Consider the following 144,179-nt stretch of genomic DNA (forward strand, 5'->3'; position numbering starts at 1 on the left):
AATTTACATACCAACAATTTCTGAAATCAAAATTAGATTTTTCACCCGATGTACTATATTTCGGATATTTTAAAATTCGGACATAGGGATATTTATGTGTTGATTTGTTGTTGATAGTTTGTAGCAATATGTTTTGTGTTATTTCAGACAACAAGAATGAAAGGTGGTAATTATCATGGGCCTTTCTATCAAGAAATAGGTGTGAAATACATTCATTTAATTGAACCTGGAAATCAACCACCTCAGCTAAGAGAAAATATTTTAACAATAGGTGTTGTTTTAGATCTTGTGAATTGGCTAATAAACAGAAATTTAAGTCATCCAAAGTATAGTGAATGGGTGTGTGCATTTAAGTCAAACTTGATTGATTGGATGTCACCCTAACTTTTCAAGAACACGGATTTGTAGAGCTGTGGAGGCTAAAAAACAGTTTGACAAAAAGAAGTCTAAAAAGTATGCCTTTGGTTTATATGTGGTTTATTATCAATATAATAATTGTTTAATTATATCGACATTGGACATGTTTTAATTGTATGTTAATGTGATCAAAACCAATAAACATCTAAAAGGTACTTCTTTTGTTGTGATTTGCTGTTATAGTTTAGTTGGACAGTGGGACTGACAGAAACTGTTTCGGACTGACAAAAATTTCAAGTCTGTCAGTCCGAATGACTGACAGATTTTTCAAGTTTTGGCGAACCCTGACGTTGGGTTATGTGCTCCAGCCTATAAAGTCGATAACGATGTGGTATTCGATACAGAATACACTGTTTCAAATTTTAACATAAACATGTCAGCGAGAAAAGTGTGTTGAAACATCGTCGTGTTTTTATAGGGTGCATGCAAAAGATACAGGCCTTTTCCGCCCTATGCCACGGGTCCGAAATTCGGCCCCATTCCCAATGCAAATCTGGTTGTTTTTTTCCCAATTGAATTTTTTTTTTCCCAATTCCCAAAAAAAAAAAAAAAAAAAAAATTTTTTTTTTTTTTTTTACCTTAAAATATATAAGTTAACCTGATCCAGTGTAGAAAATAGAAAGTGTTGCATAATTAAATTATCTGTTGCCTTGAATTTGTTTAAAAAACTGTAAAATATGTTAATGATTATTTAAGACTTTCCTTATTTTCGTCAAAATCCGGCGCTTCGCACGATTTTTTTCACCTCAAAAAGGCCAGGCCTTTTCCCCGAATTCAGATTAAAAAACCTGCACTTATCTCACATGTTCATAATACTTTGTAAAATTTTTATAATAAGTTATCAAATTGTCGTTATTTACCAGTTAACGGCTTCTTGAAAATATAAGAAACACTATTTACATGCAATAATTTTTCCCAAATGAGCCAATTTTGCGAATAATTTTTTTCCCAAAATGGGGCAGTGTCCGACAAATCCATTGCCCGGAGCCCGGGGGCTACTGAAATTTTTCATCGGGCTACTGAAATTTTCCAGCTGACGCCCGCCGGGCTACTGTAAATCTATAAGAGCGGTAGCCCGTTTGATTGACAGACATACGTAGAATAAACACGCTGACCATGTGTTTCAACACCGTGTATTGCTTATAATCCGATAACAAAGTGCATTTAATTATCTAATCAGTCACCGATCACTTGCGGTAATGTCGTAAACAGTAACAGTGTATTTTAATCATTCAATCAGAATCAACATTTGTCGTCTGCTAATAATATAATGAGAGCCGGTTGGATAGTTGGCGCACATGATGCAACATCATTTCGCAGTTTGGAATTCTTTGTTAACCGCAACAATGACGTTTTTGATGTCGTTAAATATCCAAGGACGCCGGACATTAAATAAATCAAAACAATAGCGGATTCTTCAAAACGGTAACGAAACTGAAAATTAATATTAATAACAACGGTGTGAACGCGGTTAACACCTGCTTATTAGTTTGCATTGTAAATTTAATAATTGGATTAATCGACTGTTAATCAATAATCCCATATATGCCCAATTAATATTTTTTAAACCAAATTATGGGAGGGTAGTATAGATGATGATAGTCATAAACACAAACGTTTGCAATTTTAAAGTGTCAAATGAATTTCGGCATATGGTTCTATTTAAAGATATGATGAAACAAGCTCCCAATCAGGACCGTTCAATTGCAACATGCGTTAATCACCTGCCACGGTTTGCGCGCGTTGTGTATGTGTACAGCTATTTTAGGTTACAAAATTCTACATTTAATAAATGAATTTCTTTGTCCAGATAAAAAGCGCGCAAAAATTGGCATGGGTGTTCTTATTTGTAAATAAAAATTTCGTAGCGGGTACAACATTGAGATTATTTAATTTCCATTAAAAGTTTCGTTGTGAATTTCAACTAAAGTACCAGGGTATCTCGCGAATTATTTGGCATTGACGTTTCCTCTTAATAAAATATAATGTAAACACGCTGTATCGTTACCGTTACACTGTATCAGTTCCTTCATTTTTGAAACAATTATTGTATTGTATACTGACTGCACACAAGTGTCGTAACATACGGAAGCAATACGTAAATTCGGACAGTACTTAAAGTCGGACACAAGTAAATAAATGATTTAATACTCTTAATTTCTTGAAACTCGGTATTTGTTGTTTAAAAATGCAATTGCATTGATTAACACCGTACGAATCAATCGTATTGATCATCTAAACGCTTTATTTACGTTTCCACCTTAACGTGCTGTCCGAATTTAAGTACACATGCATGTGCACATATATGTAATATCTACATGTAGTATATGATTTTCTTTGGTACATTTACATTTAAGTACAAGGTGCCTGTACTGTAACATTAATTAACGATATTGACTGTGTGCATCAGACTACTTGCTGTATTATGTATATGTATGCATACATATTATGTATATGTAAATGTAGAAATAAAATAAAGATGAAAACCTGCCTCTTATCATTTTGTAGGAAAATTTTATGGGCTACCAAATATTTTTATTGGTAGCCCAGTGGGCTACCTGAAAAATAAGAAATTTGTCGGACACTGTGGGGGTTTTCACGACGCGAAATTCCCAAAATTCCAGTGTGGCGTATTCCCAAAATGGAGCGGAAAAAGCCTGAGATAACATCCGTAGGTTGACATTCAGGTAAATTTAACATGTTTATGAAGTTTATTCATTATTTTCCTCAATTTGTCTCGAACGACGTCTGTTTAGTGAAGCGCACGGATTCGCTGCGCTGAACTGCACCCATGTTTATGAATGGGTGCATATGGACTGCCAGAGCAGCCATAGCAAAAATTTTCAAAGGCTCTGGGAGTCCGTATATATGGACTAGCCACTGCCTATAAACTTTTGTGAAGTTTACATTTTGACAAGTTTTTCTCTCTTTTTAAGTGCAGTTTTTGAAACCATTTCTGATAGCTTTTGAAATATCTTACATCTGAAATTCTTAATCGCCTTGGCGCAATAACTGAAACAGTATCAATAAATCAATGAAAATATTCAGCTGCGGTACTAAAAGCCCAATATCCGAAATAATATTGTATCCGAAATACATAATATTACTTCGGAACAAATATAACATTACTGATGCAAACAAATAAATATCCGAACACCTAATAATGTGCAGATATGTCGTGTGTTATTTAATTGTGATACACTCCAATATTATACTCACGTCGAGGAAAATTGTCATTCCCTTTTCTACCACTGTTGTTTCAGCCATTTTTGTAGACGGGTTTATAATATTGTTACGAATAAACCGAGCGGAAGAAATATAGGCGAGGTATAAAACCCGGAACTATCCGGAAATCTTTATGGTAAAACCCGGATCCGATATAAATGGTTATAACTTCATTATTATTCGTCCGATATTAATTATAATGGTACCGTTGTAAAGAAGATCCTCTACAGATTCTAACCATATCAAAATATTTTATGGCAGGGTCGTAGTCGGCCTGTAAATCGCGGACAAAGTCGGCCTGTTTTCACGTTTTTTTTTACACACGCAAATGCCGAGAAGAAAACCCGGATCCGATATAAATGGTTATAACTTCATTATTATTCGTCCGATATTAATTATAATGGTACCGTTGTAAAGAAGATCCTCTACAGATTCTAACCATATCAAAATATTTTATGGCAGGGTCGTAGTCGGCCTGTAAATCGCGGACAAAGTCGGCCTGTTTTAACGTTTTTTTTTACACACGCAAATGCCGAGAAGAAAACCCGGATCCGATATAAATGGTTATAACTTCATTATTATTCGTCCGATATTAATTATAATGGTACCGTTGTAAAGAAGATCCTCTACAGATTCTAACCATATCAAAATATTTTATGGCAGGGTCGTAGTCGGCCTGTAAATCGCGGACAAAGTCGGCCTGTTTTAACGTTTTTTTTTACACACGCAAATGCCGAGAAGAAAACCCGGATCCGATATAAATGGTTATAACTTCATTATTATTCGTCCGATATTAATTATAATGGTACCGTTGTAAAGAAGATCCTCTACAGATTCTAACCATATCAAAATATTTTATGGCAGGGTCGTAGTCGGCCTGTAAATCGCGGACAAAGTCGGCCTGTTTTAACGTTTTTTTTTACACACGCAAATGCCGAAAAGAAAACCCGGATCCGATATAAATGGTTATAACTTCATTATTATTCGTCCGATATTAGTTATAATGGTACCGTTGTAAAGAAGATCCTCTACAGATTCTAACCATATCAAAATATTTTATGGCAGGGTCGTAGTCGGCCTGTAAATCGCGGACAAAGTCGGCCTGTTTAACGTTTTTTTTTACACACGCAAATGCCGAGAAGAAAACCCGGAACCGATATAAATGGTTATGACTTCATTATTATTCGTCCGATATTAATTATAATGGTACCGTTGTAAAGAAGATCCTCTACAGATTCTAACCATATCAAAATATTGTATGGCAGGGTCGTAGTCGGCCTGTAAATCGCGGACAAAGTCGGCCTGTTTTAACGGTTTTTTTTACACACGCAAATGCCGAGAAGAAAACCCGGAACCGATATAAATGGTTATAACTTCATTATTATTCGTCCGATATTAATTATAATGGTACCGTTGTAAAGAAGATCCTCTACAGATTCTAACCATATCAAAATATTTTATGGCAGGGTCGTAGTCGGCCTGTAAATCGCGGACAAGGTCGGCCTGTTTTAACGGTTTTTTTACACACGCAAATGCCGTAAAGAAAACCCGGAACCGATATAAATGGTTATAAATGCATTATTATTCGTCCGATATTAATTATAATGGTACCGTTGTAAAGAAGATCCTCTACATTTTCTAACCATATGAAAATATTTTATGGCAGGATCGTAGTCGGCCTGTAAATCGCGGACAAAGTCGGCCTGTTTTAAACGGTTTTTTTTTACACACGCTAATGCCGTAAAGAAAACCAGGAACCGATATAAATGGTTATAAATGCATTATTATTCGTCCGATATTAATTGTAATGGTACCGTTGTAAAGAAGATCCTCTACAGTTTCTAATAATGTTAAAATATTTTATGGCAGGGACAGTGTTAACCTGTAAATCGCTGTGCGGTAAAAGTTGACCGAAAAATACCGTGTTTTTTTTAACACAGAACAATGTCTTGAGGAAAACACGGAAAAGCTAAAAGGGGTTATAAAAGCATCCTTTTCCCAACCGACCATACATTTTTGGTACCGTTGTTACGGTATTGTTCCACTGTTTCTAAATATGTAAAAAATATTGTGAGAAAGCATAATATGAAATAAGGCGAAGCATCAAAGCGAAAATGGTTATAAATGCATTATTATTCGTCCGATATTAATTATAATGGTACCGTTGTAAAGAAGATACTCCACAGTTATTAACCATGTCAAAATAATTTATGGCAGGGTCAGAGTCCGCCTGTAAATCCCGGTCAAAGTCAGCCTGTTTTAACGGTTTTTTTTACACACGGAAATGCCTTAAGGAAAACCCGGAGAAGGTAAACGGGGTTATAAAACAGTATTATTGACTCGATATTAATTATAATGGTATTGTAGTACAGGAGAACCTCCACAGTTTCTAACCATCTAAAAATATTTTAAGGCAGGTTCAGATTCAGCCTGTAAATCGCGGTCAAAAACGGCCTATTTTAACGTTTTGTACACGCGCAAATGCCTATAGGACTACCCGGAAAAGGTGATAAAATCATCACTTTCCCAACCGACCATACATTATTTGATACCATTGTAATGTAAACAATGGACCTATTCCTACGGCCGTGTTAATACCAATATGAAAAGATGCCATATCAATCCACAACCCCTGGGTAGGTAGATGGGCACCTTAGACCACTAAGTCACGGTAACTATGTCTGTTACTGCTACTTTTGACATTGATATTACCAGTTAAATGTCAATTTCGTGACATGGTTCATGCAATACCCTGAAATTTTCCGGGGACACAGTAACAACAACTGCCAATTAAGGATACAATGGTCGCGATCACAGGTTAGTGCCACCCTTGTATATCTGCTCTTGGCATGTTGTTCTTACTTACTGTCAATCGAAGATTTGGGTCTTGGGTAGATATACAGCTTGTTGTCAAACCGTTCCGATCCGAATACTTAAATAAGAAGTTTTTTGTTAAGAAAAAAATCATAACTGCAATACAAGTCTAGCTTTGATCACGATATAAATCATATAAACATTTTATGAATCGGTGTTGATATAAAGTGTGTTAATTGACCTTGTGCTCGAATTGTTGTGTTTGATTTTATTTACTAACAATGCCTTTAGTAGTGGGACATAGCCAGACAAAGTACTTGTCTGATTATTTGTGTAAGGGATCGTACACAGTGTTCTCGTATTCTGGATATAAAACGCTCCAGTTTATGTACGAGAGGGACGTTTTTGAAGTTGCGCCTTTCTTTTCGGTAAGTACCGTGCACAGTACATATATATATATATATATATATATATATATATATATATATTATGATATGATTATATATTGTATATATGGGTAGATTGCTCACTATGTATTGTTCACGATGTCTATACATAGTTATTTACGGGTGCATACAATCACCGCAAAGTACCGAAAAGCATCGAATAGCACCGAAAAGCACCGAAAATACACTCAATTTCTCGCTATATATATGCAATATATCGTTTCTAGTGTGTGTTAACGGGTTTAATTAGTTAATTAATGGTTATATGATTGTATGTCTATACTACAAAATTGGATAAATATCGGCAATATACCGACCGAAATGCTTTTCCTGTGAAGACCGAAAAGCACTCAATTTCTCGCTATATATATATATATAGAGTTCCTATAAACGGATTTAAATTAAATAAAAGTTAAGAAAAACATGTGTGGCAAAAATACCAAATAAGCCAGATACTTCATTCTGATTTCGTCAATACTGTACAGATCTTAAATTTACGGATCATTGTAATTTCCTGCAACGATATCTATTCATACGACACACGAACACTAACACGGATCTTAATTAAGCAGACAAATGCTTCTGCTATTCACAAATTCACACGAGCCGCACTTTTATAAAGGATAATAACTGAATATACACTTATTGACAGAGATCAACGCAAATGTATATTATGTAACCTAAATGACATCGAGGATGAATTTCACTTTGTTCTTAAATGTCCTTATTATAATGATGTTAGGAATGCATTAATTCCGAAATATTATAGAATCCGACCGAATATGTTCATGTTTATTAAACTACTTAATAGCACAAACAAAACTGTATTAAGAAAGCTAGCCATGTATTGTTTAACATGCTTTAAAATAAGAGAAAATGTCATATATATGTAGTGTTAAATAGAAGTACATTTTTCACAAAAAAAAATAAGGTCAGAAATATGTAACTGTATCTATATTTTTGTAAACCTATATGCATAACATTGTGTGACCACTGTGTATTAAACCCATCCATGTACCATTCTCACGAAATATGTTCACGAAATATATTTCGTGTTTATTTAGATTATTTATTCTTTAAAATTATGTGTGTTTTTGGGTGTACTTCAACGCATGCTGTTATTTATATGTATGTTAATAACGATGAGCTTCACATGCTTAAGTCAAAAATAAACTATTCTGTTATATTTGCAAAGGCAGCAGCATCATACTAAAACAATCCCAGAAAAATAATGAATATCAACCGACATGACCGACAGAAATGATTCGATGCACGATGTGAATCAAAATTTAGTTTAATTTATACGACACAAAGAAACTTTTTTAGTTTACGGATCATTTCGGCTTAGAGGACTAAGACAGTCATGTAAAATATCAAATAAAATATATAGTTATAATCAACTGGTAGCAAGTTATAAATATATCGGCAATGTACCAACCGAAAAGCACTTCATGCTGTTTATCATCTTATACGTAAATTGATGTAAATGTTTTAAGTTTTTCTAATTGACGTGAAACTCTTAAATAGAAATTGCAGCATGAATTTTAGTTCATGTGCTTTGTATTAATAATAGCGATTTTAATGGTTCCATTAAAACCATTTATTGCGCGAGCATCGAGACACTTTTGAGTTATTGATGTTAGCACAATGCAAGGTGACACAATAGTATCAGTTTTTAATTATGTGTAATTTCATTCGCACCTCTCGCTTAACTCAACGTTCAAAGGCACGCGCACTTTCACACTTTATTAGCGCCGTCTTTAATCTGTTCTATCTCTTTTTACAGAACAGATTGATGTGAACTTAATGAACACAATTATTTTAACTAATGCAAGTTTAGCTAGAATTAATATATGACTTCTTGCTATACAATCATTATCATTCGAAAATGGATCTTATTTAATTGTGGTTCCTTCTTTGAACTTATGCTGTCCGCCAACATATAGAATAGGTAGTGTCAGTAATAAATGTATTGCTTTAGATTCACATGTTTGTTTTTTTTAAGACATGTAAGATGCAAATGTGTCTAACTTATATTGTTTTCTGGTCTTTAAGCTATCTGATATATGTGACTACGTGCTATTTTGTTGGAGAAATGAAAGATTCAAATGTGTCTTATTTATATTTTATCCATGTATCGTGTGTATTCAGTGTCATGCGAAAATATATCTTATTTCTTAATTTCCACCTTCACACTTTATTAGCGCCGCCTTTAATTAGTTCATTAAATTAATTAATTTAATATAATGTGCAACGGTGAGGTGGATCAATGCTCGTTGTTAATTTAAATACACACCACTTCAGCAATAAATGAAATCAGTTATTTTGGCTGTAAATCCATTTTTTTCCGTACAGTAGCCATGTTCCTGTGTATTGAGCTGATAAGATCACCACAGCAAGTTGCTAATACACAGTGTAGACATAAACGAAATTGGTTATTTTGACTGTAAATCCAATTTTCCAGTACAGTAGCCATTATGACCATGTTCCTGTGTATTGAGCTGATACGATACCCACAGCAGGTTGCTTATACACAGTGTAGACTTCCCCTGTTTTATTATAGTATTTGTTATTTACCTGCTTGGAATAAATGACGTGTATTCATTCGGGTCTGATGGCGTTTTGTTAAAGGTCATTTAATGCAGCAAAGCTGGTTTTCTGACTTAATTTTTTAATCATTTCAATGTAAAAAAGAAATAATGAAACAATGAATGTGTAATTTAATTCTCAACTCTCGCTTAACTCAACGTTCAATGGGACGCGCATAGTTCTTTTTATAAATTATGTACAAATATAATATGCTGTACATTGTTGTTTATTTACTCAAGAAGTACCAGAAAGAAGCATTGTTATGTATAAAGCGCTTTACTTTTTCAAAATTCTACATTAAATAAAGAAATATCGTATTTTTTGGTTAAGTGTACGTGCTTGATATATATTCATAAAATAGCAGTTTTTTTTTTAAACATTCGGTCTTTAACCTTTAATTTGCTGCAAATGAACAGAAGAACTGCCTTTTTTATTTTTATACTTAAATCAACATTTAACGAAGTCATTATTGACTAAATAAATATGTACATTTTTTCACTCCATTAAAATCGGCCCTTATAGTTTACTTTCATGTATATATAGAATAATTGAGTGCTTTTCGGTGATTCTATGCTGGCGCGATAGTGCTTTTCGGTTGCAAATAAAAATACTTTTGTGCGTGATCTTTACACTTAAATCAATATTTAACGAAGTGATTAATTACTTAATTAATACGTACATGTTTTCAATCCATTATAAACGGCACTTATGGCTTACTTTCATGAAAATATGAAGAAATTGAGTGCTTTTCGGTGATTCTGTGCTGTCGCGGGAGTGCTTTTCGGTCGTCACATGAAGTGCTTTTCGGTCGGTATATTGCCGATATTTATCCAATATGGGGCATTAATACATCATAATAAACACAAGGTAGTATAAATATGCATGAAATATAACCATTTTTATCTAATTTAGTCCATTAACACACAATAGAAACGCATTTTTGCATATATATTGCGAGAAATCGAGTGCTTTTCGGTCTTCACATGAAGTGCTTTTCGGTCGGTATATTGCCGATATTTATCCAATTTTGGGCATTAATACATCATAATAAACACAAGGTAGTATAAATATGCATGAAATATAACCATTTATAACTAATTTAGTCCGTTTACACACAATAGAAACGCAAGTTTTCATATATATAGCGAGAAATTGAGTGCTTTTCGGTCGTCACATGAAGTGCTTTTCGGGCGGTATATTGCCGATATTTATCCAATTTTGGGCATTAATACATCATAATAAACAAAAGGTAGTATAAGTATGCATAAAATATAACCATTTATAACTCATTTAATCCGTTACTCACACAATAGAAACGCAATTTTTCATTTATATACAAGAAATTGATTGCTTTTCGGTCTTGACATGAATTGCTATTCGGTCGGTATATTGCCGATATTAATCCAATTTTGGGCAAAATGTAGTATAGACATACATTCATATAACCATTAATAACTAATTAAACCCGTTAACACACGCTAGAAACGATATATTGCATATATAGAGAGAGAAATTGAGTGCCTTTCGGTGCTTTTCGGTGATTGTATGGACCGACTTAAATACCAATAGAGCGTGACACAAACACAGCACAATTGTTTATTTCGGCAAACATTTTGATATTATTTGCTTTTAAACATAGCTTTTAATGACTATTGATAGATGAATAATGTTATACTATTATTTGTAATTTCAAAACATGTTACTTGGTGATTTTATTCACGTTCTATAAATACATCAGTTATTCTTATTAACCTGATGCCTGTTGTCTGCTACTGTTACAATACGACGCTTAAAAATGTGGATTGCATAAAGTTAAAGGTCACATTCCGTGTGCACTATATTACTTGTAATAATGCATTATAAATATGTCAAGCATGTTCACTTTAACAAATACGATACTTCTTTATGTAATGTAGAATTTTGCAAAGGTAAAGCGCTATATATATGACAATGTTTTATTTTTTCTTGTTGATTAAAAACAAAAACAAAATATAACAATACATATCATATGTGTACATACTTTTTTAAACCAATATAATGAATCACGTGATGTTTTTATAATTTTGTTAAGCGTGCGTGATATTGAACGTTGATTTAAGCGAGTTATGCGATTTAAAAACTGATACCACTCAGCTTGATTTACAATTCATGTTCCAACGCGCCAATGTATTTAATTAAATGGTTTCATGAAATTGTGTTTAAAAGCATAACGATTGAAAGTCAGTAAGAAACACAGTTTTGCACATAAAATGATCGCCAACAGACCCGAATTAATACACTTCATAAATGCCAATCAGATAAAAAACAATTCCAATAATACAACAGGGGAAGTCTACACTGTGTATTAGCCACCTGCTGTGGTTATCCCTATTTATCAGCTCTATCTCAGGCACCTGGCTACTGTTATGAACAAATTGGATTTACTGAAAATAACTGATGTCATTTATTGCCAAATTGTTATGTACATATAAAATAAACAACGAGAGTGGACCCACATCATTGTTGCACATTAGTATAAACTTCACTGTAATATAGGCGCCCCGTAATCTGTTCTTAAAATAGACATAGCCTTAATAAAGACGGCGCTAATTAAGTTGGATATTAAAGAAGCTACATTAAGCGCACTGAAAAAGATGAATTGGACACATTTGCATCTTTCATTTATTACAAAGCATGTGAATATGTACAATACTTTTATTACTGACACATTATTCTTAAAGTCGACGGACAACATAAGAGGGAACCACAATTAAATAAGATCCATTTTCGCAGGATAGTGGTTTTTTTAGAAAATATTCACATATTATTTTTAGCTTGCATTAGTTACAATAATAAGTTCGCGTGCCATTGAACGTTGAGTTAAGCGAACGGTGCGAATTAAAATCTGAAACTATTATGTCATCTGTACTAACAGCATTAACTCAATGGTGTCAAATCCTCTATAGTCAATTAAAGGGGCATTTTCATTTTTTGAAGTAGTTAAAAACCAACTTGTAGTGAGTGATATTTTGATGCAACCAATTGAAACTTTTGACTTTAAATGACGAAAAATCGGATATGGGTGCATTGTGTGTGCTATGTATAAAACATGACAGTCACTACAAAATCGTATATATAATATACTCTGTAAGAGACGTTACATATTATGACATTTCAAATTTAAACCACAAAATTGACAATTATCCAAAGATATATCATTCATTTTAGTGAAGGAATGATATATTATAATAACCATGAAAAGTTTTTCCGTTTGACTATGCCTTTAACGAAATAATTTTTCATAATAATATATATAAAATAAACGAGAGTAATGATACCTTCCTTTCATGTATAGTGTACATGTAAGACAAACAGATTCTTTAAATTCATCGCTGTCATTACATCAGTCTATTAGCATCTCATTCGCAATGAAATAATTTGCATTTCACGTGTGCAGAAAATGATTCATATTTTGGTAAAAGGAATTGTACTTCTCTTTAGCGTATCTTACAAAAGTATAAGCACGCATTGCAGAAAGCACTTTTTAGAACAAAAAAATCAACGAAAGACTGACTTGCCTTTCGCTAGTAGTAAAATCGTTTTAAACGTCTTATGTAAACAAGACCACAAGCTGAAATAACTGCACAAAAATATGAGATTGTAAACGTATATTGCATTTAACACCAGAGAGAGAGAGAGAGAGACTTGAACGCTCCAAGGCTGCGGGTAAAAACTTGTACGAATTGGTCCAAAATCAACGAATTAGTATGCATTCATTGTGCAATGTTCTCGTTTAAAGTAAAATTCACTAACAAACTCAAATTCGTATATTCGAGCTCTCATCATGATTTTGATTTCAGTCTTCATGAAACGAGTCTTAATTTATACAGATTTTTTGTTATTGTACGAATGAGTAAGTGCTAATTATTAGATCTAGTTGATTAAGTGCACACTGATTTTGAAACATGAAATAATAATGTAAATAGCATTCATTTCTGTGAACTCAGGTTTATTCGCGAATATTAGTATGTTCAGTAGTCAGGCTAGAGACCGACCGGAATGAAAATAATGAGCTATGTAACAGAACTTGTTTTCATTGTACAGATAAGATCGAGGATGAAATACATGTACTCGTTCACTGTCCGTTGTATGTTGATGTTCAGGAGGGTTGACATAATTTATAACTGATATAGTCTTTAATTGTAAGCTATGTAAATATTGTCGTTGTTTTTAGGGTCTGTTAGTTATAAATCAAGCGTGGGTAACCATTGCTAATGAGTTAATTTCCGACCTGGTCATAATATACTTGATTTCTTAAACCATTTTATATTATGCGCGTTAGTGCATCTTATCGCAGTGTCATTGTTTTACGTAAATATATTTATATATCTATAAACGGTTACTAGATTTACCGAAAGCGCGGGTACAAATTAATGCTCGTGTAAACACGTTCATAAAAACATAAATTGCATCAAGATTATGACTTTGTTGAAATTATGATCTGTTTACGTCGTATTTGCTCAATCAGCATTTAGTAGTATAAGTCTTATAATCTAAGTAATTTACGTCATCAACAATGCCACCAAAACCGTTTATGCGATTCTAATTAAGAGCGCAGTATTGGTGTGGTGATGGTGGTGGTGTTGGTAATAGGGCTGGTGGTAGCAGGGGTGGTATTGGTGGTGGTGTTGGTGGTGGTAGGGGTGGTGGTGGCGGTGGTGGTAGTGTTGGTGGTGGTGGTAGTACGGGTGGTGGTAGTGGTAGTTGTGGCGGTGGTGGTAGGGGTGGTAGGGGTGGCGGTGGTGTTGTTGTTGGTGGTGGTGGTGGTAGTACGGGTGGTGGTAGAAGGGGTGGTGGTAGAAGGGGGTGGTTGTGGTAGTGTTGGGGGTGATGGTAGGGGTGGTGGTGGTGGTGGTGGTAGTAGGGGTGGTTGTGGTAGTGTTGGGGGTGGTGGTAGTAAGGGTGGTTGGGGTGGTGGTGGTGGTGGCGGTGATGGTGGTAGGGCTGGTGGTGGTGGTGGTAGGGGTGGTATCTTTGCTAAGAAGAGACTTCATTTAAACGAAAAATGTCATAACAGCGAAGAGTGTCGACCCTGTTTAGCCTGTGTGGACTGTATGTTAAATATTTTGAGGTTAAACTAGTTTTTTTCGTCACTGAAATGACCACACACGATATACGTCACAAATCTCCTAATTTAAATGTAAAGCTACAAGGCAATGCAAAATTAATAAAACATTATCTTATGAAAATGAATGAAGATGTTTCGATTAAAGATTTATAAATTTACGGAAAAAGATTTTATGTTAGTCAATTGTGTTTTGCTATGAGCAGGGATGTGCGAATAACTGTAAACTTTTGCTGAGCAAGTCATTCATGCAATTATACAGAATTGCAGTTTACCTACATATTTTTCAAAAGGTCAGATAGCTTAATTGGTAGAGCAACCCAGGCCGGGTTTTCTTCTCGGCATTTGCGTGTGTAAAAAAAAACGTTAAAACAGGCCGACTTTGTCCGCGATTTACAGGCCGACTACGACCCTGCCATAAAATATTTTGATATGGTTAGAATCTGTAGAGGATCTTCTTTACAACGGTACCATTATAATTAATATCGGACGAATAATAATGAAGTTATAACCATTTATATCGGATCCGGGTTTTCTTTTCGGCATTTGCGTGTGTAAAAAAAAACGTTAAAACAGGCCGACTTTGTCCGCGATTTACAGGCCGACTACGACCCTGCCATAAAATATTTTGATATGGTTAGAATCTGTAGAGGATCTTCTTTACAACGGTACCATTATAATTAATATCGGACGAATAATAATGAAGTTATAACCATTTATATCGGATCCGGGTTTTCTTTTCGGCATTTGCGTGTGTAAAAAAAACCGTTAAAACAGGCCGACTTTGTCCGCGATTTACAGGCCGACTACGACCCTGCCATAAAATATTTTGATATGGTTAGAATCTGTAGAGGATCTTCTTTACAACGGTACCATTATAATTAATATCGGACGAATAATAATGAAGTTATAACCATTTATATCGGTTCCGGGTTTTCTTCTCGGCATTTGCGTGTGTAAAAAAAAACGTTAAAACAGGCCGACTTTGTCCGCGATTTACAGGCCGACTACGACCCTGCCATACAATATTTTGATATGGTTAGAATCTGTAGAGGATCTTCTTTACAACGGTACCATTATAATTAATATCGGACGAATAATAATGCATTTATAACCATTTATATCGGTTCCGGGTTTTCTTCTCGGCATTTGCGTGTGTAAAAAAAACCGTTAAAACAGGCCGACTTTGTCCGCGATTTACAGGCCGACTACGACCCTGCCATACAATATTTTGATATGGTTAGAATCTGTAGAGGATCTTCTTTACAACGGTACCATTATAATTAATATCGGACGAATAATAATGAAGTTATAACCATTTATATCGGATCCGGGTTTTCTTTTCGGCATTTGCGTGTGTAAAAAAAAACGTTAAAACAGGCCGACTTTGTCCGCGATTTACAGGCCGACTACGACCCTGCCATAAAATATTTTGATATGGTTAGAATCTGTAGAGGATCTTCTTTACAACGGTACCATTATAATTAATATCGGACGAATAATAATGAAGTTATAACCATTTATATCGGATCCGGGTTTTCTTTTCGGCATTTGCGTGTGTAAAAAAAAAACGTTAAAACAGGCCGACTTTGTCCGCGATTTACAGGCCGACTACGACCCTGCCATAAAATATTTTGATATGGTTAGAATCTGTAGAGGATCTTCTTTACAACGGTACCATTATAATTAATATCGGACGAATAATAATGAAGTTATAACCATTTATATCGGTTCCGGGTTTTCTTCTCGGCATTTGCGTGTGTAAAAAAAAACGTTAAAACAGGCCGACTTTGTCCGCGATTTACAGGCCGACTACGACCCTGCCATACAATATTTTGATATAGTTAGAATCTGTAGAGGATCTTCTTTACAACGGTACCATTATAATTAATATCGGACGAATAATAATGCATTTATAACCATTTATATCGGTTCCGGGTTTTCTTCTCGGCATTTGCGTGTGTAAAAAAAACCGTTAAAACAGGCCGACTTTGTCCGCGATTTACAGGCCGACTACGACCCTGCCATACAATATTTTGATATGGTTAGAATCTGTAGAGGATCTTCTTTACAACGGTACCATTATAATTAATATCGGACGAATAATAATGAAGTCATAACCATTTATATCGGTTCCGGGTTTTCTTCTCGGCATTTGCGTGTGTAAAAAAAAACGTTAAAACAGGCCGACTTTGTCCGCGATTTACAGGCCGACTACGACCCTGCCATAAAATATTTTGATATGGTTAGAATCTGTAGAGGATCTTCTTTACAACGGTACCATTATAATTAATATCGGACGAATAATAATGAAGTTATAACCATTTATATCGGATCCGGGTTTTCTTTTCGGCATTTGCGTGTGTAAAAAAAAACGTTAAAACAGGCCGACTTTGTCCGCGATTTACAGGCCGACTACGACCCTGCCATAAAATATTTTGATATGGTTAGAATCTGTAGAGGATCTTCTTTACAACGGTACCATTATAATTAATATCGGACGAATAATAATGAAGTTATAACCATTTATATCGGATCCGGGTTTTCTTTTCGGCATTTGCGTGTGTAAAAAAAAACGTTAAAACAGGCCGACTTTGTCCGCGATTTACAGGCCGACTACGACCCTGCCATAAAATATTTTGATATGGTTAGAATCTGTAGAGGATCTTCTTTACAACGGTACCATTATAATTAATATCGGACGAATAATAATGAAGTTATAACCATTTATATCGGATCCGGGTTTTACCATAAAGATTTCCGGATAGTTCCGGGTTTTATACCTCCCCGAAATATATGCTACATACATTCAGCGGTTGTTAGCATAAACAACATGGCTACTAAAGTAGAAAGAAGAGACAAGTATTCTGGAGACAAACATAAATGTATAAGAGAAGGTATTACACACACAAAAGCAATCGTTTTAAAAATTATTAAATGAATTGTATTCATTTGAAGGTTTATACGGTGTGTTCATATTCGTGAACAACTGAAGCCTTCTATTAATCTGCCTTACAGCAAAACCAAACAAAGTTAAAAAGGTTTTAAATACAAAATCAATAGTTTGAAAGTTCAACAAGAAAATAAAACATACATTAAATCATTATAGTCCTTTAGATTAATTTAATCGCCAATCTCTGCCAACACATTAGGTCTGATAATGAGTTATTAAAGGTGAATTTATGTTGAACTGAACTGTGAATATTGCCCATGAAAGGCACGTAATTTTCTAACACATCTACTTGCAATATATTGACTAAAAAGACTTATTAACTATTTATCATGTGACATTTTTAAAGAGCATTTGGGATATGTGTTTCAATAGATTTGGGCTTTGGCCATTGTAATCTGCTTAAAAAAATATTTTGAAAAAAACAACAAACAAACTAAAAGTACAGGGCTTATTGATGTTACATCACACATATTTTATCAAGTGGTAACAATTTATACCTTTATATTTGAGCATATACCAACAGCATTGTTGAAAACCAACATTTATGCTAATTAGCTTCTCTCTATGATGTGCAGATTGTGTACTTGCTTGTAATTGAATTCTGATATTAGACATGTCCACACTTATTGTGGATTCTCATGTTTTCTAAAATGCAATCTTTTTGGTGCAATATTTCCTTATAGTTATGACAACTTTTAATTCATATTTTCCATACATGCCAGACGTCCCGATCTCGGCGGGACAGTCCTGCTCTTGGGCCCTTTGTCCCAGCGTCCCGATATGAGACGATTTGTCCTGACATTCGTAAAAAACGATGTAAGGTCTATAGGTTCCCAATTAAATTCGCTATTCAAGCTCTGTTTCGCTAACACTTACCACCGCTAATCCCTTTATTGCCCCCAATTAACAATCCGATTCTACTTCTCGTGTGTACCAGTGTTGTTTATGACACCTTATCAGCGATTTATCTGCTAATTATTGATTTAATCAGGCATTCACACCATGGTGGTCTTCATGGTGGTCTTCAAGATAGAATGAAATTAATGTTGAAAATGTGTTTGTTTTTGTCTTTGTTTGAAACGGTTTACAAAACGGTTTTGTAAAATTAACTCTACATCATTTATGAGTCTTTCACATGTAATGTTTAGTTCCAAAATAGCGGGATAATCCGAATGTGCAATATACCAAAATCGCAACAAACAGTCCAATAAGTGATACCCATCCTGTCTAGTGTAATTGTAATAAAAACAACGATGTGCTATGCATGACAGTTTGACCCTACTCCAATTAAGCTAAAAACAACGAGGTGCTATGCATGACAGTTTGACCCTACTCCAATTAAGCCGCGACAATTGACAAGTAACAAACTGCGCATGGATACATGCTTAAAAGAACATCGCAACAAACAGTAGAAGTGGTACCCATCTTGTCTTAGATAGTTTACTGTAACCCGTACTTTCAGTGTACTGGAAAGCCTCCCCTGCGTTAATGTTTGCCATTGAAAGTAATATAATGAGTATTGTTGTCGTAATGTTCCAGATTTTGTACTCTAAAAAGATGAATATTATCTTCGTTGTTTGCTATTGTCTTATTTAATAAAACTCTTATTGTTATGTTTTAGATTTCATACTACTTATCAGATGTTTTATGTCTTGAATAAAAGTATCAAGAGTTTTTGTTATTACTATACTGACTACAGTAAAGGTGGAATGATTGTTTTAGGTGTCCTGCTTTTTGGTCAAATGTCCCTACAATTTTTTTATAGAATGTCCTGCTTTGGACCTAAAAAATTCTGGCATGTATGTATTTTCTATTGTGAATTATTTTTTTATTTTTATCCTTTAATCCACTTATCTTGTACAAATGCCTATTAGTGCAGTCAAAAGTTCACTGTACTACATTTGTATTGGGATCAGGCTGTTTTTGACACATATTAAAAAAATGATATTTATTTGCTGACTCAGGGCCCTTGTTTGACCGTTTTTGTGGCCGAAATTTGGCCTCATTGCCCCCTTTAAATTGTATACTTTTTTCCCCTGTTTGAGCGTAAATTCCTCCCCCCTTTATTTACGTTTATACCTATGTTGCCAGCTGGTATCTTGCTATTAACCTTCTAAAATTCCCCTTTTCGCCCAAAATGACATGAAATTCCCATCTCTATGGGCCCCGGCCCCAATCCCCCAATGTGTAGCAAGGGCCCTGGCTGTTAACGTTTATTATGATGGGGTCAACAACTTGCAATAACCCAGTATTAGTGTAAACATGTCAAGAAAGGAAGACCTGAGTATATTTTTGTTTGATGTTGCATCTGTTCATTCACACAATTAAGGCACATACATAGGATAAGGTACCCAGTATTCATGTAACAATGTCAAGAACCTAAGTCCTGAGTATTTAACATATTTGGTATTGCATCAGATCATTCACACTTTAGTCTCTTATAGGATAATAATTTATTGACTTTACTCTGAATATATTTTAGTAAATTATAAAATATCAGGATAAATTGTAAAACATCATTATGGATGGATGAATTAAAAATAGAGGTAATTACTTAAGGTGGTATAACTCACACACTTGGACATATATCATTCAAAAAAGAAGAAACTAAAATGACCTTAAGTATGCAGATAAAAAGATTCACAGTTTCAAACTTTTTGACCCACAATAAGGAAAAGGAATGGTGTATTTAAATAATGAAAAATACTATTGAAATGTACTATTAGTATCACTTTTCTATGCTGACCTCCATCCCTTATGCTATTGCTCTTTCATAGAGTCTGTTGTTGAGATCTTGAAGTTAACTGCTGGTGCCACCCATGACGTCAATTTCATCAGTGAAACTTAAGTTGTAAATGGGTCTTACACTGACGGAGAGAGAGGTGTGGTGGTCATGGAGAGTCTCCTGCATTATCTTCTCAAGGAAAAGGTTGAACATGACAGGAGAGAGCAGACATCCCTGGTGTTTTTGTAGAGTAATGAATTAATTGCACAAGCCCTTCGTCAATGTTGAATCCTCTCATAACATGTCATAGGCCATCATACCACAGGCGGTTGAAAGCTTTCTCAAAGTCAATGACGTTGTGGAAAAGCTCATGTCGATATTGCAGGTGTTTCTCAATGATGATTCTGCAGTCTGTTTCACTGTGCTCCACCCAGCTCTTAATTTGTTATTAGCTTGTTTATTTTAACATTTATGTAATCTAATACTTTATTTGTGGACTGCTTGGTAAATCAGTCAGTCGCCTCATTTCTACAATTTTTATTTACTTCTTTCAGCATGGCCTTTAAAATGTCCATTCCTGGTAAATGTATGTCCAAAATTATGACAAAATCTATAAAAAGTCACAAGTTAGCATTGATCAATCCAGCATCTCCTTGTTTGCATCAACAATTCAAACAAATTGTGATGACTTCATTAATTTATTGCTGTTTTTGGCATTATGGGCATTAAAGGGAGTCACAGAATTCTGCTCCGATGCAGCTGGTTTGTAACATACTAAAATATGGTAAAGATTGCTCAGAAATAATCTGAGAGAACGGAAAAGGAAAAAACAATATTGATCTCTATTATAACTCTTTCAGTGCTGGAACCGAATTTTGAAGGCCTTTGCAAACAGTTTGGATCCAGATGAGATGCCACAGAACGTGGCGTCTCATCAGGATCCAAACTGTTTGCTATTTTGATAGTATTCTTTGAAAAAAAATGAAAGAAAATGCTAATTTTAGAAATTCAGCAGACGACATTTAGCAGATGACAAATTTCCCAGCAAGCAAAGGGTTAAACTTGAAAACAAAAGGGAGGAAACTCAAAATCTGCAAATAATTGATGAAACACAAACTTGAAGCCAAAGATCGAGCTTGTAGAGCTCAGACAAGCAACAAGGAAAGGTGAACTGACTTGTAGTCTTTATTGACTTTTGGAAAGAAACAAAAGTTGAGTTAAAAGCCAGACCTCTCTCAGTCAACAAACACATATCCCAGTATGAATTACTGATGGTGGTAATTCTGAATGCATGGGTTTCATGCAAGTTAATCCCAAGAAAATGGCATGTCGTGCACTAAAGGTGCAAATACATAGCAAATCACATTGCACCAAAGCCATTCATGTGTGGAGCATGCATCAAACACCATGTGGTACATTTTGCTAGATATCAATGTGAGGTTAAGTAGGATTTACAATAACTGATTCAAAAAGTGAAAAATAACATCCTTTTAATTTCTTATTTAGCAGTGTTGTTTTGTTTGCCAAGGTAATCTTGAGTCAATCACTAGATCTACTTATTCCACAAGCATACTATTACATTAACATACTTAAAATCATTTTATATATTTCTTTACAGTCTTATCCCCTATTAGGACACAAGAATAAGCGCAGATAGTATAATTAAAACATATTAGCCTTGCTTGGTGAAAAAGGGGTTTAATGCATATGCATAAAGTGTCGTCCCAGATTAGCCTGCGCAATCAGCACAGGCTAATCAGTAGCGACACTTTCCGCTTTTATGGTATTTTTTGTTCACAGACAGTCTATTCTTTGGGAAAATCTAGTTTTGGCCAAAAGTGTCTTCCTTGATAAGCCTTTTGCAGACTGCACTGGCTTATCTTGGACGGCACTTTACGCAGATGCATTTAACCCCCTTTTCACAGAGCATGGCTCATTTATACACTTAACATAATAGAAAGTAGTGGTTTTTTTTAAATAAAAATGATTATAAGAATACTGAATCCATTATGTGTCATATCATGAAGTGTTTAAATTAGCCGACCACTGTCAAAATACCTGCTGATATACAGTACAGTCCACGCGTTTTCCCCAATTTCTCTCGCTTCTCTTCTCTTAAGAAAATCCCGCGATACGCAGTGTTTGCATGATTTGGGACTCCGCGGTTAACGATCAGCAAAATTGATAACTGTATGATCAGTTCAACAGTTCCCACTCAGAAGCGAAGTGAAATGGCGATGTACAAACAGCATAAACCAAAACAGCCTGCGAGCTACTTGCAGTCTGTTTAGGTTTTAAGCTGTTTGCTTCTCATCAGTATCTTAGGGTTTAAAATGAAGCTTGTAAAACTTTAATTTAGTAAGAAAGTTCTTTAATTAAATTTAACTTTCTAAGGGATAACAAATCTGTAATTCTTTTTTTAAGAATTATTATGATCATTTTGAGCCTTGTTCTGAGAAAACTGGGATTAATGCATGTGCATAAAGTGTCATCCCAGATTAGCCTGTGCAGACTGTAATTCTTTTTTTAGAATTATGATGATCATTTGAGCCTTGTTTTGAGAAAACTGGGATTAATGCATGTGCGTAAAGTGTCATCCTAGATTAGCCTGTGCAGTCCAGACAGGCTAATCAGGGACGACACTTTCAGCTTAAACTAGATTTTCGGTTGAAAGGGTCTTCCTTGAAATACCATGAAAACGAAAAGTGTAGTCCCTGATTAGCCTGTACGGACTGCACAGGCAAATAAGGGATGATACTTTACGCACAGGCCTTATGCCCAGTTTTCTCAGAACACAACACATTTGTACAAGTAAAAGAGTTTATGCACATTAAGTCTAGCCACTTGGCGGGTTATTTCAACAATGTATGACTACCATACATCAGTTTTTCATGTTAAAGTGTCGAAATTACCCACCTTTGCTCTATCTGAAGATTATAATGTGTTATTATTGTATAAAAATAGAAATCCGCATAACCACATGATCATGGTAATATATTTTTGACCGTTAGATTTGTGGTTCAAAATGTTTTTTGCTTTTGTTGATATTCTCCACCTGTTATTATTCAATCAATCAGGTGCAAAGCTAAAAAATATCAAGTATTAATGCCCTACTTTAACAAAATCTGTTCATACATGTATAAGCACATTTACAAGGTCATGGTGGTGCTTTAATCTGTAACAAGATTTTTTTTTTTACCACTTTACCTAGACACAGTGACTTCTCTCAATTTTTTATGCATTCTTATTCAAACATAATTAAAAAAAAACTAAATACTACAACAAGGCTCTTTATGTGCAGAAACGGTGCTTAGTTGTGCCTGGTTATTGCATGCATGTATTTTTTTATGTTAAAAGAACTTCTTGATTATTACATTTAAAGCAAGGTCTGTTAATCTAAACTATTGGTTATAAATCCTCTTGAAGAAAAGGATTAATTGGTTACGAAATTGAATTTTTTTGTTAAGCAATAAGTACATTGTATTTCATTACTTAAGCTGTTGTAGGTCATGCTCTGTGGATAACTGCTAAAGCTGTGTGTAAGGAACTATTAAAACAACGATTAATTATTGGACTTAACTTTTTTGGTACTTTGCAAGATATCAACAAAAAAATGATGGAGAAAAAATTGAAGAGGTCTCAATCCTCAGGGCAGTTCCTTCATTTAAATCTGGACAAACCAGTGATCAAGTCAGACTATTACCCACCTAAGCGAAATTCGTTAGTTCAAATGCCAGAGTTAATGACGAGTGCTAAGTCTGCAGGGGAAGCTAATTTTCCATCCAAGAAAGCAATGTTGTTACGCAGCACCACACAAGCAGCTTCTGAAGGAATCGGAACTTTTGCAAAAAACTTTGTGATATCAGAAGATGTAGAAGTCAGTTCTATTTCTTCAAGTCTTAAGACGGGGGAAATTACCGGTACTGCAAGATCTAATAACAAAACAGATGGAAAATTGCATTTACCACCCATATTTCCAGCATCAAAAAACACTGAGTTTGACAGTCAGTATTATATTTTATTGTTGTTATACCATTTTGTGTTAATTCATTGCATACGGTTGTAGGTCATTCTGCATTGTGTGTTTTATAAACTACTTGATAATTTTATATGTGAGCAACGTTCTGAGAAAAAGGGCTTTATGCATGTGCTAAATGTGTTCTGAGAAAAAGGGCTTTATGCATGTGCTAAATGTGTTCTGAGAAAAAGGGCTTTATGCATGTGCTAGATATGTTCTGAGAAAAAGGGCTTTATGCATGTGCTAAATATGTTCTGAGAAAAAGGGCTTTATGCATGTGCTAAATGTGTTCTGAGAAAAAGGGCTTTATGCATGTGCTAAATATGTTCTGAGAAAAAGGGCTTTATGCATGTGCTAAATATGTTCTGAGAAAAAGGGCTTTATGCATGTGCTAAATATGTTCTGAGAAAAAGGGCTTTATGCATGTGCTAAATATGTTCTGAGAAAAAGGGCTTTATGCATGTGCTAAATATGTTCTGAGAAAAAGGGCTTTATGCATGTGCTAAATGTGTCTTCCAAGATAAGCCTGTGCAGGGATTATGCTTTTTGCTTTACTGGAATTTACAGAATAATTGTTTTGAAAAAAGTCTGTTCAAAATGTTAACCCATTACCAAACAAGAAATATCTTTAAAAAAGATATACGGCGTTGATTGTGGTTGGAGTTTATGGAAGGTAAAGATTTAAATGAATGAGATCAAGGATAGCTAATATCTTTTTCTGTGCAGTTTTTAGCTGCATCAAACGCAGTACGGGATGTTACGCGGAGTTTTCGCGGCTTATTTTACATTATTACATATTGCTGGTCATAAACCTATAGATACAAAAAAGAAAACCAAAGTCAACCGGCCACACGCGAAGTCTCCGTACATATTTTAAATATGTATACGCGCGTTCTTCGAACAAACCTGTTTGAGTGGTTTATCGGGAATTGCTACGTGTATTTGATTCGATTATTAACAGTATCGAGAATCATCGCGCTCATACTTAATACATTAGTCAATATGCTGCAATAATACATTAGTAAATATGATGGAATAATTCTTGTTAATTAATTAAAAATAATATTTATCATGGTATTGTTGAAAACACATTAAGAATCTATTATTGACATGCCATAAAATAATATCGCTGGATATCTTCATTTCACATCTTTCTGGTGGTAAAGAAAATTCCGGTTCACCTAGTTCACGCTATAGCGTCTTTATTATATAACTATTATATAACTGACCGCGAACTCCGAACAGCACAGAAGGTCTGACCTGTATATAAACTCTGACATTCAAACACACTAACCGCGAACTGACCCCTTATACCTCGCGGGTTGAAATGCAACACATTAAAGTGAGGCATCACTTCCACTGCTCTTTATACTTTTACATATAACATGTTGACAGGAATATGGAAGTCAGTACTAAATATGAGAACATGGCCTTTAAGTACACAACGTTCTCGCGCTGAAAATCCTCTGAAAATAAAAGATGTACACACAAACTGTATTGATGTCGAGATTGAGTGTAAAACTGTTCTATCTATAAAGCCTTTTTATTAGAGATAAAACTGTTTCATGCTGAACACGCAGTAAAACAGTGTTACAAAGACGCGGACATGTTTCCCATTTCTAGTGGTATTATCAAATCAGCCAATGCAGTCAATGAAGTGTATTCATCTGTACTTGGCCGCGGGAAGTTTTATTTGAATTCTATTTGACGCTAACAAAGGTCAGGCTAAGGTGAAAAGCTGGCGTATACAGCTGACGCCGAAAAAGATCAGTGTTCCTTATAGCAAAAGCCAAAATTTCAACGCTAGATGTGGTATGGTAACATAGATTTAACGAGATACAAAATGCTAGTTTTTATCTAAACATTTGGAAGCGAACTCAAGACTGGCTTTGAGCAGGGTCGGAAGAACGAGGTTTTCATGAGAACTACGTTGTGCTTCTGAAGCTGCCTGAAGGCAATCTCGCGATCACTCATAAATGTTCGGATATTGTAGCCGGAAATTCACGTAGAACACACAAATATTACGAGCATTTTGTTTCACGTTAAATCTATGTTACCAAACCTAATCTTACATTGAAATTCGAGCTTTTGCTATAAAGAAATTGATTTTTTAATGTGTAGTCTTTATTTTTATGCCCCAGGTAGGGTGGCATATAGCATTTGAACTCTCTGTCCGTCTGTCCGTCCGTCAGTCCTTCTGAAAACTTTAACAATGGCCATTACTTTTCCAATATTGAAGACAGCATCTTAATATTTGGCATAAATGTGTATCTCATGGAGCTGCATATTTTGAGTGGTGAAAGGTCAAGGTCATCCTTTAAGGTCAAAAGTAAAAAAATACAATCCAAGGGAAGTAATAAGCTTTAAAAGAGAGATAATTTGTAAACCTGCAAAATGATATATTGAAATTTTATTTCAAAGCAGCGCAATAGGGGGCATTGTGACATCTCTTGTTTTAAATATTGTACGAAATATTTGTTGATTTTGAGTATTAATGGGCTTTGACACAGAAAACTTTCCATGTTAATTCCAAATTAAGACCAAATTCTTCTTATCGCTCTTGAAATGTAATATATGTTATATGACATTGTTTCGGATATGGTGCAAAGTTTGTTAAAATCATGCCACTGGGGTTAATCCAAGCTAAGTCTGATACTTAATAAAGACTTAACATAATTACTTTATACATGTCTTGTTATGCGCTGAGGTGTAATATTTGGTAAGTGCCATTATAAAGTAGTCCAACACAAAAATTGTCATTTCACACCCCGCTTAAATATTGTTCTATAGACATCTAATAATAGCAAAATAACATGCATTTTACTAAAAATAAAAGGCACAGAGATGTAATTTTTGGTATGTTGCCATTGTATAGTATGTTAAAACAATGTCTCTTGGGTATAATCTGGCCACACCCAGGCATCATATGGTGTATATTTTCTGTATATAAACAAAAAAACAATTCTCTTAAATATCATTGCTAAGGTGAGCAATCTAAGGCCATCTCTTGGCCATCTAATTTTCAGCTTCACTTTTCAAAGTCAAGGCAAGCTCTTCTACTCCCCATGGCATCAGAGACAGTGATAGGGCTAGGTTGAAGTCAAATGACGGGACCAGTAACTTACATTTGAACATTATAAAAATGCAGAAACAACAGATGACAAATTGAAAGACTTGTCCCATGTCATAACCTAACACAAATACAAATATATTTACTGCATATTTTAATTTTGAAATATAAAATGTTAAATTCTATGTAAAAATAAATTATAGCACTGTTTATATGTGAAAATTACTATACATGTATTTAGATTACAACTTGTGTTTTAAAACGTTCATTTTTTTAATGTGTGTTGGAGTCATTTTTCTTCCCAATATATATAGAAATGGGCAATACCCATAAACAGTTTGCAAGAAAAGGATCCTTTGATGTTTTGAACATTGTTTTACTTTTTTGAAATAGTATTATGATCTTTAATAGTTGCCCCAAAAGAACTCTTTGATGCCTTTTCTTTAAATAGATTAAAAGTGATTACATGTGCTTACACATACAGCCATTAATAAAGATGTGAATGCATAATGATGTCAAATTCATAATCATTTTTCAACAAACACCAATAATTAATTAATTAAATGGTAAACTGTAATACCAATTAACCTATCAGAATCTACTTTAATTAGTTGAAGCCAAACATATAGAACAGAAGATGCAATACTCTTGTTGTTTATCCATTTGTTAAAAACATTAATAACTTTTTCTTAAGTTATAATCACTCTTAAAATAAACACAATATTAAAGTAAAACATAGTTATATACATATACTATGTGCTCTGTTTGTTACTAAAAATCTTATAAAAAATACATTTTGTGTACCTCAATCTATTTTTTAATATTGAAGGATTCATCATCCCGTGCATTTCAGTGAAAAAAAATAATTTATGCCTGAAGGAGGGCATATAGTGATCTGACTGTCCGTCTGTTCATCCGCTGTCTGTTTGTCACACTTTGCATTTAGGTCTCGAAAAATGCTCATAACTTCTATGTCGCTTCAGATAGCAACTTGATATTTGGCACGCATGTGTATCTCATAGAGCTGCACATTTTGATTGGTGAAAGGTCAAGGTTATCCTTCAAGGTCAAAGGTCAAAAAAATAAATCCAAGGGAAGTAATAAGCTTTACAGGGAGATAATTATCTGTACCTGCCAAATGATAAAAAAAATCAAAGTGGCCCAGTAGGAGGAATTGTGTTTCTGACAAACACATCTATCTTTACCAATAGAATAATTTTCTTAAAAGATATGTCATCTTAAAATAGGTATGGGCTAACGTCCTAAGGGTTAAAGGTCCTAGGGGCTAATGTCCAAGAGTGCTAATGTCCTACTATCATTATAAGGAACTATTCAATTATTGGTACCGGACAATATTGAAAGGAACTGTCATATTTTCCCAAACAAAGAATATAATATACATGTATTCAAACAAACAAGATAAATTAAATACTCGTGACGCTAACAAAAGTAAATAAATAAGAAGAATGTATTATTTATTGATAATGATTATCTTGAAATTATGAAGCATTTGTAACGCTTTTTGGAAATCTTTTTCAGATAAATAAATGTAATTAATTAGAGCTAAAACCCTTATAAAGTGAATGAACTATATTATATCAACTAGGGCTTTAATTGAAACATAACCATATGAGGTCACTTTAAAGTTTAAAAGGTATCAGGTTTTGACAATTATTTTTGATCAAGCAATTTTAAGTGGACATCACCGTATTTGGAGTACGGTATGACAAAACAATAAACTTTTTCTTATGGCTTTCTTGAGTGTTCATTTAAAATGTACTTTTCAGGAGTCGGATCCTATGAATATGACAACAAATTCTTCAAATATGAAGGACAGTGGAAAAATGGCAAAAAACATGGTAACTATTTTGTCTTCAAAGTGCATCATTTCAGAAGACATCTTGACACAGAAATTTTCCTTAGAAAGTAAGATTGAGTGGCCTGCTTAAGAACAAAAACCTGTATTTCATAATTGTTTGGATTTTGCTCCTGAAAAAAATGTTTTGCAACAATTTTAATCTGTGATCAATACTGATCATAGACTGATGACACAAACCTTTGTAACTGACATTTTGTGTGAACTGTAGACATTATTATTAAACTTGACAAAAACTATACTTTAATATCTCATTATAAAAACTGTATGATGTAATGTGTTTTGATCTGCCAGATAAGACTGAAAACCAACACTTATTTATATCCCCTTTCGTAGTTTAACATGTTTTTAAAGGAAATCTTGATAAAGTGCATCAAATATCTATCCACTATGGTTACTAAGTTTAAAAAAAAAATCATTATGAGGAATTTATATTGATACTATTTACATATTGTATTGCTCTTTCCAGGAACTGGTAAGCTGACGTTCCAAGATGGCAGCTATTACGAGGGGACATTTGTTGGGGGTGAAATTACGGGTTTCGGAACTCGGTACTTTGCTGTGTCAGGCTGCAAGTATCAGGGCCAGTTTGTGAAGGGAGAGTTTCATGGGAAGGGCAGAATGCTGTGGCCCGATGGGTCCATTTACGAAGGCCAGTGGGAGAACAATAGACGACAAGGTACGGGAAATGAGGCTTTAAATTGCAGTTATCAGGATATGAAAATTAAATACAAGAATTTTGCAGTAAAAAAATGGGGTAAGAAATGAAATGTTTAGTTGTTTTCAAGGGATTGTTAAGAGGAAAACAGCATGTGAAAAATTTATCATTGACTAAATCAGCAACATAGAATTTCTCAAACTAGTCCATTTAAGTACAATAAAAATGCTGACAGCAAATACGGAAAGACTTGTTGCCTGGCAATCAGGCAAAAATGTTGTACAAATAAAAATGCCTGTTAATCAAAATGGATCATAAAGTTGCATGTTCCTTGTCATTTAACAATAGAATGTGCCACTAAACAGACGACCTAACTGCGCCAGGTTTGATTTGCATTAATACAGCAGTTTACTGACTAAGTGTGCAAAGTGAAGAAATAGTTAACACAAGACAGATTTTTAAAACACCCACTTAATGTTGTTAATCTTGTTCTGTTGTTCCAACAGTCTAACGATTGTCATAATAAATTAGGTTAATTTAATTTCTTATGCTTGCATTTTAGTTTAACATAGATCCTATCAATTCAAACAGACATATCCCACACATTATGATGATCTATTTGCAGGTTTTGGTGTGATGAAGTCTGTTAAAGAGAACTGTATGTACAAAGGGTCCTATGTGATGAATAAGCGCCAAGGACAGGGTACCATGATCTACCCGTAAGTGTATAATTGTCTGTTTTGGAGCTACATTAAAACAATATATATTCAGGCTGCAGGCTGCAAACATAATTGTTAATTCCCAAGTATGCTAGGGACCAATGTCTCTTATGTTATTATGTAACATGTTCATCCTTCACAAATGAGTTTGTACAAATATTGTGTAAGATTTCTATCATAGCCCTTCATAGAACTGATAAAAGAATAATCTTCATTGTCATGCCTTTAGTTTGGTTGAATAAAGTCATCAAAATGTGAAGTTAGACTAAGCAGGCTTGACTGCTCATTATTTCTTTGGACCTAGAACATATTTCAAGCCACCCTATATGAAACTGAAAATCTGAGCAAGCATGCTTCAAAATGTCACAGTTAACCCTTTGCATGCTGGGAAATTTGTCGTCTGCAAAAATGTCATCTGCTGAATTTCTAAAATTAGCATTTTCTTCGATTTTTTTCAAAGAATACTATCAGAATAGCAAACAGTTTTGATCCTGATGAGACGCCACGTTCGGTGGCGTCTCATCAGGATCCAAACTGTTTGCAAAGGCCTTTAAAATTTGGTTCCCGCACTGAAAGGGTTAAGGGCTGTCTGGCTTTTGCATATTTCATTGCTGTTAATGTGGGCTCTGCTCTAGATAACACAAAATGGTTTCTCAGGGGCAATTACTCTGAGGGCCAGCAACCCATGTCAGCAGGGTTATCACTTCTGGATGATCATTTATATCCATTTAAAGCTAGGCTGTAGTTTTAATTTGCTTATTGACCACTAAAGCAATTTAATAAAGGTATAAGGTAACCATGTTTAAGTGTTTATTGTCCCCTACTGGTTTCACTGGAGGGGACTTGTGGTTTGCGCTCTGTGTGCCCATGTGTCTGTCAGTCTATCAGTCTGTGAGTCTGTCACACTTATCTGGATCCTGCGATAACTTTAAAAGTTCTTAATATTGTTTCATGAAACTTGAAACATGGATGGATGGCAATAAGGACATTATGCACGTCATTTCATTTTGTTCCTACATCAAAAATTCTGGTTGCTATGGCAACAAATATAAATATATATATATGTATATTTATGACAATGGTGGAGCCGGTAGGGGACATATATTGCTTGGCAAAAGTCTTATTATCATTTGTTTGGGTCAGTAACTACAAAAAAACAGAATCTGAAATAAGTGTTAGTAAGTTAATAAAATGAATAATTAAATTTTTTAAATTGTCATTTCAATTTAGGCCATATTTGTTCTTCTTTTTTCATTTAAAATATATTATTAATGAAAAATCTATGTTTTTGTTCTTGAAAGATAATTCTTTTTTTTGTGCAAAATCTTAATTCCAAGACGCTTTCATCTACTGATCAGTAAAGGCCCTGTCAAACAAAAATTATTCAGCCCGTTTAAAAACATGTACAGAACTGAAATAATAACGAATTACTAAGTAGCTATTATTCCAATTCTGTTTTTGGAAATTGGTTGATAAAATGTACTTTAAGAGACAATTTTTGCAAAGTATATTTTGTTGAAAATGTTCACTGAATGTGGCTTAAAGAAGACTTTAAAAAGTTACCTGCCTTTATTTGTGAATGTAGATGAAGTGTGCTAAATTTAGAGTTAAACAGTGGCTGTTAGCTCAATGCTTTTTAGCTGAACTGTAATGTAGCAATTAATCCGCATCATGCAAAATGCCATATGCAGCCAGTGTAGCTCTAGACAAACATTCCTGTCAGGAGCTACACTCTTAGATATAATTTAATAAAGTAACTGAAGTTTTGTGTGGGTTTTTTAGGGGACAGGGCAGCTTCTGGCTAGACTGCAGGCCATTTGTGAGCTACGTTGGCGGCATATGGCATATGACCCATTTTTGCATGCATCAGCTTAATTGTTGTTTGCCATAGTATTTTTATGAAATTAAATCATATAGCAGTCATTATAAATAATGTAAGTAGGGTTCTATTAAGTTTGTCAATATTCTTTAGCAATAACTTTGTATAAAGAAGTTACATTGATATATTTGTAACAATTATATCACTGCACAATTTTAGAACTGCATGTGTATTTTGTGTTGTTTTTTTGTAATTTTAGTTTGAGCTGTCTAAAATCACTGCAAAGGTATAGAAACCATTACCACTCTTGGTTGTATGCTGTAATGTGCTTAAAATTTATTTTTGTAGTTTTGTAGTAGACAAATGAGAAAACTTTCCTCCTTATATGCAGCAAATGTATCTGCTTGAGCATTATATATTATCCATACATTATGATTATGTGTTAACTACAGTTTTTTTGCGATTTTTGGGTTATTTATTTTTAGCTTATTTCTGAGGAAGTGGTAGATGATGTGATATTGGGTTGAGTTAGAGTTATACTGTGTAGAAGGGGTCAAAATACTTTAATACTATTTCTTTTTTATACAAATAAACTATTTAACAAATAATATAAACAAAATCTATTTACCTGTAATACATTGTTTTACTGGTTTAATTTATGTAAACTTTCATATATATCAAATGAACAGCAATATAGTTTACGGAATACTGTTAGTGCCATCGTGGTTACTCATTAAAATCCAGAGGGCGAGAATGCATGAACGCTATAGTATGATGGCTACAATGCAACAATACGGTGACGACAGTGAATGCGCTAGTACGATGGCAAGAATGCGAGAAGGCGATAGTAAGATGACGACAATGCGACAATACGATGGCAACAGTGCGACAATACGATGGCGACAATGCGATAGTACTATGGCGAGAATGTCAGAACACGAAAGTACGATGACGACAATGCCACAGTGTGACAATACGATGGCGACAGTTTAATAGTACGATGGCGACAATGTGATAGTCATATCGTACTGTGGCCATCGTACCATCGCATTGTCCACATCGTACTATAGCATTCTCGCCATCATATTGTTGCAGTGTTGTCATCATGTTGTCCCATTCTCGCCATCGTACTATCACATTCTCGCATTCTCGCCATCGTACTATCACGCTGTCGCCATTGTATTGTCACACTGTCGTCATCAAATTGTCGCACTGTCGTCATCATATTATTGCACTATCGGATTGTCGCCATCGTTCTATTGCACTGTCCCCATTGTATTGTCACACTGTCGTCATCGCACTGTTACATAGTCATCATTGTACTATCGCGTTCTGGCATTCTCGCCACCGTACTATCGCATTGTCACCATCGTATTGTAGCAATGTCATCATTGTATTGTTGCATTGTCACAATTGTACTATCGCGTTCTCGCATTCTCGCCCTCTGGATTTTAATGAGTAACCACGATGGCCCTATCAGTATTCCGTAATAGTTCAATACTTAACCTCTTTTTCTTTCTGTTAATCTTGAAATGAAATTTGGAGAGTCATATTAGAAAACTATATTTGACATGTATTTAAAAAAATGCTGATTTGTATAAACTGGAAGAGGATTTTCTCAGGTATGCACATATGTGTGTGTAAGCAGAATTCAGAATTTAAATAGCTGTCCCTCCTAAAGGAACCCTGTTGTTTGGTGCTTTTAGCTGGGTAGCTTTTTATGCAGTATATGGTGATGGTAAATATATTTATAATAATTTGTAAATAAGGAATACCAGGATAAACAAGATTGAAATTGGACTTTCCACTGAAGGTGTTACTATTTTTAACAGGACTATTCACCCAACAGCCTCAGCTATACTACTCACGAACATGTGGGTGTCTAGGTCTATTTAATGCTCTGTTAAGATAATCTTGCAACTTAATATCATTGTTTCTACTATGGGTTGTCAATTGAAACTCCGCACATCTGTTCTGGGTGATTGTGTGAGGTTATTGACCAAGTTCCATAACTCTGACCATTAATTTAGAACGATTATGCTCCCTTTTTGTACTTACACATTTGGTTATGGTAAATGTGCAACTTTTCCATATCACAATTTCTGCTACAGGTGTTAATTTGTAACTTTAGACATTTGTTTGGGGTCATTATGTGAGGTCACTTACCAAGTTTCACTACTCTGACCTGCTTTTACTACATGTTTTCCATCGCACATGTGTTTGCGGCCATTTGTTTAGGACACTTGCCATGTTCCTTAACTCTGACCATTTTAGCAGAATTATGTCCCTTTTTGTACTTTGAAATGGGGTACAGGTAAATGTGCAACACCTCTACATCACTGTTTCTACAGCAGGTATTTAATTTTAACTAAATGCATGTTTTGGGGGTCATTGTATGTGGTTATTTACAAAACCGAATACTCTGACCTTCAATTGAGGTCAAGGTCACAGTTGTTCAAATATAGATAAATAGTTTGTGCTTGATAACTTTAGTTAGGATTGAGAATTTTGCTGAAATTGATAGTGTGGAAAGGTTACAAGATGTTTTAGGGATTGCATTTGGGGCGAGGAGTCAAGGTCACTTTTACTGAAAATATAAAATACTTTAATTTAGTTTGCAGGTTGGTTTCATGCAAACCTTTGATCATAACTGGCAGATGACCCCTATTGATTTTCAGGTCACTAGGTCAAAGGTCAAAGTCACAGTGACTCGAAATAGTAAAATGGTTTCCGGATGATAACTCAAGAATGCTTACGCCTAGGATCATGAAACTTCATAGCAACATTGATCATGACTGGCAGATGCCCCCTATTGATTGTCAGGTCACTAGGTCAAAGGTCAAGGTCACAGTGACTCGAAAAAGTAAAATGGTTTCCGGATGATAGCTCAAGAATGCTTACGCCTAGGATCATGAAACTTCATAGGTACATTGATCATGACTGGCAGATGACCCCTATTAATTTTTAGGTCACTAGGTCAAAGGTCAAGTTTACAGTGACTCAAAACAGTAAAATGGTTTCCTGATGATAACTCAAGAATAATTAGGCCTAGGATCATAAAACTTCATAGGTACATTGATCATGACTGGCAGATGACCCCTATTGATTTTCAGGTCACTAGGTCAAAGGTCAAGGTCACAGTGACACAAAATGTTTTCGCACAATGGCTGCCACTACAACTGACAGCCCATATGGGGGGCATGCATGTTTTACAAACAGCCCTTGTTTTGTTTTTATTTATAAATGTTAAGCTTTAAGTTTCCATATAGAATATAACTGCTATAGATATTCAACATCAAATCTGATTTTGTGGTAATTATATTAGGTGATTGACAGATAATTTACATTACACTATCAAAGTGAGAATAGTGGAGACTTTGGTCATTGGACATCTGTTGTTATGGTCCTGGGCAGTTTAGTTCTATTCTTTTTTGGGAGCACATCTTTAATCTTCAAAATTCAGTGAAATTTAACATGTAGATTGTTAATGCAAAATAAGTTTATGTTTCATTTTTAATTTATAGAGGTGGCATATAGAACTTTCCGTCTTTTACTAAATGAATTCATTTATCCTTTTCACAGCCTGTTGTTCCATTCAGTTATCCATATTTCAGAGAATCCATGTATTTATCTATCCATCCAGCAGTCCATCAATCTATTCACTCAAATCCATCGAATCATACAACTTTTATACAGTCCATATATCAATCATTCAGTCCATTCAATCAAAAATCATCGATACAGTTTACCCATCCACCACTCAGTTCATCCAATCATACATCTTTTATGCAGTCAGTCCATTTATAATTCAGTCCATTTGATCATAAATCTGATATCCAGGCAATCCAGCCATTTATAAAGTCAATCAAATCATAAATTTGCTATGCTATCCATCCATACATCTTCTAGTCCAACCAAGCAAACATCTTTTACACAGTCCATCCGTCTGTCAATCATTCTAAAAGCATAAATCTTTTATAAAGTCCATGCATCTGTCCATCAATCGTCAGTTTAACAAGTTACACTACAATATATATTTAAGGACATTTATTTTTCTAATACATCAGATATCTTATTCTTGTATTTTCAAAATGTTGCATTTGGCAGGCAAAAATGTCAGTCATCAAGGAATGCATGTTGAATTTATTGTTTGGTTATCATTGGCATATGAAATTAATACTTTGAACTAATGTGCATGGTATTTGAAAATGAAATTAAACCAAAATCAAAGGAATTCTGCAACCATTTCATCTTAGTAAATTCTTAATTACAACAGAAACACATAAACTTTAAAGGGCAAGGTAGAAACAAAATTATCAAGGTAGAAATAAAATTATCAAGGTAGAAACAAAATTATCAAGGTAGAAACAAAATTATCAAGGTAGAAACAAAATTTTATTGTTCATAAAAACGAGTCATTAGGTCCGATTGAAACTAGTATGGCATGAAGTAAACAACCAACACAGTATTAAGATTGAAAAAGGGCATGTATTACAAATGCCATAAAAATGAGGGCATTTAAAACTGGATGCCCTAGAACAATCAATGTAATACAAACAAATCAGTGTATAAAATATGTACATTATTATAAAAACAAAACATATTAGTAAGAAAGCTTAGCGGCGTAACTGCACACGCCGAAATATTACTGAAAAGGGTTTGGAAGCATTCTGATTGGATTATCATATCACATGACTTTGAAGTATACAATGATTGGCTGATGCCTAAGCGTGCAAGGTTACACTGCACTGATATAGCATGTTAACAAAGGTATTGAAGATAACTTCTACTAAACAGGAAAAATTATCACAATGATATAAAAAACTTTATGTGTGCATAAACTTAGTTTTATGTATTGTCCCATTCTAAGTTGTAAGGCATATTTCAGGTTTTGAAATTTTATGTTGTATTGCTTCACAGAGGAACATACTACACTGCAACTCAGTTATATCGGGATGTCAAATATATCGCATAATGGACATGTACACCTTTTTTTCTCACGCACTTCAATATAATGTAAAATAATATGACATTTATAGCTAACAATAAATCCAGATTTTTAGAGTCATTATTTAAAGGCATGCTTGTGTAGTGCGACAAACAATAGCCCCACTTGCCCTACATCAAATTTAAGATTAAAAGTTTTACCTCTTTTCGCGAGTCACCTTTGACAACGTTCTCTAATTTAATTGACATGATTCTTTTAATTGACATGATTCTTGGAAATCAGCCAATCAGTGCTCAGGCAGCTGTATACACGCTGTTCCCACGTGAACGTGTATACAATAACTGTAAATGTAACAGATCAATACTGACTTTATACTGCACGGCTGTAGCCATAACATGTACAGCATAATTAATAAGTTTTTAATTGAGAGAAAAAGTTCCCACATGTTTTGGAAAAAACGCACCATGATTTGTTTAACCAAAAGTCTTAGATTAAGTCGTCTCCTCTGCACTACAAAGTTTTTATTCAGCAGTCAAATATTAAAGCCCACAAACTAGAGTTTGTTAACTTTACGTGAACAATAAAACTAGCATTGCGATTGCTTTTTGGATTACAAATTGAATAATATGCATTTAAAATACTTACATTGTATAATTCTTTTTGTTATACCAATGTATAACATATGGATATTACACATTAAGGTAGGTAAATAACCAAACTATGCTATTGCATACAAATTTATGTATGAATGACCTGTGAAGTTATATCGTGATCTGGATATATTGCAATCCGTGGATCCTGCGAACCACGATATTACAGAGTCACAGTGTATGTATATTTCCTGGATTTTTTAAAAATAACTCTGAATACCAGTTAATCAAATCTATATACAGTAGACTCTGCCAATACTGGACTCTCCGAATACCGTAAATCTCCCGATTCCGAACGGTTGAGCCAGTCCCGTATTTTCCCCTTCTATTTGTTTGTTAAAAAATGTTGAATGAATCCAACTCTCTCAAAACCGGAAACCGAACGGAAATCTCCTTCAATTTCGTCATTTTCAATGTAAAATACATTGAGAACACCGGACAGTCTAAATTCTCAAGATGCCTGAGGCGTGTAAATTACAATACCTAGTCAGCACGGGGCGTGCGGTGTCACACATTCTGCTCGCACGATTATCGATAATCGGATTAAACATACCATTAAGGTGTCAAGTCGTTTCCGCGCTTTTGAAGTCAGATTAAATAATGTAAAACAAACTGTGAAGGTCTATTATAGACGTGCGGTAACACCAAAAAGTGATTGACGCGATCGTCTTATGATAAATAATTTAATAACAAAATTAAAGCATGCCGTTGCGAAGAGCACTTACTTGTGATCTTCTCGGGTAGTTTAAAAGATCTTATACATGTAGCCATGTTTTAACGCTTAAATGGTTGTTTGTTGGTTTGTCAGATAAAACTGTGAGAAATATGACCGTTAAATATCCATCCATCTGTCTGCAAATTCATTCATTGCCTTTTCGTAATTTCAAATGCATCTTCAGTATTGATAATCTTAAATCTAAAATCGGTATGGAATGTTGTTTTTTTGCTTTAAGTCGAATAAAAACACATTTTTTGAAGAATACTTTAAACATAAACATTACATGACTACAGTTATCACATGGTTCATGCAAATGTATATGATTTGTTTTATTCTTATATGATTTTGTACACAATGCATACAATGTATATTTCGGCAATATGCCTACTCTTGATAAACCTGAACTCTCTGAAAACCGGACAATCAGGCCGGTCCCCAGACCGTCCGGTTTACAGAGAGTCTACTGTACTAAGTTCACATGACATTTAAATTGCATCTTTTTTCATTTAAATATGTAGGAAAAAACTAAATGAATTGACGTCTCATTTGCAGTACCTCATCATGTGAATATTATTACGTTGCTATGTATCAACTGTATTGAATTAAAGGGGCCTTTTCACGTTTTGGTAAATTGACAAAATTAAAAAAAGTTGTGTCAGATCTACCTGAAAATTATAAAGTGTTGCAACGCGAAACAATTTAATAATTTGGAGAGAGCTGTTGTTGTCGTTATATTCTGTAAAACTTCGAGGATTGCTTATAGTAAGTATAAAATACAGCTTTTATTGTATTAGCACGGATGGTCGAGTGGTCTAAGTGGAAAACTTTTACTCCAGGACTCGAGTAGTCAGTGTTTCGAGCCCTATTGAGGGTTACTTTTTTTCTCCTTTTTTACTTTTATTCTTTTTTTTTTACTGGAGCTTTTTATATCCAATGTTTACATTTATCAATATAAAGCCTTCAAAGACAAACTTCAATACATGCCAAAATCTGTGAAAAGGCCCCTTTAAGATCTGTTAGCATTTACAACATATAAATGCAATATTTCAAACACAACTTCTGTATTTTTTCCTGCAAATACATTCAAGTTTGACCAATACTCAGACACTTACTGGGGACAATATAAAAATGTTTTTTATGATAACTGTGTGTAGATTTTATTTATATATTTATTTTTAATTTCATAATTTGAGAAAATATTGAAAGCTGTATTAATCTCTAGAAAATAAACTAGTTTAAGTGTTGTTGGTATTATTTAACAGTTGTCATAACTGATTGTTTAAGATTAACTTTTTTATTAAATTGAAAAATAAATTATTAAAGTGTCTTTCAAAATAATTAAGCAACAAGATTTATATAAATAAATAAATGTGTAGGTTTAAACTGTAACTTTTGCAAGGTTTATTGACGTTAACACACTGTTTTTCAATGGAAGTATATGCTTGATGTATCAAATTGAAGTCTGTATAAAAGGTATTGTAATTCAGTAAAATAGTTCAGTAAAATGTTGCACCCTGTTTCTTATCACAATTTCTTCTTTCACTCTTCAGTAAAGGGGACCGCTATGATGGGGACTGGCTGAATGACATGAGAAATGGAGATGGGGATATGAAATTTGTAGATGGAACTGTATACGAGGTAACAGTTGTTGATATAATTCATGTGAGGTAATATTTGTATACAGAAATATCTATGAGATAACAATTGAAGATGGAACTGTATACAAGGTAACAGTTGTTGATATAATATATCATGTGAGGTAACATTTGTTTAGAGAAATATCTCTGAGGTGAAATTTGTTGATGGAACTTTCCATGAGGTTATATTTGTGGATGGAACTGTCAATCAGGTAATAATTGTATATGAAACTGTCAATGTGGCAACACTTGAAGAGAGACAAGTGAGAAAAATATTGGGCATTATTTAGCCAATTATTTTGAATATTTAGTCTTTACAATTCAATTAATAAAGATATAAATTTACTGATTCTGAAAGCTGTTGTTGTCAGCTAGGAAATGTAGACACCTCATGCACTCTAATAAGGCTTTGTAAAAAAAACACAAAAAGTAATTGCATGCTTGCTTGTCATTCCAGGGTCAGTTCGTAGATGACAGTTTCAACGGTGAAGGTGTGATGCGTCATTGCTCAGGTCTGATGTACAGAGGATTGTGGTTTAATGGCAACCCTACAGTGCTTCCATCACGCATTGTGATCATCACCTCTACTGGAAAAGACTGCATTGAAGTTGTTCAGGGTCAGCCCTTCAATATCAGCATACAGTGTGTGGATTCAAATGGGACAATTATTGAAGGTAATTTTTTAAGTGTTTCCTTATGTTACAAACACCATGATAATGTCATTAACATGTTTTTGATTGCATAAAAATTAAATAACCATGTATGATAGTTCAGTCCTGAAAATATTGAATACAAGTTATTATATTTATGAACCAAAATGTACAGTAATTTGTGCATGACTAATTCTACAATATTGCATCTGGCCAGTGTTCTACAAGAATGTACATACAAAATACTTTTCATTCTAATAGATCAAACTCGGTATAACATTTGTTTTAACCCTTTACCTATTAGAAGCAAAGTGAAAATGGATATTTGCAAACAGCATAAAACCAGAACAGCCTTAGAGAAACTTGCAATCTGTTCAGGATTTATGCTGTTTGCTGCTCATCAGTATCTAAGAGTTGAAAATGAAGCCTTTAAAACTTGAATCTAGTAAGAAAGGTCACTTAAAAATCAGTGGGTTTTTTTTCATTCAAAATCGGGTTCGGTAACCGGACCCATTCCCAATGGGAAAAAGTATATGTTTTCCAAATGGGAGCTAAAAATTCCAAATGGAAGGTTTCCCAAAAGACAAAAGCAAATATATATATTATTTTTTTTAGATCTCAATATTTTTTTCATCTCCCACCCATTTAAGATCAACCTTAGTAAATATAATACTGGACACACTTGTATCCTCAATTTTGAAGCATTTGTAAGCAAAACAACAACAACACTAATTTCCCAATTTTAGTCAAAACACCGCAAATTTTCCCAATCCAAAGGGACCTGGCCCCATTCCCAAAATGGTGAAACAAAACACATAAGTAAGTTTAACTTTCTATGGCATTACAAATGCGTCACAATATGTTTGTAATTGGTAAAGGGTTAAGGAGAAAATGCTTTCTACTTTCAGCTGACTCTGGTCGAGAGATTCGTATCTCAGCAGGGTTCAAACACCTTCAGGCCAAGAAAGGCACTGCCATATTTGATTTGATAGAAGAGTATGAGGAGAAACCCATGAACACTCCCTAGTAAGCTGAATTGTTCATTAACCCATTTATGCCTAGCGGACTCTCACATCCTTCTAAATTGGATCAATTTATTTCCAAAATTAGGGATGTCTAATATATTTTTTCTATATTTGGAATATAAGTTACAGAAATTCCTTGAAGCAAACAGCGCAGACCCTGATGAGACGCCGCATCATACGTAGTCTCATCTGGGTCTACGCTGTTTGCCAAGGCCTTTTTTCTAGACGCTAGGCATAAATGGGTTAACTTACTTTGATATATTAGCTACATTTGGAGTAAAGTCTTTTTTATCTCGGTCTCCAAACAAAGTTACCCCTTTAAATCCTTAAAATATGAGGCATAATTTCAACTAAGAATATTGGAATGAAGCTACAATTGGTACATTATAGGGGTCAGCATAATTGTTTGTACCTACAGATTTGTCTAGTTTTTTTCCCAAACATATGGAGTAGCAAATGACAACTAAAAGAAACAAGGTTGAAAGTGTTTGTAATTAATAAATAAGCTTTGAAATATTTGAGCTTTTACGTCAATTGTGAATCTAAATATCATGGTTATTGTGTCCTAAACAGAAAATTAGAAATAAAAATGGGCAAGGCCTATGAAGATCAAACACTCTCAATAAATAGAAATCTCAACCTAAACAACTATTAGAGATCAGATTCCTTTTGCTCCTCCATGCTTGTTTTGTTCCATATGGCCCCTTTCTAAGGTAACGTTATCAGTTAACAATGAAAACATGGCCTGTCTTCTTCTAGTTATCCAGTCCTTCAGTACCCACTGACAGATTTCCTGGCAGAGGAGGAGAAGGCAGAAGAAGATCTGAAAGAAGAGAATGATGATACATTTGATGACCAAGAACCAGCAAGATCAGGTAATGTTCCCATTTGGTAGAACACTGTTATGTGTATCTCTTAAGCCTTATTAATTTTTTAATTGATGATGCGTTAGGAATGCTGTTCATGGCCTATTTATGTTCTCTTACTTTATATATCCAACTCTAAAGACATTTTTTGGGGTTTGTGAACATGGTTGAAGTGGTTCTTGATCTGAATGTTATTTAAAGCCCTGTCCCTCAACATAATTTGATTGGAGTTTAAAAGAACACAGTTCTTATTGTATTCTGACAGTGATGTTTATCCTATCTGTAAGAAATGCACTTATTTTTATTTGTTTGAAAGCGCTTATTGCAAAAGGAATACATAGTATCAAAACTAAGTATGAATGTTGGTACACAATTAAAGCGATAGGCTCAATTAACAATAATTTGTATAAAAACTATTTAATAAATAGTTTCCAAATTACTATAATTTTATGGCTTTTCTGCCCTCACTTTTGGATGGGAATTTATAGATTTGTTATTGCCTGTCAGTCATTGCAAACAAACAAATAGATACTTAATTGTCCTTATGCATTAAGTGGCTCAGAAAGTCTCTCAGGGGATGGGAAAGTTTTTAGGATTGATAAAGAAATCACTTAAGTATCCATTTCTGTCTGGCATAGCAAAAAATTATTGCTGCCCAAGGGAATAAACTTTACAAAAATTATTAACAGGCATCAATATTAAACTTGTGCTACTCTATTTATTGGTTTAGGTGTTTTTGACTAAACACCAGTCTTTTATATGGTACACTTTAGCCAAATTATGTATTGCCCAATACCGAAAACATTTTGTTGAAAGAGGGATAAAACTTTGCAAACATATCAAACAGCATATAAGATTGTGTTCCTTCATAATTTTGTTAGGATTTTTTCTACATAACCAAAAAAGTTATGGCCTTTTTAAAGTTAACAAACAACAACTTTTTCACATGTCTCTCACATAACTCAGTAAATATGACTGCAATAAGGTTGGAACTTTACATACATATTTACCTGCATATTTTTATGTGCAGTATTTTGAGTCTAATTTGTTCAACTTGAGGAAAGATTCAAAACAAAAGTGGCGTGCATTGGCATCTGTGATCAATATACAAGTATCTTATATTTGTATTTAAATCAGTAAGATGTCCATATGAATTATTGTTTGCAATTTTTGGTAATATTTGGGCAGCGGGGTTTAAATGTTCTTGTGTTTGCGGTAACAAGTTTCAGGTGGTAGAAGGAAGAGTAGTGTTCTCTCCCTTAGACAAACCTCTTCCATGGGAAGTTCCCTTAGTACCATGTGAAGGTGATACCAATTACTATACCCAGCACTTACTGGCATTCCTTATGACTATCCTTATCCCCCCTTAACACCTACATTTGCAGTATATGCCTTTGTCTGTCCTTTTAGCACTACCAATGATAGCAAATTAACATATGTGCCATACTTCCCTCCGCTGAATAGTCATGCTTTTTGGATGCCTGTCCCTGTGACTGTCCTGACATGTCATAATTTGACCATACATTCATAAAAAGTGATGTGAGTTCTAAAACAATTCTCTAAAAGTCGTTCATAAGTCTCAGTTTGGCAAAACCTTAGGATCACTAATCCATGGAGGCCTTTATTTCCGGCTAATAACAACACTCGCAAGGTGTATTTCCAAGGTTAGTAGTTGAACGCTAATAAAATAAAGCTATATGCTGATTTTGTCACACTTTCACACTACAGTATAGTGTTTTTATGATTGTCTATAATTGCTGTTGATAAATTTATTGTTGAAAGGTTAACATTTAGTAGTCTTTATTTTGCATTTGTACTTACAAAGTATCTTTATGGAAGGGATTTTTGTACCAAACAATAAATCATAAAAAGTTCCACTGAATGAAATTCAGATATAAAATGCATGTAATATTAAAATAAAATGCTTCTATGTTATATTATAAACTCACTATTAGCCATTATATTCAGCTGAAGATGACCCCAAGGACACTCCGTCCCTGGAGGAGGGAGGGGAGGGGAAGGGGGAGACAGAGGGGGAGGGTGGGGAGCAGCCCAACACACCTGGGGACCGACTTCCCACAGCAGGAGAGGGGACCCTGGAAAGGCAGAACAGCATAATATCTATAGCAGAGACCACCATTTCAATGGCACCAGGTGGGTGTTGACTGTGATTAGGTTTATATATTGGTGAAATTCATGTCAATTGCAACAGATTTGCCGTGGTTGAATGTGAATACTTGTTTGCAAAGTAAGCTTTTCAATCATATCAGACTTAGTCCATGGCGTCAGATATAGGTGACATTGATGTAAACCATGGCTGTTTTTATCCCCTGCCAATGCTGGATATAGAATTGACTTTGTATGTCCGTCCATCTGACGGTCCGTTATCTCAGAAACTATTTGAGATATGAACATGAAACTTCATGGGTGTATAGATATCAAGAGGAGAAGTGCCATGCCCATAAACCATAAACCTACACTTTCTTTAATAAGAGAAATTGCCCTTTTTTGTATGATGTAACTTTTTAGAGCTTTATATCCTTTAAGGTAAAAGGGAAAATACATTGCTTCAAAGCGGCACAGTAGGGGGTATTGTGTTTCTGACAAACATATCTCTTGTTTTATATTTTTTTAGCCATTGACTCAAGATCCTATTAGAAAAATAAAGTTTATAATGAGATTTAAAAGTTTTGTATGATAACAATTATTTAATATATCCTGTACATGCTTTAAAAATGAGGTTTGTTAAATGAATGAATTGGATGAAAAAAGTGTGGCTGGTGTACAAATTATGGTATCTTTTTCAAACAAATTGTCTTTAAAAAATAAAGATGTACAGTTGTATAATCATGTGTACTGTTAAGTGCTGTTAATGAACACTTTATTTGCAAAATGTTTGTGTTGGTCCTCCACAGAAGCAGTTGACACAAAGGATTCAAGGCCACTACCCCCGCCTGTAGCCAACAAGCGTACGGAGAAGGGCCTATGTGAGTGGACGAACATCATGCTGGCCCCTGCTCCGCCTCGCTTCCCTCCCTTTGTTGCCATGGATGAGGAGGAGAGAAAAATACGGGCCCGCCAAGACAAGCAAGGTTGGAAAATAAGATTGCTTTCTTAACTTTTTTATTGTAGGTATTGTGTTTATACTTATCAAGAACTTTGTGTTGTTTTTTGTTCAAAGTTTTATTTGCTTTGTAACTAGGTCTTTGTGTAGTTATTTTTTCCATTAATGCTTGTTTAGCTGCGAAAGAAACCCTCTAAACTGGATGCTCTCTGAGCCAGAATACTTTCCAAACTGCTTAATTGTTAGGTCCTTGTTTTATTTCAGTACACATTTATATGTTTCAATAATATTGTTTATACTGGAATATCCATTATTCCAAAAACCATTCTTCTTTCAAATAATAATTTGCTTATTAACATAAATTTTTTAAACATCAAAACTTGAATGGTCTTTTTTGCACTTTCATCATAGTGCCAAAAGTAAATGTTCTGCAGATTTGAGTGTCATAAATAAAACAAGTTCACTTGAAAAATAATAAAAGTGTAAAAATGGCAAATTAAAATAGAAGCTTTTGTGACCGGGAATCAATTGCATAATTCACAATTGTTTAAAAAAAAAATTGCTTCACATATGTAACCAAAACAATTGTTTTATTAGCTGTACATTAGGTAATAGTTCTATTTTTATTTAATAAATAATTATTTTTCTAGTTTTTTAACGGTTTGTTTAGGTAGTTACATCAAACCAAAAATAGAACAGAAAACCCCAGCTTTCAAACAAAAAACTGCACTTGTTATTTTGTCTTTCCATGCTTCAAGTATGTTAATTAAGATGTTTGTAAAATAAATTAGTGTTTAATAGTGATAAAATATACAGATAAATTGAACATGGTTCTGAAGATGTTCGGTTCATAGGGTTTCCACTGTATGTTTAGTTTTATGAAATCTGTGTTGTTTGTTCTGTCTGTGTACTCACTCATGTTTAGTGCTGTATAATTTAAATTTATGCTAGTTGGCTAACCATATTACTGACTCTTATTTTGCATCCTATTCAAAGTAAGGGCAGTTCATGAGTTGCAAAGTTGTATCTGTATAAAAAAAACATTCTGGTAATTTGTGTTCTCAATTGAACTGATTCAATTACATTCTCAAAATCATTTTGATTCTAACATATTTTAATAAATTAAAAAAAAAATTAATAGCACCGTGATTTTATGAAAGCAATACACAAAATATAAAAGTGTGAATAATTAAATTATTTAGCTGTTGAAGGTTTTTTGAGTATGTTTTGCATAAAGTTATGTGTTTCTTGTGTTAAAATGTTAATTTTTCAGCAAAAATTCCAATGGTTAACAATTTAATATCAATGGTAGCTTTCTAGTTTTATTGATTGTAATTTACATTTTAATAAATTGGAACTTTTTCAGATGGTTTAAAGAACAGAAAGCAACGAAGTGTGATTGGATTGAGTAGGTTTTTTGGACACCGAAAATTATATATATATATTTTGCTTTTTCCAGTTTTTTCTTGTTCAATTTTTATTAACAGTCGGCCTGTTGCAGTTTGTCTTTATTGCCATATATTGTAGACCTGCACATTTGTTTAAATGGCAAACTGCATACATTAATATACTGGTACAGGGTAGATAACCTATTAGTTGTTTTATTACCTCCCAAATGCTGTATTTCCCTCCCTTTATTTGACTATAACTGTTTGCATGGTAGGTAACAATGCATGTGAAGTTCGAATAATTGTTTTAAACATGTATTTCATTGAATAGGCTTTTAATCCTAAACATTAAAATATTCGGAATCATGAAAGCAATCAAAATAGAATATTCAACATTGTGATTACCCCTGAAGAAGCACTTGCAGCCTTTATTGATCAAAACATAAGTTGTATTTGAATTTAAATCAATTTGTTTGTTTTTTTACATAGGAATTAATCTGCCAATTAAAGTAGGGTTTGTATTTATGGAAATGACAGGACCAATTTACTCCCAGATTTTGTCACTTGACTTGTTCCAAGACTTCCAAAATTGCAGTCATTGAAAATTCATACTGTAAGGCTTAACTAGTTAGAAGACATATCTAAGTTATTTATGTAAATTAATATATCTTTCACTGAATGAATTAAACACCTTATGAGAATAAAATGGCCTTAAACAATCCTTTAATTAAGATGTTCCTAAAATAACATTTTAAAGCTCAATACTCTGTGTCATGTTATACTTCAAACATTCAGAATATAAGGACAAAACTTCCAAAATCAGAAAACAGGAAGTATTTGATAGTTTCAAAAAGTCATGATTTCATTTTTTTTTTGAATCCCAGTTTTGGTTTCAGATTCTGAATGCTTGCATGTGCAGGCCCTCTTACTGTAAACCACGGGACACCTTGCAAGCTGCACCTGGTCTCTTGCAAGGAGTAGCCCTGTATTACTATTAGAATCCAAGAATCACTCTTAGTAGTTGGTGTACCCATCTGCATGCTCCTCCTATTTCAGATCAATTCAGAAGAAAATATTCAGTAGCAGGAATTAGTAGGTCCAACCCTATCCCTTGACACTAAGCTACTCTATAGTCTATACTGAGCACAGTTTCTTGGTACATGTACATTTTAAGAATTAAAGGTTTAACATCTTCTCAAATCTTGTATAATTTGTTCATAAAATAAAGCACCAATATTTCTTTAGATTTTTGGGGGGATTCAATTTAGGCAAATGTTCAACCACAATAAAATAATTATTATATGTCATTTACATTTTTTTTTATTTTTGAAAAAAAGGCATTTTCACCTATTGGCAAAGTGATAATTTCCTTACCATTTGTGGAATGCCAAAATTGCATGTTTATCTTGATGCAATTTAACAAATTACTGGAGAAACTGTAGGAATCCTCACTAAAGGAACTTGTTCACAGATTTTCAAAATGACAAAACATTGTCCTAAATTCAAAAAGAATTTTTGCATTATATTCAAGAAATCAAAATAAAAAATCCTGATGTAGGAAATTTCTATGTCCCCCACCCACTATAGTGGGGGACATATTGTTTTTGCCCTGTCTGTTGGTCTGTATGTTGGTCTGTTTGCTCCAACTTTAACATTTGCGATAACTTTTTCAATATTCAAGATAGCAACTTGATATTTGGCATGCATGTGTATCTCATAGAGCCGCTCATTTTGAGTGGTGAAAGGTCAAGGTCATCCTTCAAGGTCAGTGGTCAAATATATGTGGCCAAAATCGCTCATGTTATGAATACTTTGGCAATATTGAAGATACCAACTTGATATTTGGCATGCATGTGTATCTCATGGAGCCGCACATTTTGAGTGGTGAAAGGTCAAAGTCATCCTTCAAGGTCAGAGGTCAAGTATATGTGGCCAAAATCGCTCATTTTATGAATACTTTGGCAATATTGAAGATACCAACTTGATATTTGGCATGCATATGTATCTCATTGAGCCGCACATTTTGAGTGGCGAAATGTCAAGGTCATCCTTCAAGGTAAAAAAAAAATCAAAGCGGCACAGAAGGGGACATCGTGTTTCTGACAAACACATTTTTCTTGTTTAATCTATAATCATCAATCAAAAATGGTCAAATTATATTGATCTTGTATTTGGCTGAGAAATTGGAAATGCATGTATTGTCAATATAGCACAGTATTAAAATAGAAAGGTTGAGATCTCTAGTGATGGAGAGTTTGCTTTTTCTCCTAGAAGTCCTGTGTAAGAATCCGGTGATTGGAAACTTTTTCACTAAACTTTTTTTTCTTGCCTTATTATTTTAGACCACTCATATAGTTATATTTTTGTTAGTGAAAATATGTGTCTTGTCTAAGAAAACTGGGCTTAATGCATGTGCGTTAAGTGTCGTGCCAGATTAGCCTGTGCAGTCCGCACAGGCTAATCAGGGACAACACTTTCTGCTTTTATGACATTTTTCTTTTAAATGAAGTCTCTTCTAACCGAAAATCTTGTTTAGGCGGAAAGTGTGCGGACTGCACAGGCTAATCTGGGATGACACTTTAGGCACATGCGTTTAGCCCAGTTTTCTCAGAACACGACTCATATAATGACTTTTTTTCAATACGAAAATCCGTGAGCAAGCTTGCTTAAGTAAATATATATTATAACTGATTACAGTGTTCACAAAATTCTGTGATAAAACCCAAACATGTATTTATATTATGTGGAAACTTGATTGTAAGTCAAGAAATAGGCATCATTCTTGAATGTCATACACACTTACTTGAATGTGTGACGTGATTGCATTAATGGAAATCAACAGTCAAGGGCCGTGGGTCATAACAGTTAGCAAGTAAAGATGTAACCATAATGTTCTTTTTACGGTCATTTTTAACTAGTCATTCACTTAATTATGGAGCCAAGAAACTGTGGTCAAGAGTGATATTGGAGTGATATTTGATATATAATGGGGACCATCTCACCACATCAAGCACTTGTTTTCCTGGTTTTCAAGAGCACTTATTATCGCACAATCAACATTAATTTCCCAGTTTCTTTTCTTAACAATCACTTTCTGTGAAAGAAACAATCAATGTTATGTATTGTTTGTTTAAAATAGATGCCCTCCGACGGTCACGATACTCGGTTGCCGGAACGTGTATGTCATGCACTGGATTGTATTTTTTAAGGAGAGGGCTTTGCTGTGCCCTTGACAGGGTGTTGATTGAAATCGCACTTATTTCTCCACTTTCTTATAAGTGCTTTAAGGTCAAGGGTTAAATACAATCGCAGAAAATCTCATAAATCCAAAAAAGAAGGAATATGCAACGTGTGTATGACATGTGTCATGCAAAAATGGGTTTTGTCCAATATGCTCCCAGCGCAGTCTGGTTAAAAGCTACACTGTCCACTAATTAGACAACAAAACCTTACCTGCCGTGACAGTAGAGAGAGTAGCTCCTGACCAGTCTGCGTGGCTACATATGCAGGCTGACCTTGAGCTACCCTGGCTGCATATGGCATAAAACCCATTTAGGCATGAAGCAACTCATATTGTATAGTCAGTGTTTCTACTCTGAAGTATATGGACAGGTTCATAATATGTATGGCAAGTGCAAAATGAGACTATACTTTCCGTAACCCACCAGATATACTAGTAGATTCAAAGGACTTGTCACACAAGCCAAAGGTACTGTCAAATGTATCGAAACATTCACATTTGTCTACATTAACCATTTGCATGCTGGGTAATTTGTCTTCTGCTAAAATGTCGTCTGCTGAATTTCTAAAATAAGCATTTTCTTCATTTTTTTTCAAAGAATACTATCAGAATAGCAAACAGTTTGGATCCAGATGAGACGCCACGTTCTGTGGCGTCTCATCTGGATCCAAACTGTTTGCAAAGGCCTTTAAAATTCGGCTCCAGCGCTTTAAGGGTTAAACTTGTGAAATTTTCTGATTTGGTTTAGTTTACCAGGAGTCTATTAGAGTTTGTTTAAACAAGGAGTTCTAATGTATCATGGTTTTATCATACAGAAGTTATTGGTTCAGGGAAAATAAAACTCTATTTTCGCACTAAAAGCTTTTTGATAGTTCTTCTTGGTATGAAATAAGATACTGACGTGCTGTATTTTTTTACGCTCTTTTAAATCTTGACTTCTATAGTTTTTTGTGTGTGACTTACACTTGTTTGAGTGTGCACAATAAAGATCAAGGTTGGGCACTTAAAAATGTTTTCTTGTGTGTAATTGGTGTATGTTACTTGTAAGGTCTATATTTGTCCATAAACAAGTCCTTGAAAGCTATGTAGAAGTTTTGCTACCTTGCTTTCAATAATAGTGTTGAAACAAGAAATTAACATTACTTGTTTTGCCCATGTTGAGGCATCAATTTGATAGTCCCATAACCAAAACTCTCACTGGCAATCACTGTTTGATGTAGTTTGAGGTTCAATAATCTTGGAAAGACAGGTTTTCATCAGATTAATATGTACAATTGATAATGCGGTCTAGGTTTACTTGACCACAAATTGTACAATCAAAGGTCAAAGTCAAACTGACATCAAACCCAAAATTACTTGCTTAGCCATTAACTGCAAAATAAATGGTCATGTTTTTGTCATGTTTGTAGGTCTGGTGGCCAGGGCTGAAAGATAGCCCATACAGCTATTGAGATCAATCATCCAAAGGTCAAGGTCAAACTGGCCACTAGTTAGGACCATACTTGTATTGAAAGCCTGTTCATTAACAAAGTCAGTATAACTGCTCAAAATGACAAATACATAATATTTGTAATACAGGTATTTTAGATATGTTGACCTTAAAGCACGAAACTTGCATGCCTTTATTGCAAGCACCTGGTCAAGATAAATCTTGCAATATCTAGATGTACTTGCAAATTCCTATTGGTTTTCTTAATCATATCCTAATGCTTTTCTCTAGAAAAAAATGCTCAGGCTCATCCAAAGCTCTATGGTTGGACCCTGTTGGGGCAGTTCATGTGGTACTCTTGGTACTTGGATCTGGACCATACTGAGTTTCTGTTTTAACCCTTTGCATGCTGGGATATTTGTCATCAGCTAAATTTGTGTCTGCTGAATTTCTAAAATAATCATTTTCTTCACTTTTTTCAAAGACCTATATCAGAAAAGCAAACAGTTTGGATCCTGATCAGACGCCACATTTTGTGGCGTCTGATCTGGATCCAAACTGTGTGCAAAGGCCTTTAAAATTCGGTTCCAGCGCTAAAAGGGTTAATATCAGGCTATAGTTTGTTTTGAAATAAACAAAAATGTGTTTTAAAGTGTGCATAATATTCATTGTTGTAATTTGATTTTTCGCTGCATACAACCTTGACTATTTTACTATTTAAAAAGAAAATCAATCAGTTTGAATGTTTGCCAATTCAGCTGAAAGTAATAGGCAAAAACTTTAATTGTCCAATGAAACAAATCCATAATCTGTACTGATTTATGATACTTTTTGACAGTAGTTTTGAAACAGTTATAATGAATGAAATATTATGCTATTGAAACAAAATGCACTTGTAAAGTGCACTTGCATGGTACTTTACTGTCCTGACATTGATTATGTTAAAATAACCAGTTCACTTGAAATCCTTTACCTTACTAATACACTGTTTCTAATAAGTTCATTGTGCTCAGAGGGACTAATAATTCTGTTATTCCATTTTAGGTTTTATGATTTATGGATATGGTTTATTAGCAGACATTAATAACTCCATATGTGGTCTGCATGTTTATTTTAATCTTTTTATACAAGAAGTGATGATTTTGTTTATCAGTGTTTTTATCATTACACAAAACAATGCTTATACAAAGAAACAGAGTTAGATCTGCTACCCCACAGATGGTGAGAATATGACACTCATCAAATTCTGTGAATAAAAAATCGCTTTTTGTTTTTTGTCTTTAAAACTTAAAATGTATTGGAAAATAAATTTCAAATATTGAATATTTTTAAAAAAAATTATAAGCATTCATGGGTATTGAACTTGGGTTTTATGATATAAAACTATATTTTTCACTTTTGTCATTTTCCCAATCTGTGACGAAGCAGTTTTAAACAAAAAAGTCTAGCATCAGTACTGGTATGTCATTGTTGTCTATGATGTAATAACATTTGAAAATATACATAAATTTATAATAACGTACTTTAAACATTATAATGTTTTAGTTTTAATACTGAACATGAAGATTAAAGCATAGTGCTAAATATTCATCACGTACTTACGAGTACATTGTAAGTGAAATTGTTCTTTCCAGTTGAAGCTAAACGGATGAAGAGACTTTTACCTGATGAACGGTTTGCAAGAATCGGTGGGTAAATTATGCTTTTATTTCGTTCAGTTATGACCTTGATATTCCCCTCAAAAAACACACACTATTTGGCTAATAACAATTTAAATTGTGTTTTAATGTATTTTTCATGCTACCAACCATATAATTGATATATAATTCTAGTAAGCTTAATTTAAATACTTCTTTTTGAAATGAAATCATTATAATTCTGTCATTTCTGTCACAATTACTCATATCAACTGACCAACAAGTGTCTGCATTTTGACTCATTTGTAGGTGAATACGTACTGATGATACATGACATCACCTCACCCCCCTTCATGGAACAGACACTTGAGCCAGCATTTATACTTGTAAAGCATTTGAGGCCAAAGAGAGAAAAGAAGCCTAAGGAAGTTAAACCAAAGTATGTAATTTCCTTAAAAGTTAAAAAACAACCTGCACAAAAATCAGGAAATGTATTTCAATGGGGAAAATGTGGTAAAATAAAGGGATTTTAACCAAAAGTAAAATATTAATTCAAAAAAGGGTTATAAAATCTTTATCTAATATAAATAAATGATAAATAATAAAATTATCAAATTAATTTAGACTTCAGAAATTCACTATATTAAAATTGCTAAAAATGAACAATTGTGGTAATATTTACAGTCACCAATGCACACAAACTTAACTGGTTATTGGACAATAAATATTAGTGAAAATCTACTGTTCAGTTAAATGCTTTGAATTCACCAGCATGAATATTTGCATTTTTCTATCGTAAACATTTCTTAACAAGGTTTACAATTGTTTGCAATATTTTATGTTTTAGCTTAATTAAGTGTTGAAAATATTATTGAACAATATCTGTTTGCACAAAAATGTGCACCTTTCCAGGTAACAAATTTTAGTAACACAATAACACTGTGACAAATTATTATCAGTTTAAATTAGCATATTTTGTGTACGTTAATATTTTGACATACACAAGAATTCACGTGAATTGTAAATTTGTAAGTGAAAGAAAATTTCAAAAATTAAATGCAGGCTAATAAGACCAGTTCTATGGTTACTATGGTGACAGAAACCTTGAGAATTTACATTACAAACAAACAAGAATGATCCATTAAATTGACCAATGTTTCATTCGGATTTAATTATGATAAAAATTCACTCTAATTTAATTATGATAAAAAAATTACTTAAGAACAAAATGAGACCTTATATACAAACTTAAAAATGTATTTATGAAATTATTAAAATATTGATATAAACATATTGACCTCTTATGTTATGGATTGCAAAATGGATCATATTATATTAACTTTTTTTATCAAATGGTCAGTAATGTTTGGGATAAAATATGATTTGCAAGTATCATCAAATACTGAAACACATGGTTGTTTACTATATTACAGTTTTTATTTGATAAATCAATATATATGAGCATTAGTGTTTTGTTATACATATTTTTAATAAAACAATATTATGTTCCTCTAGGAAAAAGAAGTATGTATACATGTCTAACAAGTGAATGTTGGAACAGGGGCTTGTGTTGGCTGTGTGATGCTGTGTGCATGAGAGCTCTCTGCAGTGTACATTCTCTTAAAATATTTTTAATTTATCTCTTGGTATAATTTCAATATGAAATATAAAAGACAAGTTTAGTTATTTTGAACATTATTTACAAACTGCAATTGTCCTCTAGAATGCATCATTAGGGACAGTTATAGAAGTCCAGTATTTTGTATACCCCCTCCTCTCCCCCAATGGGGGGGAGCATGAAGTCCTCGCTTTGTCAGTACTTCTGAATTTCAGCTTATTTCCAAACATATTTTCAAATGTTAGTCAAGAATAAGAATAGCTTACGTTTAATATCTATACATATAAATATTATTTTAGGCATCAGAGATTATCAAATAATTACTGGATATTTTTTTCTGGTCTTTGGACAAATGCTTTTGTTTTCAGGGATATTGTATCCATGGCAACCTCATGATTTTGAGTCATATTGATGACAGTGGTGAGACCTTGAATGCTAAGACACCATTTTTCTGAAGTTTTAACTTGCTAGTTTAGTTTTAATCTTTAATGCTATACTAAAAGAAAAATATTTTAAACAATTTGTATACCTCAGTCTCTTGTCGGTACATACTATGGGACCCTTTGTGGATGGACCTTTGGATAGGTGGCTGGAGGCACATTCCTTGTTCCACTCTGTTTATTTGCCCTTTGTTTCTAAAAAATTTTGCAAAAATTATTTGCGGTTTCCGCTTTCTACTCTGTACAGTTTTCATGGAATCTTCCCCAAACTTTCTGCAAATATTTGCTTACATATAATGGGGACCAGCTTACTACCAGCTTACTCACACTAGCCACTTCAGAGTTATTGCCCTTTGATAATTCAAAACATGCACAATTTGCCAAAAAAATAATGCATTCCATGGGATCCATTTTTATGACAGGCGTATATTTTTGTCCATAGACTTTATTGTTTTATTTATTACTGATATTTTTTCCAAAAAAGCTTGCTTTTTACTAATTTTAATACACTAGTTTGGTTACAGGTAGAAATGGTGACAGAATGAAATTTTATGATGTGTGCAACCACGACCTTCCAATAATTTTGGTGCAATTGTGTTGTTGTTGTTGTTGTTGTTCAGACCTTGATATGGATTGGGTTTTTAGCTCATCTGTCACGAAGTGACATGGTGAGCTTATGTGACCGTGTGATGTCCGGCGTCCATTGTGTGTGCGTGCATGTGTGCGTCCGTCAACAATTTGTTTGTGTAGACAGTAGAGGTCACAGTTTTCATCCAATCTTTATGAAATATGGTCAGAATGTTCATCTGGATGAATTCTGGGTTGGGATTGTATTTGGGTCATCTGGGGTCAAAAACTAGGTCACTAGGTCAACAACTAGGTCAAATAATAGAAAAACCTTGTGTAGACAGTAGAGGTCACAGTTTTCATCCAATTTATGAAATTTGGTGAGAATGTTAATCTTGATGAAATCTGGGGTAGAATTGTATTTGGGTCATCTGGGGTCAAAACTAGGTCACTAGGTCAAAAACTAGGTCAATTAATAGAAAAACCTTGTAAAGACAGTAGAGGTCACAGTTTTCATCCTATCTTTTTGAAATTTGGTCAGAATGTTTATCTTGATGAAATCTGGGTTGGGATTGTATTTGGGTCACCTGGGGTCAAAGACTAGGTCACTAGGTCAAATAATAGAAAAAACCTTGTGTAGACAATAGAGGCCACAGTTTTCATCTAATCTTTATGAAATTTGGTCAGAATGTTTATCTTGATGAAATCTGGGTTGGGATTGTATTTGGTTAGTCAGGTGAGCGATTCAGGGCCATCATGGCCCTCTTGTTTTTTATTGTTGTTTATTTGTAATTATCTAACATGGCTTATAGTGTTATTGTTTTTTCAAGAAATTAAATTATTCTGCAGTTACCTAAAGATGACATTTTTTTTTTTTTAATCCCGTGGCTAATTTGAATAGGTCAGTCATCTTTTTTTCTTTTGTGTATTTATTTTCTTGACAAACCAATTTTAGGTGAAACTTTTTTTTAAACTTAAAATTCATCATGAACATGAAAGAGGTAGTTATTTCATGGGATTATTTTTAAAGTATTCTTTTATGTCTAGTTTCACAATTTGTAATTTGTCAATACATGACAATGAACTTAAAACTTTTATAGTTCAGCATTTTATCTTTTTTGCAAGCAATTACACTGGTGTATTTGAGAGGAGTGTGATGATGTGAATGAAGGAGTTTGCATACTTTCGCATCTTTCATTCATGCTTTTTGAGGAAAATGTATCACTGGCTTTGAAGCCGTAGTAAGGATTGTAACCATATGACTTATGTTAATTCCGATGGCGCAGATAAAATTCAGTCATCTTGTTTTACGGTTTTTTGTAACTGAAGTACAAAAAATGTCATTGTAGTTTTATTTTGAGATTTTGCAATATTCAAATTATGTAATAGGCGCGTGTAAGATGAGAGGTCCCTCTGAAGAAAATGAACATCATGATTGTGATGATTAAACTTGAAACTTTTGTATTATACAAACTTAATACAGCTGTTTCAGACTTGCTGGCCTTATTGTAAACATAAGATTTTGTCTTAAATAAACTACCTAAACATTGTTTGGAAAAAAGGCACAGTCCTTTGTGGAAATAGCATGCATTTTTCTCAAGAATTTGAACCAATGTCCTTATCAGAGATAAGAGAATCCTCAGTACATAAAAAATGTGAAACTAAATTATTTTCCGAATTCACTCCATTACTTTTTAGTTAATTACATAATGGGCAAACAAAAAATGCCACAATGAGGCAATAAATAAATGCCAGATTCAACCAATTAAAACCAGATATTATTTTATGTAGATTTAAATTAAATAACTGATTTAAAGCTTTCCAAACAAACAAGATTTCCCTACACATATATGAAAGAAATCTTGTTTTTACCCTGCAAAGCTTAAATAATTGCATTTATAAAAACTAAAATGTATATATTCACTGATTGCTTTAAAACAATTCTAGATACATTTTATACATGAAGATCTCTATATTTGTACTATTGCATTGTTGTAGAAAAAAGCTAGCACATAAATAAGGTAACAGGTTTGAAGATAATAGATTATGTATTAAGCAGGACATTAGTTGCTAGAAGGTGTGGTAGTGTGTATAATAGTATCTCATTGTATCCCTCTATGACATAATTTTGTCGATTGCAATCATTCGGGTTTTTTATGCCCTCGAAGGAGGGCATATAGTGATCACACTGTCCGTCTGTCCGTCACACTTTGCGTTAAGGTTTCGAAAAATGCTTATAACTTCTATGTCGCTTCAGATGTAGCATTTATATTTGGTATGCATGTATATATGGACAAGTCCTTTCCATACGCACACACATTTTGACCCCTTTGACTTTGACCTTAAACTTAGGGTCCGCGTTTAGGTTTCCAAAAAAATGCATTTAGGTTTCGAAAAATTTCTATCAAAGCTTTTATCGGGGGCATATATCATCCTATGGAGACACCTCTTGTTTATTTTAATAATTGAAAAGTTATGTTTATATGGGTTGTATATATGGTAACTTATGACTTTAAGATAATGCAGAAGAATCCATTTTAGTAAATATCAGATAATTTTATATTTGTCTTGATTGTTAGAGACTAAAAACAACCGTTTTAATTTGTTCCGAATTTGTAAAAACTGTGCCTAATCAGATAGTCCAGTTAATTGAATAGCCAATCAGATAGTCCAGTTAATTGAATAGCCAATTAAGACTTGCATGTAGGCGTAATGTCAGCTTGATTAGCACATAACATCTAAGGATATGTATAACAAAGAATGTTTTTACAGTTGGGCCACCTTTATTATAATTTATTAGCATGCACAAACGCAGCATCTGTAGAATTTCACATTACATAAATTATATATGTTATTTGCAGGACAAGTACAACACATGCACAACTTAACAGCAATGTAACCTGTATGTTATTATAATTGAATTTTTTGTCCCCTACTGGTGAAACCGAAATGAGATTTATTGTTTGCACTCCGTCTGTCTGTCTGTCTTACTGTCTGTCTGTCTGTCTGTCCATCACGCTTTTCTGCATCCTGCGAAAACTTTAAAAGTTCTTAATATTTTTTCATGAAACATGGATAGATGGCAATATGGAGATTATGCACGTCATTTCATTTTAATCCTACATCAAAAATTCTGGTTGCTATGGCAACAAATACAAAAAATAATAACAAAATTAATGACAATGGTAGAGTTTCACCGGTAGGGGACCATATTGCTTGGCAATCTCTTGTTTTTAATGAACCATATAATATGATAAAGAACATCTATGAATGTTTGCATTTACTAGCATTCACATTTGAAACATTTTAGTATAAACGAGAATGTACATTTAATCATAAAAGAGGATCAAATAAGATCATAACATAACATTAAAATAATTTTAATGTGACTGATTTTGATAGATGAAATGTGACTGATTTCAATAGATGAAAAATCCGCTTATTTGAATATTTTGACATGGCTTATTCGCTTTTTGGAAACTAATGTTAATTGAATAATTGTTAAAATGTGTTTGTGTAAAATAGAAATAAAGTGATACTTTTATTTTCTGTATCATTATAACTAGTTTCAGATGTTTTTTTCTAGCCCGAGTTAAATGCATGTTAATATTGACTGTATTGCAACGAAAATATTGATCTTCATATTTTTACACAATGCCATGGTCTTAACCCTTTACCTCTTAGATACATATTTTGACGCATTTGTAGTCCCTTTGAAAGTTAAATAATTAAATACCTTGCCAATACTAAATTCATGTTTTAAAGACTACATTTCAAACCCTAACATACTGATAAGCAGCAAACAGCATAAAACATGAACAGACTGCGAGTTACTCGCAGGCTGTTCTGGTTTAATGCTGTTTGCACAAAGCCATTTTCACCTTGCTTCTGGGGAAAGCGCTAAATGGCCCATTATTATACAATGTATAAACTGTGTTGTGTTTCATCCACTGATTCACATTCCAGAAACAGTACAATTTTTTTTTATCAGAGCACACCATTACCAGTTGATTTGTTTACATACAATCCCATGCAGCAGTGAATGGTCACAGTCACAATTTAACATCAAAAGTCATACATCTTCATTTCTGCTCAGTAACTTGTACATGCCTTGGATGATTTTAATAAAACTAATGTAATTAAGAATTCCCATGAATAGATGATGTGTTGTTTACAACTGTAATTAGCCACTGCATAAGTCAAGGTCAAAATTCAAGTTCAAAGGTTATGAACTTATGTTCCGTTATTTTAAAATCCTTGGAAGATTTTAACATAAGTAAGGATAAATATACCCTGTGACCTGGAAATAGGTCATATACATGTACAATACTTCTATGTAAAATATCTTATTTCAAGAAAATGTTCAATCGTTTTTCCTTCTGCTTTTAATTTTTTACGTTTAATTTTAAATACAATTCCATATTCAGATCCATGCACAGCCCTTGAAACAAGCATGCTCTTTAGAGGCTCAACTTCAGACCTATATGCACAGCACTTGAAACAAGCATGCTCTTTAGAGGCTCAACTTCAGACCTATATGCACAGCACTTGAAACAAGCATGCTCTTTAGAGGCTCAACTTCAGACCTATATGCACAGCCCTTGAAACAAGCATGCTCTTTAGAGGCTCAACTTCAGACCTATATGCACAGCACTTGAAACAAGCATGCTCTTTAGAGGCTCAACTTCAGACCTATATGCACAGCACTTGAAACAAGCATGCTCTTTAGAGGCTCAACTTCAGACCTATATGCACAGCCCTTGAAACAAGCATGCTCTTTAGAGGCTCAACTTCAGACCTATATGCACAGCACTTGAAACAAGCATGCTCTTTAGAGGCTCAACTTCAGACCTATATGCACAGCCCTTGAAACAAGCATGCTCTTTAGAGGCTCAACTTCAGACCTATATGCACAGCACTTGAAACAAGCATGCTCTTTAGAGGCTCAACTTCAGACCTATATGCACAGCCCTTGAAACAAGCATGCTCTTTAGAGGCTCAACTTCAGACCTATATGCACAGCACTTGAAACAAGCATGCTCTTTAGAGGCTCAACTTCAGACCTATATGCACAGCACTTGAAACAAGCATGCTCTTTAGAGGCTCAACTTCAGACCTATATGCACAGCACTTGAAACAAGCATGCTCTTTAGAGGCTCAACTTCAGACCTATATGCACAGCACTTGAAACAAGCATGCTCTTTAGAGGCTCAACTTCAGACCTATTTTTAATGAAAAACTTCCAATATACATGCATGATTTGCCCTGGAAATATTTCACTGCTGTAATGGAACTAAAATTTTTTTATCAGAAAGATAACTTTCTAATTTTTAAAGAGGATTATGCCATTTGTTTGTTTACAGGTCACTGATAATTTGTAAATTATTATTTTAATATGCATTTAAATGTATAAATAACCAGTATGTAATGCAACTTAAAATCTATTTTATCTGCTTATGTAGACAGTCGGCCCCTAAAAGTATCATCGAATCATCTCTAAAGGAAGAGGACGAATAGAACGGGTATTGCATATGTCTGAGGTATTGTACAGCACATGAAATGGTGTGCACATGAGTATTGCATGTGTCTGAGGTATTGTACAGCACATGCATGGTGTCACATGGGGTATTGCATATGTCTGAGATATTGTACATCACATACATGGTGTCGCATGGGTAGTGCATATCTCTGAGATATTGTACAGCACGTGCATGGCATCAGATGGGGTATTGTACATCACATGCATTGTGTCACATGGAGTATTGCATATGTCTGAGATATTGTACAGCACATGAAATGGTGTCACATGGGTATTGCATATATCTGAGATATTGTACAGCACCTGAATGGTGTCACATGGGTATTACATGTGTCTGAGATATTGTACATCTTATGAATGGTGTCACATGGGGTTTTGCATGTGTCTGAGATATTGTACAGTACATGAATGGTGTCACAAGGGAAATTACATGTGTATGAGATATTGTGCAGCACATGAATGGTGTCACAAGGGATATTACATGTGTCTGAGATATTGTACAGCGCATGAATGGTGTCACATGGGATATTACATATGTCTTAGATATTGTGCAGCACATGAATGGTGTCACAAGGGATATTACATGTGTCTGAGATATTGTACAGCACATGAATGGTGTCACATGGGTATTGCATATGTCTGAGATATCGTACAGCACATGAATGGTGTCACAAGGGATATTACATGTGTCTGAGATATTGTACAGCACATGAAATGGTGTCACATTGGGTATTGCATGTGTCTTAGATATTGTACAGCACATGAAATGGTGTCACATGGGTATTGCATGTGTCTGAGATATTGTACAGTACATGAAATGGTGTTAAATGGGTATTGCATGTGTCTGAGTATTGTACAGCACATGAAATGATGTCACATGGGTATTGCATGTGTCTGAGTATTGTACAGCACATGAAATGATGTCACATGGGGTATTGCATGCGTCTTAGATATTGTACAGCCCATGAAATAGTGTCATATGGATATTGCATATATCTGAGTATTGTACAACACATGAACTAGTGCCACATGGGTATTGCATGTGTCTGAGATATTTTACAGAACATGAATGGTGTCAAATGGGGTATTGCGTGTGTCTGAGATATTGCACATCACATGAATGGTGCCACATGGGTATTGCATGTGTCTGAGATATTGTACAGCACATGAATGGTGTCAAATGGGGTATTGCATGTGTCTGAGATAGTGTACAGTACATGCATGGTGTCACATGGGGTATTGCATGTGTCTGAGATATTGTACAGCACATGAATGGTGTTCATGGTGTTGGGTGTCACTCTTTTGAGATAAATTGTAGTATCTTTGAACTATTTTGATTGTTAGCTCTACTGGCCAAAGGCCTGAAGAGCTTATGTCATGGCGTGGTTTTCGTCGTCCCTCTGTGTGTGCGTGTGTCAGACTTTTTCTTGTTTACGCGATAAAGTCCACACTTTTCATCCAATTCTTTTCACTTTGTTTAAGCAATAAAGTCCACAGTTTTCATCCAATCATTTCCCAACTTCCACAGTGTCTTTATCTGAATGATGAGTCAAACCCCAATGAAAATGAGCAATATCGGAGTAATAAGTCTAGAATTATCTCCCCTTGAATTTGAGAAAAAAAAATGAAAAATTCTGTTTTTTGTATGTGATAAAGTCCATAATTTTCATCTTGGCAAACTTGCACATTGTCTTTGTATCAATGAGGACTCAAACCCTTTTTTTAAAAGAGCAATATCGAAGCAATAAGTCCAGAATGACTTCCTCTTGAATATGAGAAAATTTTGAAATCCCGCTTGTTTACGCAATTAATTCCACAGTTTTCATCCAATTATTTTCAAATTTTCACAGTATCTTTATTATATGTTTATTTCAATGAGGACTTGAACCCTATTGAATATGAGCAGTATCGGAGAAATAAGTACACAATAATCTCCCCTTGAATTTGAGAAAATTCTCCTTGTTTGCGCGGTTAAGTACACAGTTTCCATCTTATTCTTTCCAAAATTGCACAGTGTTTATAGCAGTAGAGCGATTCAGGCTCTCATTGGCCTCTCGTTGTTAGATATGTTGTGTGTTGGTATTTGTTCACATATGATTACAAGAAGGGGATTTTTTTGGAACTGTTCACCTATATATTTCCTGTGAAATGTCTAACAAACAAAAATAGTTTACAATTGTAGTTTTTGTATGCCCCCTTGCATCTTTTGATGGTGGAAGGCATTGAGTGATTGACCTGTTCGATCTTCGATCAATCCATTTGTCCTTACGAGTTTAACCCTAAATAGTATCTTTCATCCAACATCAATAATGCTTCCTACAGTGCTTTGATACTTGCATAGATTTTACATATGAAAACTCTCAACACACCCACATCACCTGACCTTGGAATGACCTGCTTTTGGAATAAAACTAACATAGAAGGGTCAAATACTTTGTTTTCCATTAATGACACGTTTGGTCAAACATCAATATTCCATGCAGCAAAGCATTTCATTAGGCAAAAATTTTACTTAAAGGATTATCTTTATTAATAAGATTTATTTTACTAATAGTCAACTTCTGCACCTGTTTGAGATGAGCTATTGCAGGAGTATTTTTTATCTTCAATGATTGTTCTAGTTAAATCCAAATGCATCCATCAAAATAGGTAGAATTGAACCAGATACAAGTGGCCAAACAACATTTGAAGATTATAATGTATACATAATGGGCAAACACTTGAACAGATATCAACAGATTATAAATGTTTAAAGCATAAAGAAGGTAATTGGATCGTTACCCTCTTTAACAAGTGTTTTACCGTAATGAATTGTGTATATTTTCAATTAATGGTTCTTAAACAAAACATTTGTGATTTTTCCCTTGAGCTGTCTTATTTTGAAGACATTACTGTTATATATGTCAGAGAACATTAAATTCAAAGGTACTTATTGTGTATGTTTCTATTCTGAAGGAGATATCGTTTAAGTGATCATGTTATTAAACAAAGCACTTATTATAATAAGATACAGTGTCTAGAGCTATTTTACAGTCATTTTAGATAAGTCTTACTAACAGTGCAATATAATAACTACTTAAATGGCCCACTGATTACACTATTGCATTTTAAGGAGTCGTTTCCCTTGTTCTTATGGTTAAGTTTGCATTGGAGTATAGATTATGTTGAAAATTATTCTTTTTACCCAAAGATTATTATATTTATTGTATTTGTTTCATGGCCAAAGATTGTAATGGGTATTTTAGGATGTTAGTAAATGCAGTACAATGTAATGTTATTTCACATTTGTTAAGTTCATTGAAGTTCATTGACCGTTATATCACAAGCATTGTCTGTCAATTAGCTTCTCAAACTTTAACAATGCAAATATAACACAATTTGGGAAACAGCAGTCTGCAGTTGTTATAATCCAATACATTAAGAGAATTTATCAAAGTCTGTTGAATCAATCCAGGTACAACCTTCCTTTGTGAGCATGCAGGGTTATGCTTCATGAAGTTCGCATAAGCATCTTCAAACCTGACTTAATAATACTGTAAATCTGTAAGGCAGTCAAAACATATGACACTAATCATAATTCATGATTTCTTTTTTAAATATTAGCTCTTTGTTACAAATCTAAATTGCTTCTTTGCTGTAGCTGTTAAACCCAGATTTTCACCTTTACTGACCTTTGAAAGCGTCCAATAAAATTTGATTAAAATTTCCCGCCTGTAAGCAATAAACTGTTTGTAATAGAACATGTGCAATTTGCAAATTGTAATTACATTCACATTAATAGGTTATTTCTATTTTCTGAAGTAAAGGGTATGACAAGGGATGCTACAAAGTGTTTTACAAAGATGTTAACTAAATGTTCAGCATGAAACAATTCTATCTCTACTGAAAAAACTTCAGGGATAGAACAGTTTAACATTCAACTCTTGACATCAACACAGTTTGTGTGTGCCCCTTTATTATAAGAAGATTGTCAGCGCCAGAGCATTAATTTTGCACTTTCAGGCTATGATCTCATATTTAGTAATTCCTACCATATTGCATTATGTGCACTAGTATATTTTAGATCTTATCTGTTCAGTATTGTTGTTCGCTTTCCTGATATTCGTTTGGGCCAAAATATTGTTTTGCAATATTTACCGTTAAACATAAAATAGTATTAACTTTTAAACAAGCCGTCATTACAGAAGTGGAATAGTTACCTTCCTTTAAAAGTTTGCATTCCAACCTGCAAGGTATCAAGGTCAGTTCGCGGTCAGAAATAGAATCGTTATATAAACAGTATTGCATTAACTAGGTGAACTTGAATTTAGTTTGACCAGAAATATCTTAAATGAAGATATTCGGTGATATTATTATGGTATGTTAATAGTAGATTGTTAATGTGTTTTCAAGAATTCAGTGATACGTACTATTTTTATCTTTTGTGTTCGCCTTTTGTCCGTCGTGCATTGTGCGGCGTCAACATTTGACTTGTTAACTCTCTAGAGGCCACATTTATTATCCAATCTTCATGAGTTTTGGTCAGAAGATTGGTCTCAATGATATCTTGGATGAGTTCGAAAATGGTTATGTTTGCTTGAAAAAAAAAGAGGGGGGGCAATTTTCCTTATATGGCTATATATGGCTATATTAAAATCTTGTTGACACTCTAGAGGCCACATTTATTGTCTGATCTTCATGAAACTTGGTCAGAAGATTTATCCCAATAATATCTTGGACGAGTTCCAAAATGATGCTGGTTGGTTGAAAAACATGGCCGCCAGGTTGCGTGGCATTTTTCCTTATATGGCTATATCAAAACCTTGTTAACTCTCTAGAGACCACATTTTTTGCCTGATCTTCATGAAACTTGCTTAGAAGATTCATCCCAGTAATATCTTGGACGAGTTCCAAAATGATGCCGGTTGGTTGACAAACATGGCCACCAGGGGGCGGGGCATTTTTCCTTATATGGCTATAGTAAAATCTTGTTAACATTATAGAGGCCACATTTATTTTCCAATCTTAATGAGATTTGCTCAGATGATTTGTCCCAATGATATCTTGGATGAGTTCGAAAATGATGCCCGTTGGTTTAAAAACATGGTCGCCAGGGGTGGGGCATTTTTCCTTATATGGCTATATATTGTAAAACCTTGTTAACACTCTAAAGGCCACATTTATTTTCCAATCTTGATGAAATATGGTCAGAAGATTTGTCTTAATGATATCTTGGATGAGTTTGAAAATGGTTACGTTTGCTTGAAAAACATGGCCGCCATGGGGCGGGGCATTTTTCCTAATATGGCTATATAAGGCTATAGTAAAATCTTTATAACACTCGCAGAGGCCACATTTAAAGTCCGATCTTCATAAAACTCGGTCAGAAGATTCATCCCAATAATATCTTGGACGAGTTCAAAAATGATCCTGGTTTGTTGAAAAACATGGCCACCACAGGGGCGGGGCTATTTTCCTTATATGGCTATAGTCAAACCTTGTTAACACTCTAGAGGTCACATTTATTTTCCGACCATCATGATTGTCCTAATGATATCTTGGATGACTTTGAAAATGGTTTTGGTTGCTTAAAAAACATGGCCACCAGGGGCGGGGCATTTTTCCTTATATGGCTATATATGGCTATAGTAAAACCTTGTTAACACTCTAGAGGCCACATTTTTTGTCCAATCTTCATGAAATTTGGTCAGAAGATTAATTGGTCTCAATAATATCTTGGATGAGTTTGAAAATAATTATGTTTGCCTGAAAAAAATGGCTTCCAAGGGGCGGGGCATTTTTCCTTATATGGCTATAGCAAAATCTTGTTAACACTCTAGAGGCCACATTTACTGTCCGATCTTCATGTAACTTGGTCAGAAGATTCATCCCGATAATATCTTGAACAAGTTTAAAATGATGAAAACAATGGCTGCCAGGGGGCGGGGCATTTTTCCTTATATGGCTATAGTAAAACCTTGTTAACACTCTAGAGGCCACATTTATTTTCCGATCTTCGTGAAACTTGGTCAAAAGATTTGTCCCCATGATATCTTGTTATCTCAGGTGAGCGACTTTTTGCCTTTCAGGCCCTCTTGTTTATTAATTTAATAAGAATTATTCCGTCATATTGACCAATTTATTAAGCATAAGCGCGATGATTCAAGATACTATTCATAATTCAATTAAAAAGCAATGTCAAAACACTAGAACAGGTGTGTTCAAAGAAAACGCTTATAAATATTTAAAAAATGTACAGATGAGTTGCGTGTGGCCGGTTTACTTATATGTTTTTATTTCCATTTTTCTTTTGTACATGTATTTATTTTCTGTACCTATAGATATATTATCAAAACTATCTAATAATGCAAAATAAGTCACGAAATCTGGCGCAATAATTAATTGATTTGGGTGTAAGGCAGCTAAGAACTGCTCAGAAAAAGACATAAGCTATCTTTGCTCTGTCGACTGAAAAAGTTGTAGGGTCTGGATTTGATGAGTTTTATGTTTTCTGTTAAACTATTGTAAAACATATAAACAATTAAAACTACTGGCTTTCAAACAAATGCGCGATTCAGATTATCATATGCTTTGAATATGCAGAGTTATCATGAAGACATGAAGAGGACATGGCCTGCAAGAATACATAAAGTTTAAACTTCTTGCTTACAGATTGCATGTTTCTTGGTGATAAATTGTTAATTTCTACATTAAAGGGGCCTTTTCACAGATTTTGGCATGTTTTGAAGTTAGTCATTAAATGCTTTATATTTAAAAATGTTAACATTGGATCTAAAAAACTCCAGTACAAAATCAAGAATAAAATTAAAAAAAGAAAAAAAGTAAACCTTAGCAGGGCTCGAACCACTGACCCCTGGAGTCCTGGAGTAAAAGTCTATCAATTAGACTGCTCTGCCATGCTGCCCAGTATGTGTATTAGACGTAATTTATACTTTATATCAGCAATCTTCGTAGTTTCACAAAATACAACAACAACAGCAGAACTCGCCAAATTATTCAATCGTTTCGCGTTGCAACGCTTTATAATGTTCATGTTTTTAAATCGTCTAAAAAGGCATATAAGCTTTTAGAGCATGGTAAATGTTCAGTATTACTGTTTCCTCACAAATATCATAACCAAAACAAAAATCTGCGATTCTGAATCAACTTTTTTCAATTTTGTCAATTAACCAAAACGTGAAAAGGCCCCTTTAAGAATACAATATATCTTTTGTTTTTGATTCTGCATTCTAGACTAAAGTAACCCTGTCATTTTTCAAATGTTTTAGTACAATTAAAGTATTTTAGTGTTGAACTGCAAACTGCTATCTCCTATATTGCTTGCTTTAATACTTTTGGCTGAACTAAAATTGTCAGTATTGGCAGAGCTAGTAAGTTAAAACTTTAAACCTAGTTTTAGATAAACAGTGTTTGTTTATTAATATAGAAATGATTTCAGTTTTAGAAGGATATATCAGTCATAAAGAAGAACATAATTGTGAAGTATATTTTGAAATGTTAATTGGTACATTTTAAGAAAACCTACACTGTCAGTAAGGAAGACTTGTAAGTTGACATTCAAAAATTCTTCATAAAGAAATAATTACATGGTGCTTTCCATTTCCCCAAAATTTAAGTTTGTGTTGAAATACTAAGTTATTGCCGAGATCACAATTGTATTTGAAGTATTTAGATATAAACTTTCATTCCTAGTTTGTTGAAGTAGTTATAATAACTGCTTGATTGTTTGGTTCTTATCAAGGATGTCAGACATTGGTGTCATCTTCATTTAGGAAATGATTTTCACTTTTTAAGTTATTTCTACTTATGCTTACTAATAAATGCTGTTCTGGCGAAGTGTTCAAATCTGCCATATTTGGGAGATATTTTTATGTTTCAAAAGTAGTGTACCATTCAACACTTAATTAAGCACTAGCTGGTATCTTGTAGGTACTATTCTGTACTTCTTTTCATAAAAACAAGAGAATCATAATTAAAGGGCTTAATAAATTAAGAAATTAGTGTGCGAGTTCTTAAATACACCAGCCCTCTAGAATAAGCTCAAAGTGCTTGGAAATATTTTCTTATGTTCTTATGTAAAACGTCTGTTGATGTCAAGCAATTGCTATGGAACTAAAAACATGTAATCATTTTCTTTTTAAGAGGCATTATTTAAAATTGTTTAGAGGGGAACATGATAGGTGTGTTTATTTATTTTTATAAGACAATGGTTCAGATTCAAACAATCATAATATTAATCAGCAGTTGTTCACAGTGTTTTACTGTTGTGAAATACTTCTTAATATTTCTGAGATCGTTTTGTAGAGCTCTGAAACTGATGCACTGTTTTAGGAAATGAAGTAAATAACGTTTTGAGCCCTGTAAAAATGTTGTTTTTTTATTTTTACTTTCATGCAATTTTTTTACAAATTGAAGTCTAGAAATAAAAAGCATTAAATAAGAGATATTTTGTTTTTAAAAAAGAGCATATAATAACAGTCATTTGGTAAAAAAAAGTGCATTCAATAAGAGACATTTAGTTTAAATTCACTGTGTTAGAAGGTAAATAATTTAAGGAATTAACTAGAGTTACAGTCATTTTTATGCCCCTCTTTGAAGAAGAAGGGGTAAATGGTTTTGCTGGCTGTCTGTCCTTAGACCAGTCTGAATTTCAGAGACCAGTTTGTTTCCAGTCAATAACTCATCAACAAATGACTGATTGGCTTGATACTTTATATCTGCATTAGACTTGGACAGTAGATGACCCCTATTGAAATTGGGGTCACTAGGTCAAAGGTCAAGGTCACTATCACACTAAGTGTGAAAATAGTTTCTATTAAATAACTTGTCAACAAATTGACCGATTGGTTTGATACTTCCAAAGTGCTTTGGCCTAAGACAGTAGATGATCCCTATTGAAAATGGGGTCACTAGGTCAAAAGTCAAGGTCACTATCACACTAAGTGAGAAAATCGTTTCCGATCAATAACTCGTCATTGAATTGACCGATTGGCTTGATACTTCACATGTGCATTGGCCTTGGACAGTTGATGACTCTTATTTAAATTGGGATCACTAGGTCTAAGGTCAAGGTCACTATCACACTAAGTGGTTTCTGATCAATAACTCTTCAACGTGTTGACCGATTGGCTTGATACTTCACATGTGGGTTGAGCTTGGACAGTAGAAGAACCATATTGAAAACGGGGACAAATGTCAAGGTCAATATCACACATAAAGAGTACAATCATTTCCTATCAATAACTTGTCAAATGATTCACCGGTTGGCTTGATACTTCCCATGTGCATTGGTCTTGGACAGGAGATGACCCCTATTGACATTGGTGTACCTAGGTCAAAGGTCAAGGACACTGATACACATCAAGAGAAAAATTGTTTCCTATCAATAACTCATCAACTGATTCACTGATTGGCTTGATACTTCCCATGTTCATTTGTCTTGGACAGTAGATGACCCCTATTGAAATAGGGGTCACTAGGTCAAAGGTCAAGGTCACTGTTACACAATATGTGGGAAAAGCGTTTCTGATCAATAACTCATAAACGAATCGACCGATTGGCTTGATACTTCCCATGCGCATTGGCCTCGGACAATAGATGACCCCTATCAAAGTTGGGGGCACTAGGTTAAAGGTCAAGGTCACTGTCAAAATAGGTGTGTAAACTGTTTCCGATCAATAAATCATCAACAAATTGACCGATAGGCTTGATATTTTGCATGTTCATAGGCCTTGGACAGTAGATGACCACTATTTAAATTGGGGTCACTAGTTCAAAGCCATGTTTTGAGGGGCATATGTCTTAGACTGTGGAACACTTGTTTTTCCATAAGGTCAAAATCCTAAATATTGAAATGGGATATTGATTTATGCCACTGACATTAATGAACTTGTTCGACAGACAAGAGGAGCTAGTTTAAATGATTTTTTTTTAAGTAAATGCACTTTTTCACACTCCAGGTAAATGTCTGAATATCTATTTTACAGTTCCAATGTCACAATATATATTACCTGTATTTTACCTGAATTGCAAAATACTAAACAATACAGTCATGAATTTATTCTGTAGAAAAAATGAGGTAATTATGTAAAAATGTTAATGGAGCTATTGCCCTTACTCATTATATATATATATTATATATATAATCTTTTTAAATATACATGAGAGGAATTGACTTAAAATTTAATATAATTTATTAACACCTGTTCTATAAACTCATAAACAAAAGAGCTCAGAGAGAATTACTGGTATAAAACCTAAGAAGTCAAGTTTTAAGCAACCAAAGACACTACTCTGTTGGAATTTTTCAGGCCATTATATTAAAAATATGCCTTGATTAATTGTTTAAGTCAAAGCAAATGCGTTTGAAAAGTCAAAGCAAATGATTTGAGGATATGATTAAACTATTGTACACATATCCGCTTTACTATTCTTTATGATTCATCATAACAACAATTTCACTTCCAATCCTCAGTAAGTGCAAAAATGCGCAAAATGTGAACATGAAATATTTTTGTGTTTTTAGGTGGGATACATCAAAGTTCATTGAGCAAGGCATGGTGCGCAGCTGAACTACGGAAGTGCCCCTAAGCACTTGAACATTAGCCTGGTAGATAGAGTCATCAAATCTCATCTCATCTCATCTTCAACGCCTCAGCTGTGTGGGAAAGTTGTAAAGATGTCTGCAGTGGAGTTAATGGGTTTTTCATAAAAACTCACTATTTCATGAATTGTGAACTGATTATATTCAAATAAGCTCTATTTTTAGTATTATGTTTTTTATTCGTATTTGATGGATTTTTAGCTCACCTGATTTGGAAGTGCTCAAAGGTGAGCTTTTGTGGTCCGGTGTCAATTATTACTAAAAAATAATTACTCTGTGTGTTTGTTTATGCAGTTTCCTTACATTAATGTATAACTTTTTAATTTGTAAGATCTTTTTTGAGAAAAATGGTAAATTAAAAAAAAAAAGTTGCTTGAGCGGATTTTGACAAAATTTAATAGAGTATATTTTGATTAGATTATATTACTGTCAGTGGGCAGGGCATTTTCCTTAATTGGCTATGGAAATAAGTTATCCATGATCATGTTTGCGACCATTAACTTCAGTGATCTTTTTACCAGCTATATTTACTTTTGAAGTTGAATTTGTGATTCCATAATGCCAGGTGAGCAACCAGGGCCATCATTATTATATTACAATTTCTGTTCTTCATTATCTAGCATTTCCAAATATGTTGAAGTAAACATTAGTGATTTTGATTTGATTTTATATGAGAAAAATATAAGTGTAATCTTATAGCTGCTCTGTCACAGTAATGAGGTTGTAATCAGCTTGTAATTTTGAACTTTTCTGTTAGCAAGTGGACTCCAGAAGTCAAATTGATTGATTCTTTTTGACCACATGATAATTAAACTACAACAACCGAATAGTTCTAAAGACTGAAAGCGCCTTGAGATGCTGTTTAAATTGACCTTTAAGAATTTGTTGACTTGACTTAACCTGGAAGTTCGGAACTTTAATAATGTGTCAACCATGTTATTTCAAGCAATTCATTTCATGGTATATTGTTTTTTATTAATTTTAAACAATATTTTTTATTTGTGACATTTTCCTAATCTGTGACATGGCAGCTTTTAACTGTTGCTAAAATTTTCAAGACATGTTAATTTTGTTTAAAATCCTTGATTGTATGTTCATGCTTATTCAGCATAGCTGTTTGTTCCATGTTACGACCTGTCTAAAATGCCAATGGAAAGACCATAATGAATAATTTCTAAAATTTCATTTCAAACTTTACATTTGACAGTTCATTTTTCATTTAGTTATGTTATTTTCCATAAAATGAAATTGTTAAATGTTATTTACAATTTTCTTTCCACCTCTAAATTAAGCTAAGAAGCCAGTGTTTGGAATGCCGTTCTTTTATCACTGAACTCAGTAGGCCATGCCGCGTTGATTACTGCCATGCCAGTGGCAGATATACATTTATAAACTATCAGTTCTTAAAATGGCACAAAAGCATAATGATTGATACAGCTGCTTTGTGTGTACTGAATGCATTTTGAATTTGATTCTGGACTATTTACTAAATATACTTATTGATTTAATTCTGAAACATTTTCAAACATTTATTGTTCATGATTTTGTTTCATAAATTGTGTCCGATACAATTTCCCCAGTGAGATCGTTTAACGGTATGTTAAGAATGATGTCTTACAGTTCATTCTAACTTCATTGAGACTGACCATGTAATTGCATGCTATTGCCAGTTTCGAAATTATCATTGGCTCGAAATATATATATATATTAGGGATGGGAACGAATACTGGAAACAATATTCGAATATTCGTGACCGTCCGGAGCAAACTATTCCTGATTGCCACAAATGCCACTGTAAATCGTATCTTATGTGCAGCTTTGAAAAACAGGATCGAGTAATATTTTTTTTAAAGATCATTGATTATTATGCTCTTTTTTAAAATAAATACTGTTTAGTTTCATTAGACGTAAGATATTTCAGAAAAGCACATAACCGTAATTTTTTAATTTATTTCAATACTTATAATTGATCTGGATTACTTTCCATCGATAATATTTATGCTTTTGGTTTCGCTTTTTTTTCTGGAATAAAGAACCATTTAAGCACGATTGAATTGCTTTATATTTGAGAAACTTAATTCTGATTAGATAATCATTGATTTGCATATATGGTTAACGGAATTAAAACATACATACCAGATCTCGACAGGACAGTCCCGCCAGTTTGGTGATTGTTCCAGCGTCCCGATATGAGACAATTTGTCAAGATATTTGTTAAAACGTTCTATAAATTCACAATAAAATTCGCTATTCAAGCTCTGTCTGGCTAAAAGTGACCATCGCTATATATATAATCCCTTATTGCCCCCTATTGACAACCAACTTCTACTTCTCGAGTGCAACATTACCGGTATGTAAGGCGTAGACAGCTCTGTTAGACAGAATTTAAGATTAAAGGTTAACCAATCGCGAGAAAAAATCAGCATTTTCAAAGCTTAAACAATGTTCTGTTCTCTGTACTCTTCGATATGCATAAGGTATAGAAGGCTAAGTGAACAAAGCAATAAGTAGACTTATCAACTAAGTAAGAATTACATTAAATAAAGCTTAATTGAAACATAATTTAAGTGATGTACATATATTAATTCGGAAACTTGAAACGAATGAAGTTATCATTTTAAGTCCCCAATATTTAATGCTTAATGTCATGAACAGTAAATACATATTAGCTATTTAAATACAAACTTCAATAATTTGATACTCAATGCAAGTGATTTCGTTCCAAATAATTATTTTATGTCTATTTTACTCATCTCATATTTCAAATAAAGATTCTATCTCTCAAAACGCAGTGTTGCGAAACTGACACTTTTATTGCGTCAAACTTTATACAGCCGGGATTCGATCATAAATTTCGTGAAATTATGTACAAAAGCATAAAACTTTATTCACCCGGGATTCGATAATAAATTTTGTGACAACATATTTTTAAAAATATGTGTTCGTTTCGTTGTTTTGCTTCGTTGCACCCTACTTCGGTCCATGTGAGTTACTGTGTCGCTAATGTAGACTAACCACAATAGTTATATTACCCCGATAAATTTATGAGTTTTGCCATTCAATGCGTACACATCAAAGCCCCATTAACAATCAAAATCAATGAATATTTAGTTAATTATGTCGTAAAATAAAGTTAACCCATACAAAATCAGTGTTCCGTATATAATAGCCATAATTTCAACGCTAGATGTGGTCTGGTAACTTGTAAATGTATTTTATAAAATCTATGTTACCAGACCACATATAGAGTTCACATTTTGGCTATTGCTTTAGGGAACAATGATTTTGTATGGGTCAACTTTATTTTACGAAATATTTGTTGATTTTGAGTGTTAATGGGGCTTTAAATAATGTATTGTACCAAGTTTCGGACTACAACGAGCATGGTGTCCATTAGTTATTAGGTAAAGAGTGGCCTCTTTGGTTTGCTTTGAGTTTATGAAGATTTTCTTTCATTAAGTTCTTAAAAACGTCCACCTCTCGGTCACTAAAGGGTTTAGCCCATTTTTCGCTTATTTCTTTTGTGACAGAGTCAGAGGCCATATTGGACAATGTTCATCTGACAAATTGCGCGAAAACGACGTCATTTTCAGGGCTGCATTGTTGGTAATTTTACTCTGGTAAGTTAACAAATTTCAATGGTTAGGTTACAACGAAGTAACCATCGTTTATACAAATACACTTATCTTGCGGTAAGATAACCATGTAAATAACTGCGTTAATCAAGTTACTAATATTAATATTAACCACTGTTTATACAATTGACCGCTGAGGTTTAAAACCTGTCAAATTAGACCTGTTAAATGTTTATCAATATACGTAAATGCTTTACATAAATTTACTTTCATTTTCGACTGATTTTCAGAAAATAGTTTGTACATATTGCATAACTATGAATTAATAGTAAATCGACGATTGGTCCCTCTTCTTGTACCATCCCGTCGGCCAATTATCATCTCGTTCATTGATGGAAGCTGTTATCAAAGCAATGACTTATAATGGAGACCAAAACTGCGACTTTGTACATGTACTTGTAACTTTTTGGAAGTATATTTGCATACAAATAGAATATTCAAATATGAATTTTGGATACGAATATTCGGCCGATTTTCGAATATTCGGTCCCATCCCTAATATATATACATATCCATGCAAATCAACTTGCCATAAATATGTTAAATTTTAGACCTGTGCATTTCTCTAACTTACTACATGTATTTAAGTTTGAGTTAATATAAGGTTTTGCCGTACACAAACTTTGGTCTCAGGTTTATATATACTATCATGAATCATTTCAATAATGTTAAATACATTATTTTAAGATCATTGACTAATTCTGTATAGAATAAGGAAGTTTTAGCACATTCTTTTCCATAAGTATTTTTTTAAATGTATTTGTCAGAGGCAGTAAGTTTAATTTATTGTATTGCTTGTGGTTATATAATTAATATTCATACGCTGAAAACCTTTTTCAACATTATTTCTTGTCCGTATTAAGTTGGTTTATCTTGAAGATATTAAGTTTTCGAATGTCTCCCTTATTTTGTATTTTCTTCAAGTAAGTGTGCATATTACTAATACATAATTGCTATTTGGTCTGCTGTTTAGGATATGGGATCACTAGTTGATATACATGTATAACAGTTAATATGCATATGCATGGCATTTAATATTCTGATATCAAGACTGAGATTTGTAAAATGTTTATTCAAATATGTAAAACTTTGGAGATTTCAAAGTATTTTGTTGCCCAACAAGACAAAATAGATCAGCTTAACCATTTACCACTTAGATATTTGTCTTGTTCTGAGAAAACTGGGCTTAATTCATGTGCGTAAAGTGTTGTCCCAGATTAGCCTGTGCAGTCCGCACAGGCTAATCAGTGACAACACTTTCTGCTTTAATGGTATTTTTAGTTTGAAGGAAGTCCCTTCTTACCGAAAATCAAGTTTAAGCGGAAAGTGTCGTCCCTGATAAGCCTGTGCGGACTGCACAGGCTAATCTGGGACGACACTTTACGCACATGCATTATGACCAGCTTTCACAGAACAAGACACATATGTATTTTTACACATTTGTTGTCCCATAGAAAGTTAAATTTAATTAAAGACCTTTCTTACTAGATTCAAGTTTTACATTTTCATTTCCATACCTGACTGATGAGCAGCAAACAGCATTAAACCTGAACAGACTGTTTCTCGCAGGCTGTTCTGGTTTTATGCTGTTTGCACATAGCAATTTTCACTTTGCCTCTGAGTGGTGAAGGATAAATATCTATCTTTTACATATAATTTGTTCTTTACCGTTAACTACCGTTCATCTATGTTAATTTAGTTTTATTGTTTGTACTGTACATAAGCATATTTGCATACATATTTCAGTTTATTAACAGTCATTATTGTTATTCAAATTTTGAAACTGCTGTTAATTTTTATTTTAGATTCATAATTGTTTTATACTTTATTTGGCATTATGTGATATTTTTTGCATTCTGTGATAAGACTATTGACTTTTTATACACAAAGAGTTGATTTAAAGATTTGAATGATATGGTGAAAATTACAATATATTAACAATAAAAGTGAATCAAAAATTAAATGTGTTATTTTAATTAATTATGTGGATCATATCATTTTGGAGATATTGCCCTTTATTTTAGTTTTTTCACACTAATGTTTGTTGCAGAGCATAAGTCTTTGACTATGAAGTCTATCAACATGAAACTTCCATTACTATATGATCTGATTGTTAACCCTTTGCATGCTGGGAAATTTGTAGTCTGCTGAATTTCTAAAATAAGCATTTTTCTTAGATTTTTTTCAAAGAATACTATCAGAATAGCAAACAGTTTGGATTCTGATGAGACGCCACATTCTGTGGCGTCTCATCTTGATCCAAACTGTTTGCAAAGGCCTTTAAAATTCGGTTCCAGTGCTGAAAGGGTTAACTTCTGTTCATAGATAGCCAGATCACGCTGTGTACAAGAACCGGAGTACTAAGCATCAAGTACTTGTGGCATACATGCCTTATATCCTGCCTGGTTGGAATTTTTCCCAGTCTGTCCTGGCATCCTGCTGAGATGGCATATATACGGGTATATCAAAATAATTGCTTATACATTTCAGAATTAATAGATTATCTGTTGGTCATTCCTGATAACACCTTACTAAGAAGTAAATGTCGAAGTGGAGCAGCAGTTATACCCCTTAATCAAGTTATTGATGCTAAAGTTTCTGTGTATTATACCAACTGAGGTTTAGATATCACCAGCAAATGTGTGATTTAATTGGCAATTTATATTCAGAAAAATGCATGTTGATTTTTCACATAAATTTACTCTGACTGAAATAAGCAAGTTTAATGGGAATACCGTTGTGGCCATTGGATGTCAAATAAAGGAATATCCCAAAATTCTATCGGGATTGTCGTGTGCATGCTTACTTCTTAAAATTATCAAACATTTGTGTTGATGAACTTCTTCAACGCAATACGGGCCAATTTTTGCCAGATTAGGTTTGAACAATGTAAGAACTCTATTTCATTCTGATACAAGGCTCGAAAGCCTCACCTGCTTGTACCTTTGTGATTCAATTACTTCACATCAGAACTCTAAATCCGTGTTTATAATTGGCAAAAAACAAAGTTTGATCAAAATTAATTACTGAAAAAACTTTTGAAACATAAAAACACAGGCAATATTTATCCTGGAAACGTGCGCTGTTATTTTGACAAATTGTCTCCTAGCACCTACTGCAAATACTTGACCATGTTTAACTCTTTCAGTGCGGGAACCGAATTTTGAAGGCCTTTGCAAACAGTTTGGATCCAGATGAGACGCCACAGAACGTGGCGTCTCATCTGGATCCAAACTGTTTGCTATTCTGATAGTATTCTTTGAAAAAAAATCGAAGAAAATGCTAATTTTAGAAATTCAGCAGACAACATTTTAGCAGACGACAAATTTCCCAGCATGCAAAGGGTTAGAGATTGCTTTGGATTAGTTTTAGCAAATCTGCTGTTTAATTTTTAGATAATAATGAATTGAGAGCATGTTTCCAGATTTAAATAAAGCTTGTAGAATGCCTTATCCCGTCATAAATGGGTCGCAGTTATCAGTAACTTTGTGTCAGGAAGGAAATCAGCTGATAAATGTCAATAAACTGTGTTGCGGTATTTATCTGTTGGATTAAAATTGAGTGAATATTCCTGAAAGTGATGTTTCATATTCAAATATTTAAAATCATAGTTCAATAACAAAGAATAAATCTGGACGGGTCACATTAACCTTATTCTCACGCTTTATATTATTAGCATTATTATATGTAAAGTGAATCATTACCCATGCTATTTTTGGGTCTAGTTACTTAACTACTTTGTACTTTTAAGGTGATCGACATTTTGAGATATACTCACATGATATTTGTATATATAAAGGTATAACACATTTTGTTTAGGTTGCAAAAATAGGGTAGGTCGGAAGATTTTTTATTTTGCTCGAAGAGACATAACATAATTTTTTTATTAAAATATGATTTATGCAAATTATGCATAAAGTTAAATTTAATGTTACTTTATACACAAACTTACACTTTGCTAAAACTGTTTAAGGGTCACTAACAAAAGGGGCTCTGCAAGGCCATCTTAACCTTTAGATGTCACCTTTTCGATGCCAGAGGAAAAAATGCCAGAAGTAAAGTGTTAAAAAGAGGCAAAAATGCCAGATGATGTGTTTTAAAATAGTGTGTTTGAGCAATAATCAATAGGATATTTAGTATTGAATATATTATATACTTCCAGTCAATGAGTCAATTGACTCATTTGCAAACAAAGAGCATTTCCTTCTTTGGTTAAGATGCTTACAATAGTGCCTGTTTCATTTTTTTTAATAGGAAAAGAGTAAAGATTTTTTTGATGCAGTATCAATTTTCAATGTACTGTTATTCAACTTGTGTATCTACATAAAGGATATCAAATGAAACATTAATTACGGAAGCTTCACAATTTTAGTGATTTTAAAGGCTTTGACAACCACTTCTCGAGCATGTCACACCTTATATACTTTCATCAAAGTACCTTCTTATAATGCCAAAAAAGTGCATAGTTTATAGTTTTGGGGGTCCAGGGGCCGCCCCCCCCCCCCCCCCCCTGGATCCGCCTATGAACAAAAATGTATTTCAGTCATTTTCTTTTTCGAAAACTTATTCATGAGCTATCGAGGAAAGATACTGTATATACCCAACAGTTAAATGTTACATCATGTAATCAGAGTTCAATGAAATTGAGCATACTCAAAAATTGAGGTTGCCATATCTTTTTTGTTAATAAGTCTCCACTTAAAATTACAGCTTTATTGGTGCAAACTGCTATACATTCTCTGAGATCATAAATAACTTTTTTCTTTAAAAAAAATATATATATATTTTCAGGAGATTTTTTTTTTAAACACATAGATCTCCTTTCAAACAATAAAATCATTTAGAGCAACAGTTTTATCAACTCTCAGATCAGAAAGTTCAGTTTTCTTGAAATAAAAAAACGAAACTCAAGCAAATTTAGTGTCAATCAAAATGATTATTGTTAACCAATGGGATCAATTCCAAACACTGAAATGAAATAGGTTAATTTTTGGTACTGTACAATTTCTGACCATGATAACTACCCGGTACACATTCAAGGAGTTATAAATTATCAGTTTCAGAACTCGAGTAAAGCTGCCCCTAAGGAGTTTTAAGAAAAAATCCCTGGTTGTTTTTTATCTGTCATTGATTCTTCATGAACTTCTCTTGATCACTGATTCACGCTAAAGGTGCTATTTTTCGTGTTTATTTTAAAGCCTTGTTCCGTTTTGTGCAGCATTACAGCAACAATGCAAGAATACCCTGTACCTAATGACAGTCATAATAGTCATTCTTGGGCTCTGCAACTACCCAATAATCAATTGCCCAAATAAACACCCAAAAGTTACGTCTGGTTTGCACTGAGTTTAAAACGGGTTTAAATAATGTTAAACACTCAGCAGTGGGGTATAAATATGAGGGCAATATTGTACAGAGATACACTCGACTCTGTGAGTAAGGTAATACATTAATTTAATTAAAATGGCATGCATGTCGGCATATGGGGGAGTATGTGACTATGGTTACATGATGGGACCATGCAACATGTATAGGTAAGTCTCATTTTGTTAATTTGTTATTTTTTGGCATGGTATGAATTTTGTAGAATGTTATATATACTGATTATTCATATTTTGATATTTTCAAGATTCACATATACACTGTAACATTAGTTTATATTGTATTATACTACTGGGCTTAAACTTAATGTACATTTATTGTTCTTACTGTTATTCTAAATTGGTTTTATAAGTAAAAGAGTCTCAGATAAAAACTCATTATATAAGTATGTGGTAAGTCATTTACTTTTTTGGTCATTATTCTATAACTGTAATTTTTATAACTAGAATATGTTGTATGCAAATTATGCCAAAAATTGAACTTAATGTTCAATTACATTTGCTAGCTAACACTTTGCTATAACTTCATAATTGTTACAAAAACAAGGGGCTGCTGCAACTAAATAACCTCTATATATGTCAACTTTTCATGGGATACATTTGTTTACAAAACGTGTGCTGATATATTCAATGAGAATATTGATGTTATCTTTTAAAAGATCAATTTTATTTACATTATGATTTCTCTTTTATCTCTTGCAAAGCAATTATTTTGAAACGCGACCATATGTGTCTTGTTCCGAGAAAACTGGGCTTAATGCTTGTGCGTAAAGTGCCGTCCCAGATTAGCCTGTGCACAGGCTAATCAGGGACGACACTTTCCGCTGTTATGGTATTTTTAGTTTCAAGGAAGTCCCTCCTTACCGAAAATCAAGTTTAGGCGGAAAGTGTCGTCCCTGATTAGCTTGTGCGGACTGCACAGGCTAATCTGGGACGACACTTTACGCACATGAATTAAGCCCAGTTTAACCGTGTATGTATATGAGCCTCTTTATGGTTAACATGCGTGTGCAAAAAGGGTCGTCCTAGATTAGCCTTTGCAGTCCACACAGGTTTATCAGAGACAACAATTACCGTTTAAAGTGTATTTTTGCTGAGAGGTGAATACATTTGATTGAAAACAACAACAATAAAAGCAGACATTTTCGTCCCTGATTAGCCTGTGCAGATTGCATAGGATAATCTTATACGGCATTTCATTAAACCCCGTTTTCCCATAACGAAACTCATCTATAATGCTGACTCAGTAGTATCACTGAATGGGTGACATCGGGATACCTAGCTATGGTGTAGTTTAAGTAGATTTAAATGTAGATTTCAATTTATTCATCTATGTATTCCATTAGATTGTATGAATGAGCTACTGACCTTGACAAGCCTTAAATAAGGCACTTAATGCAACAAAAACCTACACATAGGAGTGCCAATCACTTGATCTCATAAACCGTTTTGTTACGTTTGCATATTTCAAATGTCAATAAAACTTACGGTTCGCTTCATCGTAAATAACTAAATATACTTAATTCATGAGTATCCTGTTACTGACAAACATTTCGTGGAATATACGTGATCTAAATATTTTATGTTTTCCGCATGTTACGTTTTAAACTTGTTAAACAATATTTTATTTTCGGTACATAGCGTTCGTTTGGCATGGTTAAAAGTTATTTATGAATGTTATCCCGATTCATTGGCGTATCTTCATTTGTTCAATTAGGTTGCGACTTCATGGTTACGTTTAGCAATACCATACGTGTGTATGCCATGGATATCACATATATTTATTTATTATGCGCTTACAAAGTGGTGGACATTGAATATCCCAGTCGTTCGTCCCTCCGTACGTACGTGTGTCAAAAAAGGATTGCCATCAACCCCTTTTACTGCTTGCTCCTAAAATGATGTTCTGGATGGATTGCGCCCATGCTCTCATTGCTGAAGAACCTTTATGTGTTGGTGATTTAGCATGGAGGACATGGGCAGTGACCAATGTAGGCAGATTTGTGACCCTTTCCCCATTCTGCACTGTACAATATACTGCCTCAACTGTTGTGGACTCCTCTAAAATTGTTCGCGGATTTTGCCTTAACGTTCACAGCTGAAAAACATTTACGTGAAAGTATAAAAGGATATGTATTTCCTGCGACCAATTCTGGGAAAAGTTATAGCACTATGCAACAAGTCTTGTTGACCTGACTGCTGGACTTGTCTGTTAATTGCAGCCACCGTGTATATTTATGCGCGCATGTTGCGAAGTTATAGGGACCGAACAACGGTTCAATGGGCGTGCTTTTCACGTGTTTTAATGCTGAACTTAGTATACGTAATATGTAGTTCGGAAGCGTGTTTCGTCTTAAATTCAACGTGGCCTCTAATGTGTGTTTGAAGACTCCGTGCGATTGACTTCTGATTTAACGCCGGTTCAGCCGGAATTAATTTATGTTTCCTAAATTTACAGCGAAGCCCTCGACAGTTTCAAGTGTTAAATTGTCTCATTAAAATAACAATATTTCTAATAATGTTTTCTTTTTCTTTCGAGGAAACACAGTTCTTTGATGAGGATGTTTGTTTGAAGAAATACTTCAAATAAAGTACCTATGAAGTGTTATTTATGACACACGTGTACCTTAGCGCGTTTGCGTGTCAACATAACACGTATGGTCAAAAATCTTATAATGAATTGAACAATACAAATAGCTTACTTCGAAAATAAGATTATTATTGTGCGAAGACGTTCGAAGATAAAGATTTTCTGGTGCATTTTTAAAACATAATCTTTAATTTTCATTTCATGCAAACAATTCGATATATTTATACATGTATATTTGTGTAGGTTGTTATTTCTTGCCAACAGTTTCTCTATGGCGCCACCCTTCTTATTTGGTCCGTTACGTATTACACTTAATATTGAAGTGCTTGCAAATAAAAATTAACCATGAAAAAGGAATGTCTGTTTTCTAAGGTAAACGTTGTCACATGGGTCGCAGTGTAGAGAATCTTGAAAAAATGTTTTCCTTTTATAACTTTAAATTTTATTGACGTAAAAGTTATTTTTCGCTAACAAACTGTCAAATGTTTCAGATTTATAAGTCAACCACATTTTTAACTGTATTTCTGTACTTCTGAATGGGAAACCATGTTGCGTTTTAATTATTGAATACCCAAACAAGATTAGTAACTCGTTAAGTCTCAAATCAAATGTCGCCTTCATTAAAACAACCAAACCTTTTCTGGAACACTAAAACAAGCAGCGTAACGTGTAAGTTCTCAAAACCAACGTCGCCTTCAGTAAAAAAAACAACAACCGAGAACAGTGATTTAAAAAGTTAAAAAGACAACTGTCTATTTTGAATAGTATGACTTGAAAAATAACTTAACTAAACAGCGATTTTTCTTCCCCAATTGGGAAAAGTACCTGTAACATACCAAAGGGGAAAAATTAGCGCGAAAACCCTGAAATTGGGAAAATTCGCATCGTAAAATCTTCCAATTCGGAAATATAGTGGGTTTTTTTATTGCTTGGTATCAAAGCAAACATGAACTCAAATATTTATTTACATTCATTTTGGCTTGAAATGTTGAGTGTAAGTGCTCATTTTATTTGTCAACCTGCAGATAATTCACTTTTGGAACAAAGTTGACGGAATTTGCCTTTCTTTTGGGAAATTTTCATACAGCCATTGGGAATTGTGTAGTTTTTCTTCAATTGGGAAAGCACCTTTTGCGAGTACTTTATAAAGAAGGGAAAAATCGCTGCTAAATTTGGCGTCGCCTTCTCTTTTCCGTTTCCTTGATGTACATCTGTAGCTTTAAATTAAGGTGGAAAATAGTTGTTGACGCACATTATTTGGTAACCTTTGTAATTGTAGGGCAATACAAGTTCAAAGGCCAACAAGTATGTCTGTCGTTGGTTTTGCAGTTTAAAATCAATAACATTTACCAAAGATAACGTTCGAATGCGTGTTCAGAGTTGAAGCATATTAAAATAACCGATAATAAAAACTGAAAATATGTAACATTTGTATACACTCTTAAATCAGTGTTTAGTCAAAGGTGTGTCCTCGATCCTTCATTTTGGAATTTCCGTCCGTCCGTCCGTAAAACTGCACTGCACAGGCTAATCTGGGACGATACTTTACTCACATGCATTTAGCCCAGTTTTCCCAGAACGCGTTTCACGTTAAAAGTAATGACCGGCGGACGAATCCTTCTGCAGATCCTCAATAGGTCAACTATTAAATTACTGTTACTAACAAAAGAATTACAATTAATTCTGCAATAACTCGAAAAAAAACATACATTATAATCATCATGGCACTTAGTATATACTTATAAAAATAATTTGGGTTTCTGTGCAACAAGAGGCTTAACGTCTGGTTATCGTTAAATGCTTCACGCTTTCTGTTGTTATGCATTTATGTTTTTCACTTTTATTCTCAAGCATTAAACTTGTATAGATACAGAGACATGTGAAGGTAATGAATAATCAGGGTTTTCACCGGCAATCGACTCCTGTAATGCTTGCAAAACTGCCAAGAAATTGTTTATTCGCGTAATATTTATAAGGCCACAAAGTGTAATTTATTTCGATTAATATCGCCAAAACAATAAGCTTAGGTAGTATGACTAAGCATATTGTTTTCTTTAAAAGAAAATAAAAAAATCAAAATTTAGGTCGTTTGGATTAGTGTGGAAAAAACTTGATTGTACGCTTAAACTTTTGGACTTGAATACAGTAGGTTATTTCTTTAAACAACGGATAGGGATGAACGTTTCCTCTGAACTCCGAACCCGAACAGGAAACTATATGGGAGTCAAACAACGGCGTCATTCTAAGGTTACGATCTAAATGCATGCGCCATCGTTGGCATAGAGACTTAAATTAGATGTAAATTATATTATACATGTATATAATCATTCAATATGTATGGCACGTGCGCATGTGTTACTTTGGTTAGTTTTTAGAGTTCTTATCGCAAGCGAGACGAAACAACTGTCTGCTTTTTTCCCGCTCACATAATCTATTTATTTAACATTTATATTCTCTGTATACCGGTATATATTTAAATAAAGTTTACCGACTTGAGCTAATTTAGCAATCCTGCGAAAAGCCAAAACAATCGAGTTAATCTCTTGAGAAAACTCTTTCCGTTGCTAACGTCAGCAAGGAAGTATAAATTATGGGGTTTTTTTGTTTCGGTTTTGATTTAATATTCAATTGAGCCATAACATTCCATATAACGTTTAATATCTCGCAAAATAAATACGGTGTTTTTTGTGAGGTTGTTTTAGAATTAAATCAAACTGTTTTCGTGGAGAGTACGACATAATTTACAAAACGGTCGCAATTTTTTTGATACTACACGAAAACCAAACAAGTATTGCGGACATGACTAACATAATGGGTGCCACGGACGGTATTACGTTGCCGGTTGTGCGACGGGCCGTGTCTAAGACGTCACCACTGGTCTCGCGCGGGACCCTAGTACAGACGGACGGTGAACGGACGATATGTAAAACCAGTCCCGACACACCACAGTCGATGGACTCGGAGGGATACCGGTAGGTTATATTTTTATTCGAATGTAACCGTTGGGACAAACGTTAAATTCTAAGCGTACATGTTTTGTACGTAGGCGTACTGGTTTGGAATATATATAATACTCATGTTCACATGTTAATGTTGATATTAACTTGCAAACCTGATGTTTTATATACGTGTGGAAGCTGTTTTCGGCAACTATAATTCTTAGCTACATCACGCCTATATTTAATGTATGACCATATATTACGTGAAGATACAAACATGAAACCGTTATGTTAGTGGTTGTGAAAGATTTTTATAGTTATTTACTATATGTATTTTTCTGTAATGCTACGTTGAATATAAATGCGTATGTAAATTGAAGACACTTAATATTGGTTCCCTCAGAGTGTTATCGACTCGATCAAATTATGGCCTTATAGTGATAATTCAAGCACTTCGAGGGTATTCATAATTGATTAAAAATAAGATAAATATTTTAAGATATATGTGTTTTTTAATGATTATATCACTGATAAGCGTTTTTAAGGTACACGTAATGTAGGTCTACACATATCACAATGTATTCAGCTATATCAATTTATCAGTGCAACATGCACCTCCTCTTAGTTACATATTCTTCGTTCGCGAAATTGAAATGCAATATATGTTTCTGGTATAAGCATGTATAACTTTTTGATGTATTGTAATTTATGTATAAGCTTAAATTTTCAGAAATCAGTCATATCTTCTTCTATTCATTTTATAAAAATAGATCTGTTATAAACCAGTGACAAATTCGTCCTGTTATGATCTATTTCGGGTATAAGCCAACCCATGTTACCACAAGCTAAATGTTATCTCATCGACGCGTTTTCGACCGAAACCGAATATTGGAAATCCCCAGTTTTTTACGACTATCATATAGCTGTAAACTTGTTTAACCCTTATAGAATTTTAATTTATGATATTTTAAAATCAGTTCCCGGAATATTTGAAAAGATACATGTAAAGAGTTCATTTTTTTGTTAATACGCGCCCACTGACGAACTGCAGTGAAATACGGATAAACACACTACAACGAAACTGTTGGTATGTCATTGAGATAATTGCGATAATTGTTTTATTCTAGGAACAAGATTAAGTTACTGTTCTTGGTATGATTATAAGCAGATTACTAGGTATGTAGATTTTCACCAGATTAGAACAAGGATCGTCATTATATAACATAACATGACCTAAATTAGCAAACACTGTGGCAAATAGCTATATTTATGATGCGATGTGCACGTGTGTTTAATGGCGGTTTCTATTAAGGTTAATATAACAGTTCACAGTGACACATTTAGGCTATGTTCCCTTGTGCTTATGGTGTTACAATTTAACTCTTAACATACAAGATACATTTTAGGCTGACGTTAATTAAACGGATAATTAAGACGATGAAAACCGAATGGTATGTATAATATTTTTTTATAAACTTATGCAGACATACATTATACATGCAAAACGAAAGTACAAAGTACACGGTTTCCTTTGACGAATGTTTGTAACCAGAGCGAAAGTACGTAGGTAGTATTTTGGTAGACCAATAAGACGGAGATAATGTTTGCGATATTTGTATTTTTGTTGCCTTTTTATTGCTCTGGTGACATGCAATTTGTTTCGAATCAGGTGTTTTATGACCTTGTGCATTGTAATGGTTCCCGGCTATATCCCTCTTTCAAAGGGACTGAACTCAAGTTCCGACGGGAAATCGACACGACGGTTACATTACATTTATGTATGTGAGAGCAAGGAACGACAACATGGAGATTGTATTTTGCTTAGCTGTCTAACCAAAGCCATAACCGACAAGCGTTCAGTTTATCTCAGCATTTCCGAGATAGGCCGAGTAGTTACGTTTGGACTAACCAGTCCAATTAAATGATGCGAAAATTTCCACATATTTTGTTCCAAAAACCATCAAATAATAAATGACAACTTCTAACAATTGAAAAAACAACTTTCCACCACTTTTTAAAAGTTTTTCGTAACTTTGAGAGTAAAGAATATCTTTGTTCAATTGATTTGAGAATTTACATGAATTAAGATTAACTTCATAATAATTATTGCTCATCACCTACTATAATTACACTGTTTTCTTTTAAAAATAAGTACAGAGAACGGGTTGATTTTCACACTGAAAGAGATATATAGAATGGTATTCATATTAGAAGACCACTGGCATCTCGCATTCAGATTTAACCTCAAACAATTCATCTAAACAAATCAGTTATTTATGTTTGTTAGTTCAAGAAAAGACTTGTTGGTTATAGTTCGTTTTTCTTAACATGGCCGGTCTTTAATAGTATTTGCAAACTTACACACTCACCTGTCCGACATTTCGGTGTTGTGCGGATATTTTCTTTCTCCCCCCATTAATTATTTTACGGCAGTATTATCGTACTAGATGTGTCATGGTAGCATACTAATCTATCGGTTTTACAAAATTGTGCTAAATCATTTTCGGCGATTGTGTAATTATTGAGTTGTTTTAGGATATAAATTAACGGATTATTATTATTATTATTATTGCTTTATTCTTTTTAATTATTATTATTATTATAACTATTATTATCATTGCTATTTATTAGTTTTTTTAATTATTATGATTATTTTATCTTTATGATTTTATAATTCTTCTTCTTCTTCTTCTTCTTCTTCTTCTTCTTCTTCTTCTTCTTCTTCTTCTTATTATTATTATTATTATTATTATTATTATAAAATATTATTGTTGTTGCTATTATACCTATAATAATAATAATAACTTTATTTCGCGAAGATTAACATTAAGAAATAACATTTCTTTTGTACAATGTGGTCTTCAAAAACACAGTATATGTAAATATCACTCGACTATTTCTAGCATACCGCAATCAGCCTTAAAATAATCACAAAAGCAACATAACTATAATAATAAGAGTAATACTAATAATAATGATAATAATAATAAATAATAATAATAATAATAATATAATAGCCACACCAATATACTTTATAATAGTAATAATAAATTATTTAAAAAGCTATTACTTAAAGCTACGGTCTATCTCGAGCAGACAAGTTATGGATCGTCATTATTAGTCATTACCAGGCATAACTAAAATATACATTTACAATATTGCCTCGGATTGATGAATTTGTTACTTAAAAATGACGCTGGGAAATATCAAATCAACCACTTTATAAGGTCATTAGAGATCAACGCGTTTCTTTTATAAATTATATTTCATTTTTAAGATGTATATATGACGACAGTGTTTTTCATTTAAATACATTATTATTTCATACCAGTAAAAAGCATGTAATATTCCGAAGTATACTTCACTTTTTCTGAATTTATAACCTGCACGACATGTCTAAAGCAATCCGAAAATTTATATATTTTGTCATTGTTTGCGCTTATGGGGATAACTTGTCATCGTTGCTCAATGATGCACATTTCGGCGAAGTTCTGTTAAATATTACATTTCATTTTACCGTTATCCATTTAACTATGATGTGCATACCTTCTTTCTTACAAATGTCGTCGACGTTAAGCTTGATTTTCTGTTTTCAGATGCTAATATATTTATATAATTTGTTCTTAACGTTGAAACATTTATTGTGTGAGCAGTTAAAGGCCCAGTCTCACTATGATGCAGGTGGAACCCCGGTGCGTGATCCGGGATCTACCGGGATGAACCGGGGCTCTATCGGGGACGACCGGGAACAACCGGGGCTCCACCCGGAAAGTATAAAAATGTTTAATACCTCCGAGATGAACCGGTAGTCACCGGGAATGATCGGAAACGACCGGCGCGGCACCGGCAACAACCGGGACTGCACCGGGACCAACCGGGGTGGCACCGTAGCTCCACCGGGGCCCATACATACCCCGGTAGAGCTACGGCAACGCCCCGGCTAGGCATTACCGGCGACGACCAGTGTTAAACCGGGGCATTGCCGTAGCTCTGCCGGGGTCCAATGCCCGGTGAATGCCGGTGGAGTTACGGTATAACGGGGCTCTTGCGTGACGCTGCCGGCTTTCACCGGGCCTCCAACTGGGCATTACCGGCGACAACCGGGGCTCTGCAGGGGCTTCACCGGGATAAACCGTAGCTAGTCCGGGGTTGACCGGGACTCTGCCGAGTTGTTGACCGGCTTTTACCGGGACGGCACCGGGAAATAGTGTGACCGCGTAAATATGTTTCTACGAATCATCCCGGTTCTCGCCGGTCGACCGGCTTTAGCAAACCGGGATGGACCGGGCTCTACCGGCAATTGTGAGACTTGGGCTTGACGAAAAGCTCTCCCTTATTTAGAGCTTTTAATTGGCAACGTTGTACGTGACCAGTGAACTATAAAATAAAATTTCACAGCAAACGACCGATTCGGTGTCGTTTAGATTCGGTGTCATCTTGTATTCTTTTTTAACATGCGATGTTTTGTGGCCTCAACTAGATGTAGAAGACTTTTGTCACAGTTGGACGATCAGGTGTATGATGTGAGTTTGCTTCTTAAAAACCAATAGAAGCCGCTATATATTTGACCAAGGGCTTTGTGTTTAACGAGAATGCTTTATCCAACTTGAAAAAACCTTAAGATCATCAAGCTGCGGTTTACGTACAACTCATTTTCACATCGGTGTCAAAATTATTGCTTAGCTTGATGATGATGTATATCCCACACACTCACTCACTAGGGTTCCAACACTTAGTAGCTTTCATGAGGACATATTATTATCTTCTACTACAGTCTTACAAGCTCTGCTGCAATTATCATGAAGTGTTTGGCAAAAAAACGCTGTATTTTTCTTGTGGTCAAAATTTTTATTGTAGTATGCAAACATGTGCTGTTCACCACTTCAAATATAGACCCATGATTTGTCAACTCCGTCCATTGGGGCGGGTTTAACTCTATATGGAAAATACTGTCATAAAAAATATCCAAAGGTTTCACATTTAGATTCAAATGTAAAACCATTAACTTTTTCACGTTATGCTATCAAAACAAGCTTTTGTTAGCTCGACACGGTTTGTTCATGTAGATGAGTAGAATTTTACAAAAGTAGTTTTAATTTTGGGCCAGGTGAGTAACACTGCCTTGTAAAAAATAATGTTTAATTTCCTCCAAGTTTATCCCAACAATCGCAAAACATTATATTTAAGAAAGTAAAACAGTTATAATTGTACTCGCGTAAGGCTTTAATTCCGTTCTGCTCTTCTGATTGGTGGAAACTATTATATTCCTTTCAGTGAACCAGCCAATAAGTTTCCTAGTTTCTCTTTAATGCCTAATATTAAATACTCGGAGATCAGGCTTCGTTAAATCGATCGGTTATAAGCAATACTGTTACATACCAAACAAGGATATTATTTTGTACTTTTTATCGTGGAAGCAGCCAATGCGGAATTAGTTTCCGGACATTCATTAACAATCCTCTCTGTCTTCCGCATGGAAACCACTCGATTTCTGATATTAAAATTCAGTTATTGGTTGAGAGCGCAAGAGAATTGCTCCAAACGCCCGACTATGTCACACCAGCCATTGTATGTTACCAGCCCGCACGGGCGTTGGTACCCCCCTGGAGTACACTATTACTCGTGCAGTTACAGCAGGTATGCTCTGTTGTTGTTTTTGTGATTTATGAATTGATGGCGTTGTTTATACTATCGCATTTGAAGGTTGAAAGTCTGTGACCTAAAAAGTCTAGCCATACATTGCTTGCACGCAATACACAGTAGAAATGAGCAATATCTTTTGAAATGATTTGCTCTTCTCATCTTGCAATCGTGGTTGTTGTATAGTTTTTTGTGTTACTTTGTGTTTAATTCCAGCTAGATGTTCGTGTTTATTTAACGATTCGATTTACAAAAAAAATGTTCTTGATGTATACATGTTATTATGCATCGACTCGTTTCAAATTTCATTCAATGCATGGAAGTTAATTTCCGTTAATAATCCTCAGCGACGATTGCAAAATAAACGTGTAGATTTAAATAATGACAACTGGAAGGGTTGTGTGTGCGTTAAGCAAATAAATAGGATCGCGGTTCAATGATAAAGGTATAACTCTAATCGAACACGTTGTGTGTGGTACGGAGTAATTCTCAGAAATAAGCAAATTTAACATGTATCAGAAAACGGTTTTGAAAAAAAAACAAGAGAGGGTTTCTCTCAGTGCGACACTGTCAGATTGCGGGATAGATGTTCATGTTGCCAGAAACACATCGGATGTGTAATGTAACTGCGTTAGTATTGTTATAAACGAATAATCGTCGTTTTGTACGAATACAATAGAAGGGGAATAGACAGTTGTTCAGAAAAAAAGAACGTACGAACGCTAAATGGAATGCGGTTTCACGTGTCATGTTCGAATTGACAGTTCAAACTCTTATGCTATAATTCATATCTGTAGGTGTATACTTTGTGGAGATAGTGCTTACAGTTTGGAGGGAAAGAAAAAAGCCATTTCGGAAATATAATTTCGTGTTATGGAATCTTAGTAGATTGTGGTTCGATCTTGGAATAGCTGAAAAAAGTAAGCATCACAGTTAAATATAACCCATGTATGCTTAGCGTCTAGAAAAAAGGCCTTGGCAAACAGCGTAGACCCAGATGAGACGCCGCATGATGCGGCGTCTCATCAGGGTCTGCGCTGTTTGCTTAAAGGAATTTCTGAAAGACATATTCTAAATATAGATATAAATTTACTACTCATCCCTTATTTCGGAAATAAATTGATCCCATTTAGATGGACGGGAGAGTCCACTAAGCATAAATGGGTTAATACTGCCGATTTTCTGTTCGCTATCTAGTACACAGTTTACGTCTGTTGGCAGGTATGATGCAGGCTCCACGAGCTCTACGGGGATGAACAGCGGAGTTCCGGTTGCGGAAACAGCACGACAGAGAATGAAACCCTGGCTGGAGCATCACATCAACAGCGGCAACATCCCAGGCCTCCAGTGGCTCGACAAGCAACAGAAGATCTTCAAGGTGCCATGGAAACACGTCGGCAACCGCGAGTGGTCAGAGTCCGATGGCACAATTTTCAAAGTAAGTATATTGATATTATGCTGTTAAAAATAACTTAAACGGAGCATTAAATCACGTGTACAAGTAAGTGTTTGTTTATTTATTTGTCAACCCTCTCGATAAATGGCCCGACAGTTTGTACTTCAGAGTCACCTTTTATCGGTGACTAGTTTTATACCCGGTTTCTGTTCTTTATGTCGGGGCTTGTATTTGATGTTGCAAATATTAAGGATCAAATATTGGAAAAGGATATAAATTTATTGCATTTTATATGGATTGATGTGTAATATTTTTGCCGAATTTAAAGTATGATCAAGTTACCTCATTAAATGAAAAGTCCAAGTAATATTTATAAAACACACACTATTATTCTGAAATAACTTTATTATACAATCTCTGTTTTTGAACTCTTTGACGTAAAGGGACTTTTTCACAGATTTTGGAATGTATTGAAGTCGTTGAAGCGCACTTGCGTTTTAATAATCTTTATTTTGGTGGTTTAGTTTTTATTTCCAAACACGGAATATTATTATGGACAGGTCTGCATTGTGTGTTCTTTTTTATTATAGAGCTTTTGAGAAAACTCAAGAAACTATGTTTCATAACTGCGTTTTAGTATATATTTATTTTCCGCATTTCAACGACAACCCAATTTTTTTTAAAAATAAAATAGCATGCCTGTGTGTCCGCAAACCATGTCAAGTGTAAGTAGGTTAGTTTTTGCAAATGCGGAAGCTCACAGGTGTATGGGTATTGGTACTCAAAGTTCATTATATTATTTCTAGGAATGGGCGAAGCACACGGGTCGATACCGGGAAGGGCATGATCCCATGGACTGGCCAACGTGGAAGACGCGCTTCCGGTGCGCACTTACTAAACTTCCGGACATAAAAGAGCTCCGCAATTTGAATCGTCTGGACGGACAGACGGATGAACCGTACAGGGTGTACCAGTTTGTGCCGAGAAATAACGGTGAGAGGAATGGAAGAAATGTGTATATCATTATTTTTGAACGTTGTCTATTGCCTTATGCATACCCCGTTATTGTTCTAGAATCGTCTTTTTGGAAAAGGCTTTTGATGACTTGTTATCTTTGCAGTTTGTTAGATAGTAATACAAACGCACATAAATATAAGTTAATGAAAGGATAGTGATTTCAACGGATAACTTACTTAAACTTTTTACAGACATTCTTTGAATATTTTTGTCATTTGATCCAGAGGCTAAACAAATCATGCCATGCTGTGTATCCACATTTTAGTTGAAAACAGCCCTCCCGTGGCAAGTCAGTCCCTCATGGTTGAACACTACGACGAAAATTCCATGCAGTGCGAGACGCTGTTTTCGACCTCCGGGAATGCTTTGCCAACGACAATACAGTCTGATTCCATGAACAGTGAGTATACCGCACTGAATGATAGATGGACACTTCGCAAATGTCTGCAACATGTGAATTAAGTAAACGTTTGAAATGCGTATTTACACTGGCCCTTACGATGAAGATCTTTGCAAATATGTTTTTATAAGAATGAATTTTATTTAACTGAGTAAGAAATAACGGGTAAAATGTTGTGCACGCGTATGCATTCAATGTAATTTGTGGTTGTGTTTTACAGTCCTGCTTGTAACGCATGTTTTACACAACTGTCATTCTATCCAATCCATATTCATTTTTCTCACGCGCTGTAGCCGCTCTGTTGCTAGGTAACCCGCGGATTGATTCCGATCTGGGCAGAATCGACACCGCGGATCTCATAAAAGTCAGCGGGGAAGGATTCGACCTTAAAAATATCAGCATGGATACGGAATTCGAAGGTACTTGGAGTCACAAATATAGAAAACTAGTACTTATTTATATGTATAGGACTTATTATTGGGTATTTAAGATTGGAAACAACGAAACGCAACAATTTTTTAAAACCTGTTAAGTTTTTAGGCAAAACCCAACGCTTAGATCGATAATACATATATAAATAACCATATGGGTTACAGAGATGCGCCTTGAAGAACAGGACCGAAAAGACTTCCCCAGAATCAACGTCCCAATGTTTTACAGATGGGATGAATCAGGTAGGCAATGAACATGCCTTAATGTTGTCCACTGGGGCTATAAAGCATATGTGGTTAGCGTGTGGCTATGATATTAATAAGTGAAAACATCATTTTGAATGATAAATAATCATATTATACCGAAAAATCAACTTTTCTGAAAAAAGAATATATTACACGTACATACTTACGTAGTAGCTACGTTTTAAGTCATTTCTAGCAAGTTAGGTTATAAATTTATAATCGTTTAAAGTAGTTAAACATGTTTTTTCTTTAATTATTTTCTAACAAGTTAATTTTTAATGCCATTTTTAGCTGCCATGCCATCTTAAAATTAGATTTAAAAATATCTATTCAATGCAAACTTACTGATTGTTTCACTGAAATTAGTACTTTCTTGATCGTGCCTTTTGCTTGCTCTCTCCGGAAGATATATACGGCGTTGTTCATCGTCATATGAACCCGTTGTTAGTGATTTTTTCCGTTTAGAACTTAAACTGTACTTTCATATAAAAATGATTGCATTTTGCTCATTTACCTGATTGCCCTCATTTGCAGACTGCAAGCTGTATGTGACTGTGAATTACCAGCGACAACGTATGATAGAGGAGCTGTGCTCGGAACCAAACGGTTGTCGAATATTCTATGACAAGTGTGTGCCCATAACCGATGTGAATGAATACAGAGAGGTTGGTTAATAGACACATACCTTTTCCTTATTAGAAGTTAGATCACTAGTACGTGTAGTAGTTTAAGTAATTACCCATATATTCACAAAGGATCTAGTGTTATTGAGTAACACCAATAATTACACATTTCTAGTACGTCAAAATATCAATTGGTATTTATCAAGGTAGCGATTATACAAACTTGTAGTATTTTACTACATGCATCCATCCGTAGTATTCATATTGTGTACAAATTAATCAATTGTAATGAGTCATCGTGTGGTCTGCAGTTTTTCGGACACGAGAAGGCGAAAGTGATTCAGCTTCCCGACCCGTCTGGGATTCAAACCCTGAACTCCCAGCAGCACAAGCTGACCCAGGACCTCCTGCAGGCGACTGACCGGGGCCTGACGCTGCAGATGAAGAATGGCAGCATCTTTGCAACAAGAAAGTGCAGGTCAGCGAGAATTTAAGTTTGACTCATGTGTCAACATTTTTAAAACCACAGAAAGGTGAAATCATAAACATAATCGGCAATTAAACATGTATTTTCATTGTGAGATTAAGTTAATATGTAACATGTAACGTTGAACATTTTGTTTTTGAGTGTATTGTATGAATCTGTTTGCATGTATACCATTAACAGTTTTTTTATGATGAGTTTTTATTCCTTGCCCAACGGTCGTTTCTTGAATAGACCGTACATTATTTAGACAGCTTGTAAGTGTCGAACACTCTTAATATTTTTTCCAAACGCCGATATTGATAAAAAGTTGTTTTAATTTTAAAATTATAATTATTTTCTGGATGATTATGTATATAATAGAGCGCATATTTTCTAGGTGCCGCATCTACGTGTCGACACCGTCTTGGAGTAACGGAGACCTGTTAAAACTCGAAAGAGACGTGGAGACAAACATCTTTGACGTTGACAGCTACTTCAAGCCAGCGTTGAACAAGTACATGCACCAGAAAGGCCCCAGGCCTTTGGCAGAGGTGATCATTTCATTCGGTCAGCAGTTCTCGAGTCGCGAATCTTTCAACGATCTCCTCATCTCCGCCACAGTGGTCCACGCAGAGGCGCAGAACTTTCTCACCAGCGTGAGTTGTATTTCTCAGTTTCATGTTTTAGTTTTTAAAGAAGAACATATTGCTTGAGATTGATGATGAAAACCTATGTACAAGCGATGTTATTCAATGTTGTAAAGAAAAGTAACATGGGACAGTACATTCAGTTTATGTTACCAGTAGTACGATATATTACCAAACAAATTACAGATTTTTTTTAGAAAAAAATAAAAAGGTGATAGTTTTGATTACCATAAACAACAAGATCGGTTCGATCTTTTTTGTATGATGACTTATGTTGCTTTCTATACATGTTTGATATAACTATATTTAAAACTTACAATGTAATGACATCATGACGAAATGTTCGGCACTCTCATAAGAAAAGGACAGTGTCGCTCGTTTTGAACAACAATTGGTAAAAAGACAAACATAATACTCAAAACGATGATTTACATTTATTGTTATGACATAATTAAAAGGTTTTGCTTTTTAGCTGTTGAAATGTGAAATAATTTGAATGGTCAATTATTACGATTTTTTAAAAGATATTTATTAATATGCAAACTATCTTGAGCACAAACCGTTGTCTGTTTACATCAACAATACAAAACCTTAAAAAGTAAGAATTAAATATCATCCAGCATTTGGGCCACATAACGTTAACCAATCTGTGAAGTAGACATGTCACAATTGTTTACAGTTTGAATCTCAATGTGTTGTTGTTTCTTCTTCTAGATCATGTGTACCAGCCCCATCACTCCTAACATCGAGATCTCAAGGTCAGATAATATCGATAAGACAATGGATTTTAGATACCAGTTAATCCAGTACAATAACTAGACACTGTGCAGCGAGTGCGAAGTATATACATTATGTACTGGTGAGCTGTTTTCCAAAACATGTTCAACCCTGTGAAAGATTCTTTTGAAAATAGGGCATCGGAAAATACAGACTTAGACTGTTATGAAAGGGATCGGTGCAATCAGGGACCTAAATGTATGTGTCACTGATGCCATGACACTGGTGCAGTGTACACTTCGTAGAATAATTATAATATTGTTAGAAAGGATGTTAAGGGTTAATATACATTTGAAATGTTTTACCTATGAAATACTGTTATTGTAAAATCGTGTTTCAGAAGTGACATTCTTTGTGAGTTTGTTTTGACTACAAATTAGTCATTATTCATCTGTAATTAAGACATTTCGCTTCATTGTATCATGTCTGTTACATGTTGGTGTAATATTTTGTTCATTTGTTGAAACTTTCATGTTGCAGATTTCTGTTAAGATTTGCATAACTCGAATTTCATATGTTTCGCCATATCGTATTGTTTTAATAACATTTATAAAATGTATGCCTATTTAAATATGAACGCCAAATAACATTCATTAGATGTGTAACTATTTAGATATGAACGCCTGATTTTCTTAATTATTCATATACATACACTAAATCGGAAAAGTAAGCAAAAATGTTTTTCTTTAGTTTGTTTTAAAAATACTTCTTTTAACATAAATATCTTTTGTCTTAAAATTCAAACAAGTATGCATTTTAATGGCTAATAGTGGCTGTATACCAACGCCTTTTTATAACAAGCTAAATGTGGTGTTTATATATATCTATGAATGTTTTTAGGCAGGATTGTCTGTGCTTAATTATGTATAAAACTTATTTTTTTTAAATGCCATAATTGTTGAAACAAACGTATGAAAAATAATTTTAAATGGCATTGCATTGGCATTGTTTCCAAGTTTTATTAGTTTGATGACATTTTATGACGTAATATTATCAATCAAAGTAAATGAAAACGCTGTGTCGGGGAAACTATTCAATTAACTAACATACATGTGTTAATCGTTCATACAAACATTTATTTGTAAATTCATATGTGTTTTGAAATTGAAATAAATTTTTAGATAAGATTGTTGTCCTGCATTGCTGTATTAATGATGGCTAATATTAAATGTTTTGGCTGCATTAGTATAAATTCAACAGGCGTTCTTATATTTTAAAGTGACCGAGATATTTAAGGTACAACACACTAAAAGTTTGGTTCTTGCATATTTTATTGTACGTAATTGAAGGCGGTCTTAATCATGTCAATTAATTAAATGTGTTCTGCTGAAAGAAGCTGCGAAGAGTCTGTCTTACCTACCCAATCAATACGTCTTACTTATAAAATCCTTGCAGTTCACTCCAGTCGCCAATAGCGTGAATTCCCGAAAAACGGAAAAATGGAAAAACGCTGGTTGATAAATATTTTCGCACCGCTTTCTTTTTTTTTACAAAAATGTATTTGTGTCAAATTTTAATCATGCTAGAAAAAAATCACGGGGAATGAAATAGTTCTTCAGAAATGCGCTCCCCCCTAAACGCTTGAAAACCAGCTTGAAATCATATACCACGATCTGAATATGTCTCACTTGCTCACAACTCTCCCTTAAATTAGGTGTTGGGTTCAAATTCGCTGTTCCGCGTATGGCCACAGTAGACAGATAAAAAAATAAGAACTAGTTTATAAAATGACATTAGCTTATTGATATTATAGAATTCAAAATCACACTGGGAGTGTGAACAAATTATATTTATAGAAAAATACCATATTAAAGAAGTTTAAACGTAATCACTTTTTTGTATAAACATTTGGAGACATTGAAATTGAAAAGCACACGTTTATAATCGTGTTTAAATATTGTTTTTTGGTATTCACTTTTTGGTGCATATTTCCTTTAAATAGGCTAATAATAACTTTTTCATACCTGATACATACAAACTTCGATCATACTTAATGTTGCGTTGCTTCTTATGCTCCACTTTTGCAGGGGAAGGAAGGAGCCTAGTCCCTGTCCCCTTCCGTCTTTCCGTTCTAGCGTATTTCTTACCTTCGCTTCAACATATTTCTGTGCCAAGCGCATCTCCGCAACAATTATTGAGGCTAAAACTAGCGTGTGACTCGGCTCTCCTCCATTTTGAGTTCGAATTTTACGATGAAACCAAAGAAGTGGCCTTCGTTTAGCCAAAAGATGCAATGGCATAAATGTTGTCGCGCATGAATATAAAATATTCATCCTGTAAAATCGAAGCTTTCCATTTATATAAACCAGCATGGTGACTCCAATTCCAAACCAGGTCTTTTTTACAAGTGGGCAGATGGTCTTTTTTAGTAAAAAGACACGCGTTTGAACAAAACATAGTCAACTAATTCGATATACTGAAGTAACTGTCTGGAAGTGAAAGTTCAAAACAGACTATTATGGCGATCATAATGTGAATCATGAAAGTGATTCACAAGCTTTTTGAAGCAATCATTATAAACAGCAACGGTTATGGTAGAGACTTTTAGTCACACACCCACTTAAAGAATTGTTATTTGAACTTAATTTTAACTTTTCTGCATCAATGTTTTTAATCGACTTATACATCACAAATTATAATTCCATTCAAACAGAAACGTTGTGTCATTTCAATCCAAATGAAAAAAAAACGGACGGTCAGTGAGACGGACAGAGAGACAAACAGACGGGCATTAAGAAAGACAAACGACGTACACAAAAAGGTATACAGACAGATAAATATATAGACAAATGGACACGCAGACAGACAGACAAACAGACAGACAGACACTTTGCCACTTTGGCGTCATTTAAATGTCAATGACGTCACTAGGAGGGCCGGCGACACTTAGACATGCTGGCACATACGAACGTGCCGCTGAGGTAACACATTGTTACTTTGACGTCATTTGCAACCTTCGCTGGCAAGGTCAGCGACTTTGCACGTTTGTTAATCTCAACAAGACCCCATTCTATACATAGATGGTGACGTCACTACGTTATTGTCACCTCTAAGACGCATCACATTCCCCTGGTTTGGGAAATTATGCTTTCGCCAAAGTACTTCTGCGTAGGAATGAAATGATAATAATGAAAGAAAAATCGTTTATTATTGTATGTTTTAAACGGAATCTTGTTTAAAGAAATGTTATTTAATTATGTTTAAATGTGATTTTGAATCTCTTTTAAGACTGATAGCAATTATAAGAAGCAAGATTACCTTACCTACTTTCGCTTTCACTTTTCACTCGAAAAAGAAGTGCTACCCACAATTCCTTTCGCGTTAGTACACAGGTCAGTAAGACCGGTGTGTACACAATGACCAAGACCCTTCAAATGAAGTCAGTCCGGTCGTTATCGGACGTCATATGGTTGTGTTGCTTACGTCACCAGTTGTCACTTTGACGTCATTTTTAACGTCAATGACGTCACTTGGAGGGTCGGCGTCAGATATGCTTGGTAGATTGAGCGAAACATTGTGCCCGGTTTCATGAATGTCGGTCAAATACTTTGCCACCAGCAAAGAGAGAACCGCTACCATTATAAGGAAATCGGGCCAATGACGTCGCTATGGGCGTTTGCACATAAGCGCCTCTCGCAAACGCCTTTGAAAATAGTGAAAATTGTGCACACGTGTAGCGCTCTTCAAGACCAGTCGCATGACGTCAGTCCGGTCGTTATAAGAAGTCATATGGCCGTACCACTGACGTCACAAGTGGTCACATTGACGTTATTTGTAACGTCAACGACGTCAATGTGAGGGTCGGTGACGCGTCAGGTATGCTTCGCACATTCAGCCGAACTATTTTGAAAGGTTTCATGAATGTCGGTCAAATATTTTGCATCCAGCAAAGAGAGACCGCTACCATTATACAGGAATGCGCGATTAGGCCATTATGGGCGTTTACACGTAAGCATTAAAGCGGCGCCGCACGTAAAAGCCTTTGAATTTGGTCTAGAATTTGGCACGCGGGTAGAGCTCAACGAGACCCGTCAAATGAGGTAATTTGTAACGTCAACGAGAATGTCGGCAACGCTTGAAACATGCTTATCACACCGGGACCCGTCGAATGAAACAGTCCGATCGTTAAGTAACGTCATATGGCGGCGCAGCTTACGTTAGAACGTAAGCCTTTGACATTTTTAACGTCGACTACGTCACCAGGAAGTTCGGCGACGCTTGAGACATGTTTGGCAAACCGAGCCAAACAAGTATGCCAAGTTTCATTACAAATACGTTGCATCAAGCAACGAGAGAACCGCTCCCATTATTAGGTATGGGAGCGATGGCGTCACTATGGGCGTTAACACTTAATCGTTAAACTGGCGCCGCTCCTAAACGCCGTTGAATTTAGTCGCAACATATGGCAAGCGGATAGAGCTCACCGAGTCCCGTCAAATGACGTCAGTCCGGTCGTTAAATAATGTCAGTTGGCGGCGCCACTTACGTCAGAACGTTAACCTTTTGCGTCATTTGTAACGACGACGACGTAACCGGGAGGGTCGGCGACGCTTTAGACATGATTGGCACAAACTGCAAGAAAAACTTCTTTTATATTTTAATAACTTGAGATATTTGCAAAATTAAAAGTGTTTTCGTCCCAGCCCGTGTGTAATCATCTGTCAACCAGTTGATCCTGCATCATGGTTAACTCTTTCAGTGCTGGAACCGAATTTTGAAGGCCTTTGCAAACAGTTTGGATCCAGATGAGACGCCACAGAACTCGGCGTCTCATCAGGATCCAAACTGTTTGCTATTCTGATAGTATTCTTTGAAAAAAAATCGATGAAAATGCTAATTTTAGAAATTCAGCAGAAGACATTTTAGCAGACAACAAATTTTCCATCATGCAAAAGGTTAAGAACAATAGCATTTGTCTAAATTTCCAGAAGTTTGTATTTATTAAAAATTACAGTATTTAGTGCATTGTTTAGTGCATTGTTTTTCTTTAAAACAAATGAATGGCACAAGTGCTTTGTACTATTGTAGGTTGTTTGCTGTTTTATGCTTCTAACGGACCAATATATATTACAAACAGTTTTATTCATATATGGGAAAAGTAAGACAGTCTAATGCCGCAGATGACGAGGTTTCAAATGCTTTGACATTATGGCGTTTTAAATGGAGAAAAGAGACTTGGTTTCAAACCTGGCAGTTTTAAACCTATCAATTTATCTGCCGAAAGAACAACACAAGAATTGAACTTTGTTGGGAAGATTGCAACGAAGAGTCAAAGGATTCTATACACGTGAGGCGGAGACCTCCGTTTTTATAAAACTCTTCGTGCTCAAGTAAGATTATAACTTTTCAAAGTTACGGTCGCAATTTCGTGACATTACTACTTATTAACTGACCGAAAGGTGAACTTGTTGGGGCATTGATAATGAACACGCAATACAATTCTGTACTGTACACATGAAGACGAAAAGATTGGAATGATACGACATCTGGTTCTACACAAATTAGGTCACCAAAGATAATTGTACAAAGAAGCTATCGCGTTTTAAGATACCTATTCGGTTCTGTTTACATATAGTAACGATCAGTTGTATTCGCTGGTCCTAGTTTATATAAACGTACTCCCAGAGCCTTTGATGATTTTTGCTGAGAGTTGAATTATTGCAACTATCGCTGGTCCTTATCATGACTAAGGTTTATGAGATCCATCACCATGGTAACAAAGACATGATATATACTTTTTTGTATTTTTGCTATTTGAAAAACTAAGATACTTATAGAAAGGTCATAGCTTACTCGTGGTAACTCTTGGGGATAATATAACTAATTCGTTGTAGCGGCTTAATCAACATATAAGAATCCTCGCAGTTTTAAACGCGCTGCTCCGTCCGATTAAATCGTCCAAAATTCTGTATTAAGTAGCCCTTGTATCCCCCATTTGTAAACAACCATTTGTAAAACATATATTTTGAAATTGAGCCTCACTCTGTCAAAAGGGGGTTTAAGTCTTGTGCCTAAAGTGTTGTCCCAGATTAGAATGTGCAGTCCGCACAGGCTAATCAGGAATGACACTTTCCGCCTAAACTGTAATTTTGCTAAGAAGAGACTTTCTTCAAATGAAAAATATCATAAAAGCGGAAAGTGTCGTCCCTGATTAGCCTGTGCAGTCCGCACAGGCTAATCAGGGACGACACTTTACGCGCATGCATTCAACCCCATTTTCACAGAGCACAGCCCATTTGTAATGTCGTTGTCACCAGTAAGTTGACATTCTCGTTCCCACGAGTTACAAAGTCGCTCCAAAAAGTGGGCTTTGTCGTTACCACAACTTCAATATCTCGTTTTGTGTGACGATGACCATGACTTACAAACTCGTTACTGCGACTTACTAACTTGTTTACAAGATTCGCTTAGGCGTAACCGCGCGTTAAATGTCTCGTTCCAACGACTTGTTTGTTTAAAATAAAAAAGCGAATGCCCCATCTGTGCCAACGTAGCTCAGGTTTTGGTGTTGGGAATTTTTATCTTTAGTTGCAGAAATAGCTTAACCGCATATTGACTGCAACGGTACGCTGTTCCGCATCTTTATTACTATTGAAACAAGACCACGCGCAGATGGATGTCGTATCGGGGTTATTCTTATTCACTTCATTGGTGTTTGTAACATGCGCTGCACCGCAAACTGGACCGAAAAATGTTTTGTTTATTGCGATCGATGATATGAGAGCGGATTTAGGATGCTACCAAGGTGCCGACTTCCCGTCACGTGATGACCCTCAGATTCACTCGCCAAATATCGACGCTCTAGCGCGGAAAAGTCTCCTTTTGAAAAAGGCGTACGTACAGCAGGCGATTTGTAGCCCGAGCCGAACGTCATTCCTAACGTCACGGCGACCGGATACAACGCATGTTTACGACCTACAAACCTACTTCCGCACGGCAACCGCGAACTTCACGACTATACCGCAGTACTTCAAAAACCACGGAAGAATAACCGCCGGTATGGGTAAAATATTCCACCCGGTACATGATAGTCACGAGGATTACCCATTTTCGTGGACGGAGCCGTACGTCCAGCCGCGACCATCGAGCTACGAAGCAAGCAAAATCAGTTATATGTACGTAAACGATTCCCAACTAGCAGATGACCCTCTTATGGATTACAAAATCGCACAGGCTGCCGTGAGCGCTCTGCAGAACTTTGCAACAGGTGGCAAATATGCGGACCGTCCGTTCTTTCTCGCAGTAGGTTTTGCTAGGCCACATTTGCCGTTTGTGTCGCCGGAAGCGTTTACGAAATTCTACCCTGATATTTCAATTATCCTCCCGAGAAATCCTTACGCACCGACCAACATGCCGGACCCCGCTTGGTGGAAAAGTTTAGAGTTGATCACTGGTTACACGGACATTGCAGCCTTGAACTTCCACGGGCTAGTCAATGAGACGTTGCCGCCTAGTATCGCGCGCGAGTTGAGAAGAGCGTACTTTTCAGCGATATCGTGGGTCGATTCGTTAGTTGGCGTCGTTTTAAATGAACTGGAACGCTTAGGGCTTTCCAATGACACTGTTGTTTCTCTTCTCGGCGATCACGGATACCACCTCGGGGAGCACGGCATTTGGACGAAGCATACAAATTTCGAGGTAGCCACGCATGCGCCGATGATGGTTCGGATCCCCGGCCTCACCGACAACGGAATCATAACGGATCGCCTAGTGGAATTTGTGGACTTGTTTCCAACGCTTGTGGACGCGGTCGGTTTACCGCCGGTTCCCGTCTGCCCCGAGAATTCACAAAACGTGCTCTCTTGTACGGAAGGTGTGAGCTTTATGCCGCTGTTTCATAACGCAACAATGACGTGGAAACCCTCTGTGTTTTCGCAGTACCCGCGCGCAATGCAACACGTACCCATCATGGGATACTCACTGCGTTCGGATCGTTACCGGTATACGGAGTGGGTCGCATTCTCGTACCGGACCCACAAGCCAGATTGGACCAGAAATTACGGCACGGAACTGTATGACCACCAGACGGACCCCGACGAGAACTACAACATGGCGTCCGACCAAGCGTTTGCAGACCTGGCGAGAAGCCTGTCCACGCGTCTGCACGCAGGCTGGCGCCAAGCAAGTCCGTCCACGCAAGCCAGTCCGTCCATCAATAACCCAAGTATAATTGGGTGAACTTCATTTAATAACTGTTATTTTATGAATCATACAGTTTTTCATTTCAGAATAAAAACTAAATGCGGATAACCACGATCGTTTTTTTGCATTTACTAAATTAACCACTACTCATAACGCTTGGTCAGTTGTTAGATCTATAGGAGTATGCCAAACGCACTCCTCTCGTATTTTAAACATACAATAATTAACCTCGACCCAGCCCTTCGAACCTCGCACATATTTGTCTCCCCAATAATAGGTTAGTGTTGATTATAGATCAGGTTTATCATGCGAGACTTAGAAAACAAAAAACACGAGCCTTGGCGAGTGCTTTTTTGTTTTCGTGCCGAGTATGATATACCTGATCTATAGTCAACACTAATCTATATGTATCCTGCCTCTGTTGCAAAAAATTGACCAAATAAAGCAGGGTCGGATAAACTAGTTGATATCCGGCAGTACATCACGTGACCGTGATCTAACCGTAAGTATGTATTCCTACGCGCCGATTAACATGTTAACGTGTTCTAATATTTGACCTTTGAAATTTATTGGGACGTATCATGAATGTTATCGTTATATTATATATCATCCTTTTTTCTTCTTTAAAACATATTACCAAACCAGCTCTCCGTATTTATCATTTTCATTTACTTGATGACGCAATTTATGACGTATCTAGTGTGACGTCATTTCTCAGACAAAACATACTATCTAGTTTCTCTCAGGATTTTAGGGACAACAATTTTGACGTGGCGGTTTTAACAGTATTTTTTCAAAGAATTTAAAGCATCGAACGAATCATAAACGTATCCCGGATTGTGTGTTTGCCATTCATAAGTGTTAACTTCGATAGGAATAAAATAATTCGCTACGACAGGATTACGATTTCGTAAATAATAATTTGGGTCAGAATGGTTAGCATTCGATACAAACGCTATAAAAAAATAGTGTGGTTTAAAAAACATTTCGATACAGATGTAAAAACAGAAATGGATTTCGACAAAGGGATGGAAGAACAGAAAATGAATGTGTATATCGTTGTTAATGTTTTGTTATAAACAATGGATTAAAGTTGTCATTAAGGTGAATAAAATTTAGTTATTGTTTTGCTGCTGCATTTTGTTTTCATTTTTGTACCAAAAAAATATCACATTCTCGATTCGTTTTTTATTTCTTCTCATATTTTCAATAGGAAAGTTCTATAAAAAGGAACAGTTTAATGTGGAACTTTTTTTACGTGACACAATCGGTAGTTATTCGGTCGTCAGGAATATAGGAGGCCCGACAAGAATTGTTATATCAATTAATCATTTGTCTTTGATAAAATGTGTCAACGGCATGAGGCAGGATAAATCGAATACATGGTTGGTGCCGAGATGAAGAAAGTTTATCCGGTTCGGCCCGAAAAAGAAAAATAGGGCGAGCTTTATTTTCTTTTTCTAAGCCTCACCGGATAAACTTTCTCCATCACGGCACCAACCATGTATTCTCTATTTCTATTTATCCCACTTTTTATTTTGTAAACATTTTTGTTTAAACAAAATTAGTTTGACTGGATAATTTCGCTGGATTTATGACGTCATTTCGTCGAAATATTGACGTCATTTCCTGCCGTTGATTATAGATGATATTTAATCAACGGTGCTTGAATCAACCAAATTCGCTGTAAAAGTGGGAAAAATGAGTAAAGCGTGACAGCCGTGACAGCTTTCAGTTATAGCCATGAATGCCTGAGTAGTGGAATACAAGTTATCACATGAAATGTGTGAGCTGGTTAACTGAACGCGGGTATATGCTTGAAATATTGTTAACAACGGCAAAAAATCCAAAAAAAAAAAGAGTAAACAAACCAATAAATAAAAAAGCATATTTTCAATTTCACAATTTACCACAGAACAGAATAAGTTCAAGAGTAGGTGCGGCGATTGTGAAAGTATTATGTGCTATGATCATATGTTGATAAACAAGAGTACCATGATGGTCATAAAGCGCTCACCTGATTGTAAGGTGGAAAAACTATCAACAATTAGACCTGGTTACATAATATTTTACTTAAATAGACACAGTTTTAAATGTGGTCTATATCTTGCCGAGAAAAAACAGTCATACTACGTTTTGCCGTAATGAGGGAAACATTAGATGATGAGAGAACTTTTATTTCAACAAATACATATACATATTTACACAGTTGAAATAAACCTTTATGGTCCTTGATCAACACAGATCAAATAACATGATGTATTCATATTAATATATTCATAAAACAAAAAAAACAACAACAACAACATGGTTTTGCATAAAAAACGTTATGGTTGAATAAACAATAATGTTTTGATACCGATCCTACATATCGCATCCAATAGAAATTCAAAATCAATTTTCTAAAGAAACATACAGTTTTTACACAGCATATATTAATTTGATATCTCAATATTTCTAACATCAAGTTCAAAAATCAAATTTCAAACAAACTGTATGTTCTTCAATACAACTACTCAGAGCGCCGGTAATGAACACGCAAATGTTTGCAAGATCTTATTTCATGGAATCAACTAACATCATATTTTTAACATGACATATATCACATATCATGATGTCATATTCATATTATATTATGGTCCTTGTTCAACACATATCACATATAGCATGATGTAATATTCATATTATAGTATGGTCCTTGTTCAACACATATCACATATCATGATGTAATATTCATATTATATCATATCACATATATTGATGAATTAATCATATTATATTATGGACCTTGTTCAACACATATTACATATCATGATTTTATATTCATATTATATTATGATCCTTGTTCAACACATATCACGATGTACTATTAATATTATATTATGGTCCTTGTTCAAGACATGAATATGTTCATATTATATCAAAAAATCATATATAATGATGTAATATGCCTTATATTATGGTCCTTGTTCAACACATATCACATATCATGATGTAATATTCATAATATATTATGGTTCTTGTTTAATACATATCGCATAACATGATGTAATATTTATATTATATTACAAAAACATAAGTACAATAATTCTAAGGTTATGAGATTTGAATAAACAGTACTGAGACTTGAATAAACTCATCAATGACCCTGTTATCATGGACGTATGGTGATTATTAGAAAAACGAGTGCAGAAAGGGAAAGCTAACTCTTTCAATCATTCTCACAAGAAACAGCAGAGTTTTTTCTCTTTCTAAATGATCCGTTCAGAATACCCAAAACCGCTAGACTTAATTGATATGGTTTAAGATTCGAGATTCAAATAAAATATTGAAAATCTTAATCACCGATTGTATCATTTTGTTGCGATATACTTTACTGAAATAATTGAACTTGTTTCATCACTACATCCAATAATGCATCTCTCTTTTACATGCATATGATCCTACCACACTAATATTATGCAATGTGTATACATCACCATGGGTTAAAAACGATTCTTATTTTATAAATCACTATACATATATTAAAATGTATCTGTAGTCATGTAATACACGTATGACACGTAATACTTTGGCTGTATGGTGTCGGATATAGAGAATACATGGTTGGTGCCGAGATGGAGAAAGTTTATCCGGTGAGGCTTAGAAAAAGAAAATAGGGCGAGCTTTAGCGAGCCCTTTTTTTCTTTTTCGGGCCGAACCGGATAAACTTTCTCCATCTCGGCACCAACCATGTATTCGATTTATCCTGCTTCATGCCGTTGACACATTTTATCAAAGACAAATGATTAATTTACATAACAATATAATTATTCTTGTCGGCCTCCTACATTCCTGACGACCGAATAACTACCGATTGTGTCACGCTAAAAATAGTTCCACATTAAACTGTTCCTTTTTATACTTTCCTATCGAAACTATTAAGAGAAGAAATAAAAAACGAATCGATAATGTGATATTTTTCTTGGTAAAAAAATGAAATCAAAATGCATCAGCAAAACAAAAACTAATTTTTATTTACCTTAATGACAACTTTAATCCATTGCTTATAACAATAAATGTACAACGATATACACATTCATTGTTTGTTCTTCCATCCCTTTGTCGGAATCCATTTTCTGTTTTTCCATCTCTATTATCGGAATGTATTTTAAACCACACTCTTTTTTGATAGCGTTTGTATCGAAAGCTAACCATTCTGACCCAAAACCCAATTAACGAAACCGTAATCCTGTCGTAGCGAATTATTTTATTCCTATCGAACACTTATGAATGACAAACACGCACTCCGAAAATCGTTTATGATTCGTTCGATGCTTTAAAATATTAAAAAATACTGTTAAAACCACCACGTCAAAATTGTTGTCCCTAAAATCCTGAGAGAAACTAGATTAGTATGTTTTGTCAGAGAAATGACGTCACACTAGATACGTCATAAATTGCGTCATCAAGTAAATGAACATGATAAATACGGAAGTCTGGTTCGGTAATATATTTTTAAGAAGATAAAAATGATGATATATAATATTACGATAACTTTCATGATGCGTCCCAATAAATTTCAAAGGTCAAATATTAGAACATGTTAATCGGCGCGTATGAATACATACTTACGGTTAGATCACGGTCACGTGATGTACTGCCGGATATCAACTAGTTTATCCGACCCTGCTTTATTTGGTCAATGTTTGCAACTGAGGCAGGATAAAATTATTTATGCATACATTTGCAATGCAGAGACCCCAGTAACACCGACAGTGATTGCAATTTTGACATACTGACAAGTGAATCAGGAAACTGATAGTGAAATTTAGTTTATACTATGCCATAAACAATATAAATATTAATGCATTGTATAATGTGCTTTTCTCAGTTCGAAGGCTGATGTATTTATAGTGTTTTTAACATTTTTAAGATGCGACTATTTGACCAAATTTTAACCGAATCTGACCCAATTTCGAATATAGCCTAAATATTTTCAATAAAACATTCTGGCCAAGTTTCGTCAACATTAAATCATGAACGAGCCTTCTAGAGTGGGAAATAAGTTTTTCTAAAATTTGACCTGGTGATATAGTTTGTCAGTGCACTTGAACCAAATTCGAACTTGGCCTAGATATTGTCAAGATAAAATTTCAGACCAAGGTTTCTCTTACGATGACGTTAATATGTGTCTTCGAGAGTAATACCAAGCGTGTTGTTTAAAAACGTCGCTTCAAAAATGATAAAAAGATTTTACCCGGTTAAATTATGTTTGATCCCACTCGACCCAGATTCGCTCCTGGCCGAAGTAAAAATAAACATCTTCATTAAAGAGTATCAAGATTTAATCGCAAAGGTATCTTTTAGAGTGGTAACAAAGTTTTTCTACGATTTGACACGGTGACCTACTTGTTTACCCTTCTCTATGCACATTTGAACTTAACGAGTCTAACATGCTGACCAATATTCATTAAGATTAAATGTGTTAAAGGGGCGGTCAACCAGATTGCTATATATAACGAAAAAAAGAAAAGTTTTAGAATACCGTCATTAAATGCTTTATATTTATTAATTTTATACATTGGATCCAAAAATCTCCAGTAAAAATCAAGAATAAAATTTAAAAAAAAAAAAAAATGTAAGTCCTGGAGTCCTGGATTTAAAAAGTCTCCCATTTAGACCACTCCCCCATCCATGTTAATACAAAAATTGTATTTTATACTTTATATTATCAATCCTCGTAGTTTCATAAAATATAACGACAACGACAGAACTCTGCAAATTACCTGTTAAGACATACTCAGTAAAATTTTATAACCAATTATACTGAAAATATGAAAACTGTTTTCAAGTAATGTAATATACCAGTAGTAATATTTTAATCGATATAAACTAATAATTGTAAAACAAGAGGGCCATGATGGCCCTGAATCGCTCACCTGACGGAAGTTTTACTATGAGTTGACCAGATGACCTACTTTATGACCTCAGACGACCCATATACAACCCAAGCCAGATTTCATCAATTAATACATTCTGACAAAATTTCATCAAGACGTGATGAAAACTATGACCTCTTTCATTTACACAAGGTTTTACTAGAAATGGCCTGGTGACCTAATTTATGACCCCAGATGACCCATATATGATCCAAAATAAGATATTATCAAGATAAACATTCTGACCATATTTCATTAAGATCAGATGAAAACTATGACCTCTATTGTCTACACAAGGGTTTTCTATGATTTGACCTAGTGACCTAGTTTCTGACCCCAGATAACTTAAATAAAATCCCAATCCAGATTTCATCAAGATAAACATTCAGACCAAATTTCATAAAGATTGGATGAAAACTGTGACCTCTATTGTCTACACGAGGTTTTTCTATTATTTGACCTAGTGACCTTGTATTTGACCCCAGATGACCCAAATACAATCCCAACCCAGATTTCATCAAGATAAACCATCCGACCAAATTTTCTTAAAGATTGGATGAAAAATGTGACCTCTACTGTATGCACAAGCACATTGTTGACGGACGCACGCACGCACGCACAACGGACGCCGGACATCACACGATCATATAAGCTAAAAATACGGTATTTTAGAACTTTTCTTTTTTTTCTTGATATATAGCAATCTGGTTGACCATTCGTTTAAATACTGGTGTAAAAGTATTCAAATGCCATTGCATAGATAACCCAAAACTGTCATAATATGTTTAAACGCCAGGATGAATTAGGAAAACCCAATTGGGCTACTTCTGTTAAAAAATATTGTATTTAATTATTGCTTTGGTTATGCCTGTGTTTATCAGGATGTTGATAATGTCGGTGTTTTTACAACTGTTTAAAAATCGCCTTTAATAATTGTTGTAACACGCTCAACTGGTCAGGGAGTTTATGCAACTCGTCTAGATGTGAAACATACAGAATGTATAAATCATTGCCTGAACCAGAAAAATATATTTCGCTTAATATACCTTTCTTATTGAAACTGGTCGACATCTTGTTATAGAACATGATCTTAGATAGTGTTCACATTGTGAAGAAAACACGTGTGTGCTTGAATACGAATTTCATGCATTTGTCATTGTTCTAAATTTAACGAAGAACGAAATATTCACCTTTTTTTTGTTTGTCTTTTATTGTCTAATCAATCGATTTTAAAAATAAGTTTGAGGTCATAAAGAAATCATAAAGGATAGGGTCTGTGCTGCATGTATGACTAAAGAAACGGTGTACGAGGGTTTATATAGAGATTTACTCGTAGTATCTACCTCTGGTTCAAGAATGGCCCATGTCAGTTTCTGTATTTTGTATAAGCTAACTGCTGAGATCGACAAAACAATGTTTTACCCTTGCATGCTGGAAAATTTGTCGTCTGCAAAATTGTTGTCTGCTGAATTAGCATTTTCTTCGATTTTTTTTTCCAAAAAATACTATCAGAAGAGCAAACAGTTTGGATCCTGATGAGACGCCACGTTCTGTGGCGTCTCATCTGGATCCAAACTGTTTGCAAAGGCCTTCAAAATTCGGTTCCAGCACTGAAAGAGTTATCTGACTGCCATTATATGACTCAAATATTGTTAATTATTTCACGAAATGTCACGTATAAACGAAATTGGATGTTTGTATATGTATGTAGGTTATTAAACAATACAAACATGTTTCAAATATAAATGTGTCCCACTCACAGCGTGTGATTAATCGTTAAATCGGCCTCTTCGTACTCCTTTGCATAATAACGTTTGATAGTTTTTAAACAAATAAGAATGGGTATACATATTTTTAAATAAATATATTAATGCCGTCTTTTTGCTCAAACTTACTACTAACTTAAATACCAATGTGTGATAAACTGATAACAAAATTGTGCTTTTACTTATTTGTACACGATCGTCTTAAATCAGTTCCTGGTAACTTGTTGTCAAAAAGGTCGCTTCTGTCGTCAAAAACGTCAATAATATTGCATGTTTCGGGGTTCGTGCTCTTCGAGGACTTATTTTGACCCAACACATAAGCAATGTTAATATATTTTAATGTTGTGTTCTAGTATTGACCGTTTATCGATGTTTATGAAAGGGACTATCCCATCTGAAACGAAAATTAAATAAAATATACATAAAGGATCTGGCACGAGTTGTCATATCATACCATATTTTATTAAACGAGTTCAGGAATTTTGTTAGTTAGCGAGCCTTTGACGAGCTTACTAACGAATTTTCTGGACGAGTTTATTAAAATATGGTATGCCATGACAACGAGTGTCAGATCTTTTTAGCACATGCTTTTAAATGAGCAAATAAAATAAATAGTTACGCAAACATAATGATTAATCCCGAATAATGTTTACATTTCGTGACGTCATTTTACGTTACAACGTCATTTCAGCAAAATAACAAAATGCGATTGGGCAATAAACAAAAACTAAGCCAAAGAAAACGCTTAAAAATGTTGTATTACACATGTGTAATTCAAAAAAAATATGTAATGGTTGTATTACATGGGAAACAGGGTATAGCATGTGATAAAAATGGACAGGAATTCATATCTTTAGAAAACGATAAAATAATACACATAGACGCACAATAGGTACGGCGAGTCTAGGTAAAATAAAATACAATAAACGCATTATTTATAACGACTGCAGTCAATACCAAACAGTACATACATGTGACAATAATATTTTATTTAATAGTTATAAAATAAAAGGGATAGTTTACCTGAGAAAATATATCATTCTCTCCCAAAACTAGAAATACGTTAATCTATGACAGTTGAAATTTACGCACACTTGAATCACGAGCCAGGGTTAGATAACTCTAATGTTAGTAATTCATGCATACGGTTAAACTGTTAGGTTGCTTCCCTTTGACCAGTGAAATGTATTTAAATTTATTATGTAGTAGTCTGGATGTTTTGCGAATAATTAGTACCCTACGACATACTCCCGCTGCTTCTCAAATGTCGCCCGCGACATTTATTTTGAAATAACTATACATTTATAAGACACACGACATACTCCCGCTTATAAGTATTTAATGCAGTGCTATATATTTGTTGCCGCGATTCGAAATACGATTATATGAGCAACAAAGACACAGAACACAACAATAACAACAATATCACATGACACTCACAAAAATGACAATGTACATGGATAATCATTACCAATTCGACGCAATTACGTATCTAAATTAGAAATAATAATCTTACTAATGCAAAATTAATAACTTCTGAATTAAATAAATTCTAGTCAGTTAAACCTACGTTTAAACCGTATCATGTTGAACATTTACAAGTTTTTTTTACAGTCGACATCTCACAGCAAAACTACTCGCTGTATCACTTTCTCGCACACTGAAATGGAAATAAACTCCATTTGAAAATCTCGTGCATACATAAAATGATGTTAACAATTTATCTTTTTTTAAAAATCTACTTCGTATGAGTTTTACGAATAAGCAAGATTAATAAAATAAGTAATATTTATGTACCTATATACACTATACACGATTGCACCTACTTTCAGTGTTTAACAATAATAGGTCACATAATCGTTACAACTTAATATGCGTTTTAAAACATCGATTTTGTGTTTGAAATGCATTTTTATGTTTAACGCATATTGTACAACACTATTTACAACATGTATTCACCAGAGAGCTACCATTTCGGGTATTTACGAACTCGGGTTGGTCACTTATTTATTTGCTTGGGCGGCTCGTTATTACTGCGAAGGGCCGGGATGATATATTTTGAGGATTTTTCCTGTGAATTGTTTTCGTATGGTAAGGGAAGTAATAGATTGTGGTGCAAGAATCTTGTTTTCTTAGCGTGTGGGCTATATTGATTGTCACTCGAAATTTGATCATTGATCTGAATGTATACGTGTGGGGAAAGCGTTGTACAGAATGAAATTTTCGAAAATGATTTAAGCTGTTCTTCTAGCTAGTTGATTTTTAGTTAGAAAGGCGTGTGCGTATCGAGAGAAATGATCTGTGATCTGTGATCACCAAAATGTTTTCGTATCCGCCCTTTGATGTTTCCAAGGACAAAAAATCTACACAAATCAATTCCATCGTTGCAGTCGAGTTAATATTGACAAGTTTAGTGTTGGACGGTAGTGTTTTTTTCTGCATCTATACATCGAGCACATAGTTCAACCTTATCTCTAATCAAGCTGTCTATACCTGGCCAGAAAAACCTTTGTTTGAAAAGTAAAGTTGTTCGGTCCCGACCTTAATGACACAGGTCGTCATGTAAACATCTGAAAATGTCATCACGTAGATCAGTGGACAAAACGAATTGAAAGAAAGTGTGGTCATTATCTTGCCACGGCGGTATACTACACCATCACGAAGAAAAAGCGTATCCCAACACCTGAGGTATTTCGATAGAGCATTATGATCGGAATTGACCCGCTAAGAGGATGGTCTTGTTCCGTTTCGCAATTGAGTAGCAACAAGTCCAATAACAGGATCATTAGCCTTGGACATCCGGCCGCCTAGAAAAAACATCAGCATCAGCATTACTCATGCCTCTACGGTATTTTAATATTAAAATCGTAGCTACTAAGGGCTGCTAACCAACAATGACCGGTTGCGTCAAGCTTCGCTGTTGTTTGCACGTAGGTCAACGATTGATATCCGTAAAGACCTGAAATTGACAACCATACATATAGTCACTGAATTTCTCAGTAACCGTCCATTTGAGAGATAAAAACTCCAACTTATGAGCTGGGTAATGTGTCTCTGACGGCTTCAAACTACGGCTTGAGTAGGAAATTACACGATCAGTGCCACCTTGCAGGGGCGGTCCAAGGGGCGAAGCCCGACGGAAGCTCCACGATTTTAGTGATTTTGAAGGCTTTGACAACCACTTCTCGAGCACGTCACGCCTTATGTACTTTCATCAAAGTACCTTCTTATATAGATTGGTTACCTCCCCTTATCTATCGCTACTCTCTATATAGGGATCGGTACAACCGGTTATTTTTAGAAACATGTCAGGGGAAGTAATTCTTGTACCATTTCCGGTTTATTTTCCCGAACTTTTTGACAGCTGACAGGCAAGAATAAAAGCTCGTTCTAGTCAAATAAGATTCATTATACATATGAAACTTGAGTACTACATGATACATAATATCCTCGCGTTAATTATAAGTGGAAATTCTTAATTTGTGAGCATGTGAATCTTTGTATTTGATCTAGTTATCAACGGAATGATAGAGAGATTTAAAAAATAATCTGGGGAATGCCGCGAGCGAACCATAACATTCTAACGTCACGTTACGAACGGCGCTACCGATTGGCCTTCGCGTTATCCAATTAAAATCGCCGACACATTAGCCTGTACCTGTTGTATATTATAGTCAACGGAGTTAACAGTTATATTCAACGGGGAACCAGTTAACTTCTTATAATGCCAAAAAGTGCATAGTTTATACGTAGTACGGATGGATATAGTCGGAAGAAATGCTATTAAGAACACACTGACGGTTATCAGGCTTGTGGCGAATACAGCAGGGAGGGGGAGAGCATGAAAACAATTTCTGCACTTTCGCTCGTTTTGGCGTTGGCGCATCCATCTTTGTTGACATAAAATGCAGCGAAAAGAGAATCAATGTGCAAAAAGAGGGATACATCAGAATCGCAAAGTTCGTCTTGAAAAACCGGGCGACAGAGAGTCTAAAGTTAAAACATTTAGCGATTGTCTGTGATTAGTGGGAAATGTTGTGTACGAAAAAGAACAAAAATTTGTTAGGTGATTTAGATCTTATTAAGTGTGAAACATCAAGTGAATTGACTTTACTTTGGCGATTTTAGGGGGGGGGGGCGTACGCCGCGTCCGCTCCACCTTGGATCCCTTTGCCTTTGATACATTAACGCGCCGAGACCCGAACCAGAGGCGTTTGTACGAAAAATAAATGGCAGTTGGTAATTTGCAGGCCAGAATGGGGATGAGTAAGCGCTGCGACTAATTTGTTTAAAGCGTTCTTCTGCGAATGTTATCATTTGAACATGGCTTTGTTTTTACTCAATTGTGATTGTGTTTTCTTCGTTGCATGACCAATCAACAAATCATTAAGGAGAAGGGCAATTTTGGCATACCCTTTTATGAACCTGCTGTAGTAGCCGGTGAATCCTAAAAATTGTCTACCCTCTTTGGTTGTTTTAGATACAGGCCATGATTTGATAGCTTCAATCTTGTCGGGATCGGTCTCAATTCCCTTCTCTGAAACAACGTGCCCAAGATACATAACTTTTTACTTGAACAACTCACATTTTTTAGCATTTGAGATTTAAATTGTGTTGTTAAAGGCGACTAAAAATGGCATCTAACTTCGAAATATGGGACTGGAAATCATTAATGAATGCCACCACATCATGAGGTCAATGAGACAATCGTGCAAGTTTAACTCGCCCATGCACCTCTCCATCAAACTTTGAAACGTGGCGAGGGCATTCACCAAACCAAACGGTACCCGGTTTGCCTTATAAAAACCCACAGAAAAAGCCGTTTTTGCCTTGTCCTCTACTTCATGGAAACCTGCATGTAACCTGCACATTAATCCAATTTCGAAAAGTATTTAGAACCAGACAATAAATGAATGGTGTTTTCGATTTTTCGATTGAGCTTCAGGTAATCTATGCAAAACCTGATAGAAACATCTTTTTTTTTCGTACAATGACAACGTTGGACAAATATGAACTATTTTAATCCCTTATGGCACCGCAACTACCTATTAACTATTACACTTGTTTACGGGGTTATTTTTGCTATATACATTTTGCTTATTGCGTATTATACAGTTTGTACTGCATTCCATATTGGTATATATCACACACACATACACACACATATATCATTAATGATGTTGTCTATCTAAAAGTGACATAATGTCGGAACATTTTCACCCCACGTAAAACCTTCTTTTTCACCAGTATTTTTTTTATGTAACACATGTTTTAGCGATATAATATAGTTCGCAATAAAAGTAAAGCTTTAGTTGTTGTCAATCACTTCTATATCATATACAGCTGTTCTCTCATTTTGATATAAAATGTATATATTAACGATGATCATAACATTATATCTCGGGGCGAAAAACAACATACTGTGACATGAATTGAATACGTTAATCGTTTCGTTTCGTGTATGTATACAGTCAGCATACGCAAATACTTCTTTATAGCCAAAAGGAATTGTGTTTAAACTTTAAGAGGAAACAGTAATACATTGCATTAAAACGTTTCTAACAGGCAATCGACAAACACTGAACAATAACATGATGAATTCACAAATTTGTCATATCACTTGATATACCGACCGACCGACGCATTATTCAACGAGGCATTATTCAATATTGCATACGCCCAAGAATTTTAAGTTTATCATTTAAAGGGCGTTAATCATTCGAATCTATTTCAAAACTACGGAATACCGTTAGTATCATCGTGGTTATACATTAAAATTCAGAGGGCGACAATGCTAGAGTGCGATAGTACGATGGTGACAATGCGATAGTGCGATGGCGACAATGCGATAGTACGATGGCGACAATGCGATAGTACGATGGCGACAATGCGATAGTACGATGGCGATAATGCGACAGTACGATGACGACAATGAGACAGTGCGACAATACGATGGCGACAGTGCAATAGTACGATGGAGACAGTGCGATAATACGATGACGACAGTACGACAACACGATAGTACGATGGCGACAATGCGATAGTCATATCGTATTATTATACCTCACTTTTATTCACAATGCTAAACTCTCATAGGCCATCGTGACATAAAAATACTGTCAGACCCAGCGGGAAAAAATTTACTGTCCAAAAAATACTGTCGCCCGCTAAAACATACTGTCGCCCGCTAAAAAAATCTGTCGCTCGCTACCTTAGCAATCACGCGCGGAATGGTAAAAAATTATACTTTTCCATTCACGCATGCGCAGTACGCAATTTTGAATTTCCGTTGTAAACAGACGACCATAAATAATAAAATTATATAAAATTATAATAATAATAAATAATAATAATAATATGAAATAAGGCAAAGCCTCACAGCGAGCTCGAATAATGTTTATTAGAAGGAGCTAACAGAAAACTTAAATAAAGATGATATTTAAATAAAATTATTATAGACACTTCTAACAGAGGAACGTTGAGTTCGTAAAAACTGGTAATAATATAGGCACTGGTATAATAAAATAAGGAAATTAACTTTTAATTATTATGTTAATCAGCAATTTAACAAAAAACGGGCCATATTAAAGGGTTTCATGTTACCTGATGAACAGAACTTTTAGCCCAAACCCCCGCCCAAAACAGATTGACACACTATCAGGTTCCAGCCTTGCAACCACAGGTTTACCTACGACGGTCAGATCGGAATTCGAACCCGAATCTACCCATGAGCCATGTGATGATAATGATCATATGATATTGGCCTGGCTTGTACCAATTTAAGCTATCTGACCTTTTGAAAAATATATAGGTAAACTGCAATGCTGTATAATAGCATGATTACCTTGCTTAGGAAAATTTTACAAAGAATTTCATTTATTTGATATTTTGTTATGATTTAGAACAGTATATTTTCAGTTCAAAAGCTCACATGAGGTAATGTTTGAAAAGCCCACAAAAGCTTCTGTTAGTAAAAATGGTGCTAATTTGCCGACTGTGTATAGTTGACATAAAATCACAAAATCTGTTAAAATATATATGGTTCGAATACCAACTGTGGATAAGAGCAACAGAACAGTCTTTGAAGTTGTAACTAAATAACTCTAATATTTTTATAAGTAATTATCTAAACCATAAAGTGACCTATACTTCGATAATTATGTATGCTTGAAGAGAAGATATATCGAAGATGAAAGTTGCGTAACACATGAAACTATAAACAAATTGTGCAGCAAACAAAGATTGGTATATACCAAGGACATATATAAAAATCTAGTATGTATGTCCTTGGCAAAGTAATTTAAAATTACCATAATTGAGGAATAAATGCAAGGTAGGTCAGCGATAATTATGTCACCCACCAAAACATGTTATTCAATACCATTGATATAATACTTTGATAATTTTACACTTGTAAGTATAGATTTTTCAAGTACCAAAATTCTAGGATTTAATTAATTTGTATATTCCTAACTACTGTTTAAAAGTCATTTTGGTTAGCGACTGTCACGTCACCCAGCGTACTCAAGTTAGCGACTATCACGTCACCCACCTACTCAAGGTAGATACTGTCAAGTCAGCCACCGTACTAAAGGTAGCGACTGTCACGTCAACTCACGTCAACCACCTCAAAGTTATTTATATCTTATTTGAATTTATGTTTTAAATATGGTTAATCACATTTGATCACATCCTTTGATTGCTTGAATCAATCACATTTTATAGTATCTATAAACATTGCACTATTTGTAGTAATTATCAAATAATTAATTCAGAATGTTTTTTACCTGAAAGGTTAGCTCAGATGTCGCCTATATTTAAACATGGCGCACATATTGTCAAACTTCTGACCAAAGTTAATCAATATTTAATAAAAATATGGCCTCTATAGTAGAAACATGCTTACAGTTAATGAAGCACACCAAACATTGCCCATTGAACGACGACAGCCATAACAATAGCTCACCTTAAATACTCTGTGCTCATGTGAGCTAAAAACAGACAAAGATCAATAATTCAGCCAAACATGGCTGCATCCAATATTCTTTTCTCGTTAATGATATTGAGTGTCAACGTTGATGTAAAGCGCAAAGTGTTCACGCTTCGATCCGTAATAACAATGGACGAGTTTCCGTGTCATGCGCGTTGTGTAAAAATGACATCACAACCCAATGTTTTGCCATTGTTCTCGATGATTCCAATCGTCTTAGAATATACATATTTATAAAATAGCATTTTTCGTTATAATATCGGCATTGGAACTTTAACAATGTACTAAACTCCTTTGCTGGCTAATTTATAACTTGAGTGAATATACATAATAAAATGGGTGGGAGTGGGAGTTGAGGGATCCATGTTTTACAAACATCTCTTGCTATTAATTTCCTTTGTTCTTTTATTTGGATGCAGAGGTATATTGAGATGGTGGAGAAAAGGTTTCCATATTTCTTTCACAGATGACCGTTTTTAAGAAACGGGTATATATTTCATTATTAGTATAATTATTATTGTGAAAACCAATCCCATGTCAGTTTTTCCTTTTTATGTTGAAGCCATATATTGTGAAATCTGATAACAGTTTTGAGTTAAAGCCACTTTCCAGTTTAAAAGTTTTGCAAACAAGTAACATTTAGATGACATCTTTTGATTTTAAAATCCGAAATTTGTTTATTCATTTAGTGTAAGTTAATATTGTTTTTTTTTGTGTGTTGTTTAACTATAATTTATAGTAACTGCCCCATAGTGGCAGGTAGAGAATTGCATGTAGTGGCGCTGTACATCATTTATTTAAATTATAACACTGCGATCAAAATAAGCTACACTGCAAGGGATGTTTTGGTAATTGAAAACTTTAAAAGTAAAGTTCATTTGTACATCTGCTGTTCTAAAAGCACAAGGCCCAGAGTTTTGGTATTTGAGTTGTACATTTCTATAGTGGTATTTAAAGATTAAAGATTAATGATAGACAACATGTTCTCACGGCATATATTTTACAGGTTTGTAAAAATAAAACATATCTTTAAGTCATATCGGTGACGTTTTATTGCGAAAGTTGAGAATAGTTATTTCAATAGGACACAAAAGCTAAGTATCCAGTTTATATTAATGGCGTCGCACTGAAGTGCGGCGACTCGTATGTAATAGGTTTTTTTTCGCTTATGGGAGGAGAAGTTATTTTACGGATCAATGTATATATTTTTGTTGTAAGAATATCTTGCATAGTGGTGATTTTTTTTTGTAAATTAGTGTAAATAAGTACTGCATTTGTGCCTATTACATTTACTACAACATTTTTGCCAATAATGCAAAGCTAATTCTTTTAATTAATAACTGATTACAGGGACTGGGCAATAATAAAAGATCACAGGGACTGGGCAAATACGCGAACCGGTGAAACTTTCTGGTTTTGTATAAAAACAAAACATAATCAAAATATATTTATTTTATGGTTTTTGTAACAATAGCGCAGACTTTTGCTGTTCGAGTGTTGGTTAACGCGTATTTTTTTTCAATTTTACAAGACGACAGCGATTACACGCTTTATTGCTTTATTGATAACCGTTACACTACAGTCATTTATTAATATCTTAGTTAGAAGGTGATTTTTCAAGCGGATCCGTAGTGTAGTGGTTACACGCTCGCTTCATATCAATGAGTACTCAACCCCTATCGTAAATGAGCAACGTAAGAATAAGTTCAGAATCATCTCCCCTTGAAGTTGAGAAAAATATAAAATTACGCTTACAAGATGAAGCAGATTTGTTAAAACCTACACAGTTCTGTTCCATTAATGAAAACTGCACACGGATGCCAGTAAAAGAAAGAAACCAATGTAAATAAAATGAACTATGAAATATTTGGGGGTTACAACACAAAATCATAGATAATGGTTGTTTGGGGATTATAACACAACATCATAGATAATGGTTATTTGGGGGTTATAACACAAAATCATAGATAATGGTTATACCAGTATCTTTTACTTTTTTGTTTTAAATAATCGGCCAATATATTAATATTTACAGTAGAAAAAATCGTTCCATGTAACTTCATTGAGTGCCTTTTACACTGAAATTCCCGACGCCCTTTGATGCTTTGCATTAATAGTTATCTTGTTTGCATTTTAATGACATGTTCGTGTCAGCTTGTCGTTGAAGCCATCCAGTTCATTTTATATCATATTCTTTTTTATACGCCAACTTGTGTTTATCTGTAGACACCCAGTTTCAAATACCAAAGTGTACACTCAGGCCTGTAGAATATAATACAGAAGATGTGCCTGCAGTCTATTTTCAACTATATACCATTTTGCAAAGCATTCACAAAAATGAGATAAATGAAAAGATAAACGATAATCCAAACGCGAAAACCACTGGCAAGGTTAATTAGTAAATCAACTACTTAGGCGATGCCGATTTCTATCTTATTATTATTTCGGAGGCCTTATATGTCGAACTCTACACTGACAATTAATGGGAAAAAAGAGCGCAAAGCGAGCGTACATTTTTCACACTGTCTACGTTGCTAAATATAAAGTGACGTCACAGCTCTTGAAATTTAAAATATCGGTCATTTTAAGTACACGTAGATTTGTCGTGTTGATTTTATTGAATGATTTATACTAGACGATTTCTGACACATGTCCCTAATCCCAAACACGTCGAAGAACGTGGTGAAGTATGCAGAGGTGATTTGTCTTGGTGTCAATTATGATTTTCATTAGCCGCGCAGACTTATTATTAATTATTGTGTTAAGTGCTTAAAACGTTGTACACTGGACCATGAATGCGCATATTTTAATAAACTTGTCCTTTACCCGTTAATCGTAAATTATGGGGTAAAACGCGCACATCTCTACATGTATTCCCACAAAACGTTCCAGCTTCAGTGCAAAATATGGATATTAATTTTATACACAGTGAGCATTTCTACACCCTGTTGAATGAAATGAATAGCTTTATAGAGAGTATTGCATAAACGACAATAAAAACAAGTCCAAAGAGATATGATTTTCAAATTTCGAAACCAAAAACATATCAACAACTGCATGAATTAATGAACCTACATGTAACTTTATTCAAGCAAAAATATTTGAGCTTTTACAACTTTGGACAATATCGTAAAATAACCTTCTAAAAGTGGTGAATGGAGGCACAGTACAGCTAACACATCTCTTTCTAACACCTGGTCACGGTGACCATCAATGTAATTTGTGCGTCGTTGTTTGTCTTTGCCAGGGTATTTTATACATTTTGTTTTCAAAAATGTTTGATTTGCATTAACATAATGTAAAGTATTAATAATGAGTATTATGTATGTCTTTGTATGTCTTTGTGTGTCTTTGTGTGTCGTTGTGTGTCTTTGTGCGTCGTTGTGTGTCTTTGCTTGAGTATTTTACAATTGTTTTTCAAAAATGTTGATTTGCATTATTATATTATATTATTAATGGGTCTTTGTGCGTCTGTGTTCGTCTGTGTGTTTCTTTGTGCGTCTTTGTGGGTCTTTGTGCGTGTTTGTGTGTCTTTGTGCGTCATAGCACCATTAAGTAGGACCCGTCAATAAGGGCACTATCTCCCTCACTATGAGATATTGTCAAAGGTAGCAATATTTGTTTGAATCATGCCATTTTGTGAGGCATAAAAATTAAGCTAAATTCTTGTATTTTTTTCAATAGAAGTCTAAGAGAATAGATATATAGAATATAACAACTGATATATAATTTTTGATGAGATAATAAAGTTTGGTCATGTTGAAATCATACTCAAATGTGATTTACCACCTTTAAATTTAAATGTATCCTCTATTCAGATAACTTCGTGCAGCCCTATAAGATCGTGCACTTTTTTATGACGTAAACCTCTAAGCAACATTCGAACGCACGCGCCCGAAAACGGTTCACTTTTGTAACTTGAGAATTTCCACAGCCGATAAGACAACAATCATGAGGAAAAAAAAATAAATAGGATATAAATTGTCCGTTTTTCTGACCTCGTTCCAAAGAAATAGCCTAAACAATGTTTAAAATCTGCACATTTCATTCACCAGACGGCTATGTTTGTCAATGTTTTGATCGTAAAATGTTGTAGTTTCCCTTGGAGGCCCGTCTCAAATTTTTTTTGTGCTCTCAGTTCTTTGCATTACAATATGATTAAAGTATGCTGTGTATGCGGAAAATTTTACCCCAAAAATGATGACACGAGATCATAAGTTAAGTTCGTGACCGGGATATTGCGATAAATGTTCTCACTGCGTCAATTTGGGATTATGCCATAAAACAACTGTCATTAGAAGGGGTGACAGCTTTTAATGGCCTCATTGTGAATAGAATTTTATTTAGCTATTTTCCGTTAGTAAATATTCACTTTATTTAGACCTCTGAATACAGTTATCACAGGTAATATTTCGTTTTTATGAAGACCAGTTTTGTTTAAACCATTCTCTTCAATACAGTTTATTCACGAAAATCATCTAAAACAACACATATTTAATATAAATAAACACATATTCACAAAAACATATATCGGTTATTACAAACACATCCTAGGGCCTCGCTGTGACGTCAACAAAATCGGTGCACGATCTTATAAGGTAATTCTGTGTGACGCAGACTACGATGTACTTGAATGTTTAAAGGTACGTAACTCCATTATTATTATCATCTGTCAACCAACATATTTCACTCGTTATTTGTTAAACAAAAGATAAATCATAAAGTATATATCAAGTTTAGTTATTGTCTAATGATTTTTCATGAAAGATATTCCTTTGAAGTTTAAGGTGCACGAACTTATATGTTTAGGGGCTAATGCATGACTTAGAGTTAGACAGTGAAAGAAAAATAATAAATACACTATCCTGCCACAACCCGTATTCGACCACTTCCTGTTTTCGACCGGCCCCGATAAATTATGCATGCATAAGTAAAACAAAACAGTTTCCGGACGTCGCGCGCAGATTTTGTTTACAAGTGTCAGTGAAATGTCATCCAGGTTTAAATGACGTAAAATTGAGATCCGACCGGTAAAATTGTTTCATTTTAATATCAAATGATGCATTTTACGTTGTTTTTACTAATCCCTAATTATCTATAGCTTCTAGAACGGTTTCACGCGCTTTATACTTGACCGATTTTCTCGCTCTCGTAACGAAGGTGTTTTTCATATTTTTCCAGGGCCAGCTAGATTGTCGTTTGGTAGTAATAGTATACTGCGCACAAAAAATAAGGTGTTTTGATAACCCCTAAACCTTATCAGAAAACCATTTTATAACAACTAATTGGATTGTAATTGATATATATATATTCATTCTATTGAACATATTAAAACATAACATAATTGGTCTTTTTTTCAGAAAACTGATCCTGTTCGTGGCCCCTATAGGTCATCCTATGACCTTGATGATTTACAAAGGGCCTTTATGGCTGTAAAAGACCATCAAATGTCCATAAGAAAGGCAGCTTTGTATTTCAATGTCCCCAAAACAACCCTTATTGACAGATTGCATGGGAGAATCAGTATTGACACTGTAAAACCAGGCCCTGACTTACTATTTACCCTTGATCAGGAGTCTCTACTGGCAAGTCACATCCAAACTATGGCACCAGGCAAGAGACTATTAACCTTGCAAGTGACTTTGCATTCATCTTAGGCCTGAGACCAAGAGATAAACCTCTAACTGATCGTTGGCTGTACAAGTTTTTGGACCGGTGGCCAGCACTAAAGGTGAAAAAACCCAGAAGTCTTGATATAGCCCGGGCAAGATGTGCTACAAGAGATGCTTTTGATAAATATTTTGACAAATTACAAGAAATTCTTGTTAAATATTATCTCTTGACAAAACCCCATAGGTTGTACAATATTGATGAGAAGGGGCTCAGTCTTGAACACAAACCACCAAAAATTGTCTCATCAAAGCATGGCACAACTCCTGCTGTGACAGGTAGCAGAGGTAAAAATGTAACTGTCATTGGTTGTGTAAATGGGGTAGGTCAGCAAGTGCCTCCTTACTTTGTTTTTCCAGGTCAGAGAATGCAGCCAAGTCTGTTATATGGTGTGACACCTGGTACAAATGGAACTGTTTCCCCAACAGGATGGTCTAATACAGAGGTGTTCTCTGATTATGTGAAAGAGCATGTCTTAAAATACTTACCCCCACGATCACAAGATGAACCAGTCCTGATACTTTATGATGGCCACAGTAGTCACATTTCACTGGACCTAATACATTGGGCTAAACAGGAACATATTATCCTTTTTGTACTACCCCCTCATTGCAGCAATCTGTTACAGCCCCTAGATGTTAGCTGCTTTGGACCCTTTGAGGTTGCTTGGAACGCAACTCTACACAGTAACTTAAGAGCATCTGGGGGTCGTTCACTATCCAGATACGATGTTGCCAGTTAAGCATGTAAAGTGTACAGCTCAACACTCACAGCTACCAACATTCAAGCCACCTTTCGTAAGAGTGGTGTTTACCCATTCAACAAAAATGTGATATCTGATCACCAAGTGGCCCCATCAACCTGTTTTCACGTTACAGCTGCAGGCGATGCATGTAGTAAAGGGTCTGAACCGTGTGAGAATAATGAAACGGCAGAACAGTTTTTACAGGAGCGTGGGGGCAAGATTTTACAAAATGTTGACACAGCAAAAAAAACAAGAAACACACTAAGCAAAGTTGTAGGTGGACAAGCTGTTACTGAGTCTGAAGTCCTTAACAAAATTCAGACACATAAACATAAACAAAGTAACAAACGTTCAAAAGATGCAAATAAAGAAAATATCAATCCCACACCAAGTGTATCTGGTTGTGCCAAAAACCTAAGGTTATAAGAACAGTGACTGAAAGTGAAAGTTCTGAGGATGAAATAACAGACTCTGATAAATGCATTGTTTGAAAAAAGTTTAGCCCTGACCTAGGTAAGAGGCCATACATTGTAATAGTGAAATGGGGAAAGTGTGACAAGTGTTCTGGCTGGGTCCACCTGTCCTTCTGCACAACTATCAGTTATCAGAAGGGGAGACAACTTCTTGTGCCCCAAGTGCTCAACCAATTAACATGAATATGAAATTAAACAAGTGCAGTAAATATGTTCAAAATATGTTCACAATAAAACAGTTTATTACAGTTTAAATTACTTTAGATTATAGTTACTGTTGTTTAAAGCACTTTTAAACAACTGTATGTGTGTACTAACTTTTGTTGTGCAGTATAGTTGGAAAAACTTGAATGATCTGAAAGCGGTCGAAAACAGGTTGGATGAAAATAAAAATTGCGATTTTGGCTTGATAAAAGAATTGTGAAATAAAAAAATACTACAAACAGGTAAGTCTATAAAAATATTTTCTTATACTTTGTTTTGAGTATCAAGTTCATTGTCATTAAAGTAAAATATGTATCTCTTCGTTGATGTAATCGATTTTCTAAAAAAAGTCTTAAGCGGTCGAAAACAGGTTGTACCAGGATATATGAAATGATTATGAAATCGAGTATTTGACTGTGCAGGTTGTTGTTTTGAAAAGTTTGGTACCTGAGTACATGCCGAACCAATCGTGTGTTTGTTCTTCAATGGCAATCGTCCAATAAATAATAGCACTTACTTGTTTTGTCTTCATTTTTAATAAAAAATGCGAGTAGCCGTCGGTGTTGACACTTGCTATGTACACACAAAACGGTGACGTCATTCGTCACTTGGATGAATTTGGTTATGACGTCATCGAACGGGGAAGGCCCTGAATAAAGACAAATGTTTTACACGAAGAATGCTGATGCTTTATTCGAAATATAGTAACAATAAATATAGAGAAGAATTTTAGAATATTTAAAAGCCGTAAATTTGATCATTTTTATCTATTTTATCATTATGATCAATCAGCAGACGCTGGTTATTTACTTCGAAAATTTCCAGTTCCGGTTTTAGATTGGTTACCTCCCCTTATCTATCGCTACTCTCTATATAGGGATCGGTACAAGCTAATTTTACCGGTCCAATTTTGGACCGGTTATTTATAGAAACATATCAGGGGAAGTAATCCGTGTACCTTTCCGGTTTATTTTCCCGAACTTTTTGACAGCTGACAGGTAAGAATAAAAGCTCGTTCTAGTCAAATAAGATTCATAATGCATATCAGTCATTCCTGTTTTTATGTACTTTAGGAGACAAACAAACAGTAAAATAAAATGATAATAGGTGCTACCTAATTTACGGGCAAAAGCTTATTTCATGTTTGTTAAAGATAACACGGGTAATATATGTCAGCACATTATCATGCAACACAACATTCAATTTCTTTACAAAACAATATGTAATTTAGCAAAGCAATAAAATATAGTTTGTTTTAATCTTAAACAAGTTTATGAAGCTATGCTTTATGTATAGTAACCCCTTGTACTGTTTTCAAACTCTTAAACATGTATTTTATTTTTGGTTTACTTTTAAAAACAATGTTAGAATTTAAAAAAATAAAATAAAAAAATCTCGCGAAACTGTGTTTTATTGATGTTTTCCATATGCAGGGATGCCATTTATGTTTTAGGGCGAGATTATTTCTAAAACGATTTTATTTAACTTAAGCATAAAAAAGAAAGGTGCCGTACTTCATTATTTTGGTTCCATGTCTAAATCATCGACATCGTAAATGTATCCCCTGCATATGTAAATGAAAAACTTTTTGTACTTAATTAAAGTTAATAAACATATAAATGCGGGAGTGTTTGCATCTATCTTGAAAGAAGTGCATAGACCTCATTCACTGCGCAAAATTACACAGACCAGAAATATCACATTTGGCTTTGGGCACAATACTCATATCTTCCGCACTGTTAGAGCTTATGTCATGAAATGAAACTTATTGTATTTTTCTGAATCCTCAGGAATTAACATTTGGTAAAAACTATCGCTTATGGGATACACAGATTGAACATTACAAGGTTGGTGCTAAGGAGAAAATACTAGTAGCAAAAATTTAGATTTATGATGAAGACCCACATCATAAGCTTAACGCTAAATATATGAGTGTACCTGTCACTTTATGTGTGAGACAAAAAATAAACAACAACATACTTATTATCACGAATTTACTGTTATCAACAAGAATTGTTTTACCAAACCATATTTAAATAAAATATAATCAAATATTTTTCACCTGAATTTAATTTCATTATTTCGTTTATTTTCATTTCATTTAATTCATTTTCATGTTTTGAAAGTTAAGATATTCAGCCATTATGGAATGTAGCATTAAACATATAGACAGCAGCTGCGTATTGCATGTGAATGAGGCAGTTTCCACATGAATATGATTTTAAAATAACAACCCGATTATTAAACTGCATGTACATCCCAATTGATTACAGTCAAGTTTTTGTATGTTCAAGCTCATAAACAAAATAACACATTCAGTATGTTCATTTATACCCTTATCTTCTCGCCCTTGTTTCTGTGCACTCAACACATATAGTATTCGACACACTGTTATGAGCTTGCATATATTCGGATAAGTTCCTACCACGCGTTTGTTATTTCAAAAACACGCTCATTCATGGCACTAAATGTCAATGAGTTGACTTCATCAAAGATGTAGAACCAAAACAAAATACTCCACTCATCCAGTACGCCTTCTACGAAGAAATAATAACAAGCAGTCATCAAATAAAATGAATACCGTATCCTACACTTTCGCTTCTTATATGGTCTTCAAAAAATTAATCAGAGACAGTTGACAAGACTAAACTTCTGCGTTTCGCTTATTTGCATTTTTTTCAAAGTGTCAGCATAATGTGCAAAATAATAATGGTAATACACAACATGGTCTCAGGTGTGTCAAATGAATTTTTAGCCAAGGATTATTAATTATAGGTATAAGTTCAAGTGAACAACACACTATTTTGTAATAAAAATATTGAAAAGTGTGCTACTGGCACTGCATTATGCACATTTATATTTAAGCAAAAATTAACATTCATTTATATAATAAACAAGAAATCTGATACTTGAAAACCACTTAGTAGATATTGTTTAATGTACAATGTATTACTCAAAGTCATCATCACACAATGAGACAACACACTGGTCTCTAAACAGAGTTTGCTTTTTAATTGTGGCATACATTTTATGAAATAATACTAGTAATAGAAATACAGAAAAAAACGTCTAGAGCTGCCTGGGAACTATCATTTTTAATATCAACAATTCATTTGACATGCCTGATTGCAAATTGTTAATTTCAGTATTCTTTCACATTGGTTTCACACCTGATATCTGTTATGCTGTATATTCTTTTTGCTTACATACATACAGAGTCTCTTCACAATAATTGCAGTTTCTGAACAGTCCACTAACGTTGAACATTACAGAGTCACAATTGCTAATGTTTCAGTCCCCGTCAAGCTTTATAGGTCCAGAATTGCTTCGTTGTTGAGTACAAAGCACGCAGTCAGTTTTGCTCAGCAGAATGCTGCATGGAATGTGTGAAGTCCAGCATTTGACAGAGCAGCTTCTAAAAGAAAATCAAAGAGAATCCATAAAATGCACGTATGAATTAGTCTATTTCCAATGTGTATGTAAGCACAGTTTGATTTTTTACAGTTTGAAACAGTTTGGTACGAAAATGATCGAGTATGAGTCGGAGATGCAATATTGTTTACAATCACAACGTAACTTAATACATCACAAAAGAAAGGGTCTTTAGAAAAATCACGTAGAATATACTCAAGAAATAACTCCAAAACTTAATAAAATGATAACTTTTATGTTCCAGTAGTTTGACTGAATAATAATCATAATGACCTTAAATTTAAAATCGGCGAAATTTTGTATGTGACGAAAACAGTTCCCATGCTTTCAAAGGTAATCTTTAGCAATATAATTATAGATTGATGTTTTATGTAACCAAACGCAATATTTTAATTGAATAATTACTTACCAATCGAGTGCATTCCAATAATTTATTAAATTTCAACAATGTAAACATCCACCAGAGTATGTCAGTTTCAATTTTCACTTCTTAATGACGTATTGACGAAAGCAGTGACGTCACACAGACATGTATAGTTGTCGACGAAAGAAACGCGGCCGTTAATGTTGTGAACAAATTAAACTTTTAAACAATTGTTTATTTATGAAAAGGGATAATATTAACAATAGAATATTGCGTTCATTGAAGAAGTTAATTCGAAACTAATCTTATTCGATATTGTAAACCGGAAGTACGCAAATAATTTAGACGGGTTATCTTTTTTATGATTTTGTTAACAACATCTAGAGCAATTTTCGATTTGCAATGCATTATGGGAAACAGGAAGTGTCACACAGGGAGGCAAACAGACGTATTTTAACGTAGAAAATCATATAATGCAAGGAGATAGAGTACCATTACCTACAAAATTATACATTTCTTGTCGTATTTTTTTATTGAGGAATGCATCTACGTGTCATGTAGCGTTTGTCGAAGTGCCTATGTTGCTCCAGCGGTCTTTGATTTTCCATCGCGAAAATAGATGACGGCAGGGATTATTTGACTTGATATTGCTGCTTCTTCCTGTATTTGCGCGATGATTATCTGAGATATTAACTATATGATTCTATATTCTCAAATCTTTTCTATAAAGAAGGAATGTAGTTGACAATTGTTAATAGTTTTATTTGATCGTTCGTCAAAAAGTTGTAATTCTGTTACTCTTGTATCTTCAATGCAATTGAGTAATTAAATAGTAATTAAATGGAATGCGTTTTAATTCCCTTTTATTATTGTTTAATTTGAGTTACAATGCTATGACGTTAAATTTTATTTACACTTAAATGTATTATGAATATTGCTGGGCCAAGTGTGAGGTTGAGCGCTCTATAACCAGGTTTAAACCCCCAATGCTTTGCATTGACCGTTCCAAGGCGGTGACCCCAGTTTTATTCATATTTTGTGTTTATGTTGGTTTGTATTGTGCTGTATTGTGCTGTTTTGTACTGTTTGGGCAATCGGTCACTTGCCTTAAATAAAGGACCAACTAATTGTTTTTAATGAAAATTCAATACTGCTCCAGCAGCTGGAGTTTCAGTTCTTTATATTGATAGCCTATAAGATAATGTCTCTCTGTATTTCAGAAAATTGATACAAATAAACGGTCAACGCCCGCTTCGCGGGCTTTTGCCCGAATCAGTGTCGTAGGATGTCTTAAAAATCGTTACAAGGAGTTAGAATGAACTATTGCAAACACGACTTTCAAATTTGAATATTAAGCTGTCGAGCGTTCTTTAGATGTAGCTGCCTAAAGATAATGCATAAAAATCCTCGTAACGGAGGTTAAAATGTGGTGTGCTTTTTGAAATATAACCAGAAATAAAATATACTTATACTGTTAGATGTGAATTGTATGTTTATCTTTTAAAGACAATATAGTGCTTATTCTTATGTAAGAACTTCTACTGAATGGGCACTTGTTTTTGACATAATGTACATATAACTTTGACATACTTTTGGGAAAGATTGAACATTTTAGAACTTTGTTTGTTGTTTGATGTTTTGATAAACATATCTTGCTAAGTTAACTCTTAATTGGCATTTATTAATAGGTAAATATATTGAGTTTGAACATTTTATTACATATTAATATACAACTTTGTTGCAAGCATTTTTGAGACCATTACGCTATGATGGGCAATTGTAACGGATGTTACGAGTTTTCATGTTCGAATGGTCATAAACTTAATCTAAATCAAATGTGCAAATATAAATAATTTGAGCATCAAATGTATTTAAAACATATTATAACATGTAAGACTAGTATCAAATAGTAATAATTACACCATAATTAAACAATAACTAAGGTTTTCAAAGAACTTTTAATATTCTGAATCAAACGTTTGTAACATTTAACAACTTTAACTATCAATAAACTTAAAACAACATTTGAAAACTGTAACAATGTCACCAGTTGAACGAATAACATCATCTTACGTCATCATACTGTTTTGCAAACGAATCAAACCATGTATGCAGAGTAACAGACTTCAAAAACAACACATACAAGTGGTAACGGAAGTTACCAACAACAAATCATTGTGAATGTTAAACATAATTAACCAGAAACAACACTTCCCTTGGCTCAATCTATACAGCAAATACTAGTAAGAAATTTAAATGATATTTTAAACATGTTTTATAGTACATCAATATACATGTTGTTGTTTTTTCAAGAAAAGTTCCATTTCAGCAAGCTCAAAATAGCAATAAGTAACTTTCACTGATGAACAGTTGAGTAACTGACAATTTTTCTTAATATGCAGACCACATTTAGCTTTTTTTTGTATTATTTTAAAAGTCAACTTCATTGAATACTCAACAGACTTCAAAATAAAATCATTGAAACAGATATGACAAATGTAACGGATGTTAAAAGCAAACAGGGCTATTGCTAATAAAACTATAGTTTGTCTGTTAAAGCTTTAGCACTATGTTCAAAAAGTGTGTAATACACTAACAACACTTTTGAAACCTAGAACACATCACTTTTCTAATCTTTCAAAGATAGTTTCAATCATGTCAATGATCTCATTCCCTAGCTTAAACAAGCGTTGCCTTTTTCCAGAGGGATAAGGATTAGGGATTTTGGTAAGAACATTGCCTTTGGAATCCACACGTCATCGCGGTTTGTAGGCCATCTGAATGTATCTCCGAATGTCCCAGCCTCCTGCATTAAATTTATTCTGTACTCATCTTCTTTAGCTTCTGTAAGAGCACCAATATACCATTCCCCTTCGAAGACAGCTGCACAGAATTCACCCAACTCAAGCTTAATATCAACTCCTGTTTCATCTTTGTTAGAATCTTGTTGGATGGATAAAATGTTATCTTCATTGACATTTACTCTGTCACTACTGGTAGGCGGTTTTGTATGAGTTTTCAGATCATGAACGTTCCATCCCTTGCATGCAGATGTCAGCGGGTCTTCTAAGCATCTCTTGCAATTACAGCTCAAATCCCGGGTAGCTATCTTGTTCAAGCTAATTGGGACAACAGAATGAACTTTGAAAGTACCTGTTATTGCCTTTAATCCTTTCTCTGCATGTTTTACCTCATCTGAAAACTTGTCATAATCATCTTGACTTACATAGTAGTAGGTGACACTGGTCAGGGTTTCGTTTAGACTCTGTGTCCAAGCATAAAAGTCCATAGCATTCTGAATTACCCACTTACCCTGTTTGATTGCCATATCTGCCGACCTCTTTACACTAGCCCCTAACCCATCGCAAGGGCCTTTCCCGTGCCCAGCTTCAAGATATCCCCAACGTGCTTCAACATCAAAGAGTTGTTTGTGCATGCTAAGAAACTGGAATATTGTTTTGTTCCGATACTGAGAGGTCGGCGAGTCCGTGAGGTAGTGTATACACTTCAGTTCTGAATACTCATTTTTCAGGATTGGAATGAGCTTCGTGATCATAGCTTCAACTATTGTGGCATTATGAATATTCAAGTCCGATATGCCTACAATACTTCTGTGAGTCTTACTGTGAGTTTCAGGGAAGTATGCAACAGTTGTGTGAAGCGTCACTTGCTCACTAGTCCAGTACGCCGATTGTACTTCATCAAGAGATGCACAGGTGAAATTCTCAGCGAAATCCATCCAAACAAGGGTATTGCCATCTTCCAGGTTATCTCTCAGAATTTTTATCTGTGCATAGTGGTTCTTTACTCTATCAACATGCTTGCGAAAGTCAGTAAGATCTTTAGTTATCATCGCAACAAAGTCATTCTTCATAACTTTGGTCTGAACTTGCTTCCATCGTAATTTTCCGTTTTCTTCCTGTTTCTTCCATTCTGTGTAGGTAATGTCTGCCTTGCTGATTTCATTTAGCTTTTCTAATATCTGTATGTCGTCATACTTTGCTATAAAGTCATCCGGATTTTTGGTGCCTGCTACATCATAGATAGCTTTCAGTTTTAACGCAACGTTCTGGTGCTTAGAACACAAATACGTGTTTCTGTTGCAGAAGTTCACAGGAAGTACATGCTGTGGTCTCATATGAGCGAATCTTGATCTCGAAATCTTTACTCCAGGGTTTTCAAGGCAAAACTTTGCATGCAAATTGTGTAAGTAGTCTGTTCGTATCTTCTTCTGTTTCTTGCCTTTGCTTACTGTGTTCTTTTTCCCTGGCATGGTTACAGAATTATCTTCTCGTTCTAGAAAACTCTGTACTTTCATTTTCAACTTGCTTGTGAGAATGATCTTCTTCAGCTTTACATTCAGGGTTCTTCGGTCTTTTTGTAGCAGCTTTCCCAATGCTTTCATCTGCCTGTACTTCTTCACAATCTCTATTGTGCTTACTGTGACCTTTATACTTTTTATTTTTATTTCATTCTGCAACACATTTAAAAACAAAAGCTTCCTTCTAATGGTTTTCTTCTGTCGTGGCGACACTCCATTGCTTCTCATTTCTTAGTCTGTTTTAGATCTCGGTGTTAATCTCTCTAATTCATCATTCAATGATTGGGTTCCCTGTTGAGCTCTAGATTCGATTCTCTGTAGCTTTTTTTGGAATGACTTCTTGGTGCGTATCAGCTTTTCATTTCTTTCTTTTAGCGAAGAAATTGATTTGTACAGTGATTTCATTTTATTCAGATTAGAAGCCTTTTTTGACTTTCTTGTCTTTTCAAATTTCATACTAACTGTAAGTTTTGTCCCTTTCTTAGATGTGGATTGTCTTGTCACTGGTTCATTTACCATGTGAACTGTATTGTCAACATTAGCATTTTTCTTCTTTTTGTAATTTTTCTTCATTCTCTTATTCGTTTCTTCCCTTCTTTTCTTTGCTTCGGGTTCAGACAACATCGATACTGGAACATAGTTTTTTCTTTTTCTCTCCCTGTCTTTCTTGAGAAATGATCCCGACTCCTTTTTCTTTCTTTCTCGGTACCTTCTTTGTATTTCAGCCCGGGAAAGAGGCATTCTGCAAAGAACATATATTATCAGGTGAGTGCATGGTATTTTATTGATTTTATTTATATTATTTAACATATATATTGTATGGGTATCACTAAAACATGTAAGTGTATATTAATACCTTTTGTAAATTTATAAAAATTATATCATACTATGATAAAATGTTTACTTTAGATATGGGTATGCCTTAAAAATATAACATGTTTCTTTAGATAGATATCTGTCATGCCTTTAATACTGTTTCCATACTTTTAACATCCGTTACAATTCTTTTAACATCCGTTACCATATGTTTTGTAATCTAGCATATACAAAAGCTCTTTTGTTGTATTTATTAGATAATATATTTATTTTTCAGTTAGTTTTCTTTTCTTTTCGTTAAACATTTCTCTGTGAAATGAAAATATATGCTTGAGATATGAAATATATAAAATATCTTTAACATCCGTTGCCAATACGGTTCATCTGTAGAGTATATACTACTTTTACTAATTTTTAACAAAAAAACACCTGTTTTAATCAAGTAATACAACCAGAAATTTAGACAGTATCATTAATTATAATAAAGACGAAAATAAAAAATTAAGCAACATGAAATATTTAAACATAAAAAACCCTAACATCCGTTACAAAATGAACTATGTGGACAGCGTTATCAAATCAACATCAACGTGGTAAAGTGTTTGTTTACAACAAGTCAAATGAGATTGATTGAAAAATGCACAAGGTGATCCAATGGCATAGCAGTTTTTGTATCAAATTTGTCTTCTGAACACACTTACCTTCGTATGATGAGGAAAGTAAGATGAAATTTTCAGACAAAAGTACGCCTTCATGTATTCAACTGTTAGCGCGTGTCAACTCTCTGTTGGTTACATTACACTAAATCATTGTGTATCCCTCCGTGGTCCATTCGAAAGTAGTGCCTATTTCTAAAGAGTTCCTTTTCTCTTCTTGAATATAAGCCATTTAACAATGTGAGACATGTCTTTTGTGGTTATTTGTAATATCCTGTATGTGTCTGGAGTACTTTGATGCCTTGGATTGGAAGCTAACTTAAAAGATGAACTTTTGAGGGTGTGTTTTCTATTGTGTGGGGCTTTTGTCGAAATAAGGATTCCGAAACACGTTTTTCTACGGTGGGTTCATTCGACAGCGATTTACTTTCTTAGAAGTTGCGAGACGGTATGTTTTTGATTGCAATTATTGGAAGATGACAGATCCATCTTTAAAATGATACCAGGTTCGGAAAAATTGATCCGTCGAAAAGGCAAGGAAAATGCTGTGAAAGTTGTCAGTTTTATCATGGGACCCTATGGGAATCGGAATTAGTGTAATATAACCTGTTTTGAACGCGGTGACATGTGAATAACCAAGCCGTGACAATCGCAATAGGCCACAAACCACTATTTTATAACGGACGTTAAAGATCATGGATGTTAAAAAATTTGTTAGTTTTTTCTTGGGCAGACAAACATTTAAGCAGCCAAAAGACAAAACTATGTTTGATTTAAAAGGAAGGATCCAGAAGTTGAAAGATTTTAATGTTCATTAGACTCAAGTACCTCCGCGATTGTCAGGAGCTAAGTAACAGAGGTTAATCGCATTTTTATCCCCTATTGAATTCAGGGAAAAATAAAACTAATATCATCGCTATCGTCAGTTGTACCAAAACATTTAACATAATGGTGGAGTAAATATAAATGGTGTTTATCCGTAAGTTTTCCTAAATTCGTATCACTTATAAACAGCCTTAAACATTTATAACGGATGTTAAATGAAAATCGGCGACATGAAGATTCACACGATTATTTTCCAAAGCGATGGAAAATCATAGTTCTGCTATATAATAAAAATGAATTACTTTAAGTACGACTTAATATCATTGCCACTTACATAGATGGAACGATGAACGCATGTGTTACCTTAAAAATGACAGACAGGCAAAACATGAATCATTTCAAAATTATGTTCATTCTCGATAGATCGTTTTAGGTATATTATAAACAAGTAGGATGTAAATATGGAAATAATCCATTGCTTGGTACATGATTGATTGTGCAAGATCGTATATATTATGGTATTAATATAAGCACACGTTTTAATCGTTTATATCGCGGTGATTGCTTTTCCTCAAACTAAATGGTTTCGTGTATAAATAAATAATAAATAAACCTGTTTGACCTTTACCGTAAGAGCTATGGACTCAGGTGTTGTGCGCGACAAGTAGTTGGTACTCATTTCTAGCAAGTTATTTTTAAATTTCTTGATGAATAATGAAGCAACAGTCCTTCAATACGGACACGTTCATTTTTTAGCAATTTTATAACGATATTAATCATGTCATATTCACATCATGACAAAGAAGTTTCTTTCAAAGGAGTCTGCTATACGTAGGTGGTAACATAAACTTTCATCAACAAGAGTCTAGTTACCGTGTGAAAATTATGTTTCTTCGTTGCGTCTATTCAGCACTTATAGTCACCCTAAACCGGTCGAAAAAGGTATTTAAAAAAAACTATACAACTTTCATAACACCCGGTTTAAAGAATAAAATGACATTACCCTGACCCAACACTTGCAAAATGATGATATAGTTGCATATGTTAAGGGTTTGTTTATTTACTTTTTACCTAGCTACAAGATAAAGCTATAAAGCTATAAATATATCATATTAACCCAACAAAAGGTCAACTTTACCCAACATCAACCAAACATAATATAAACTTGACCCAACATACTGTCCACTTAACCCAAAATAATTTTAACTTAACCCAACATAGTGTCAACTTTACCCAACATAATGTTAACTAAATCAAACATACTGTCCACTAAACCCAACATAATGTTCACTTAACCCAATATGATGTGAACTTAACCCAACATGATGTTCACTTAACCCAATATAATGTTACCTTTACTAAACATAATTTTAACTTGACCCAACATACTGTCCTCTTAACCCAACATAATTTTAACTTTACTCATATGCCTTTACGCAGGAAAAATAAATACAAAATAAGCATACATTTACAACATTATTAAAATATATGACATAATACATTTTTATTAAGAAACGGATAAGTTATCATCGCAAGCGATCTTTTATTACTTTCGTTTGTATAGAGAGTACATGTACGAGCATTATGACATTTTTAACGTATACTTTAAGATTTTTACTGCTAATGTGTGTATTATAAAAAAATACTAGTAAAACCTTAACCTGACTTGTAGTCTATTCATGCAAACAGGCAATCATGCTTAGAAGCTGGTCAAAGGCATATATGTTGGTCAGTGAATGTTCTTTAATATACTGAAATCATATGAAATGTTTTATTAAAGTCTGTAGTATATATAGAGCTATACATTAGTTTCACGCACAATTTACCCAGAATTGTATAAGTACAAAAGAGAGAAGAGTTGTGACAAATTGCAGGTCAGGGTAATGGAACGTGCATACCTGTAGTAGAAACAGCAATATGAAGAAGTTGCATGTTTTGCTTTACCAAATATCTAAGTTTAAACATTGACTATATTTCTGCTATATTATATTTTAGAGTTTTATAAAACACGGCCATTGACCTCACATAATGAATTAAAACACATGTGTGAAGTTTGAATTGAAAACCTATTGTAAACCTAGAATTATGGAGAAGTTGCAGGCTGACCTTTACCAAATAATAAAGTACACACATGTATATAAGTACATGCTAAATTGCATGTCAGAGTACTGGAACGTGGTCAGCTACATCACACATTCTTTCAAAACACATGTAGAAGAAAAGGCATATAAAGAAGTTGCATTTTACCTTAAAGAAATTTTGAATTACACAAGGGGGCATAATTCTGTTAATTTGCAGGTAAATTGGTTACTGATAGTATTCTTAGTAATCAAGGTGAAAGTCGTGGACATAATATAAGTTGTCGTAGTGATGATTGATATGATGGAATACAAAATTAAAACAATCATAAGTTTGCATAAAATAATGATTTAACAGACAAGTTAAGTATTAAGTATTAGGTTATGTATAAGCAATTGCAACTACTGCGCAATAAGAATATTTGCATGGACGAAAAAAATGATAAAATATATCGGCCTCGACATACGAATGTTCTAGTTGCGTCAGTTGAATTAATCGATGAAACCGTAATCCTTATTCATCATTCTTTTCATAGAAAAGAGTGAGTACGGGCAGGGTAACTCGCCCTTGAGTTGATTTTGACCTTGCGTCGGACAATTTTATCGTTGTAGTTTGCAAAAATATTTGTTGTTTAGCATGATTTGTGACGTTAAATCGAAGACTTTAGCCTTCATACTCAAAATTAATTAAATTTCGAAATAAAATGTTATCAAATATTATCTCACAATGAATTTAGATTTGCTACATTATTAATGACCTCTGGTGACGGTCATTTCAGAATTTTCAATTATCAATCATCTTTATACCATCGGCATATTTGTTTGATACGTTTCACATCATTAACAAATGACTTGATATTAAAATCATTACCTTATTCTGTAATAATGAAAGGTAATTTTCAGTGGTTCGCTCTATTGTATAGATTTAACAGTAAAAAATGTATAACAACTCAATTAGGCCTTGAGGCGAAAGCAATTTGCCCTTATGTCGAACATAAGTTTATCTATTGGCAGATGCATACGGTTGATAAATAACCACATATTCATTCCAATTTACACGACTCAAACTATAAAGAATCCCATAGCTCACAAACAACATGAATCACATAATGTTTTATCTTTGTATGTTTGTACTTTTTTGTCACCCCTCAGTGCTACAAATGGTTCCGTTGTTGTTAAGTTCAGATAAACACTAAAAGTGACCATGTAATTTGTCCTCTTTTTATAACTTATTGTCTTCAACATGTTGACAAAATAATTTACGTCAACATGTTAACAAAATAATTTGCGTCAACATGTTGACAAAATAATAAACTTTTAACTTCAAAACAGGACTGTTACTGTGCAATTTGCATTTTTATAAATATATGGAATATATAAGCAAATAAATGCTAAATACAGATATGTGTCCGTGCTAAGGGCGAATGTATCCGACTCATGGGCGAATTCAGTGGGTTTTGTTAATCAACAGTTTTCCAATGAACATAAGCTGGGAATCAAATAATTATTTGTAAAATAGACTCATATGATATGATACTTATGGCCTGCACAAGCTTAGCCTCGGCTTTGATCACACAGCTTGTTATTATAGACTTATACCTTTAACCCGTTCGACAAAAGTTACCCTATTCAGTTACTTGTTGCACAAGTTAAGTAACGGAAAAGTTTAATTTTCAAATTGAATGAAAAGATTCATATTCTTCGGCAGTGTGCAAGATAGGTAAACAGCTATTATTATTGTGCACTCACAGCATCAGCCTACGCATAAAACGCTTGCAAAACAATCTTTGCAGAAAATAATTTATTGTGCAACCACCTAATATGTGCAGGATTTAAATCAATTTTAAAATGACAAATCTGCTGGATCTTTTAATGCTAAACGCTTTCCAATTTGTTTTGTTTGCGCAAGTAAAGTTTTAAACGTCATGACTAACTCGGAAGTTATAAACACATTTTGTTGAATGTTTAGAAAACAGGTTTGTATGTTAACTAGATTTCGGCATTTTGTGTTTACCTCTTGACTGTAAGCCTTGTGAATGTTGCTGCAATATATGTTAAGATAATGTTAAACATTTTAAAACTATTATCGCCCAAAGCCCCCATAACTATTCACTGGAAGCAATTGCTTCCATACA

At 34.5% G+C, this 144,179-nt stretch overlaps 4 protein-coding genes across 14 annotated transcripts in view; 3 read left to right on the top strand and 1 right to left on the bottom strand.

Annotated features, from left to right (window-relative positions):
* The window catches only part of LOC127844169 (N-terminal EF-hand calcium-binding protein 1-like), a 37,919-nt gene extending 34,184 nt beyond the window's left edge, over positions 1-3,735 (bottom strand). Inside the window, exon 1 of the mRNA XM_052374221.1 lies at positions 3,637-3,735. Coding sequence (XP_052230181.1) covers positions 3,637-3,684 — 48 coding nt within the window. The 5' untranslated portion in view covers positions 3,685-3,735. The remainder of the gene's footprint in view (positions 1-3,636) is intronic.
* A 13,655-nt stretch (positions 3,736-17,390) lies between these two features.
* LOC127844163 (MORN repeat-containing protein 1-like) lies at positions 17,391-78,051 on the top strand. Of its 5 annotated transcripts, none has more exons than XM_052374196.1 (16): positions 17,391-17,492; positions 29,149-29,220; positions 29,707-29,916; positions 30,521-30,614; positions 32,693-32,719; positions 40,300-40,387; positions 40,844-41,060; positions 41,945-42,062; positions 42,821-42,936; positions 44,896-45,081; positions 45,843-46,019; positions 47,358-47,399; positions 53,684-53,737; positions 53,996-54,125; positions 55,673-55,724; positions 72,376-78,051. In XM_052374196.1, the coding sequence occupies exons 1-15, from the start codon at positions 17,429-17,431 to the stop codon at positions 55,698-55,700; spliced, it is 1,623 nt and encodes a 540-aa protein (XP_052230156.1). In that variant the 5' UTR covers positions 17,391-17,428; the 3' UTR covers positions 55,701-55,724; positions 72,376-78,051. The 5 variants fall into 5 exon arrangements, with proteins under 5 accessions (XP_052230156.1, XP_052230157.1, XP_052230155.1 ...); XM_052374197.1 differs by lacking the exon at positions 55,673-55,724 and adding an exon at positions 58,310-58,332; XM_052374195.1 differs by lacking the exon at positions 55,673-55,724.
* Positions 78,052-81,472: 3,421 nt separating this feature from the next.
* Positions 81,473-99,766, top strand: LOC127844165 (interferon regulatory factor 4-like). 7 transcript variants are annotated; one of them, XM_052374202.1, is made up of 10 exons: positions 81,473-81,622; positions 93,860-94,076; positions 94,841-95,027; positions 95,317-95,451; positions 95,760-95,870; positions 96,048-96,125; positions 96,663-96,793; positions 97,063-97,229; positions 97,615-97,873; positions 98,579-99,766. In XM_052374202.1, exons 1-10 carry the CDS (start codon positions 81,552-81,554, stop codon positions 98,681-98,683), a joined length of 1,461 nt encoding a protein of 486 aa, XP_052230162.1. In that variant the 5' UTR covers positions 81,473-81,551; the 3' UTR covers positions 98,684-99,766. The 7 variants fall into 7 exon arrangements, with proteins under 7 accessions (XP_052230162.1, XP_052230160.1, XP_052230165.1 ...); XM_052374200.1 differs by lacking the exon at positions 81,473-81,622 and adding an exon at positions 86,666-87,031; XM_052374205.1 differs by lacking the exon at positions 81,473-81,622 and adding an exon at positions 87,891-88,174.
* A 5,592-nt stretch (positions 99,767-105,358) lies between these two features.
* Positions 105,359-106,819, top strand: LOC127845876 (iduronate 2-sulfatase-like). The gene has a single exon (XM_052377052.1). The coding sequence runs from the start codon at positions 105,359-105,361 to the stop codon at positions 106,817-106,819; it is 1,461 nt and encodes a 486-aa protein (XP_052233012.1).
* The last annotated feature ends 37,360 nt before the right edge of the window (positions 106,820-144,179 follow it).

This window comes from Dreissena polymorpha, chromosome 9, assembly GCF_020536995.1.
Source record: "Dreissena polymorpha isolate Duluth1 chromosome 9, UMN_Dpol_1.0, whole genome shotgun sequence".
Lineage (NCBI taxonomy): Eukaryota > Metazoa > Mollusca > Bivalvia > Myida > Dreissenidae > Dreissena > Dreissena polymorpha.

Bases quoted from the DNA above. Each gene is read 5' to 3' on its own strand.
- LOC127844163 (XM_052374195.1), top strand. From the start codon at position 17,429: ATGGCTACTAAAGTAGAAAGAAGAGACAAGTATTCTGGAGACAAACAT. The intron at 42,937-44,895 runs GTAATGTTCCCA...CATTATATTCAG, and splicing joins CCAAGAACCAGCAAGATCAG to CTGAAGATGACCCCAAGGAC. The intron at 53,738-53,995 runs GTGGGTAAATTA...ACTCATTTGTAG, and splicing joins TGAACGGTTTGCAAGAATCG to GTGAATACGTACTGATGATA.
- LOC127844165 (XM_052374200.1), top strand. From the start codon at position 86,859: ATGACTAACATAATGGGTGCCACGGACGGTATTACGTTGCCGGTTGTG. The intron at 95,871-96,047 runs GTACTTGGAGTC...TATGGGTTACAG, and splicing joins CATGGATACGGAATTCGAAG to AGATGCGCCTTGAAGAACAG. The intron at 96,794-97,062 runs GTTGGTTAATAG...TGTGGTCTGCAG, and splicing joins ATGTGAATGAATACAGAGAG to TTTTTCGGACACGAGAAGGC.
- LOC127845876 (XM_052377052.1), top strand. From the start codon at position 105,359: ATGAGAGCGGATTTAGGATGCTACCAAGGTGCCGACTTCCCGTCACGT.